The sequence below is a fragment of the Lepidochelys kempii genome, chromosome 8 (assembly GCF_965140265.1).
Source record: "Lepidochelys kempii isolate rLepKem1 chromosome 8, rLepKem1.hap2, whole genome shotgun sequence".
Taxonomy (NCBI): Eukaryota; Metazoa; Chordata; order Testudines; family Cheloniidae; genus Lepidochelys; species Lepidochelys kempii.
Window position 1 is genome coordinate 102,378,949 of NC_133263.1, and position 143,615 is coordinate 102,522,563.

Here is a 143,615-nt window from a genome sequence, read left to right on the forward strand (position 1 = left end):
AAAGCCAGGACAAGTAGCTGGATCTCAGATGTAGGGGGTCACATACAGATCTGAGTTCAATAGACCAGGACGCAAATAATAAAGGGAGAGCCACGTGTAACCCACTGCTCAGTATGTTATATGTGGATGTGAATCTGTTACAAGCTTTGGCTCTCTAGCATGAGCTGTAGGGACTCACTCAGGCTTTTAGCTCTGAAGGTTGCCAGTTCCATCACCAGTGTTGGCTAAGATGGTACCCATCACACATGCATTGATTTGTTCTGTATCTTCTTCCCAAGGGCCAGACAATCCAGGCTTTCGTTAACCAGGAGTTGATTGCGGGGAGGAGTGACAAAAATAAGACACTACGGGGACTTCTTCAGTCATGTGTGGTTGTGCAGTAAAAGCTTCTTGTGCTGTAAGCTGGTATGACAGGGTGCTTTTGTGTAACAGCTTCAGAAGTTGCTAGGTAACCATGCTTTGGCCTCCAGCCAGCAATTACCTGTTCCGATGGCATTCTAACTTGTCTTCATTGACTGAACACTGGGTGGGGGGGGTGTCTTTCTCTAGCTACTTGGGCAGTTTAATTCTATCCAGATCAATCAAATCTCTTACAAAAAAAAAACCCCAACAGCCTCTAAAAACCAACCACCAAGATTTTAAAGATGACGTGTAGAGATGGGGGAAATGGGTTGGAGCCTTGTTTGTTTCAGAAAAGCTTAAAAGTGTGTGTGGGGGGGGGGGGGAGATTGTGATGTGTCTTTAAAAAAGCTTTTTACTTTAGACTTACCATATCAATAAATAGCCACGGACAAAACCAAATAGGAAACAGCATTTTAAACAGACTGACTGAAAATACCTTCTCCTCCCAATTTCTCCACTTTCGTTTTCTGGACTCTTATGATGTCATCATTTCACTAGGTCTCCCATCATCCATAGAGACTTCCAGGAAAAAAAGAATAGACAAGATCTGAGTTTCTAACATAATAAAGGGGAGAAATTCACCATAAATAAGGGAAAATTTCCCCTTGGAAATCACCTTTAAAATATTCCACTCTATAAACAACAATCACCCCTGTCAACCTTTTCCAGTCTGAGTCTATGAGGAATTGCTCTGAATTTTTGCTTAAATTGGGATAAAACCACTGAACATTTGAATGGAAAAGGATAGAATGATGGTATTTGTAAAGGAACGTTACTAATTAAGCCTGCAATAAGATCTACATTCCCTCCTTATATTTATCTGCAACATTGACACTTTCTTTACAAATATAGATTCCCTCCCCCACACACCAAAAAAAAAAAAAAAAAGGGTCTCACTTCATATTTTCCCATTTCTGCATCCCAGCACATGTGGTATTGGATATCGTTCTGAGGTACTCTGTTAAGTGCTAGTGTTTTTTTAAGAAATATTCTCTTTAGTCAGGTCATGGTGAGCCAGAGGATTATGGGAGTTTGTAGGTGAGGCCCGGGGACTGACTGTGCATGCCTAGGGCACTGCGGTAGGGTGGAGGTGCAGAGTTGGAGTATATTTTGCTCTCTGTGTTTAGGTGACGTTCATGGCTCCCCATCCAAATCATGTGACGAATTGCCCGGCTATTGCAGTCATGGACAGACTATACAGCAATGCCATCATATTCTGTCAGTCATCAAGGTGGTGTTTTCTGTCGGAGCTGTCAAACCTATCCCAGTAACAGTCATTGCATGAGACACCCAATCACCCTCTTAGCAAGCAGTCCTCTCTAAACTGCCCTGCTCGCACTAGCAATCCCAGCAAGGACAGAGTCTGTGTGCTGCGCTGGATGTGGAGACCGAGCGGGTGGGGGGGGTGGAGTGTGTGTGTGTGTGTAAAACGCACCTTGGGTGTTTTATACGGTCCAGCCACAAGAGGGTGACAAAGTTACACAGTGGGTTAGCATCTCAGGGACAAGGGCTAAAAGGAGCCAGGTTGCTGATGAAGGTGGAGAAAAGCAAATGTAGCACTTATCTTCAAAGAATGGGATGGCAAGTGATCCTGGCGATTACTGTCTTATAGGTTTAGCTCCTCTCCTGGCTGGGACTGAGAGTTCCTTTTTTGCATGGCTAACTTCCTTTTTGGCTCTTTACAAGCATTTGCCTTTATCCCTAAAAGACATCCTATTCCCCACCATGTGGGATAATAACAGAGATGGAGAAGACCTCTTTAGCATTTGGGTGCATTTTCCTGCAAGGGAGGGGCACAGTCTCCTGCTGGAGGGTGCGTTATTGCATCTGATACCAGTCCTGAAAGTGCTGTACTGCCCCAGCCCACGCTTGGCCCTCCCCATCCTCCCAACCTCCAGCCCTGGTACTGTCCTAGCAGTGGGATTCATACTGGTGCACTCTGCCATCTCATCCGGTCATACCCTTTAGAGAGACTAGCATCTGCTATATTACCAGTACTGACCATGCACTGGGGCTGAGCCATGGACCTTTGAACACCTTCATAAGCTAGCTGCAATGATGTTACATGGGTAATTGGAGCAGCCATGGGGTTGCAGCATAACTGTGAAAACCCTGAGCTCTCTGGTTATTAACAGGCTGCAGTGGACTATTCTATTTCATGGCAGCCCAGTGGCTTGTGCATTGCGTGGGGGTGGGTCACTAGGGTGGGGTTTTCCCGTGACTAACTCCAGCTTTATGCTGATGAATGTCACATGTATCAGTTTCATTATTTCATCTCAATCTTAGTCATATTTTGGACTCCCTCCTGAGAGCCAGATACAACTGTGATGGGTATTTTGTATTTCTATAAAGCGAGGAAAAATAGTGGTTACATTAAAGCACCGATCTGGGAATTGGATAGTCTGTCACTTAAACGCTCAGTACCTCAGTTTCCCCATCTGTAAGATGGGGGTAATACTGTTTCCCTCTTGGCTGTGGTGGTGTGAGGATAGATAATCAGTGATTGGGAAGCGCTCAAATACTACAATGAGGAGGCTAGATAGACTCTGCTCTCCCCTGCTTTGTAGTCAAATGGCTCTTAGAATCCAGGCCAACCTGTCAGATTCCACCCACGGGCCTCCTTTAAATTTGTCCTTGTCCGGGGAGACGCATGGAGCTGTCGTCTCCAGCCACAAACAGAATCCAGGCAACCTGTTGCAGCAATTCTTAGCAACTCACACATTCAGCCATTGTAGCTCAATATGAAACGAACACACTTGGCTCACACTGAATAGCTTTCCAGCATCACTCCTGTCGCTGCAGGTTGGCTGGCCTGGGAATAAAGGCAGGACCCGGGCAGGCTGGTAGTAACCTCCTGGGCAGTTTGCCAGAACGATTTCCTATCTCGGAGTGCTCCGTGGGTGTGCTGTACTCATTTGCGCGCCCTGCCCCGATTCCCTGAGTCACGTGTGTTACATCGATGGCACATCCACCTTGGCCTCTCAGTTTGGCCTTGTCTCTCCCAACCCACGCACAGAGGAGAGATGGGTTTTTTTCAAAGAGCATCTCAAGGCTCCAGTTAACCTTTGCGAGGCAGTTCTTCTGCGCTGTTCCCTGGCCTGTTTCTGGGCTCTCCCTCAGCCCAGGGAGCCTGACTGCAGGGCCTTGCGCTGCTACGGCAGTGATAATGGCCAGCAGCTTTTGGTGCTTCCTTCCAGTTGGGAGTTCCTCCTGAATTTCAGAGTAACAGCCGTGTTAGTCTGTATTCGCAAAAAGAAAAGGAGTACTTGTGGCACCTTAGAGACTAACCAATTTATTTGAGCATGAGCTTTCGTGAGCTACAACTCACTTCATCGGATGCATACATCCGATGAAGTGAGTTGTAGCTCACGAAAGCTCATGCTCAAATAAATTGGTTAGTCTCTAAGGTGCCACAAGTACTCCTTTCCTCCTGAATTTGGCCACCAGGAACTCCTCCTTTCACCTACAGACAGGGCCTTTCCATTTCCTCCCATATATCTCATCCCCACCCCCACCCCCGGGCCACCTTATGAATGCCCCATCCCCTCCTACCTCTACAGTCATATAGACCTCTCCCACCTTCCCCCCAGAACATCCCCCCTAGTGATACATCCCCCCACCCAAACAGTGCCAGCCCCAAATTGCCAGCCGCCTCCCGCATCCTCCTGACATAAACCCCAGCTTCTCCCCACCTCCCTTCTTCCCTACAGCCTGAGAAGCTGAAGAACAGGGCCCTGGTTTGTGTTGTCAGAAATCGGACACCATCTTCAACTAGTTAATCTCTGTTTTCCAGCGTGGGTAGTGGGTCAGGTCCTTGGCTGGCTCCCCCTGCAGTAGGCTCAAGAGGGGGTGCCAAGTCTGCCTGGGAACCATTCCCTCTGTGGTGTACGCTGGCCGGCGCGCTCCTCCTCCCGTGCACGGCACAGTGGCTGCTGGGGCTCTGTAATGCTGAGCGCGCCTCAGTCTGCCCGTCAGGAAGCCAACTCTCAACCCATTGCAGCAATCAGACGCCCCACCCGCTTGAACCCCTCGTCTTCCTCGGGAGCGGCTCTTTGGGCAGCTCCCCGGGGGGGCGCCCCTGTTGAGGGTAGGAATCACTTGGGGTTCATGCTTCTCCCCACAGCTGGCAGCACCCCATCTGCAGTGCTAACCACCCAGCGCCTCTTAACGCCTGCTGCAGGGGCTTCCTCCGAGCGGCTTCCGGTGAGTGCTGCGGCCACATTCCCAAGCAGAGCGCTGCCCATGGCTTAAATGGCAGCCCATGGACCCTGTCCTCTGTCCTCCCCAGGAGCTCGTCCGAGGCTTCCAGCACGGCTCACGTATCTCCTCTTCCCCCAGCTGATCAGGGCCGAGCGATGCCCTTGATAATGAGTCTAGGGGCCAGGCCTAGGAGTCTTTGTTGGTCCCATCCACACCGCAAGCGTGACAGGGCTTTGGGGTGACTCGCGTCTGACCCACTTGCAATGGACACAGTTACGTTGTGTCTGCCCAGCACCTCTTCCCCGCAGGCCGGTGTCGGCCATGTTCGTTTGCCCGCCCCTAGGCATTCTGGGTATTCTCAGCGGGCGAGAGGGTGGCTGGCGGATGTTCATGAAGGGTGGCCGCCGCTGCATGGGGTGCGGTGCATTCTGGGACGGCCTATCACACAGAGAGCTGGGAAGGAGGCAGACTGGCCGAATCCGTGCGAACACCTGGTTAGGCGTTGACTCCATGGGGACTCCAGGGCTCAAGCACCCCTGGGAAAAAAATCAGGGGTGCTCAGCACCCACGGACCCCAAGGCCCCACCCCGACTCGGTCTCTTCCCCCGGGGCCCTACTTGTGCTGCGCTTCTTCCCGCCCCCACTCTGCCTCTTCCCCTAAGGCCCCCACGGCTCACTCCCCTCCGTCCCCTCCCCCGTCACTCGCCCTTAAGGCGGGGGGGGGGGGAGGGAGTGAGCAGCAGGCGGGAGGCGCTCGGGGGAGGGGACGGAATGGGGGGCGGGGCCTCAGGGGAAGAGGCGGAGCAGGGGCAGAGCACCCACCGGCAAAAACAAAAGTCAGCACCCATGGGATTAGGGGTCCGCTCCGCGCAATGTTGCAACCTGGGAACAGGGGGACACCCAAGCACCAGTGAAACGTGGTTAGTTGCCATGCCAACTGAGTGCTAATGATGTTGCACTGGGATTTAAAAATCAAACACGTTTAGAGCCAACCAACTCTTGAAGCTGTGGTGCAGACAGGGCCATGGGGGCCCCAGAGGCTGATGGGAGCTGCTAAAGGAAAAACTGGAAGTCAAACACATTGCTAGCCCCTTAGGGGTGGCTGCTTCTTGTCATCTAGTGAGTTATTGCAGGTCAGAGCTAGGCTTGTAAAATGGAGAGAAATTTTGAAGGCATGGGGAAAAAAGGCAGATTCCCCCCCCCCCTTTTTTTTTCCAGAAAAAAATAGAAATTTTGGGGAAAACTCAAATGTCTACAGTTGTTGTGTATTTATCAAAGCTAAACATTATTTATTTCTTTAAGAATCAGAACTGTCTGATGGATTTCGTTAGCACATAAAAAAATACCGTTTGGTCTATTTATGAAATACAGATGTAGAAATTATTTAGTTTTGATTTGAATAATAATGACAAATATACCTAGTATTAGGGCCAGCGCTGCAGCTGCCCACTAAGGTACTTAGGTGTATATTTTTTTCCGTTGTCAAATAGGATAAAAATATAACATGTTGCAAAGAAAAAACATCAATATTGTAAACAGAAGAGAAGGTTATATAATTTCAGGTCAGAAATAATCTGTAAATAGACCTGACCTGACATTATCCTGGAGATACAGAAGAAAATCATGTTTCCAAAGAAAAAGCTTGGAAAACAAATGTCCCTGTAATGTATTAACAGAGCACAATATTAAGGATCAACTGTAAATTTGGGTATATATCCAAACTTTATAGTAAAATTATCACCAAACTCTTCAACGGTGCATTATCATCAGATATACATCTACACACAGTAAGTGTCATAACTGTAGACAAAACTAGCCATCTATTAAGAGTATAATATAACTTAAACAGCATACCTCAATTTTACTTCTTTCCTTCCTCAATCGCTGTTCATTCTAAGAGACAAATACTTTATAGAACAGTTCTTTTCAAATTTTTCCCCAAATTTCCAATTTTTCCAGACCAGGCCTTGGAAAAAAACAGACCCCCCCCCACACACACACCAAGTTTCCCTTCCCCCCTTACCCTAGACTTTGAGAGGGCCAGCTGCACCTCTGACCCTTCTCTGGCTCTCTGAGTGCACTCCCTCCAGGGGCTAAGCCCTTAGCTTTCACCTTCCTGGGGTGATCTCACAATCCTTCACTGCCAGAAAGGGCACTGGCTACAATACTCTGTGTACCAACCCTCATTGCCTAGTAGTGCTGACTGAGTTCAGCCCCTGAGGTTTGTCCCTTTAGAAGCTGTTACCAAGAAGTGAATACAGTGACCCAAACCAGCCTTCTTAAAGCATTGTTTAATCTTAACAATAGGAACGAAGTATGACAAGAGAAAAGTATTTTTAAACAGTAATCCCTAACCTTTATATGGCACCTTTCACCAGTAGATCTCAAAGTGCTTCACAAAGGAGGGCAGTATGGTTTTACAGGAGGGGAAACCGAGGCACAGAGAAAGGGGGGGAAAGTGGCTTGCCCAAGGTTACCCAGCAGGCCAGTAACCAAGCCAAGCATAGGACCCAAAGTGCCTGAGTCCTAGGTCAGCCTCTATCCCTCTCTTAAAACAGTCTATATGCATACCTGTCTTACCTAAAGGCTACCCTACACCAGACTCTCCAACCTCGGGGGAGAAGACTGCTCCCCAACAATCTCTGCCTCAATTCCCCTCTTAACCATCTGACCTCCTCCCAAAAGTGTCTGTGTCTTTTAAACCTTTCTAGGGCTTTGATCTCCCTGCCCCCAGCCAGACTGAGCCATTCCTGGAGGAACCTGTTTAACAACCCCGGGGGATCTAGGCAACCCATCACTGCGAAGGAGTCCAAGCTTGTCCAGCCAGCGTTTGCTGAGAGGGGGCAGTTCAGCTTTCACCTTCCCCTCCCATGAATCCACAGAAATGAGGAACTTCACAGTTAGCGGTAGGTAGGTGGGAGGAGAAATCTGACAAGCAGTGGGGGCCAGATTCTGAGTCCAGCAGACCTGCTTTAGATCGGGAATAACTCCTGTGGGATCGGTGGAGCTCCGTGCCCCATGGGTCTCAGGGATCAGAATCGGCTCCCTGCATGGTGGAAATGGGCCAATCTCCTCTGAAAGAGGCGGTCCCATTTTACACCAATCTGCGGAATGTCTTGTGCTGAAACCTGTAATGGATTGAGCCGGAACAGCCAAGCCAGCCCAGCACCTGCAACCGAAGAGAGCTTGTGGTCTGTGAGCCTTCTCCTTTTGGGTGAATCCATCTCTTACAAGGACACAACCCCAGACCACTGTAGTGACTGGGTGCTGGCTTATCTCTCTCCCCTCTTCCCCCCTTCAGAACCAGCTCAGCTGTGGGGCTCCACCTATTCCCCAGCCACCTACTCAGTGGGGTGGGGGAGTAGTGAGCATATGCCTCCCCTTCCCCCCGGTGTTTCCAGTCCTGTCTGGATATAAAGGGGGTCTGTGTGCATATTCCCGGTCATGCACCAGCCCTTGATGACTATGGTGGGTGGTTTTTAATCCTCTCTGGCTGTGGCAAGAGTGATGCGGTCTTCACAAATGTGCCTGAAGAGGAGACTGTTTGGGGTCCTTTCACCTGTTCCCACCGCCTGTTGGAGGGGAAAAAAGGACTGAAAGGCAAAGGAGGAGTGTGTGTGTTCTAAGAGACCCCTGTGCTTTCTGTCTCCCCAGGTTCAAACTCCCTCTCCAGCGTCTGTCATCTGGTAGGATCCCTTCCCTTGCAAAGAGGACCCCTCCCACCCTGAATAATGAGGAGTCCATCAGTAAAGGTAAAATCAAATAAAGTGTATTGAAGGGTTTATAACAAAGAGTGGGACAAAGAAGAAGGAGAATAAACAGCAAATGATGCAATACAGTGATTACCCACAAAACTCAACCCTATAAAACATATATATAAAAACCTTCTTCCCAGATCAAAACGACGGCCGATGCTTGGGATCTCAATCCTCCGGCTAATGGTAAGCCTTTGGAGAGGATCTCCAAGGAGTCCCTTGTGGTTTCCTCGAGACCACAGGCAGAGCAGATGTTGCGTCCAGGAGAACGGCGGCGGATGGTGCTTCTCCTTCTCTCTTTCTTGCAGGTGAGGAAGCTTTTGGAGGAAAATCCCTACCCCTTCTATCACTAAAATGGATAGATAGATGCCTGCAGGTCAGACCTGTGGCCCGTGACCATCCCCCACTGCCACTCAGATGGACAGCAGCTGAGCAGTGCTTGGGGCAGACTTATGAAATCTGGCCCGGGAAACCCGGTAGAAAGAGCAGAAAACCCCTTCTGGGAAACCCTGTGGAAAAGGCAGTAAAAACCAGTTCTATCCAGAAGTTGTTTACCACTTCTGAGGAGAAAATAAAGGGCGGGAAAATAAATCCATCGGTCACATGGGCATAAAACTCCATTTTGGAACCAACATGGCTTCCTGTGATTACAGAACATATGAAAGCAAATCCAACCTAACATGCCCCCGGCTCAGGAAATCCTGGGATGTTACTGTCAATTGTGATATCACTAGGAGCTTGCTCAGGGTGGTCTGATTGGGTGGGGTGAAGGCACCCGGCTTGGGGCTCTGTTGGATGAAGAGCAGATCCTTCTACTCAAAAAGTAATAGCAAAAAAAAAATTAAGTACATCAGAAGCAGGAAGCCTGCTAAAAAACCAGTGAGGCCACTGGATGATCAAGATGCTAAAGGAGCACTCAAGAACGATAAGGCCATTGCAGAGAAACTAAATTAATTCTTTGCATCAGTCTTCATGGCTCAGGATGTGAAGGAGATTCCCAAACTTGAGTCATTCTTTTTAGGTGACAAATCTGAGGAACTGTCCCAGATCGAGGTGTCACTAGAGGAGGGTTTGGAACAAATAGACAAACGAAACAGTAATAAGTCACCAGGACCAGATGGTATTCACCCTAGAGTTCTGAAGGAACTCGAATGTGAAATTGCAGAACTACTAACTGTAGTCTGTAACCTATCATTTAAGTCAGCTTCTGAACCAAATGACTGGAGGACAGCTAATATGACGCCAATTTTTAAAAAGGGCTCCAGAGGTGATCCCAGCAATTACAGGCCAGTAAGCCTGACTTCAGTACCTGGCAAACTGGTTGAAACTATAGTAAAGAACAAAATTGTCAGATACAAAGATTAATATAATTTGTTGGGGAAGAGTCAACATGGTTTTTCTAAAGGGAAATCATGCCTCACCAATCTATTAGAATTCTTTGAGGGGGTCAACAAGCATGTGGACAAGAGTGATCCAGGAGATCTAATGTACTTAGATTTTCAGAAAGCCTTTGACAAGGTCCCTCACCAAAGGCTCTTTAGCAAAGTAAGCTGTCATGGGATAAGAGGGAAGGTCCTCTCATGGATCAGTAACTGGTTAAAAGATAGGAAACAAAGGGTAGGAATGAACGGTCAGTTTTCAGAATGGAGAGAGGTAAATAGTGCTGTCCCCCAGGGGTCTGTACTGGGACCAGTCCTATTCAACATATTCATAAATGATCTGGGAAAAGGGGTAAACAGTGAGGTGGCAAAATTTGCAGATAGTATAAAACTACTCAAGAAAACTAGAGTCCCAGGCAGACTACAAAGGGCTACAAAAGGATCTCACAAAATTGGGTGATAGGACAACAAATTGGCAGATGAAATTCCTTGTTGATAAATGGAAAGTAATGCACATTGGAAAACATAATCCCAACTATACGTATAAAATGATGGGGTCTAAATTAGCTGTTACCACTCAAGAAAGAGATCTTGGAGTCATTGTGGATAGTTCTCTGAAATCATCCACTCAATGTGCAGCAGCAGTCAAAAAAGCAAACAGAATGTTGGGAATCCTTAACAAAGGGATAGATAATAAGATAGAAAATATCATGTTGCCTCTGTATAAATCCATGGTACATCCACACCTTGAATACTGCATGCAGATGTGGTCGCCCCATCTCAAAAAAGATATATCGGAATTGGAAAAGGTTCTAACAAAAATGATTAGGGGTATGGAGTGGCTGCTGTATGAGAAGAGATTAATAAGACTGGTACTTTTCAGCTTGGAAAAGAGATGACTAAGGGGGATATGATAGAGGTCTATAAAATCATGACTGGTGTGGAGAAAGTAAATAAGGAAGTGTTATTTACTCCTTCTCATAACACACGAACTAAGGGTCACCAAATTAAATTAATAGGCAGCAGGTTTTAAACAAACAAAAGGAAGTATTTCTTCACACAACAGTCAGCCAGCCTGTGGGACTCTTTGCCAGAGGATATTGTGAAGGCCAAGACTAGAACAGGGTTCAAAAAAGAACTAGATAAGTTCATGGAGGATAGGTCCATCAATGGCTATTAGCCAGGATGGGCAGGGATGGTGTCCCCAGTGTCTGTTTGCCAGAAGCTGGGAATGGGCGACGGGATGGATCACTTGTTGATTAATACCTGTTCTGTTCATTCCTTCTGGGGCACCTGGCATTGGCCACTGTCGGAAGACAGGATACTGGGCTAGATGGACCTTTGGTCTGACCCAGTGTGGTCGTTCTTATATTCCTCTCATTTGTTTTCTCCTCTGAAAGGTTTTTACTGGGGCTGCTGGATCCAGACAAACCCTGTAGGTCTCTCTAGCTCCCACACAAAACCTACCCTCTGCTGGTGTTACGGGGGTGTTTGGATCAGAATATTTTCCTCTGCCTTGCTTAGCTACCAGAACTGTGTGAAATTTTTGTATTGTTAGAGGTGGAGACCCATCTCAGACTGATCTGAGCATCCCTGAATTTTGGGGAGGATAGTCCTTCATGTATCAGAAACAAGGGCACAATCCCAATGAAAAAACAAAATTGTTGCAGGCCCCTTTAAGAGTTAAAGAGACCAGGATTCTGGATATCTGTCCTTCTGCTGGCTGTTTGCTTTGGGAGGCTGTGAGTGAAACATACCCGAGCTGGTTAGAAGAGTCTTGCCACCCCTGGGTTACAGTATTTTTACTGTTGTCAATGACTGTCCCTGTAGCTGGTAGCAAAAGGAACAAGATCCAACATCATCAGAAGTGGAGTCCATATTTGGGGGACTAGGGCCCAGTCGTGCTAAGACTTATGGAGGTGACTCGCAGAACTTTAGTGCATAAGGCTCTGCAGGATTGGGCCCTCTGTGTGGAAGGTAAAATGTACATCAGACCCTCTTAGGTCAGACATTTGCTGTCCTGGTGCCACGTGTAAACGTCAAGCCATCTGCAAAGGAGAAAAGCAAAATGTGAAAAACATCTGAGCCTCCAAGCCTCCCAGTTAATGCAAAAAATGAACCGCCCCCGCACCCAGCTTTGTGGCTGACAGCAGCAGAAGGGAAATCCCAGAGAGGCTGGAGACTGAGACTCACGATTTAATGCAACTCCAAAAATGACTGTGGAGGAAGGTCCAGATGCTCAGCTAGTGGGAATTGACGTGGCTGAGTTAATTTCAGTGGTGTTAAGCTGACTTGCACCCCTTTAGGATCTGACCTAGAAGCCGATGGCCCAGAAAGGGAGAAGATCAGGGGGAGCTTGACTTCTTGTTTCCCATTCGTTTCCTTTTCGTGAGGCACAGTTTAGAATTCAGAATTGCGGAGGGAGGGTGGGTCTGTGATTTTTACAAGCTGATGGGTCTGTGGCTTCCTGCCTCCTGGATGACTCATGTTCACGCAACTCGATTCTAAAGTGTGATAAAAAGAGAAAGGCAAATCTCATAGACTTTAAGGTCAGAAGGGACCATTATGATCGTCTAGTCTGACCTCCTGCACAACGCAGGCCACAGAATCTCACCCACCCACTCCTGTAACAAACCACTGACCTCTGTCTGAGCTACTGAAGTCCTCAAGTCGTGGATTAAAGATTTCAAGGTGCAGAGAATCCTCCAGCAAGTGACCCATGGCCCACGCTGCAAAGGAAGGCGAAAAACCCCTAGGGCCTCTGCCAATCTGCCCTGGAGGAAAATTCCTTCCTGACCCCAAATATGGCAATCAGCTAAACCCTGAGCATGTGGGCAAGACTCACCAGCCAGATACCCAGGAAAGAATTCTCTGTAGTAACTCAGATCCCACCCTATCTAGTGTCCCATCACAGGCCATTGGGCATATTTATCCCTAATAGTCAAAGATCAATTAGTTGCCAAAATTAGGCTATCCCATCCTACTGTCCCCTCCATAAACTTATCAAGCTTAGTCTTGAAGCCAGATATGTCTTTTGCCTCCACTGCTCCCCTTGGAAGGCTGCTCCAGAACTTCAGTCCTCTGATGGTTAGAAACCTTCGTCTAATTTCAAGTCTAAACTTCCTGATGGCCAATTTATATCCATTTGTTCTTGTGTCCACATTGGTACTGAGCTTAAATAATTCCTCTCCCTCCCTGGTATTTATCCCTCTGATATATTTATAGAGAGCAATTGTATCTCCCCTCAGCCTTCTTTTGGTTAGGCTAAACAAGGCAAGCTCTTTGACTCTCCTTTCGTAAGACAGGTTTCAGAGTAGCAACCGTGTTAGTCTGTATTCGCAAAAAGAAAAGGAGTACTAGTGGCACCTTAGAGACTAACCAATTTATTTGAGCATAAGCTTTCGTTGAGCTACAGGTCACTTCATCGAAAGCTCATGCTCAAATAAATTGGTTAGTCTCTAAGGTGCCACTAGTACTCCTTTTCTTTTTTGATAAGACAGGTTTTCCATTCCTCAGATCATCCTAGTAGCCCTTCTCTGTACCTGTTCCAGTTTGAATTCATCCTCCTTAAACATGGGAGACCAGAACTGCACACAGTATTCCAGATGAGGTCTCACCAGTGCCTTGTATAACGGTACTAACACCTCCTTATCTCTACTGGAAATACCTCGCCTGATGCATCCCAAGACTGCATTAGCTTTTTTCACGACCATATCACATTGGCGGCTCATAGTCATCCTGTGATCAACCAATACTCCAAGGTCCTTCTCCTCCTCTGTTACTTCCAAGTGATGCATCCCCAGTTTATAACAAAAATTCTTGTTATTAATCCCTAAATACATGACCTTGCACTTTTCATGATTAAATTTCATCCTATTACTCCAGTTTACAAGGTCATCCAGATCTTCCTGTGTGATATCCTGGTCCCTCTCTGTATTGGCAATACCTCCCAGCTTTGTGTCATCCGCAAACTTTATTAGCACATTCCCACTTTTTGTGCCAAGGTCAGTAATAAAAAGACTAAATAAGATTGGTCCCAAAACCAATCCCCCGAGGAACTCCACTATTAACCTCCTTCCAGCCTGACAGTTCACCTTTCAGTATGATCCGTTGTAGTCTCCAGTCTCCCCTTTAACCAGTTCCTTATCCATCTTCCAATTTTCATATTGATCCCCATCTTTTCCAATTTAACTAATAATTCCCCATGTGGAACCGTATCAAATGCCTTACTGAAATTGCGGTAAATTAGATCCACTGCTTTTCCTTTGTCTAAAAACATCTGTTACCTTCTCAAAGAAGGAGATCAGGTTGGTTTGGCACAATCTACCTTTTGTAAAACCGTGTTGTATTTTGTCCCAATTACCATTGACCTCAATGTCCTTAACTACTTTCTCCTTCAAAATTTTTTCCGAGACCTTGTATACTGCAGATGTCAAATTAACAGGCCTGCAGTTACCCGGATCACTTTTTTTCCTTTTCTTAAAAATAGGAACTATGTTAGCAATTCTCCAATCATACGGTACAACCCCTGAGTTTACAGATTCATTAAAAATTCTTGCTAATGGGCTTGCAATTTCATGTGCCAGTTCCTTTTATATTCTTGGATGAAGATTATCTGGGCCCCCCGACTCAGTCCCATTAAGCTGTTCGAGTTTGGCTTCTACCTCGGATTTAGTAATATCTACCTCCATATCCTCATTCCCATTTCTCATCCTACCATTATCCCTAAGCTCCTCATTAAAGACTGAGGCAAAGTATTTGTTTAGATATTGGGCTATGCCTAGATTATCCTTAACCTCCACTCCATCCTCAGTGTTAAGCAGTCCCACTTCTTCTTTCTTTGTTTTCTTCTTATTTATATGGCTATAGAACCTTTTACTATTGCTTTTAATTCCCTTTGCAAGGTCCAACTCTACATGGCTTTTGGCCTTTCTCACTTTATCCCTACATGTTCTGACCTCAATAAGGTAGCTTTCTTTGCTGATCCCTCCCATCTTCCACTCCTTGTAGGCTTTCTGCTTTTTCTTAATCACCTCTCTGAGATGCTTGCTCATCCAGCTTGGTCTACAACTCCTGCCTATGAGTTTTTCCCCCTTTTTTGAGATGCAGGCTTCTGATAGTTTCTGCAACCTTGACTTGAAGTAATTCCAGGCCTCCTCCACCTTTAGATCCACAAGTTCTTCAGTTCAATCCACTTCCCTAACTAATTTCCTTCATTTTTTTTTAAGTTAGCCCTTTTGAAATCAAAAACCCTAGTCACAGATCTAGTTTTGTTTATCCTTCCATTTAGTTTGAACTGAATTAGCTTGTGATCCCTTGTACCCAGGTTGTCCCCTACAACCATTTCTTCTATGAGGTCCTCACTACTCACCAAAACCAAATCTAAAATGGCATCCCCTCTTGTTGGTTCAGCAACTACTTGGGGAAGGAATCCATCAGCTACCACATCCAGGAAAATCTGAGCCCTGCTATTATTACTAGCACTTGTCCTCCAGTCTAACCATTCCTCCTGTCTTACTCAGCCCAGTGGCTGAGATGGCAGGTGAGAAGCACTCTGCACCAAGAACGGAATGTGACCGGGATAGGGGCAAAGACACTGCTGCACCTCCTGTGGCAACTACTAGCCATAAGCTCTGATCCGCAGCCCATTGATGTCAGTGGAGGGTCTATTAACTTCAGTGGGCATCGGACCAGGCCCACAGTGCTGAGAAGGGTCAACACTTGTGATGCAGGCAGGATGGGGAGCAGAGGGAAGCAGTGTCCCTGACTAAGGGAAATCTTTGGCTGCTGATCCGCATCTCTCTCCATTTTTACACAGTGGTGACACTGCAGAGATTTCAGTGGAGTTACTGCTTTTGTAAACCCATGGAAGCAAGATCAGAGTCTCCCCTGTCTTGCTTTACTTCCAGAGCTGTGTGAAATTTTAATATCCTTAGAGGTGGATTTAAAGCAAGACCCTACCCAGATCTGAGCATCCCTGAATTTTGGGGAGGAGCCAGACTTCAGTGAGAGTAACTGTACATTTTCTTGCAGTATATTATTCAGCCAGTAGGTGACCTTGTGTGCTGTATAGAGTTCCAGGCAGGGTGCAACTACGCTGGTAAACAAGGGAGACAAAGCTGGGACTCAAGCTACATGGAAGCCTGTTTGTCTGTGTCTTTACCTGTGGTTTCTTGAATAAATGCCTCCTGTTTAAGAACGACTATGGTTCTATAAACCATGATAGTGAGGAGGTGACCTGACAGAGGTACATAAAATAATGAACAGTCTCGAGAAGGCCAGTTGGCAACATCTTCCTCACAAGGGGCATCTGATGAAATTAAAACTTAAAATAGGTGAAAGGAAGTACATTGGCAACAATTAACCTGTGGAACTCACTGCTACATGATATCATTTTAGAGAAAAAGATGGATCTAAAATAAAGTCTGGACAATTATATGGGTAATAACTAGCAACTGAATTTATACTAACCAGGATAAAATCATATGAGTTATACCTACCATCATCCTGCAAGATAAAGGGCTGCCACATGGGAGATGCACATGTAAGCCTGTTGTTGCAAAACTGTTAGAGTTTTGCAACTAACTCTGCAGCATCTTTGGTGCTGATCCCTGTCAGAGGAAAGTTATTGGCAATGTGGACCTTTGGTTTAAGCCTGCGTGGTCCTAAATGTTAAACTGGCCAGTTTAGCTTCATTGCCCAAGCAGAGGGAGAGAAAAGTAAAGTAACAACTTAGGACGCCATCCAGCGCACTCTGGCAGAATTCCCATTGACTCTATCTAGGAAGGCGTGTGTCCTCCTGAGTGCTTAACGAGGCCCATAAATAGTGGGAAATAAATGAGACCTTTCACATTCTTTAATTTTAGTAACTGAAGCTGCGACTAGTAGCAGCAGGATTTGATTACATATATGTTGATGGTCCCCTTTAAGAAAACCAAGGTATTGTTAGTAGCTACAAGCCAATCTTGGTGGGCGGGGGAAGGATTGTTACAGAGCTTAGGTAGCCAATAGTTAATGGACAATGTGGACAAACTTGGCCCTAAATCTCCCTTGTATAGAATAAGGGTTTACAGAAGCTAAGAACAACAGAAATGTTGCCATGGTGTTTTTCCCCCAATGAAAACCCCTTTTGCAAATATTCCCCAGCAACGTTTGCTACCCAAACACTGTAGCTTTGTATCAATACAAGGCAACCTGATGGTGAAACCGATTATAAGCAAAGGCTAAGCTGCTGAGTTGAGAGAGAGAGGCAAAAACCAAACCTACAGAGCAAACAGTGAAGGAAATGGATGTGTAAAAGCCTTTGTCACAGAAATTGAAGGTGTTGTTAATTACACAGTACAGAAACTTGCAGTGTAGAACTCACAGGGGCTTGATTCTAGACTCCTCACATCCGTAAAATGTCCATAGGATTTAGAGGCAGCTTTGGGGGCCACCAAGAATGCAGATTATACCAGGAGTTTTGGTCCCCTTAAGGAACTTTATCAAATGCAAATTTAAAGACCCAATCTTGCTCATAGAAATAGCTGGAGTCAGGCTCAGTTACACTAAACTGCAGGATCAGATGTGTTTTAAATGTGACATTTAAAGGAAGCAACTTTAAAGCCAGTTTTCTCAAGAGACCTCTCTTTTTCTGAACACTGGTGACAGTTGTGCCAGCATTGAAGGCTAAATCCACCAGCTGATTTTCAGTGGCAGAGGGAAAGCAAATCCTAATTTTTTCTCTCCCCCTTCTCTCTCCTCCACTCCCACCCCTCAATTAACTTTTTCATTTGGAAAGCTATATTGCCACATGTAACATTCCTTTGTAAATCTGTGGACTGGAGCCAACTAGGGGAAGCCCAGTGAAAAACCCACAGCCAAAGAAGACATTGCAGCATCAAAGCATGATGTGTGCTTTACGCTTTCTTGAGGAACATGCTACATAGCAAAAGTATTGGCACAAAGAGGGGAGACACAAGGCGGATGAGGTAACCTCTTTTATTGGACCAACTTCTGCTGGTGACAGAGACAAGCTTTCGAGCTACACAGAGCTCTTCTTCAGGGCTGGGAAAGGTACTCCCAGCATCACAGCTAAATACAAGGTAGAGCAGATTGTTTAGCACAGGTAGTGAGCAACACATAGTCTAAGGGATCATTCAGGCCTGTTAACACCTCTCCAGTCATTGCGGGTGGGGGGTTAAAGGGTTATAGATTGTTGTAAAAAGCAATAAATCTAGTGTGTCTATTTGGGCCATGATTTTTCGCATCTAACAAATGAATTGAAGGTCCCAGTCTCACTTTTTTGAAGGAATTGTGCTGTTTTCCTTTGAGGACGAGGACTGAGAGGTCAGCTATAGAACGATCGCTTTGTGATAAGTGCTCACCCACAGGCGATACGGGATTTTTTGTTTATCATTTTTCTGTGTGACTTCATTCAGGAGCGTGGGGATTGTCTGTCTGTTTTACCTACATGGTTGTTATAGGGGCATTTAGTGCACTGGATAAGATATGCCACAAGTTGTGATAGACGTGCGTAGGACCAGTGGATCATGAAATGTGTGTTGTGGGGGGTGTTGATCATTGTAGCAGATCTGAAAGGAAACCTGCACAACACCTTCAAAAGGCAAGCCTGGGAGCTTAAATTCATAACTCTGCTAGATGCTAGAAATCATGGACTGAATACAAAAAATTTATTTGAGCATAAGCTTTCGTGAGCTACAGCTCACTTCATCGGATGCTGTAGCTCACGAAAGCTCATGCTCAAATAAATTTGTTAGTCTCTAAGGTGCCACAAGTACTCCTGTTCTTTTTGCGGATACAGACTAACACGGCTGTTACTCTGAGGACTGAATACAGACACTGGATTTATGTTTTATTACAACAATCTGTAAACCACTAAATCCGCCCTCCCCCCCCCCCCCAGCTTTCCTACCCCCCTAGGACTGGAGAGATGATAACTGGCCACTTCACCTTGAATGATCCCTTGAAATATATGTTAACTACTTATGTGAAACAACCTGTTCCACCTTGTATTTAGTTGTGACTCACTGAGTGATTTCCCAGACCTGAAGGAGAGCTCTGTGTAAACTCAAAAGCTTCTCTCTCATCAACAGAAGTTGGTCCAAAAGAAGTTACTACCTCATCCATTTGTCTGTCTAATATCCTGGGACCAACTTGGCTACAGCTATGCTGCATACCACAGAGTGGAAGCAGGAGACAGAGAGATTGAGGCGTAGGGGGCAGGGCGAGCTACGGGTTCTTTTTGAGTCAGTTATTGCTAAGGCAGCTGTACTTCTGGACACACTCAGGATATGACATCACTGGGTGGGGGGGGCAGGAAAGATCAGGCAGAGTTTCTTTAATGAAAACCCCAGCAAGGGTTGGTGTGTGTGTGTGAGTTTTTCCCTGACCCTGGGATCTCATAGCTAAACTGAGGGAGCCCAGAAGGAAGCCGCAGGATCTAGCTAGCTGACCTTTCCATACACTCGAGAGGGATTTGGTCTCTAATTCAGATCAGTTCTGGAGTTAGGTGAGTGTCTGGTTTTGTTTTGTTTTTAAACTTTCCTTAAGAAGTTTCTGGCTTGCTCTGAGAATAACTGTCTCCCAGTAAAGCCCCCTCCAACTCCAACCTCATGCTTTCCCTGCTAGCCTGTTGTGTGTCACAGTCCCACTGGGAACAAAAGCAAATGCAGCCAGGTGGATTGATTCCCCCAACTTCACACCCCTGCAATGAAGTTGCAGATGGTACATTTTAGGGGGCAGGGGAGGGGGCATTTCAGGAGCTGGATGCTGCAAACTAGGGTTGGCTCAGCCGGTGCGCTTATAAATGTTTAGTATCAGAGGGGTAGCTGTGTTAGTCTGGATCTGTGGCACAGGACTCTTTGTCGCTTTTGTAAATATTTAGTGACCCCATATTTTGCGACATCCGGGGCGAGCGTGAGGGGCGAGCCATAGCAGAGGGGGAATGAATGTGGCTTTTGAGCCGATGAGCGGAGTAAATGTCACTTCCTGGAGCAGATGAGGAGCCAAACCAGCCAAAGTTTGGAAGCAGTATTCTGTGCTTAGCAGAGTTTGGATGGTGGCCAATTGCCACTGTAAGACTTTGCTGAGGAAACTGACAAGGGTCTGGGAGTATGGTCTGTCGTGTTGTGCAGTTAAATGTCCCATAGCTAGTGGCTTGAGTGAGGCCATTGCATGTCCTGGAATCTGGTCCCCATACATGTTGGAGGAGTTCGGGAGGAGCTTGGGTTTGACCAGAAGATGAGTTGTAGAGGGTTGGTGTGTGGTGTTTTTGGTATCATGTCTGACCCTCACATGGGAGCTGTATGGCTCACATGCTCCGAACAGGCAGCAGGAGCCACTGAGCCCAGGCCTTTTGGGATTGTGCCTCTGTAGCGACTGTTACTCAGGACTGAACCTGGTCCCTCTAAAGCTAGGAGCATGAGTCTCTACTGATTTACACAGGTGTTGGATCAGACCCCAAATCCCCTAGCTGGCAGCTTTGGAAGACCTATGTCCTCTGTGGATCAGACACAGAGTGGGATGTGTAACACACACTAACCAGGGAGCTACACCTCCCTTCTGCTTTCCAAGTAAGAGGATCGGTCTAGTGGGAGGAAGGCTGGCCCGGTGGTGAAGGCATTGGCCTCTGACCTTGGTTCAGTTCCCTCCTCTGCCACAGACTCCCCATTTGACCTTGGGCCAGTCACTTAGCCTCTCTGTGCCTCTGTTCCCGGATAACAGCGCCACCCTACCTCACAGAAGTGTGGGGAGGAGAAAGATGTGGATTGTACTGTGGTGGGGGGGCTAGGTAGACTGAAGCTGTCTCCTTGTTCCTTGGGGAACAAACACTACAAGGAGGCATGATCAGAGGCGAATTCTAAGAGGGTGTTGGAGTAGCAGTAGCCAAGGTACGTGATGCCAGGCACTCAGTGGGCTAGCACTGGGCAGAGTGATGGGCCAGCCGGTAACACCAGCTTGGAGCAGGGGGATTGTGGGGCAGGCAGATGTGACAGTGGAGGGAGCGGCAGGTGGGCTGGGTGGTACCAGGCAGTGGGCGTGGAAGCAGCAGATGGGGACTGCCTGGCAGTGCGCAGGGTGAAGAGGGCAGTGAACAAAACCAGGCAGCGGGCAACGGTCTGGAAGCAGAAATCTGCTTGGCTCGGTTGTAGGGTTGTGCACTAGGGGACAGAAGGGGGGTTCCAAGTCCTGAGCGGGGAACAGCCACAGGAGTAACCTGGGCACCGCTCTCCTGGCTGCAACTTCCCAGTGTGTGTCCTGATTGCAGCAGCCAGAAGGGTGATTCCCGACTTGGGTTTCGGTGCCTAGTTGCTATGTTGATTGGTGCTGCCTCTAAACGGCTGCGTCTGTTCCAGCCCCGTTCTTCCCGTTTGTGCGGGAAGTTCCCTTCCTGGGACCCACAGGCAGATTCCCATGACATCGAACAGGTAAATGTTGCTCTGCGCTTCTTGGAGATCATCTTCTCTCAGCTTTCAGAGTAGCAGCCGTGTTAGTCTGTATTCGCAAAAAGAAAAGGAGGACTTGTGGCACCTTAGAGACTAACCAATTTATTTGAGCATATTTGAGCTACAGCTCACTTCATCGGATGTATCAGCTGGGGCTCCTCTTTGGACCTTCCTCTCCCAGGCTAGTTCGCTTTGGCCTTCATGCCCCGGCAGCAAGCTCCCGCTCCCAGCAATTGTCTTGGAACGTCTCCTGGAATTTTCCATCATTTGCGACGGCATCTGGGATCTGCGGCCAATAACCCCGTTCCTCCAAGGCAATGCAGCCGGGGTCTGGCTTCAGCAGGAAGTGAAGAGAAACCAGCCCTGTTTGGGGACCATTGTGGTCAAGTGACCATTTTTAAATAGAATACTTTCATGTCCCCTTAGATTTGGTTAAACTCAAAGGCTGTACAAGGACAGGGCGCAAATGGCTGACTTGGGCGTGATGTTGCTGAGCCCTAGGGGACTTCCGATCTATTTCCAAACATACGGCTCTTTGGATCAGGGTTGCACTACACCAGTAACGAGGCTCCCAGCCTGCAAATACTTATGTGCATGCTTAACTTTAAGTCTCCTTGTCCCGTTGACTGCAGTGGCATGTGCAAACGTGCATGCGGGATCAGAGCCCGACTAATAATCATTAATACAGGTGCAGGTGGCTGACGGGCCAGCTGGCTGGAGAGGTTAATATCCCATCGAAATATCTCGCGATTATCCCTTTTAAGCTTCAGGTAGCAGCTTCCTCGCTGACTTCGCCAGTGCTTGTCTGCTATCGAAGTAATGTGTCAGCAGGGGGACTTTCCTTTTTTACTGGTGAGGGAAGAGAGGAGTTCCCTCAAGCGTGAGATTGAACCCAAGACTCTTGCAGTCAAACTTCAGTCAGCCACTGAGACAGCTCGGACTAGTAGTGCAGGCCTCTATTTTGTCACACAGAGTCTGCCTAGCTGGAGGTTGCAGCGTGCGGCCGCTTCGGGTATGCCCACATGGGAGAAAAAACAAAACCCACCCCAGCGAGTCTCAGAGCCTCGGTCGATGGACTCAGGCTCGTGGGTCTCGCGCTACGGGGCTAAAAATAGCAACGTAGATGTTCTTGTTTGGGCTGGAGTCAAGGGCACTGACTTTTCTTTTCTTTTTCTCTGTGGGGGCTCCACCCCTGCTCTGCCCCGAGGCCCCACCCTCGCTCCACCCTCTCCCCCGCCCTCCCACCGCTCGCTCCTCTCCACCCGCCCTCCCCATCATCCAAGCCGCTCGCTGATGGGTAGCCAGTCCCGGGGCCCCGCCAAACAGCTGTAGATGGTGGGTGCTGAGGACCCCCTGTTTTTTTTTCCATGGATGCTTGAGCTGTGGAGCACCCATGGAGTCAGGACCTATGGCTGGAGCCCGGGCTCTGAAACTCAAGCGGGAACGTCTGCTCTGTTATTTTTAACCCAGTAGGACAAGCCATGCAAACCAAAGTCAGTTGACTCTGCCTCTGAGAGGCATTGCCATGTTTGGGTGTTTTTGCAGCTACACAGGCCCCAAGGTCACCCACAAACCACATGCATGTGGCATGAAAGAGGAAATTGGTGACTGTCAACTCCCAAAACCCAAGCGTCAGTGAACTAAAAAGGTAACTCTTCACAAGGCTGGTAGAGAGATCTGGTACACTCATGAGCAGGGCAGGGGTGTAGAGTTGGGAAGGGGGTAGGACCAAGTCTGTCCACTAGAGGGCAGCATTGCAGGGGCATGCAAACCAGTTTGTTGTAAACTCAGGCTCTGCGCAGATTCAGGCAGCCTCCAACAGACAGGTTGATCCAGGCCTTGATGTTTGGAGGGACACTCACATTTTGCAGAGAGGCCCGCAAACGTTGGTTGCTTGCCTTCCTACCCCCGGGTTCAAAAATGCAAGCGGGCATGGGGCCCCTTGCTTCAAACTGGGGCCCTGCATTTCCTAAAGATGGATTTTTACTCCCACCAAAAAGTCGTGCATGGATTTGAGGGCCTGCGATCTGTGACCCGCCCCTGGCTGAGCATCTCCTTAGGAGCTGGCAGCATGTCAGAGCCATCCATTAGGATGGTGTTAGGATGTTAAATGCCTCGCTCCGTCCCAGTGTGAGAGCAGCTGTTCTGCTGCTTTAAAATTTGGATCGTGCTGCTCAGTGGCTGTTTGAGGTTACCGGAGCCAGATGCTTGTGTGAGCATCTGACCACTGGCATGCGAGAGGGGACTTAATTAATTAAAGGTTTCAAACAGCCTCTCAGCACTGCATTTAATTGTAGATCAAGTACCACGCTGTGTTCTCAGCCGATGAGCAGATGGATACATTTTCCTGGCTGATCTTTTAGTTTTGGTCACTCAGTGCTCTTGAGTTTTCTTTCTCATGGATTATTAATAATACTTACTTATTAATTCTTTCTGGTAGCACCCACAATGTATGAAGGCCCAGATCCTAAAAGATATTTATGTGGCTAACTTCCAGGCATCTGGGCAAGTCACAACCTCCCTGGCTCAGTTTCCCCATTTCTAGAACTACAGTATATTTGAGGATCTGGGCCTAAACGCTTTTCAACAGACAAGGAAGCCCAGTCCTTGCCTTGAGGAGCTTTCAGTCTAAGCACAGCAAAACTGAGCAAGGAGAGGGATGCACCATATATACCCTAGTTCTAAAAATGGGGAAACTGAGGCAGGGAGGGTGTGACTTGCCCAAGTGCCTGAGAAAATTAGAGTCGGAGCCGGGATTCTGTTCTGTTCTCATACTGTGCCCATCACCTTGGTATCTGGGCACTTGGATGAGAACTCAGTAGCTCCCCAGCCTATCTCTTGCCACAGCCCTCAGTTTCTCACTTTCCCTATTCGTGCTACTTTCCTTTCCTCTTTTGTGTGTACCTGTGTAACAAAGTGGAGGTGACGCTCGATTGTTTGATTATCCCTGTGCCCTGTACCTTACACCATACGCTGGCTGGACTTCTCACGTTTAAAGATTTCTGTGCATATTGGGTGGTCTCTGAAGCCAGACTGATGACTAGGGGAACTGAAACTTAGCCAGATGGGCTGTGGGTGCCGTTTTAGTTGTGGCTTCCTTCCGCATCTGACCCTGGAGAAATATTCATTTTGTATTTGGCTGTGGCAGTGTGATCTAGTGAGTAGGTGCTGAACTGGGAGTCAGGAGAGAGTTGGGTTCTATTCAAAGGTAAATCAGCCAGGACCCCATTGTGTTGGGTGCTGTACATACACATAGTAAGAGAAAGCCCATGTGTCAAAGAGTTTACAGTCTAAATAGACAAGACAGACAAAGAATGGGAGAGGAAACAGGCATCAAGAGGTGCAGTGACTGCCCCGGATCACAGAGAAACACAGCCAGGAACACCAGTCCAGGTCTCCTGACTCCCTGCTGCTGAGGAGCTGTGTGACTTTGGACAACTCATGCAACCCCCACCCGTGCCTCAGTTTCCCCATCTGTGCAATGTCGCTGACGGGACTGGCCTGGAGCACTGGCAGTCTGCATCTGAAAAGCGCTAACCCTCGCACCAGTAACGCCTGTCTTTCTGAGGCACAAAGGAACCTGTTCTTGGAAAACTATTAAGAGAAGCCCTACGTTTCTTCAGTGTTGTATGCATATAACTATATCAGACAGGGGCATGATTATTTTAAGCAAGATAGTTATACCAGTACAACCCCTAGTGTGGACACCGTTATACCGCTATAAAGGTGCTTCTGCTAGCGTGGCTTATTCCCCTTTCCGAACAGGCAGGGCGATACCAGTGTAAAGCACTTTTCTCTCAGTATAACTCTCTCTTTAACTTGCTCGTGGAGACAGGCTGTGAGTTACAGCTCTGCATGTGGACAGCTATTTTGGCTTAGCCCTGGCTTGAGCATTGGCTTAGGTGGTAAATTTACAGGCACAGACTAGACCAATTAAACCAGTTTTAAACCGACCTGGATTTTCCCTGGTTTAATTAAACCAGTTTAAGCTAATCCGGTGCCTCCTCTCAGTGTAGACAAGGCCATGTGCCCAGAGGAATGAGCACAGTGCAGCTGGTGCTGAAATTGGCAGCCAAGTCAATGCTGGAGCTTATATTCGTGCCCGACCCAACAGGTACAGGAACAGGGCTCCCCCTTGCTTCCTTCGTCTCCAATAACGAAGCCTTTCTCCTGCAGCTCGCTGGCAAATGAATCCGGGACCCTGGCTGGTGAATGGACCACTGTGGGGAGGGGGAGGGAGCCGTCGCTCTCCAACTTCCTGTCTCCGCAGGCGATTGTGAGATGCGGCTGCCGGGACAGGCCCGCCCGGGACAGGAAGGGCCCCGTTCACAATGGGGGCAGCGCAGCAGGAAAGGCAGCCGGAGCTCCGGCAGGGACGGCCACCTGTTGGCATCCCACACCTGCTTCCGTCCATCCTGATGCTGGGGCGAGGACGCTGCAGCTGCACTGCTCATGAGGGCTGGGAAACTGGACGGAGCTGGTGCTATGAATGCCTGGGAGACTACAGGACAGGCTGTTTGGTCAGGCACTGGGCTGGGAGTCAGGAGACCTGGGTTCTATTCCTGGCTTTACCACGGGCCTGCTGGGTGACCTCAGACAAGTCAAGTCCCTGCCCCGTGCCCCAGTTTCCCTTCCTGTCTGCTGGCTATATAGATTGTAAGCTCTCTGGGGGCAGGGACACTCTCTCATTATGTGTACGTACAGTGCCTGGCACGATGGGGCCTCTAGATGCTATTGCAATGCTAGTTCTAATTCACTGAATTCACTGCAATCCAGTTAGCAACGGGCCCAAAATCCGGGGTGCAAGTGTCCCTGGTCTCTACGGGAGGGAGGATGATGCCATCCTGAAGTTTAGGTTCTCGGGGTTGATTTGAGCGGCTCTGTGGCCTTTCGGTGCCTCTAGTGGACTGATTTCCATGAAATGAAACAACCATTGGACCATGGAACCTGGCTAAGCCACGCAACACAAAATGGGTGGTTTCTTCCAACCCCTCAGCAAGGAACTAATAGCAAGTGCTGTAGTAAGGTCTCACCAGCGGAAGGAATGGTCGAGACGATCGAACCTTCTGACTGCCGGAAGCCACAAGTGGATCACTGCATACGTGCCCTTTCTGTACACTCCCCCGCAAGTGCTGGTACAGGCTGCTGTCAGCGACAGGCTACCAGGCTGGCTGGACCATGGTCTGACACAGTGTGACACTTCTTATGTATGGAGGGGCACTGTGCAGGGGTTAGGGTGCTAGACCTGGGTTCAGTCTCCTGGTTGGCCACAGGCTTCTTGGGCAACTCACTTAGACACCCTGTGCCTCTGTTTTCCATCCATAAAATGGGCATAATGCACTTCCTTACTGCTCCGGCGTGTTGTGAGGATAAATGCATTGCAGATCATGAGATGCTCCGATACTGTGGTAACAGGGGCCATATAAGTACGTTAGACCGGGCAAATCCCTATGCAGACTGGCTACATTGTAATAAGCCACGGTTTCAAGCAAGGGAAAGACCAATTGGGACAAACAGCAGCTCTGTCCGTCTGCACCATGGGTTGCATTGGTTCCTCTCTGCCAGTGGTTATAACTGGGCCAAAGGTTGAAGGGTTATTGGTCTAATCCAGTGCATGTCCTTGCATGCCCGGGAGTATCACCAGTGATTAAACAACAGCTGAGAGAGAACTGATTCATGACTCAGCATCTTTGTTTTGCAGTGGGTCTCCTGGTCACTAGGACAAATTAACGAAAGCCCGTGGTTTCCGATCAGTTCCCCGTTCGTGCCGTGATTCAACCCCTGGGTGGCATCACAGCTTATACCATGTGTAATTGGCAGGGCTGACGTTGCTCAGCAGGGATGAGTTCTGGGCCTCCCAGAGAAATACCTAAGTACATTCTTATAAAGAAAAGAATACTTGTATAGTGCTTTTCACCTGCCTGTCTACAGATCTGTGGTGGAGTGTGTTAGCCCTTTGTGGTTCCCTGCTGGGAGCCCCAAGGTCCTACCACATGATTCCCTAAGAAGCAGTGAGCTGAGAAGAAAAGAGCAGCGAAGGTGGGTCCTCGAGGCTTGCCTAGATAGGACTCTCCGGAGCAGCCACTTTGGAAAACCACAGAGACCTGGTCCTTCCAGGGCTAGACGGGCTAGCAACAGCCAATCAGGGCCCTGCTGACCCTGATAAAAGGAGCTGCCTGTGGGTTAGTGGAGCAGTCACTGGCTAGGATTGGAGGAGAGAAGGAGGGAGTCTCTCTCTGACCGCAGGAGCCTGACAATAGATGGAGTTCATGGCTGGCTGAACCTGCCCAGCTGGGATTGCAGAGAGGAATCTGAGGATGCTGGCTCTGACCTAGGGCTGGAGATAAAGGGCCTGGTTGGAAGAAGCCCAAGGAAACAGCAGTGACAGATTAGAGAGGGCAGTATGTGGCTACTGTGCATAGGGTCCCTGAACTGGAACGCAGAGCAGTGAATGAGCCAGGTTCTGCCACCACCCACTGGCATAAACCCCACAAAGGGAATGGGGCTTATTTGGGACTCTGAACAAAGGGCTACATTTAAAGGGCCCAGAACTGCAGCTGAGGACCTCAGCGAGGGCAAATAGACTGTTTATTTACTAGACTCTTTAATACCCCAGAAGGGCCATTTAGACTTTGTGATTCAGCTGGAGGGCCAAGCCACTGAAGGCTTTGAGGGCAGCCAGCAGCCTGCAGGTGGCACCAGGGGTGAGAAAAGGAAGGCGGTACTGCACCCTGCCACTTTGCGGTGCTCAAGAGGTGAGTGCCCCTATACAGGATCGCAGATCAGTGGTGCCTCACCAAGCACCCTGGAAAGATAGAGAAGAATTAAACTAAGGCCGGCAGAGTGACTTGCCCAAATGCAGCAGCAAATCGGGACTAGAAAGCAAGAGAATGACCCCAAGTCCCCTTTCCTGTAGGCCTGGGCTTTAGACTTCCAGAGGCTGAGATTTATTTCAGCTGTATCCTTGATAGGATTTGTAGGCACCTTCTGTAATGGAACAGACTGTAGCTGCTGCTTGTTCTTCCCCCTGCGGATTTGTTGCTTTGGGAAGGAGGTTGTTTTGTAATGTGAAAATTAAAAGCAAAAATGTGCCCCTCTAGGCCACTGTGTTGCTCCAGGATGCATTAAATGAAGAGGTGGGAGAGATCGGGGGAGTGTGTCTAACGGTGTGAGGCGGCTGTCTGAGCTTACTGCATTGCAGCTCTTGCTAGCCACGTAAGAAGCCGCTGCAGCATGTACTGATATTTGGAGGCCAGACTCTTCCTCCCTGAACCCTCCTAGAATGTCCTGAGACTTGGCCATCTTCCTGCTGTTTATATGGAGAAGTCCTGAGCACGTGGGCAGGGCTGGAACATCATCCACCCCGCGGTGTGTGTGTTCTCTCTTTATAAATAAGGTTGGCTGCCCAAAATCAGAGGCTACTGTTGCCGGGAGGGGGGGAAATTTGGACCTACACTTTTAACTGCAGGTTTCCTCCCCTCAGTCTGTTGAAGTAATGCAATTGATTTCCAGGCCTTTGTGTGAAACCATAGCTGAGAGTGTCAGCCCCCTATGAATAATAATACTTTGTATTTGTATAGCAGCTTCCACTGCAAGCACTCCTAACGCCCCTGTGAGGTCCAAAAGGATCACCATCTCCATTCTGTAATCAGGGAAAATGAGGCACAGAGGGGCCAAGTGACTTGCCCAAGGTCATGCAGGGAGTCTGTATCAGAGCCAGGAATTAAAGTCCCATTTCAGTGCCGTAACCGCAAGAACCAGAGTGGTGATTAGACTGCAAGGCAGCAATCCCTGACCTTATTGCTGTGGAGGGCAAAACTCCCCTCAGTTCAGTGGGGCCAGGATTTCACACCCTGGGCTCTTAGCTTTGTGCTTTACCCTCCCCATCCAAGATTTGTGCTGATCCTAAACTGCCCACTCTTGAGGGAGATTGAGGAGTGACCTGGCTTTTTTGTGGGTTTGCGGCTCCACAGACTGACTTGGCTTTGACGGGGAACGTTCTGCCTCTACTTTTTCTGAAGATCTGTTTTCTTCCAAATTCCTGTAAGGATTTACAAGGCCTGTGCAATTTGGCAGCAGTGCCGACAACGGCTCACGAAGCAAAACCATGGCAAACAGCTCATGTAGGTGCTGACTGCATTCGGGGTAGACTGGAATGCAATGACCAGGCAGGTACGTGCTGCCTTTGTAGCGGATTAACTAAAGGACTTGAGCACAGGAAATCTGATTATTCCGGTGCACCAGTTCATGTATATCTTTCACAGAGACACTGTAAGAAAACACAGACCAGATGCTTAATAGCTTCATTGATTTTAATTGGGTTTAGTAAGACAATAAATATCCAAAAAGGAAATCCGCCTCCATTTGCCTAATGATTGAAGAGATCAGTGTGTATGATAACAAGAAAGTGATACAGTAGAATAAGTTTGTATGATGAAATATGTCCTGGGAGCTGGTTATTGGAGAAGAGTCACTTCCCATTGAGTACAAATGAGTTGGAAAGAGCCGTAGAATATAGATGTACAAATAAACCCCTTAACAATTGGCAGAACAGGGATTTAAAAGCCTCTATTCATGGATCACAGGTTTTCACTTTTTATGTGCCAGGCTTTATGGCAGGGGTTCTGAAACGCTCTTGCCGAGCCCCCCTTCGGCGCTTCCTGGCTCGTGCTGAAAACAGGAGCGTAAAGCCACGGTGGGGCGAGTGGTGGAAGGGGCTGGCCGTGCCGAGTACAAGCTGATCTGAGACCACAAGGACGTACTCCGAGCAACGAGGCTGCTTACACTGCTGCAGCTACACTTCTATTTTTTTAGCACGTTAGCTCGATCAGACCTAGCGTGGGTATGACTCCTCGAGCTGGAATTTACCCCTCCTGTTCGCCGTGTAGACGGACCTACTCATGGACTTGAGGAAGGAAAGCCTTCCCACCACAAGGGACGCTCTCAAGTCGAACACCCCTGATATCCCAGCCCTTCACTCCATCCAGGGAAAAAAACCCTACCACAAGCAGAGTCTTTACCTGGCATGGGAGAAGTGCCAGAAGCTCCAGGAAGCCCACTACGGACTTTGTTATTGCTATTGGATTTTACATGGAAGTTGCTCAAATGCTATGGTGACATGCGGCAGGATAAAACTCTAAGATAGATAAAATAGGTCTGGGGGTGAAATTTTCTGGGCTGTGTCCTACAAGAAGTCAGGCTAGAGCAGTGGTTTTCAACCGGTGGTCCACAGCCCCATGAGGGTCCACAGCCTGCGTCTAAGATTTCCAAAGGGGTTTGCACCTCCGCTTGAAACTTTTCAGGAGTCCGCAAATGAAAAAAAGGTTGAAAACCACTGGACTAGCTGATCTTCAGGATCCCTTCTGGCCTTAAACTTGATGAGTATGTGACTTTAGTGGAGAGATGCTAATTTAGCCAAGCCGAGGCTCTGGTCCAAGGTGTTATGCAATGGTGACCAAGCTCCAGACACTGGTGCATGTTATGTAGCATGAGGGACTTTGAGTCCTATTTTAAGTGCAAATCTCGATGCAACCTTAACTACGGTGTCACTACCAATGCCCGAATAGTAGTGTGTGTGTGTACCAATTATATTTAAGGCACTGATCTAGTGAAAGTATTGAAGGACCTACTTCACTTTAAACATGTGAATAGCTCTGTTGAAGTCAATAGGAGTCCAGTAAGTTGCATGCTTCAAGTTAAGTGCGAGCTTCAGCACTTTGCTGGATGGGGGAGGCCCAGGCGGTCTATTTTGGAAGTAGATGTAATCCTAAATGTCCAGAAAACTTGCAGTCATGGAAAGCTTATCGGTATCAGCAGGGTGGGCCTTGAAAATGTGACAGCCAGGCAGGAAGATACAAGATAAGGCTCATTCTTTATCTGGCAGTAGTTCCAGGCTCAGTAACTGGGTGGATGCTTTGCGTTACAAACCACCAACCTCCCTCTCAGGCCCTTCTGTGCTGCTAGGCAGGAAGCCGTGATGCTGCTAGAGTGACTTGGAGCCATAGCCAACAAGAAGGCCTGTTACCTCTCCCAGATGCCCCCGCTTCCCCCCGCCCCAGCACTGCCCTAGAGTGGCACTGAATACAGCCTCAGAGGGCTTGAGCCCTGTTTCCCATGCTAAGTGGCAACGTCTGCTCTTTAGTCCACAACAGGAGTGACCAAAGCTCCCTAAAAGGGGGGGGAGGGCACCTGAACCGTGGCCCCACCCCCCACGTCCCTTTTCCCCCGAAGCCCCGCCCGCGCACCACCTCTTCCCCTACGACCCCACCCCCTGCTCGCTTATCTCTGCCCCTCCCCCCGTTGCTTGCCTTCGCAGCTGGTAAAAAGTGATGGAGCTATGGCTCCTGGCCCCCCTTGTTCCAGCACCCTTGGCCCACAGGTGCAGTTCTCGCTGGCATCAGTGCAAGACGCCCCGCTAGGCTGAGAGTAGCGTTTGCCCTCTCATTTGGAGCAAAAGCCACCCCTGGCCAGAGGGGCAAGAAAATCCCTGTGCCCCAGTGGGAACTGAGGATCTTGCGCTGCCCTCTGTGTGGGGTGAATTTCACCCTTGCTTTCGTGCAACAGCAGGCAGCTGTTCAGACAGGGAGGCACAGGGCATCCACAGAGAAAAGATAAGCAGCCACAACAACCAGCTCTTGTCTCCCGTTGTTCCTGAGGAACAAAATTTAATACTCTGGTGTCTGGATAATTTGCCCTCACCACCCCGACTCTATTGACGTCTAGCTGTACTCTGTCTGTTGCTGCTGTGTGCTCTAAAATACCCGCGGAGCTCCACCCAAGAGGCATTTGCTCTTCTCTAGCGGCTGAAGTGAGTCCAGTGCACCTTGTAATGGAGTCTGCAAAGCACCGTATCGGACCCTGTGGGATGGCAGGACCTGTGTGTCTGTCTGTGGCCGTTGTTGTTGTTGTGACAGGTGAACAGGGTACTGGATTGGAGTTCAGGTGGCCTGGGCTCTCGTCCCTTCTGCTTGAGACCTTGGGCAAGTTACTTCCCCTTTTTGTTGCCCCTCGTTCCTCTCCCACCCTTGCTCTGACTTATCAAAGTAGTTGGCAAGCTTTTCAGGGTAAAGACTGTCTCTCACTTGGTGGACATGAATTATTAAAATATTAGACCACAAAAAAAAGAGAAAAAAAATTTTTTTTCGGGGGTAGGAGGGATAGCTCAGGGGTTTGAGCATTGGCCTGCTAAACCCTGGGTTGTGAATTCAAGCCTTGAGGGAGCCATTTAGGGATCGGGGGCAAAAATTGGGGACTGGTCCTGCTTTGAGCAGGGGGTTGGACTAGATGACCTGAGGTCTCTTCCAACCCTACTATTCTATGACATGCAGCATCTAGTACAATGGAGCCCCGATCTCATGTGCTTAAAAGCATTAACGCTGGGAACTGTAGGACAATGCAAAATGTATTTTAGCTGATCGGTGATGTTTGGCGAGCCCTTTGGCTCTTTGAAAACAATGCAGAGATTTCAGTTCATAGTCTGAGTCCAGGAGAAACACAGACCCTCTGCTTCTGTGGTAGTAAATTCAGGAAGGCAACTCAGGGCATAATTAGCAGTTTATTGAATGGCCAGTAATCCCACAATTCACGGTAATGTTCAGGGTGACCTCCAGATGACTCCTGGATGGGATGGCCAGGGGGTTATCCTGGATAGATCAGGAGTCACTGATGCAAGGGTGCAGAACTAGCTGCCAAAGCTAGTGTCCCACCTGACACGGCTTTATTATTTTAAAGCAAGGTGCCGATGGCGGCTGATGCAATCCAGCAAGGTGGCGAGAGGAGGTAGACTGCGTGTGACTAGTTTGCATTGTGTTTTGGGCTGTATGGGTAGGGGAGTTGATCCTTTTCTATCACAGTGTGACACCCAAACGGTACTTCCCTCAGGACACAATTGTACATGGGATTTGGGCCTAAGGGGCTTTAAAGAAACAGAACACAAACTCCTGCTAAATAATAGAGCAATGTGACTGGCCAGGTACCCGTACTCACTTCAGCGCCCTGGGGCAATTGCCAGGCTGGCCACAGGGGCAAGTCACAGGGAGCACTTTTATGAGCTGGGAAGCTCTAGGGGCTGGTGGGTGGGGGACGACTTCCCATGTGCCCAAAAAGGAAATCAACACCAAGCCATTTGAGCGATGACTGGACGGGGGGGGGAGGGAGGAAAGCTACCTTGAACGCTTCTGATACTGCTTTTTATTTTGCTTTAGAGCAGCTGCCCTTGAGATACTGGTGTGAGCAGAGCCTTTCCCTGTAAAGATCATGCTGTTACTCAAGGGATATTGCTTTATGAAGAGGCTTTCAACAGAAGGTGCCTCCATCTTTCACACGCAAGGCTTCCCACCCGGCCAGCCATGGTAGCACCAACAAAACATTTATTACCATTTGCATTATGGCAGCACCGAGACGCCTCAGGGTTCCCGTTGCCCTATGCACTATAAATACATCCCTGCCTCCAAGACCTCGCCATCTAAATAGACAAAACAATAATCCTTCCTTTATCTCCGTTTTACAGATAGAGAAACTGAGGTCATAGTCACACAAGGAGTCTGGGTAGAGCCAGGAATTGAACCCAGATTCCCTCAGTTTATATCCAGTACCTTAGCTACAAGACCATCTAGTCTCTTGAACGTGCCACCAATTCATCATGAGCAGCTTTAGTAAGGGAGAGCCAGTTACAGTTGGTGTCATAAATAACGGGTTCAATATTTCTATCTATTTTCCTTTCAGAAACCCACGATGTCCACCCTGACGCTTCCAGGCTAGGAGTCTGCCTTGGGACGTGCCGCTGCCCTTTTAAACCTGGCCACCCCAGCCCAGAATGGCTTTGTGCCTCAACCAAGTTTTCAACAAAGACAAAACCTTTCGCCCCCGTAAGAAATTCGAGCCCGGCACCCAGCGGTTTGAGTTGTACAAGAAAGCCCAGGCCTCTCTCAAATCTGGGCTGGATTTGAAGACTGTGGTCCAACTGCCTCCTGGGGAGAATATCAATGACTGGATAGCGGTGCACGTGGTTGACTTCTTCAACAGGATAAACCTTATCTATGGGACGATGTCGGAGTTCTGCACCGAGAAGAGCTGCCCGATCATGTCTGGTGGGCTCAAATATGAATACAGGTGGCAGGATGATCACAAGTACAAGAGGCCGACCAAGCTCTCGGCACCCCAGTACATGTGTATGCTGATGGAATGGATCGAGATGCTCATTAACAATGAGGACATCTTTCCTACCAGGATAGGTAAGTGGACTGTAGTTCTTACATTCAGACAACAACTACTGTGATCATTTCGTCTGGCCTTCTGCATAACACAGGCCAGAGAACTTTACCCAGGGATTCCCACATCCGCCCCCAACAGCTTGTGGTTCCTCATAGATTTTAAGGCCAGAAGGGACCATCATGATCATCTAGTCTGACCTCCTGCACATCACAGGCCACAGAACCTCCCCCACCCACTCCTGTAATAGACCCTAATCTCTGGCTGAGTTACTGAATTCCTCAACTCATGATTTAAAGACTTCAAGCTACAGAGAATCCACCATTTACACTAGTTTAAACCTGAAAGTGACCCGTACCCCATGCTGCAGAGGAAGGCGAACCCCCCCCAGCATCTCTGCCAGTCAGACCTGAGAGAAAATTCCTTCCTGGTCCCAGCTTTGGTGATCAGGTAGACCCTGAGCATGTGGGCAAGACCCACCAGTGAGATACCTGGGAAAGAATTTTCCCCCTCATCAGCTATTGGAGATAGGCTGTCTGGTTTTGTAGGCAACCTCATCATACCATCCCCTCCATAAACTTATCAAGCTCAGTCTTAAACCGCAGCATATCTTTTAGCCAATCATCCTGCCATGATGTTGTATAAACTCCAAGGGATGGAGAATCCAGCACATCACCAGTAGCATGTTTCCATGGATAATTATTTTCTCTATTGAAGTTTTGCATTTTCTTTTTAACACTCATTGGAAAGGCGAGGAAAATATGCCAGCTTTGTCCTGCAACCAGCTTAATGAAGTGACACTATGAACTCCCAGTCTGTTGAATCCTTTCCCCCCTACATATGGTGCTTTGTGGAAGTGGGGGACTCTTAGCACTCGTTAGAGCCAGGCAGGATGTGTGGACTGGTGCTACTCAAGCATCCTGTACATAGCTGTGGCAATGCACTCCACCCCAGACCTATGGCATGCCCTGCTATTCCACTCCTAGGCCTACCTGTGGCCTACAAGGACATGTGGCTTTTTCAGTGAGGACAAATCTCCACCAGGAGAATAGGATGTGGCCCACCACAAACAGTTGTTCTTATAACCTAACCCAGTTCCCAGAGGGGAAAAGTTTGTGAACTAACCCTCTTTATTGCCCATCCTGCAGATTTAATCCTCGCTACCCCTGTGGGTAACTATGGTGATAATATCACATATGCTAATCAGGTTCATTTGCCTTCTTTGGGGAGATCAGGGATTGGAGTCTACTGGGTTTGCCAATTGGTGTCGGCGATTCGTTATTCGGTCTGACAGACACATACCAGCAATCCTGTTGCCATACAGATGGCTCTCGCTGTTTTCAGTGTCTTCATGGAGCACACGGATTCCATAAATAAACTTCTCCCTAGATAGCAGTTGGTCCTCTTCATGGTGCAGTTGTACTGAACCCAGCTGCCAAGCCCACATGGCGCTCTTGGAAGCGGTTCCTTTTCCAATGAAATGAGCAACGCGTGATTTTATTTATTTATTTATTTATTTAACTTTTTTTTGTCCTCCTCCAAAGGAAGTTTTAAGAATCTTAAGACATAGCGATCATCCTTCCAGTGAAACACAGCCCTTGGCGAGTCTTCCTTGACATTATTGCTTTCCAGAGGGGCATGGGCTCGTGAATCTGAATCAAGTCACTGCAGCTGAGGGTTCCTATTTTAGTTATCTTGGTGGGAAAGCCATACGAATCTGGGATGGAAAAGACCGGTGCAGGATTATTGAGCTCCCTGCCTGCCCTGGCCCCACGCTGCTCCCAGAAGTGGCTGGCACATCCATGCCTTGTGTGCTGCCCACACCCCGAGTGCCGGCTCCACGGCTCCCATTGGCCAGGAGCTGCCTTAGCCCCACTGCGCCCCTGCCTGGGAGCTGCCCGAGGTAAGCAGGGCCAGGGGGCTCCACACACTGCCCCCTCCACACGCTGATCCCGGCCCTGTGGCCCCTGCGGGGGGGCATGGAGCTCTGCGTGCCGCCCCTGCCTTCAGGCACTGCCCCCAGAGCTCCCATTGGCCGCAGTTTCCAGCCAATGGGAACAGCGGAGTTGGCACTCGGGGTGTGGGCAGCGCGCATAGACTCTTAGCCTCGCTGCAGGGACGTTCTGCAAGTGGTGTGGGGCCAGGGCAGGCAAGGAACCTGTCTTAGCCCCGCTGCACTGTCCGGACAGTTAGCAGCCTAAAATCTCCCAGTTTGGCTTCAGTAGCCTCTGAGAGATAGGGCCTGATTCCAGGAGACTCTTGGCAAAACCAGGAGGGTTGGCAACCCTACCACCAGCCAGGCCATCAGCTGGCATGAGCAGCAGCACGACCCCCTGAGCAACTGGAGCAGCTGGAGCAGCGGCCTGGGCCACTGGCTCACCCGAGCCGCCCCTGGCTACCAGCCAAGCCCCAGGCTCCTGGCCAGAGCTGAGGCTTCTTGGGGGGTGGGGGGGGGAGCGAGGGCAGGGCCTCTGGGCGGAGCATACCTTTGATACCTGCCGCACATGCCAACAGGTGTGTTCTTAAGCCCAACAACAGCATTAGGCTAATGGCTGCTCGAAGCATTCCCCCACTGTGGTGGTAGCTACCATGTCTGCTTGTTCTCAGCCTTGCTCCCGCTCTGGATCCAGCCTTGCCTTACTCCATGTAAACTGGCTCTGACACTGGTCTCCTAATCCTGGCTACTGACTTCTTCTCCAGCCGTGAGCCTGGCTGCTTACATCCCAGTCTCTGGCATAAACAGGTAACCTGACTTTCAGAAGTGTAGATCAGCCAGCAGTTCCTTCCAGCCCTGGGATGTGCTGGGCCCTTCGAAAAACCAGGCTGCTTATTTAGATGCCTAAATATGGATTTAGGAGGCTAACTTTAGGCCTGCATTATTGCAAACCTTCAGCTGGGCTCTCTAATAATCACAAAATATCATGCTAGCTTTTGTTTGTCATCACCACAGTATCTGAGTGCCTTCCACGTGAGATTGGTAGCAGCAGTGAAGTCTCTAATGGACTACATGGAGTCTCTTAGTCCCAGAAAGAGAGATGTGCAAAACTCTGCTTGGTTGTGGGGCGGTAGGGTAGTTTCAGGTTCTTGTTTTTTATTTCGGGAGTGCAGGAGGGGGTGGGCCAGAGGGGGTCTCTTGCAAGGCAGGTTACAGCTGGTCATTTAGTTTTGTGGGTGATCTTGGTAGTTTAAAAATTTGGTTTTGTTCTGATTCAGAATGAAAGTCAAAAATGTCAAAATTCTCAGTGGAAAGGCAAAGCCCTGGGGTTCCCAGCCCTGGAGTTCCCAATCCTAGGGCAGCCCACCTGGCTGCTTCCCTACAGCCACAGATGCTGGAAACATAGGGGGAGCAATGAACCTGAGTGGCCAGGCTCCTGTGGTCTTAGCTCCCTGTCGTTCCACCTGGCTCCTCAGTAGCCCGCCTGATAGGTCAACTGACAGAACCCTGCCTGGCAGATGGGGCTCTGGAGGAGCCCTGTCTACGTTCTGCCCCAGCTTTGTCAAACTATCTCCGCAAAACCGTTTGATCTAGGTGAATTGGCCAATTCTGACGATAGCTGGTCGAGAAAACCCTAATGAAATATTCGATGACCACTTTTTTTTTTTTTTTTTTTGCTTCCCAAAAGCTTTTCCCGTGACAGTCATCCCAGAACCCCTCTGTACTGGGCTGTTTCTGGGTTTTTTTCAGTTGTCCAGTTGCCAGCTATTTTTCACCTGCACCACTGTGTCCTAGTCAGTGCCATAGAAACACATGCCATTCTGCAGAAACCCACTGGGGTTCAGAGAAAGCCATTATTGATGGACCTCCAGGAACAAGCAGAATGTTCTCATGCTCAGAACCCCTCTCCTGAGTCTCACAAACAGCGACGTGGAACTGACAATGGCGGTTTGTGGGCGTTCTGGCTGATAGTAAGAGAATATGGGTCCGTATCCTTTGAGCCCTGCGAGGGGATCTGTGCTGTCTACACTGCAATTAAACAGCCCCTTAGCTCAAGCCCCGCAAGCCTGAGTCAGCTGGCATGGGCCAGAAGCAGGTGTCTAATTGCAGAGTAGACATACGTTGAAAGGCTGGAGCCTTTCGTCACACGCCATTGTCAATAATTCCCCAATTAATGACTCTGACAAACTGAGGTTAATTACTTTGTAGTTTTGGCATTGCAGAAGATGGAGCTGCCTGGCCAAAAGGGAAATGCCACATTTATTTGTTTCTGATGAGGGCTCTTTCATTTTATGAACTCAACAATAGAACAAGTTTGGGTGAGAGTGACAAGGCAGGGGCATTGGAGCCAGTCGAAGGAATGAAAGCACATAAACAAAAGAAGATGCTCAATGTGGTCTGCAAAGAACCAGACCTTGTAGGGCAGCCTGAGGGATACACTGGGAATGGATCAAGGTGATGTGAAGGGAAGACGTGGGGCAGGGGAAATCTGCAGAATTCAGAGATGTTAAAAGTCAGGAGGGACAATTATGATCGTCTACCCTGGCCTCCTCTATCACACAGGCCATAAAATCTGAAAAAATGCCTGCATCAAGTCCATCACTTCTGTTGGAGCGTATCAGGGCCAGGGGGTTGGCAGTCTGGCTTCGGGGTTAGCATTAGATGCTGGCTGAGGGTCCAGGAGCCGATTACCAGAAATCAGGCCTGGTTGGAACACCAGGAGATCAGAACTGAGAGACGAACCAGAGGGCAGGGATCATGAGTCAGTTACCAAGACTCCAGACACCAGGAGGTCTGATCAGAAGGCAAGACCAGGCGAACACCAGACCAGTGGTCCATGGCAGAGTGAAGCCCTATGGTACAGATGACTACCTATTTCCTCCTCTGGCTTAAATAGGGGCTGCAGCCCGCTCAGGAGCTTGCCCAATCAGAGCAGAGGGGTGGGGCTTGTGCCCTTGGGCTTCATGGGCCCCAGTCCCAGCTGCTATCTCAGCTGCCAGTGGAGGGCTGGAGTGTGATGAAATCCGGGTCCATGTTGGGAGTTGAGACCCCTGGGGCCTGACAGAGCTATAGCAGAGCTTCCAGAAAGAAATCCAGTTTTGATTTAAAGAATTCAAGTGAGGGAGAACCCCTCACAGCCCAAGGTGGGTGGTTACAATGGTTAATTCCCCTCACTCTTGAACATTTGCACCTGATTCCTAGTCTGAATTCATCTAGCATCAGCTCTCCACCAGTGGGTCTGGTTACAGGTGTTTTTTTTTCTGCTGTGTTAATGAGCTGTCTATTATCAGACTCCCGCTCCCTGTGGAAGTACCTCCATTCTCCCCACCCCTCCATACCAGCCGCTGTGTGTACATAACCATGGTCTCCAGTCCCTTTCCCAGCAGAGGTGCTGCGTGAACCCTTATTACCCTCTTTCCTCCACTGAGAGGGGCTGTTTGTGTCTACCTTCCTCCCTCTCTCCATAGCAGGGGTTCGCTATGCCCCATTCTGCAATACCAGGGTCCCCCATTCTCCACTCACCTTCCCTGAACTGGGTGCACTTCCCCCTCCTTCCCCCCTTCTTCTTGCTTCTTAACACATAGAGTGAATAGTTTGCAAATGACCCCCAGGCTGTAAAACGTTCCTGTGATTCAGGACAAGGAAGATGTAGAGCAGCGTCTGTTTGAGGGTAAATCACGTGCAGACAGAAGGGCAAAACTCATCCCATGAATCGCTGGCTACAGAGAATTAAGTCCCGCTCCAGAAATTCCTCTCTGGACTCCGCCCCAGGGCTGCCGAACAGTGGAGTCCCACGGATATCTGACATGTCGTACGATTCCCATGGCAGCGTAATAGTCGGGGCCCTGTCCTTCTGTATTCTACTCACTCAGGCAACACTCTGACCTGAATCTGATACTGCCTGCAGGAGGTGGGTGTTGGTGTCTCATTCTCTCTCATGTGGGTCTCACATGCTTCCCCCGTCGCGTGATGTTGCCATGTGCAATGGAACTCCCCAAGGGCAAGCAATCTCTTCTGCTCTCTGGCAAGGGCTGACTGACCGCTGACAAACCAACCTTTGCTGAGAAATGCCAAGTGTTGCCTGAACTCCCTTATGTTATTTGCAGTTCTCCTCGGCCGTCTGAGTCATCCAAAAATCACAAACGTAGAGGGGGGGCACAGTTCAGCAGGGCTAGTCGGCCAGCTGTATTGACAGGCAGGGAAAGAGACTTGCTACTCCACAAACCAACGCGCTTTGTGCAGCTGGGGGTGGAAAATCGCTCCTCCTGGCTCTGGGAAATCAGATGGAAATTAACGCGGATGGTTGGCTCACGGTATCATTGACTCCTTTGGTTTTTAGGGCTGGGTACTCAGCTGATGTACATCTGCAGAGCTGCTTTGGCTTCCGCGGAGGATATACCCTAGTGCAGGATCTGGCCGTTAATGTTTGTTAGCACTGTAGCAGATAGGACGGGTCGTTGGGGAGCTCGGACTCTGAGTCTCTGTTGCAGCCCCAGAGTTTCAAAGGGCCAGATTTTGATACCCTTAGGCCCTCACTTTGAACCGTCCCACTGGCTCCCATGAAGGAACGGGTCTGTTCAGCATCAGTGAGGGTAGCCGAACCTGGCCCTGGATTTGCGGGTGCAATTACATTGGGTTAGATGGTCGCAGCCCTCCCTTGGCCAGGCAGGGAACTAAGGTCTTTTCCCCTTCCCCACCCCAGCTCGGCCCTGCTGAGACTCCAGCCTTGAGAGTGGGGAGCAGGAGTTATGTATCTCATACAGCTCCCTGTGAGTGACTGGGATGGCGGGCATGGATTGTGAAGGGCCCAAGCTCCACCGCTTGCCCTTCGTCCCTGGCCAGCTTAACTGCCGGGGTGCATGGCGGGGGGATGAGCTGCTCCATTAAAAGGGAGGAAGTAACTTACTCCCTCTCCAAGGGGGAGCAGGGGAGGAATTGTGACTTGGACTCCCAACTCCTTCTCTGCTCTGCATCGCCGCGCTGCCCCGTGCTCGGGACAGGATGGTACAGGTCCAGCCCAGCCCGCTGAGCGCCCAGGGAAAGCTCCCATCGGGCCAAGCTTCCCAACCATGAGCAAGATCTTGATGAGGGGGACAAGGGACACCTAGCCGTGGGTTGCCCAGCAGCTGTGCCCTGGGCCAGCACTTCCACCTAAAGTGAATGCAGAATGGTTGGTGCCACCATCCTGGGGGAGGCAGGTGACCTCTGTAATTAGGGATGCAGGTACCACACTGATTGGAGTCCCGGGGCAGCGGGGGAGGGAACACAGGGAGAGCCCAGACTCCAGGGGCTATTCTGATTGGGTGGGGTGAATGTGTAGACTGAATCAGGGAAACAGCCTTCCCCCCACTCCCCTCACCAGGTCAGCGGAGCAGATCCACAGATGCTATTTCCCCTGGCCGCTTGGAGAGGGGAGGAACGGAAAATCCACATAAGCAGGGGGCAAAGCCAGGGGGACCCACTGCTGTTGGTGGCTGAGATCCACTTGGGCAGGAGCCTCACAGCCCTTCTGCTGCCGGGGTACCCTCAGGGGCTGCAGAAGTACAGGCAGGGTTTGCCCCTCAGCAGCAATGTCAAAGGAGTGAGGCTGCTATGGGGCGGTGATTGGGCATGTGACCGTTCCCTTCTCTTCAGCGAGGAGGCCTTGCGCATCTGGTAGCTGGGAAGGACTTTACCGCCCCCCTCCCCCGCCCCCCGCTCAGCTCCTATCTTATCCCAGTGGGGGAGCTTTTCTGTGGGCCTGAAGGGAATGCTGAGCACGGCTGGGGTGTTGCTAGACACGGCAGCCCGTTATGCTGAGGCCTGACTGAGCTGCTGTGCCCACTCATGGGATGGCTTCCTTTCCCAGATATGGTTGCTGTCACACAGTGCTACGGGACACGCACACACAGGAATTATTATAATTTGCATTGTGGTAGCACCTATGGACCAGCTCATGGACCAGGATCTAAGTGTGCTAGGAGCTGTACAAACTGAACAAAAAGAGAACCCCCAAAGAGTTTATAATCCAAGAGTAAGACAAGAGGCAGCAGATGGACAGGAACAATGAGACAGCATGGGCCGGGGTAGCCACATGCCACCTTGTTGAGGTGTTTGTAGGCCCCACGGAATTATTTCATGTAGAAGCTTGGGCGTAGGATTACTAAGGACAGTGGTGGTATGAGTCAACAATGGAAGATAAGGGTAAAGGCTAAAGACTTAGCTTCACACACCCACATTGTTCTGATTTACTATGCCAATGTTGTTAAAGCACTACAACTACCCTAATGTGGATGCGGTTATACCAGTATAAAGATCCTCATGCTGGGATGGCTTATTCTTTTATGGGAAGAGGAATAAGCTATAATGGTAGAAGGACTTTTATATTGGTCTAACTGCAACCATATGAGGGATTGGACTGATAAAACTATGTCCACAGAAAATCAGACCCTTAACCGACATAGTGACTCCAGTACAAAACCTGCGTAGATCAGGTCTACAGATTGTAAAAGAGCGCTGAGCACCCTTTTAAATTCTGTCCGTGAAATTAGCAGGCTTTGTTCATAGTTAAGCAACTATGTGAAGTGCTTTCTTTCTAAACACAATCTGGGCCTTCCATGCCCTTTCCCAAAGAACACAATTAACAAAACAAAACAAAACAATCTGATACTTTCCCAATAATAAAGGGGGGAAACATTTGGACGCAGCATGATGCGATTGTAAAACCAGCCAGCTGAGAAAACAAGGAGGGGTTTTTTTGTCTTTTCCCATCTCCTTCCGAAATTAACACCATGCATAATTTGCAGCTGCTGTCCTGCCATTAATTTTAAGTGGCGTTTTAAAAAAAAGTTTTTAAAATGGTGTTTAAAGAGGAAGGGGCCATTCTGTTAACAATAAGCTGCCAAAATGGGATTGAATAATAATAATTAATAATTCATTGTATTAATACTGCTGACTTGAATTATTCCTTTCTACAGTTTCATGGGACTGATTAATAATGAAAGAATGCAATTAGCTGGCACTAGTGTACGTAGGCAGACTCCTGGCAGGGAGGATACAAAGACTGCTTAGAATTGTGTTTCCATAATTGTGTATACTTTTGGATTTCTCTCATTTTAATGTCTTTCTACCCATTGTCTCACATGGTTTCCGTGTTTTGAAGCAATCAGTGCAGTGTGTGGAAAACATGTCTCCTTGAGCATTTAAAGCACAACCCTAGGTAGGTTTCAAGTAAAACGTCCCAGTAAAGTTAAAATTAAGGTGCTAAACCATTGTACGGCTGCAAGTCACCCCTAAGACCAGGGTCCTGGCCAAATATCAATTAAGGTAATTAAATTTTGAGTACTTGTATCCTTCCGAGGGTTTCAGATGGATACGGTTCTCTTCACTCGATGGCCTCACTTGTTGTTGTTGTTCCTGAGTGCTGTTAAGCAGTTGCTATGTGTCACCTCAGATGTGGCTGCATTTCTGTAGAGGGGAAAATGATTCTTCTCGGTGTAGATTGTCCAATCAGGTTTTGAAGTTTGGGAAGTGTTTTGGAATCAAAGTCACTATGTATGAGGGCTTGTCCTCCAAAGCGAATTAAACTCAACTGAATTAAGGCCACCTTAATTCTGTGTCAGTGTCCACGCAGGGATTTATTGTGGTTTAACAAATCCCTTTTAAAAGTTCATTTGGATTCATTTTCCTGGGTAGACTAGCCCTGAGTTGCTCACTCTAGTCAAAACAATCCTATAATGTAGGATTATGGCAGCACCATCATGTATCATGTGATAGGGAAACCTTTCATATGGTTTTGTTCTATATTAGGACTTTGGTTAACACAGTGATAAAAGCAGCAGGCCTGGATTTTAGAATTAGGCACTGTCTTTGTGGCTGGAATTATAATAATGGATTATTATTATTTACATTAGCACCTAGAGGTCACAACCAAGATTGGGGCCTCACTGGGCTAGAGCAGAGGGGGCCCATTACCGCTCTGCTCCATAACGTGATGCCTCTCCAATAAGTAACCCTGTTCCACATCGATAACCAACCTCATTTCCCCCCAGTGTCCTCGGTCGTGATTTAAAGCTGAGCATCTGGAAGTGCAGGGTCGGTGCTGCTGGGAATCTCTGGAAGTCAGGTTAGCTCTTTTTCAGAAGGGTCTGATTGGGGCTGGGGAAGGAGTTTAATTTCTCAGCGATGGCTAATGAGCCATCAGTGAGGCAATTTTATCGATGCAGCAAAGATCAGCTGAAGGGAAAGCATGTTAAGAATCACGCAAGCCTGCCTGACACCAGATCCGTTACAGCTGAATGGCCCTGTGTGCCTCTGGCTCGAGAAATCTTCCCCTTGTCTTCTACCAGGAAGGCTCCTCTTTCTTCTAATGAGGCTGGAGAGAGAGGGAGGCTCGTTTAGCTCCGGATGTCCCTGCCCCCGTGGCAAACGATGCTCCATCATTCTAGGGAGCAGCTCGGTTAAGAGCCAAGATGGGATGGCTTGAGGAGCAGAAGGGCGAGTTATTTATGCCACTCCATAAGGGACAGATGAGATGTGGAACATGCCTGGTGTGGGTGTTTTGTTCTCGCAGGGGTGCGGTGGCTGCCAGGGCGATGGCTCGGTACCCGAAAGAACATCCATTGAATTTAGATTCAGGGCAAGGGGAAGTTCAGTTTCCCTAGCTCCTTGCTGATGTGAGAAAAGAGGCAAGGCTGGTACCCGTTGCTTTGGAACTTGCCACTTTCCGATGCTGAACTGCGGGTAGGAGCAGCAGGATGGTAAGAAGCCTTCAGGGCTTTGAAAATTCACAGCAGCACATAGATAGAGGGGGGTGGAAGTTTATCAGATTTCCACCCCACTTCCTGCCCAGAGGAAGGCTTTTTAATCATCTTTCAGGCCACCATGCTGAGTGGATCCTGTGTACCACAAACAGACAGCTTGCCTCTTCCTTTTTAAATACTTTGGCACGGTCTGGGTTAAGACTTGCTTCTGAGCATGATGGGGATATACATTCTCCTGTATCTGCTGCAATTGCCCGGTAGAAGCTAAGATTCTAGAATGACATATCCATGCTTCAGGTCGTTTCCTGGCCATCTCAGGGGTCAGGAAGGAATTACTACTTCCCATGCACAGGGGTGTTGTGCTTATTTTCCCGTTTCATCCGAAGCAGGGTGGCAGCAGGAATCTGGACTCGATGGGCTGGGATAATAAATTTCGTATTATTATGATGAGCCCTTTCCCTAGGACGGGGCATAGTTCTTCAGTTCTTATAAAAGGCTGATGTGGCAGCTTATGCAGCCATGTGATGGGATGTAGGGGTGGATGAGAAGGGACAACGTACTGACATGTCAGAGGAGAGCATGACGTGGAGAATTCACGTTCAGTTACAGTTGAACATCAAGCACGTGCTCGGGGTGACTTTGCCAAATCCAGTTTGTCCGATCTGCCTGATGTCACCGTGTCTGATCGCTTGGAAACCTTTCTGCCTTATTCACCCACAGCTGCCTGTTAACATCCCCTGCACACTCCAAATCAAAGGCAATACCAACTCCAGTGCCACATGGGCATATGTGGGCTTGTGTGTGTGTTCATGGGGAATCATAACACTGTGGCACCATGTGGCAGAAGTGGGGACTAGCCTATCAGTCTTGGGCCGTGGTAACTGGAGCTGATGAGTTCGGTGCATGGGAGTTCATGCAAACATTTTTTTCCCTGGTTTTTGTCTCGTTGGGAGTTCATCCCTCCAGAGGGCTGGGCATTGAGCTCCACAGAACTAGCACAGACCTAGGCATCAGCGGAAGAACATTCTTGCAGAAGGTGATGGCAGAGCAATATAAATTCTTGGACCTGTGATTGTTGATCTTTTAACGAGAAGGTTGGGAGTGTGCACATAGGAGGTGACTCTGGCTGGGAAGACATCGTCTCTGCGTTCTCAGTAGTGGACTTCTCCATCTCCTGGTCTGAACAGGGAACTTCCATTCCCTACCCATTACTGGTTTGGTGTCACAAAACACTTGAGACTCTGCCCTCTCTAAATTGCCCCTTGCCCAAAGAGAATTCTTCAGTGACGTCCCTGGGTGGCACCTCCCTTGCCCCAGTGCATTGGCTATTCTCATGAAGAAGAGGGTGTGGCCAGAGTGTCTTTACACCACAGTGGTCCCCAGCTGCTGAAATGTCCCCTCAGAGCTGTTGGCAGCTAGATGTAAGTTAGAGCAGCCCTGAGGCTGCTCTAAGGCACTCAGAAGTCTGGACTGGTTCCTGGCCAGCCCTGGAACCCAGAGTGGTGTAAAGCTACCTTTCCCACTCCCCTTGGTCCCGCCCTAAGTGTAAACTCAGCCAGAGCAAAGAATCTAGTCCTCTGACAATACTAGCTCTGGGAAACAGACTTTATTTCCCACTCCAGCCCCCTGACCTGGTTTTACCATGTGATCTGATTTTATAAGCACCGCCCCAGGGGTTGTTTACAGCATACACTAAAACTGGCAAGTTGGATCAAGTTTCTTCCTTGCTTTTTGTTTTGGTCGGAAAAGGGATCAGGGAAGCAGGATGCGTAAGCAACACTAGGTCACAAACACAGAGCTGCGGCATTCGCTGCTTCCTTCACAACAGCCCCTTGCTGAGTCCCTGGTAGTGTTATGAACAGCATCTCAGAAGCCCCTCTGGAGAGCAGAGCGGTTTCCCAGTGGCAATGCTGAAAACACACACTCATTAAAAGTCACTGACTGTGATGGATCCTCTTTATTAAGGGGAGTGTTGCTGGCTGATGCTTCATCATTTTCCAGCCTCATCTTACTCTGCTGGGGCCGTGATGTTCTGCCTTCCTTCTCTATGCAGTAACAGCAGCTCCATCTCCAGGTGAGCTGCTGATCTCAAATATTTAGGGCTTTTACTCGATCCAATCAAGAGCTTGATCCAAAGCCTGCTGAAGTCAGTGGAAGACTCCAGCAGCCTGCAGTGGGCTTTGGATCAGGCCCAAAGAGAGCCCCAGTTAACCTAGACCCTCCAGGCTGCGGGGAAACTGAACAAGCTGCTTGCTTGCTTTGCTATTATAGAGGGCAAAATTGCTCATCCCATGGAATCACCTCACAGCCTTGTCCCCCAGCAGACCTCGGGGTTTGGTTTGGTTTCCTTAGAGGCAGCATTTCATATATCTCAGCTACATTATTAGCGCCTCAGTCTCCAGGCAAAATCGGGGCCTCACTGTGCTAGGGACTGTACAAACACATAGTGAGGGACAGTCCCTGCCCCAAAGATCTTACACGCTCAGTAAGGCAGGATTCTTAGCCCCGTTTTACAGCTGGGGGAATGGAAAGATGAAGGGACCTGCTGCTGTTTACACACAGTCTGTGACCGAGCCAGGAACAGAACCCAAAGCTCTGGAGTTCCCATCCGGGACCTTAACCACAGGCCAGTCCTATTATCCTCTACAGTCAATTTAACCCTTTACTGTCCACACGATAGGTTCGTTTTCTCAGTTAGGTATTCATGGTTCACCCACCTTCCATGAAAGCAATAAAAGACTTGATGCAAAATCCTAACCGCACCTTTTCTTATTGATAATCGGCTGTGGAAATCCTGTCTCATAGCAAAAGGGTAAAAAACAAACAACAAACCAGAGGGCTGAGTGTGTTTTAGTTGAAGAAAACAGAGCAGAATTTAGCCTGGTATCTGTGAAAATCAGGTGTAATTCCATTAAACCCAGCGGAGTCTCTCCCACATAAGTGAAAGCAGAATCTGGTCGTTGGATCTATAAATAACATGAAATCTATGCAGCTTTTTAAATCAATGTATGCGAAGGGGAACCCCTGATGTGTTGTGCTTTGTCATCATGTTTCCGATAGTTTTCAGAGCTTAGGGGTAACTATGTTTTTGGAAACAGGCTGTAGTCTGTGTCTCTCCTCTTAAGTACATCTCAGATTTAGCCCAGTGGTGGCATTGGCCCACTTGTCAGGTGGGAACAAGGCTGAGATCAGCCAACCTGCTTTACCACCACCTGGTAAACATTTAGCAACTACCAAGCTAGGCTGGATTTGACCCGGAATCCTGTAGGTGAAATTCACTAGGTCCCCTGAGCCTCTGAGAGGAGGTTGAGTTGTGGGTCAGAGAGAAAGTGTAGATCTGGATTTACAAAACACTTCCTCTAATCTTCAGATGGAGCCAAATTTTTCAGCTGGCCCCTATTTAACACTGCCTAGTCCCATTTCCTCTATCTAGCACTCTTTGGCTGCGAAAGCCGGTCAAAACGAAACCCAGACCAAATCCCCTTGAACTCTGCATCCAGGTCCAAACTTCATGGCTTGGGCCTACCGTGGTCATTGGACTCACCGAGATCCAGCCCTGACACTTTTCCCATGGTTAAATAGTAGTGCTTTATGCACTAATACACAGAGCGCGGCTGGACTGTGGTGAACATGGCTGTAATTAACACATGCTCGCTCATCTTTATCGGCGCACCAGGGGTTCATCGGAAAATCATCGGAAGAAGCCGCATTGTGCAGATGCAACTCCTCTGAGATGTCTTTAAATGCTAATCTGTGCGTCATTAGGCTGGGCAGCTTCAGTGATTAAACAGCCTCTTGCTACGTTTCCAGGGAGGCATGACTTCAAAGGGGGGGGACCCAGCATAGCCCACTTGAAAGTATGGTGCAGAAAACCAATGCATGGCTGCTGACGCTTCCTCAGCTAGTCTTTGAAAGTGGTGTCTAATAGTGAACGGAGGTGAAAGAGCACCGTTAATGGGGCTCTGATGCATATATCTTATAAAGCCTGGTTAGACAGATCAATGTTTGGTATGGAGCTTGTTTTCAGACATGGCTAAATATACATAATAAGGAGAGGGGGCTGTGGCTGGAACTGGAATGGTTTTAGTTGTACCGCCCATCTGCAAACCTGCCACCCTGAGATTTCCATTCTGCGAAGCAGCTGCTGCTCCAGATCCTCTTCTCCGTGTTCCCATGTAACTTCCATTGAAACTGGCAAAGGCCTGGCAAAATCTGACAGACTAAACGTAGCACCAGAATCCAGGACCTTCTGTGGCATAAACCCACGACGGCCACTGACTTGCTGGCTCGGCTCGGACAAGTTTAGATGAATCTTCTCTGAGCTTGAGTCTAGCTGTGTCTCTGCAGGCTTGTATGGTGGGGGAAGTGGGATCCTTTCTCCCAGCCCACTGTGCATGGGCAGCCAGACTCCTGGAGTTAGCACCCGATCCGGGCAAGGTGCATTTGGGAGGAATAGCTGGATAGGGCACTTGCCGGTGTTCGCAGGTGTTATATCTCCATCAAGGAAACATAAGAACAGTGTCTGTATGCCCGTGGAGGCATTATTATTTGTATTCCCCTGGCACCTAGAGGCCCCAGCTGAGATCAGGGCCCCATTGTGCTGCACGGACATCTATGCTGCAGCTGGGAGCGTGCTGCTCAGCGCAGGTAGACAGACATGCACGAGCTCGGCTCAAGCTAGCATGCTAAAAAGAGCCACGTAGCCAGGGTAGCGTGGGTGGTGGCTTGAGCTAATCACCTGAGTACAAACCTGCCTGGAACCTCTGCGTGCGTATTTGGGTGGCTAGCCTGAACCACTCCTGTGCTACCCCGGACTACGCTGTAATTTGGTTATGCTAGCTTGAGCAGTGCTAGCATGTGTCTGTGTACCCGCGCTGCGAAGCGTGCTCCCGGCTGCAGGGGAGACACAGCCCCTGACCGAAAGAGCTAATAATGTAAATAGTCAAAAGACAGGCGTGTTTTCAATTTTTGGTGATAAGGTGGCCGTGCAACAAAATATTGTCATTTTAAAGCGTTCAACCAGCTTTAATAATGCATGCCCGTGTCACAGGAATTTGGGAGGGTTCATTAGCTAATGTCTATTAAGAGCTTTGATGGTTGTTATTGTTACTGATAATTATTTGTAGCACCTGTGGGGTCCGATCAGGGCTCAAGGTTCCATTGTGCTAGATATCGTGCACCCCTTCTGTGAAAAGACAGCCACCGGGCTAAAGAAATTACAGGCTAAGCCCCCGATCCTGCAAACACTTAAGCGCATGCTTAACTTTATGCCCAATGGGTAGAGCTGGCGGAATTTTTTTAACTGAAAAGTTTTCCCACTGGAAAACGTGGCTTTGCCAAGATTGGAATTTTCTGCCGGAAAGGTGTTGTTTGGATGAAATTTCCCCAGTTGGGAGAATCAAAACAAAAACCTGCATTTTGAATGGCCGCCGCTTCAAAACTAAACCAAAACATTTCACGTTGACATTTGGTAAAATTTTTGTTTGCGTCTGAAATGTGGTAATTTCCCATGTTGATCTTTCCAATTAAAAACACTTTTTTGGTCTTTTTTCACATAGCAACATTTTTGGCTTCTTTGACATTTAATTCTCAATGAGAATGGACAGTCATTTCAAAACTTCCCAGAAAAGAAATATTCTGTTTCTTGAACAGTTCTGAACTGTGATCCAGATCCAAAACCCACTGCAGCTCTTTCCAGTGACTTTAGTGGAGATACTCACAGTGCATAAAACTAGACCCTGTTCTTGTAAAGAGAAAAGGAGTACTCGTGAGCTTATGCTCAGATAAATTTGTTAGTCTCTAAAGTGCCACAAGTACTCCTTTTCTCTTTGCGAATACAGACTAACACGGCTGCTACTCTGAAACCTGTTCTTGTAAAGACTCACAAACGTGCTTAATGGTAAGATGAGAGACAACAGTTGGACACTACAAGCAGATGGGAGAAGTGCCAGGAAACAGTAAAATGATGATCGTCAGTGTAATAAATAGTGAGGTGGAATCCTCCATATTGTTACAGTGATGATGTACCAAGCCTTTTAAATGTTACTTGTTTGGAAATTGTCAAATGCTTAAACGCTGAAAATGGCTTTTGCTTCTGCCTTGCAGGAGTCCCCTTCCCCAAGAATTTCCAGCAGGTGTGTACCAAGATCCTCACCCGCCTTTTCCGAGTCTTCGTCCATGTCTACATCCATCACTTCGATAGTATCATCAGCATGGGTGCCGAGGCCCATGTCAACACCTGCTACAAGCACTTTTACTACTTCAGCAGAGAGTTCAGCCTCATTGACCACCGGGAGCTGGAGCCTTTGGTAAGAAGTTGCCTACTTCACGTGGGGGTGAAATTCACCTCTCTGCAGAGAGAGAACACAAGACCTGTTCCCCACCAAAGTCCTCGTCCTCATCTTAATGGCCCTTCGCCATTGAACCCTGCCCTTCGTTCCCATTCTGTTATTTTCACATTGACGTACTGTCAGCAGTATCTGCCTTGATCACCCTCTTCTCCACTCTTTCCCACGAGCACCTCCATGCTTTCTCCCTTATGCTTAGGAAGAACTCCCCATCAAAATTCACAAAACCACCACCTGATCTTCTTTTTAAGTCATTCCTTAAACTCTGCCTCTGCCACAGCACCCAGAAATACCTCGTGGTATCGGTTGGGCTGGTGACCACGTGGCCACTGAGACCACCCTGGCTCCTAATATGTGCAAACACACCTCTCTGTACTGTTGCCTTGCCCTCGCCCACGCTTGCATGTCTTTATTCACCTGTTGTCTATATCTAAGCTTGTGAGCCCTCCTGGGACAGGGTCTCTGATTGTACTATGCCTCATTTAACAGGGCCCTGATCCCTGGCTGGGGTCCTTACGTGCTATCACAATAATAATTTAGGTCAGCCCGCCTGGTTGGATTCCAGCCATGGTGACGGAAAGATGAGTGCAAAGCACTTATGAAGAAAAAAATCAAATGTGCAGCTACAAAATGGGGAATAAATGGTTAGGTAGTAGTATTGTCAGAAAGGATCTGGGGGTTACAGTGGATCAGAAATTGAATATGAATCAACAGTGTGATGAAGTTGCAAAAAATGGCTGATGTGTATCATTCTGATGTGGTCCTGCTTTGAGCAGGGGGTTGGACTAGATGACCTCCTGAGGTCCTTTCCATCCCTGACATTCTATGATTCTAGGGTATGTTAGTGGGCGTGTTGCATGTATGGCACTGAAGGTAATTGTCCTGCTCTACTCAACACTGGTGAGACCTCAGCTGCAGGACTGTGTCCAATTCTGGGCGCCACACTCTAGGAAAGATGTGGACGACTTGGAGAGAGTCCACAGGAGAGCAACCGAAATCATCAGCGGGTTAGAAAACCTGAGGTCTATGAGGAAAGGTTAGAAAACCTGGGCATGTTGCTTCTTGTGGAAAGAAGACTGATGGGGGACCTGATGAAAGTCTTCAGATATGTTAAGAGCCGATATAAGGAGGTCAATTGTTTTCTATGTCCACTGAAGGTAGGACAAGAAGTAATGGGCTTAATCTGCAGCAAGAAAGATTTAGGTTGGATATTAGGAAAAATCTTTCTAATTCTAAGGGGAGGTAAGCTGTGGAACAGGCTTCCAAGGGAGATGGTGGAATCCCCATCACTGGAGATTTTTAAGTACACCTGTCAGGGATGGTCTAGCTTTCTTTGGTCCTGCCATAGTGCAGGGCACCAGACTTGATGACCTCTTGGAGTCCCTTCCAGCCTGACGCGTCTATGATTTTGTGGCTGCAGAGAATTGTGATGACATGAAGGGTCATTTGAATGGAGAGGGCTTTACATGAGCACAGAGTTCCTCCTTCGCAGATCTGATTGCAGGGTCTATATCCATGCCTTTAACTCCACTGTCCTCCCCCATTGCCCGGCTGCGAGAGACATTATTTCCTGACCCGATCAGGGTTCCTCCTCCCTTTGAGCACTGTACACTCTGTGTAGTGCCACATGGCTGACACAGGGGAGTTACGGAAAATCTAGAAGTTTTGGGGTCTGCTGGAAGTTTGGGAAGAAACCTATCCAGGTGCCTAATTAATTATCCTGCCTCATCACTTTGATTCTGACTCAGGTTATGATAGCTCAGCTGGCCAAAGAGCACTCAGGTTCATATGACGTACCTATCAATAGTTTAAGATGAACTAATTCTGATCTAATGGCCTGGAGCCCTGGCAAGTAGCACCTCATCCTGATTAGCTCCTCTTCCTAATGATGCTAATCATGATAAACTTGTTCGGTATTAATGAGCTGCGGCTCAATAACTATTCCGTCCCATTGTGGTTCTTGCTGGATTGATTCCCAGCTACTCAAAAACGTGAGTGTCACATGGTTGGAATGGGAGGTTGAAGATGCTAAAAGGTTTTCAAAGCAGATAGCTTATTTGCCAGAAGGGGTGACTGATGGGTTCCACTGAGGCCACGAGGAACTGAGCTGCTTGGTGCGATGATGCCAGTGGTCATCTGAAGGGCAACAGGCCGCATTCATCCTTGGTGTAACTTCATCTTCCTTGGCTCTTGGTGCATCTCTAAATTGGCGTCTAACAGACCCAACCATTCGTGATAGCTTGCGTGCTCAGCAGATGGCTTGCTCTGTGGGTGACCACCTGGGGGCTAAGGGAATGGCTAAGTCTTAGGTCAAATACTCTGACTCAGTGATTCAAACCCCAGCAAGGTAACTTCTTCTGAGTCGGAGAAAGTAAGTCCTGGGGTCGTGGGGTGCATAGACCCCAGGCTGCCATGACCACGAAGGGGTTAACAGGTAGACCAGCTCTCTCAGCTAAGCACAGACTCCTTCAGCAGAAGAGCAGCCGCAAGTCGAACTTCCAGAGAAAGAGAATCAGAAACTGTGAGTCTGGAAGAGGGTTACAGGAGCGGTGGACCAGGAAGCACCAAGGGATTGCGAGGAGCCAGTCCCTGCTGCTTAATGAAGGGTCCCTTGGATCCCAGAGGAGTGAGCAGGCCTTGCTGGGGTCTCCTACCATCTACTAGCAAAAGGATCTGGAGACAAGGAGTCTGGAGTCTATGGGGGCTGCGATTATTGCTTCTTTGCTAGGGTTCACTGCCCCTCAAGGGGAGAGGCTATAGACGACTCAGCTGGACTCCTAAGAGGAAGCCACCCTGCACAGGGCCAAACGACTGATGGTAGAGGGAGAGAAACTGAGGCAGTTGCCATGGCATCACGCACAGCTGCGAGAGGGCGCTGACTGCGAAAGGCACCCAGGACTCCTGTACAATTCGTTCACTTTCAGAAGTGATGGAAAATCAAGGTCCCATCTGCTTTGTGCAGTCCATAAATAGCTCAGGGCACTTCTCCTGTGAGCAGGGGGATTTGCTCTGAGTTCCTTCTCCAAAACTGCCCTCCCCTTGACCATGTGCTGGCTGGCCGCCGCTCTAGTCTGCCCCAGAGATGGCTGAATTTTGCCAGAGTGGTGTGGAGAAGGCCAAATCACTCAGTAAGATCTAGCTAGTAGTTTTTGTAAAGTGCTTTTCTCTGCTATACATGTGAAAAATATGGCTTATTAGTGCAGCCAAGACTCCAACCGGATCCCATGGGCTGGAGGTAGTAGCTGAGTGCCCCTCCCCCCAAAAAAACAGCCCCCGTCTGGCTGAGACAGCAGGAGCTGTGCTAAGCTTGTCTTATCTGGGAGCTGCTCTTTTCCGCCTCTGGCCCCAAACACTATTAAAGACCAGGAAGCTGAAGAGGATGAGAGGGAAAAGAATGTTGCTATAATAAACCACTTCCCCCTCCCTAATGCGCTTTCCTTTAAGACACAATAAGTGGAAGTTTCAGTGCTAACATCCTTGCACCCTTTCAATAAGTCCCGGGTCTTTGTTTATTTGATAGGGGTTTTTTTGCTGGCTGTGTCTCGGTGTGAATTGTAAGAATGAGAAAATAATATTTTGCACCTAAATCGCCCCTTTCAGCAAAGAAACTTAATGCACTTTAGCAAGATGAATGAACTTATCTTGCTTTTCAGAAGGGGTAAACTGAGGCAGAGGTAGACTAAGTGACTTGCTTGAGGTTAAACTGCAAGTCAGTGGCAGGGCCTGGAACAGAACTTTCAGGGTCTCACTCTACCCACTAGTCTACAATGCCCCTGCTCCACACAGGAGACCATTAGTCGTCTGGTCTGATTCCTATAACAGAGGGCAGATTCTTACCCCTAGCCATGGTGATATGGATTTTTTTCATGTGCCTTTTCATGAAATTCGTATCTAGATATTTGTTGTTGCTCATTTGGAATATACACCTATGACAACTTCCTCCAAAGCAATGGGCCGATTTGTGCCTTGACTTGTGCCTTTTGTTTCAGGTCATGGACTCAGTCAGCCCTTTTCATTGGCGAATTGGGGAATGTAAGATATGCAGAGAGCAGCTGCATCAGAGAGCTTCTATCTCTCCTCCTGCTCTCTCAGCCAAACTCCCTTTCTGTCATAGAATATCAGGGTTGGAAGGGACCTCAGGAGGTCATCTAGTCCAACCCCCTGCTCAAAGCAGGGCCAATCCCCAATTTTTGCCCCAGATCCCTAAATGGCCCTCTCAGGGATTGAACTCACAACCCTGGGTTTAGCAAGCCAATGCTCAAACCACTGAGCTATACTGCCCTCTCCTTAGCCACCTGTTCCTCTTAGCGGGTGGAAGCATGGTGTAGTGGCTATAACAGAGCCTGGGAGTCTGGAGAAGTGGCGCTTTATTCTTGGCTCTGCTGCTCACTCGCTTGTGTGACTCACACAACCTCCCCAGAGTTCACTTTCTGTAGCTAGGAAGCGGGGAGGATCTATCTAGTTCTAGTGCTTATCTCATCCCCCCACTTGTCATAGTATCTGAGTGCCTGGCGGTCCTTAAGGTGGTTGTTGTCACCGCACTCCTGTGAGTCAGGGCAGTGTTATCCCCATTGCACAGAAGGGGAACTGAGGCCCAGTCACCCAGGCACTCTGGAGGAGCAGGGAATTGAACCTGGAGCTCTGAAGTTGCAGGTGAGCATCCTCACCACCGGAGCATCCTTCTCTGCAGTAGTGCAGTGAATTGGCATGTAACACGCACCAATACCCTCCAGTGGATGAAATCAGAATGACTCAGCTGACCTATATGGCAGATCACTCCTGTACTTTGACAGAGTAGGAGGGTGTAAGTTCTGTTCCTGCTGTTGAAGTTTTGAATGGCCCCAGCGTGCTACATAACGACAAACTGTGGCATTCACCGTTGACCAGGGATTGGTTTCAATGCTTCCCTACCTCCATAGAGTGCAGTGAAAGCCCCAAATACTCGAGAAGTGCCAAGTATTATCTTATTGCTGGCCAGCAGGACCCTTGGCTAAGCATTGCTGCAGTGATCTGTAGGACACATTAACTAAGCCCAGCCACCAGAGAGGATTTGGCTAATTCTGAGAGGCAGGGGAGCCTAACATAGAGCTTCTCCAACTTTTCCCTAGTGTGAACCAACTTGTCATAGAGTATGTCTCCGGGGCACCTCCTTCCCTGCTCTGGGCTCTGCCTCCCACCCTGCTCACAATCCTATAATGTCCCTGGGCAAGGGCCTGTCTCTGTTATAGTCGTAGATCCCAAGGCCAGAAGGGACCATTGTGATTTTCTCATCTGGCCCCCTATAAAACACAGGCCAGAGACCTTCCCCAAACTAATACATGTTAGTTTATACCATGCCTAGCACAACAGGAGAGAAAGGATGATCCAGTGATTAGGGACAAGCTTAGGTTTTGGGAAATCTGGGTTTCCACCACCCTGTGTGGCCTTTGGCAAGTCACCTAGCCTCTCTGTGCCTCTGTACAATGGAGAAAACAGCACTGCCCTACCTCCCGGGGGTTCCGTGAGGATAAATGGGGTAAAGACTGTGACGTACTTCGAGATCCATGGTTGAAAAGCACTATATAAGATCTAGGCATTCGTATTATACTGGGGCCTGGACCTGTAGATGCTACTGTAAGGCAAATAAAACCTGTCAGTCTAAGGTAATCTGCTCCCCATCACTGCAGCATCTGAGTGCTTCATAAACCTGTCGGCACCACACCACTGTGCGGGAGGAAGTGTTGTTATCTCATCATACAGAGGAGGGAAGGCAGGGCCTTGGGGCGGAATGTGGGCAAGGCCACGGCCTGGGTTAGGGGTGGCTTAGCCTCCCCTGGCCTTCGATACCTGCCGCCCATGGCTGAGTGATATTTGGAAAGTGCCGAGCACCATTTAGCTGCCTTGTTATGGGATGTAGCAGCTGGAAATGAGAGGGAGGAGCCAGCACCGTGGGATGAGCCACTGGCAAATGTCCCGCAGGCAACAGATCGGGAACCTCTGCTTTAGAAAAATGATCACTGGCGTTCGGGAAGAAGGAGCTTGTGATTTCTAATCCTGACTCACTGCTTGGCCTTGGGGAAAATGAGTCTAATAACTTCTCTACCTCCTGGGGCATAGTCCCAAAATCTGGCCCCATCAAACTCTGTGGTTTTGAGAAGGAGCCGGATTCATCCCTGTATGCTTACACAGTGCTAAGCAATATTAATTGGTTACGTCTCTTGGCCCAAGACCGGCTCAAGAAATGTGGGTCTTCAGAAACATTTGTTTTCCTGGGGCAAGTGAAGTCGGGTCGTAGGGATGGGAAATGACATTGGCCAACCTCTGGATTATTAATTAGCAAGGCACTGCTGTGGGGATATTCTGAGTGTAATGGATGTCTTTTGGCACCAAGATGTGTTACACTGTGCATGAGGGGGAAGGGGGCGGCGATCACAATAGGGATGGAATTACAAGTAGTGACACAAAGCTGAAGTGAAAATGCAGCTCAGAGGGCAGAGGAAAGCGCGGGACCAAATACAGGAAGATTGGGCAATTTAGGACAAGAGAATGAACGGAGAGGCTGTTGATGTATGGATGAAAAGTCATGTAAACTATTCAGAGAGAGGCTGGTCTTAATCAAACCTCCAATTTTGCAAGTGGAATTTTGCAGATGCAAATAATTGCAGATGTAGTTGACGCAACTTAATGTCAAACCACTTAATTGGTCCAACTAACTGGGTATTTTGACACCAAAGTGACTTAAACTGTGGGGCAAAATTGTGTCAGCGGTCATTTGCACTTGCTGTTTTCTGGTAGAGACATGGATGCCACCAGAGGAGATGCCACCATTGTGTAGGAAGGATCGGGTGGTTTCTAGGGTAGTAGATCATGACTGCGGTATTGTGGGCACTTGGGAACTGGACTGCATCTTACAGGCTCGTTTCATGTAAGTTAACAAACAGCCTCTCAAGTGATAATGACAGGTTTCAGAGTAGCAGCCGTGTTAGTCTGTATCTGCAAAAAGAAAAGGAGGACTTGTGGCACCTTAGAGACGAACAAATTTATTAGAGCATAAGCTTTTGTGAGCTACAGCTCACTTCATCGGATTCATGCAGTGGAAAATACAGTGGGGAGATTTATATACACAGAGAACATGAAACAATGGGTGTTACCATACACACTGTAAGGAGAGTGATCAGGGAAGGTGAGCTATTACCAGCAGGAGAGCGGGGGCGGGGGACCTTCTGTATGATAATCAAGGTGGGCCATTTCCAGCAGTTGACAAGACCGTCTGAGGAACAGTGGGGGGTTGGGGGCGATAAACATGGGGAATTCCAATTCAGCAGTCTGTCGTTAACTATTTCCCCATGTTTATGGGGCTAAGTCATTATGTTACTCTGAAACCTGTCATTATGCAAGGTAGCCTGTGTCCTCTTGTTTTTTCCTACCCCGCCCCCCCAGATGTTCTGGTTTAACTTGGGTTTAAACTTGGAGAGTGGTCAGTTTGGATGAGCTATTACCAGCAGGAGAGTGAGTTTGTGTGTGTATGGGGGTGGGGGGGATGTGAGAAAACCTGGATTTGTGCAGGAAATAGCCCAACTTGATTATCATGCACATTGTGTAAAGAGTTGTCACTTTGGATGGGCTATCACCAGCAGGAGAGTGAATTTGTGTGGGGGGGGTGGAGGGTGAGAAAACCTGGATTTGTGCTGGAAATGGCCCACCTGATGATCACTTTAGATAAGCTATTACCAGCAGGACAGTGGGGTGGGAGGAGGTATTGTTTCATATTCTCTGTGTATATATAAAGTCTGCTGCAGTTTTCACGGTATGCATTCGATGAAGTGAGCTGTAGCTCACGAAAGCTCATGCTCAAATAAATTGGTTAGTCTCTAAGGTGCCACAAGTACTCCTTTTCTTTTTGCGAATACAGACTAACACGGCTGTTACTCTGAAACCTGTCATTATGCAAGGCACTGCATTTAGCCGTATGGAGTGGAAATCTATCAACTGCATGAAAAAACTTGTACAGAGGTGGAGGGTGAGAAAACCTGGATTTGTGCTGGAAATCACTTTAGATAAGCTATTACCAGCAGGACAGTGGGGTGGGAATAGGTATTGTTTCATATTCTCTGTGTATATATAAAGCCTGCTGCAGTTTCCACGATATGCATCTGAAGAAGTGAGCTGTAGCTCACGAAAGCTTATGCTCTAATAAATTGGTTAGTCTCTAAGGTGCCACAAGTCCTCCTTTTCTTTTTGCGAATACAGACTAACACGGCTGTTACTCTGAAATCTGAAATCTATGTATATAAATCTCCCCACTGTATTTTCCACTGAATGCATCCGATGAAGTGAGCTGTAGCTCACAAAAGCTTATGCTCAAATAAATTTGTTAGTCTCTAAGGTGCCACAAGTCCTCCTTTTCATTTTTCAAGTGATAATGACTTTAACTTACTGCTGACCTGGGCGGGATTCATCCTGGTGACCAATGGAAGAAAGGTTTGTATGTCAAGGGTATGATCAGAAGAATTTGTGAAAACCTTTTTGTTTAACTGTTGTTATGGGAAGGTTGTTTTTGTTTTTTTGCAAATAGTCAAAGTTTAAGCAAACTTTTTGAAAAAAAAAAATCTATAACATCTCCTTTTTAAAGAAAGCCCAAGAAGACATGAGGAAAGTCGGATTGATTGAGACTTGGGCAGGTCAGTCCTGGCAACATGCTGAATGATCCCTTGCCATTTCATCCTTTCTGAGCGTCGTGTATAGGAATTGGGGGGTACCCCTTTAAACAGTTTGGGAGCTGCCTCCTTGTCTCCTCTTGCAGAAGCCCCCAGATCCTAACATAGCAATTATATATAAAATCTGTAGCTAGGTCTTTGTAAATAAGAAACCCAGTTCTTTGGAACCCCACTCTGTCTCTTTTTCTTGCATTATTCTTGTGTTGAGAGCTGAGATACGACACCGAGCTTACCATCAGGCTTATTGTTTACAGCTAATGCCGTGAAATCACTAGCACAAAACCTGGAGCAAATTGGTCACTAGCATCACCCACCTGTGTTGTTTCCTTGGCTTCTGTCTGTTGCCATTGTGGTTCTTTAGTATTTTCCTCTCTCGGTCTTGCTAAGAAAACGGAGTGAGTGTTTATTGCTGAGAAGTAACAAATTAGTGGCTTGTCTCAAGCTTGTTTCTTAGCTTTAAAAGTGTGTGGGGATGTGTGTGGGGGGTGGGGGGAAGGATAGAACAATTTAGAGATCTGGGAGGCAAAAGTTGAAAACCCCAAAGCCCTTGTGGATGATAAAAAAATTGGATTTGTTTCTAAAGGCTAAGAATATCTGGCATCCCCCATGACGTGGCTCCCATGGGCAAACTGGAGACAACAGGCATAACGGGCAGTGTGGACTTGTAGGCAGAGCAATGGATGGAGAACCTAGGTGTCTGAATACATTCCTGGCTCTGTTGCTGGGTAACCTCTGGAAAGTCTCGTCACCATCTAAGAATTGCGAAACCTGTTCCATCCCAGAGCACCCTCAAAGAGCAGATTGATGCAGAGAGGCATGCATGTAACTTGAGCTCAGGAGGTGTGGGCTATTTAGTTGTGGGGAGGGTCCTAGTAGAAAGGGGGTCCGGTTTCTAGATACTTTCTTCCTGAAGCTAAGTGAAAAGACATTGACTGACTGTATCCAGCCGTTCTGTAAACGAGACTTCTGACTTCACTGGGGTTGCACTGGCCTACACTAGGCCTTAACTTTGCCCACGTAGCCCCCCACAGCTGTAATTTGCATCTGGCCTACCACTTGTGAGGCTTCGTACTCTGCAAACCAGTCTTGGAAGGGAGCCCCCATCCTTGAAGGGCTACACAGGCCTTCTGGACACTCCGCATGGCCCATACAAGAGGGCTAGAGGCCATGGCCATCACATCGTAGTTGCTCTGTACCAGCTAGTTCTGTAGTGTCACCTTCCTGCCACCCATACCCATCCAGCTCGCTGCAGACAACCATAGAGTGCTCCTTAGATCTCTAGTAGTCCACGGAGCATAGTCAGAGAGCCACTGACTTCAACTCCAAGAATCCAAGGTGGGCAATTCCCCTGTTGCCCTTTCTCCCTTCAGAGCCCCAGAGTCCTCCTGCTGACAAACTTTCCCAGTGCAGACAGGGTCTTCAGTCTCCAGGGAGATCTTTGGGGCAGTATCTCTTGGGGACAGCATGAGCAGAATGCATTATGATTCTGTACCGAAAACAAGGCATCAAACCCGAGGCTGTATTTATGGCCGGACTGTGTTCTGTTGAAATGGGAAGTTGGGATTTTCTACCCCCCTCCTCCTGCACCGTTTGTGTGGAAAATGGACAATGTTAATCACCTCGCTGATTTCTGATATGTTTCTGCATATCAACTCCATCCTCTCCGCTGATAGTTTTTCTGCTACATTTAAAAAAAAAAAAAAAAAGCACTGGGAAAAAAAGACTGAAATTAGATTTTACAGCTCAAGCCTTTATGGATTCTAGCTTCTTATGACCTCCTTGGCAACATCACCAAGGCAACTCTTAAAGGGGCACCGAGAAGCTCTCCTCTTTTGCTCCCCATGTCTTGCTTCAGCGCTATCCTTCTTTCATTCCTGAAACTTTCAGGGTATCTTAAGTTAGATTCAGTTGATTCAGGACCCTGCACTTATCCTTATTGAACCTCATCAGATTTCTTTTGGCCCAATCCTCCAATTTGTCTAGGTCCCTCTGTCCCATCTGGTGTGTCTTCCCTTTCTGCGAGGAGATCGCACCTTCTCCCACACGTGTGATCTTTTAAACATTTTTATTTCTTTAAACAACTCCCCCGGGGTGGGGGGTGGGGTGTATTTCCAAGCTCTCCGCAGGATGCCCATTCAGCCTACCATGGAAATAGCTATTTAATTATAAATAGCTAGATTAGCCAGCTGCCTCCCCACTCCACCATGTGTTTGCTAGTCATGGTACTTTTTATTTTTTCTTAAAGCCCCAGCTCCTGGAATCATGTGATTATGTGAGGTTTCAGAGTAGCAGCCGTGTTAGTCTGTATCCGCAAAAAGAACAGGAGGACTTGTGGCACCTTAGAGACGAACACATTTATTTGGGCATAAGCTTAGGTTTCTAGCCCTCACGGTTGTGAAGAAAAAAATGAAAACATAACTTCTAAAGGCTCAAAAGGCAAATAAAAACCCCAGTATTATTTTTTAAGAATCTCATGACTTGTAAGACAATCTCATCATTTGGCGGGGGGGGGGAGGAGAAGGGGTGGGCTGACTCATGACTTTTGTACCACAGGGGTTGGCCACACTGAGGCACTGCAGCACAGATGGTACATAAATCATACACTGATCTTCCTGCCGTAATATTTAGCAGCACGGAGTGACACTGTCCCTGTGGAATTGAGTGAGTTTCAAAAAGTAGCCTCGGGTTCCACACTTGCCCCTCAGTCCCTCTCTCAGTCCTTGTGTTTTTTACAATCACACTTTTTCCTTTTTAATGTATTTTCCCTCCCCTCTTGTTGTATGATAGCCAATTTCTTTTGTTGTTGGCCTATCTGACTGTACAAGGGAAACTGAAACGGATTTATTGGTAAAATGGAAGGAATAAAGTATCTTTTTCTCTAATCTTTCAGCTATACTAATGTTAGGAAAAAGAAAAGGAGGACTTGTGGCACCTTAGAGACTGACCAGTTTATCTGAGCATAAGCTTTCGTGAGCTACAGCTCACTTCATCGGATCCGATGAAGTGAGCTGTAGCTCACGAAAGCTCATGCTCAAATAAATTGGTTAGTCTCTAAGGTGCCACAAGTCCTCCTTTTCTTTTTGCGAATACAGACTAACTCGGCTGTTACTCTGAAACTAATCTTAGGCTTTCTCTATAATTTGGCATATTTTTTTTTTTTTTTGCGTTGACACAGCCCCTTTAAGGATGAATTGAGAGCCTTAATTCTGAGAATGTGTTCACGTCTGTGATTATTAAATACCATTCTTAAATGATAATTTAATGTCTTTGTGTGTGCCCACCATATAAATAACCTTTCTTCTTCTAGCTTAGTAATGACCCTATTCTAATGACAATAGACCTCTAGCAAGTAATTAGCTCTCCATGCTCAGCATTTATTTCCTAAAAGAGGCATCTCTGCATACTGATTTTACTTTTCCCCCAAGTAATTTATTTTGCAGAGCTAATTAGCAGCCCAGCTAAGAGTTCTGTCTTAGCAGTGGTACGCTCTTGGGCTTCTTCTTAAAGAAGGCAAATCATTAGCTTGATAAATATGTGTTTTATGATCGTTTTAACGACTGGATTTGGTCATGAGACAAAGCTGCTTATTCCCTCCTTAGGTATCTAGTTGTGTCCAGTCCTCTGTCCCAGCCGTCAAACCCTTTTCCTTCCCCCAGGGAGTTGGGACCAGAACTCCCACCAAATCTGAACGAGCAGCCCTGTCCTATCTGCTCCCAGCCCTCAATCCTCCATTCACAGGTGTCATCCACACTCCAAGGGTTAGAAGATCAATGCCCATTTGCTTATAAAAGTTCACCCATCCATAACTGAGATTAAACGACTGTGTGTATAGGACCTAGACAAAAACAATGCATCACAATGCAACAATGCTTTGGAAGCAGCAGCCACGGTTAACAGTAGTTCACATTTCTAACCATCCCAAAAGAACCTCCAGCACCACGACAGTCCAGTTGCTTCTGAGGTGGAGTATAGTAGCCAACCAGTGCACAGGGCCCATCCAGTTCTGATTAAAGTCAATGGAAACACTCTTGTTGACTTCAACTGGAGTTGGATCATGCCCTCCATGAGCTACACCAAAGTGGAGGGAAAGGAAAGTGTTGGATACGGACAGCAGGTCAAACCCCTTCTCTTATGGAAAAGTGTTATGGCATCTTCAGTGCCTGCTGATCTAGACAGTGTTTGAGGTATCATCCAAGGGACTCTCCGTGTGAACTGCATGCTCCTGTCTAAACATTTCCACTCCAGCTGGTCTGGAAGGCATCCACCCCCTTGTAAGACAGACTCAGCACTGGGTACAGCTGGTCTCAAAGGGCTTGATCCAAAGCCCATTGACATCCATGAAAAGATTCTCATTGACTTTGGTGGACTTTAGATCAGGGCTTATGCTGTTTGGAGCAGGGGCTTGGATATTTGTTCAGCATATTCTGCACATCATGAACAACTGCAAGGCTAGAAAGATCCTAAACATTACAGCTGTGATTCAGTGATGCAATTAAGCTTCCCCTAGCTAGGCCCGTGCTTAGTTAGGGGACTGAAGTGCTTTGCTTCAAGGTGTTAAGGTGGTAATCAGAAATTCTTAGTACACTGCCATGGGTGCAAGTCTCAGGGAGTACAAGAAATTAGGGGTCACTGTTCTCTTTTTAGGGCCAGATTCTGACAGCCTTTCTCATGCTGAGAAGCACTGTAATCCACAGGTAAGAAAGGTGAGGCGAAAGGCGTTATTTAAAGGGAGGAAGGTTATGAGAATGCAGCAAAAACAACCAGAACTGTGCAGACTGAGATTTTTTTCCTCCTCAGAACTCTTTTATTTCAAAACCGAGTAAGGTGATTTGGTGAATAAATAAATCAGAAATAGGAGCCAGGAGAAGCCCAAACGAACTTGTCGGAATGGGGTTTGTTTTGCAAGCTGGCTTTAGTTGTTGTCTCCTTGAAACATAGTCCCATTGGCAAGCCAGAGGGACCAGGATCAGTATGATCCTCTGATGAAAAAATGCCCGTGAGACAGCATGGGAGCATGGTGTCAGTTTCCCCATGGCGCGTCGTCATTGCGGAACTGCCAAGCTGGCTGAAATTCCACCTTGATAAAACACATTGTTTTGTCTGTTCTTTTTTTTCCACACAGAAAGAAATGACAGAGAGAATTTGCCACTGAGGTGATGTCTGACGAGAAGTCTGTCCGTCTCCCCTGGAGCCCACTTGCAATGGGATGGAAATGCAGAATGCTGGACAATCTGACTCCGAGCTCTTGCTGTGGAGAGAACAGTGTTTATATGATCCCAGTCTCTGTTACGTGGATACTTTATTTTTAGAAACCATTGGCCAGAACGGGGATAGGACAAGTGTGTGTGTGTGTGAGGGGTGGTTTAAATACATACCCACAGATTTCATTCTCATCCCCGTGAGCCCTAATCACCTGCTTCTTTATTCCCCCTCAATCTCATCCCCTACACACCTGCTGTGTCCTAAATTATGTGGTTCTCCTTTAATTATGGCACTGATGGCTGGAGGGTGAAATCCCTAGCTAAATGCTCCAGTGATTACATCTGCTCACTAGATTGTGACCCTATTTTAATGACAATAGACCTCTAAGCAAGTAGTTATTTTGAGGGTGGGGACAAGGAAGGGGTTTGGATAAGGCAGGGGTTCAGATAATATAGGGTTTTGGATAACCAGGAGTTTACTATACCAGGATTCTGGCTGCCCCGTGTGCAGGTATGTGAAGAAAGCTCCTCTTGCACCATTGCACACCTGTGCACTAGCAGCCAGGACACAGACACTGGGAAGGAGTTGACTAGCTCGCTTTAGAAACGTTCCTAAAAAGGTAGAGAAGCACATGGGAAAAAGCACCAAGAATCACATTCGCCCTGCACTGCCCCCCCGGCTTCAGCCAGGCAAAGGGGAGCTGCAGAGCAGGGGCGCACATAATGACTAGCACCAAGAGAACTGATTTCCTCTGTGATCTCCAAAGGTCAATGGAGGTGCTCATTATCTGAATACAGAGCTGGGGGTCTAATCCCAGTTCTCGTGGATTCCTTTAGTTGGGCTGTGGATCTTGTGCTTAATGAAAACTCCCGGGACTCTGTTTGACATTCCAGTGAAGTCAGTAGAGTTTCACCAGGGATGAATTACACCCACGCTCATCCTGGTCTGTCCGGTGATGGGTCACTGAGAGCTATTCCTTCCAAACCTGGAAGGTTGGCTACAAATACAACTGTGTAACAGTAGGGAAGGCGAAGGGGATTGTGGGAACCGGAGTCAATCTGACTAGAGCTGGTCAAAACTGACGGTTGAAACAGTTTTGCACCGAACAATGGCTTGTTCCTCAAAATGGAAATTTCCATGGGATTGATTTCTCCCCCATTTCCTCCCCCAGTATCCAAAAACTGAAACACTTTGGCCAAATCCCCCCATATCTTCAGTTTTGAATTGAAGAGTTTTCAGTTTGTTGGCTCTTTAATCTAGCAGAGGTGTAACAAGATCCAACGGCTGGAAGTTGATGTTGGACATGTTCAGACTGGAAAGAAAGCATATATTTTTAACGGTGAGCATCATTAGCCATTGGACCGGCTTACTAAGGGTTGCAGTTGGTTCTACATCACTAGCAATTCTAAATCAAGATCGGTTGTCTTCCTAAAAGATCTGCTCTGGTTCAAACAGGAATTATTTCAGGGACGTTCTCTGGTCTGTGTTATACAGGAAGTCAGACTAGCTGATCACAGTGGTCCCTTCTGACCTCTATTTGGGGGGTGGGTTGTTGGTTTGTTTTTTGTTTTTTTAAAAAAAAAACCAAAACTTTTAAAGGAAAATGGAGATGAAAACAGGATTTTTCATGGGAACAAAAACTGTCCCCACTAGTTCTGGCTCTGTTTTGGGGGTTCAGAATCCGTGAGTCTGGGGGTTGAGCAGAGCCCCAAAACTCACTCAAAACTGCTGAGTTTTTCATTCCATTTTGACGTGAAACCATATGAAGCTGCGAGTCCTCCTGCAGCACCTAAAGTAAGCCCCAGCTCCCTCAAAACCAGGCCTGCTTTCCCCAGAAAGCTTTACAAATCTCTGGTAAGCCAGGGCTGCATTTCAAGGGTCTGATGCTGCGAGATGAGCATCCCCAGGCCAATCTGTGACGTCTGTGAGCATTGAGGGCTGACCCACCTCGTGTTCAGGCTCCAAGTCTTTATCAAAACTCCAACAACCAGGCAGCTGCAGGTGATGGCAAGATTTGCATGACATTTCACACTGCTCTTATCTAGGAGTTTACAGTCCAGTAGCTTCTGGTTTCAGGGCCAAATTCACTGTGGGGACAACTCCACTGAACTCGCTGAACGTGGCCCTTTTTGGGTAAAGGATCGTTAATGTGTTTACAGTTGCAATAAAATATCGCACCACCATCCCCATCCCTACATTTTCAGGGCCATGCAATTCCCACGGACTTCATGTGGTTAAAACCCCATGCAGCACTTTTAAACATAGTCATTACAGTCATGCAGCTCCCTTCTTCCACACTAACCAACCCACCAGTTGCTGCCTCCCCACGGGGACCATTTTTTCAAGGAGCAATATTTCCCCTCTTGTCCCTCAGTGAAGATAACTTCATCAGTCTGAGCTATTTTAAATGGGTCTTGGAGCATCAGGTACAGATGTCCTTGGTGACAGATGCATTCCAATCCGGCCAGTGTCATTTTTGCAGGTATTGTCATGGTTTCTTCTCCCTTTGTGTATATAAATAAACCCTTCCTTTGAAATGCTCTGTGAAGGACTTAGGGCAAAAACGAAGGACAAAGGATTTACAGAAAGGAACAAAGCAGTGTGGCACTGAATGATGAGTCATCTTCCAGTTACTGCTTCTGGAAGGCTAACAGCAAGCAGGTTTCCCCATGTTGCGGGCGGGGTGGGGAGGATATTTCACCAGAGAAATATGGGTTCTGTGTTGTTTCTAACTCTCTGGGAATGTTCCATCAGAGGAATGTTCTTTGCTTTGGAGACGCTCGTTGCATGACAAGTAGCGCATGTCGTGATACAAAGGGAAGGTGGGAAATCATAATGGGAAAAACCATCAATATTTTCGGACAAGCTCTCTCAGCTTTGAAATCCTCAGACACTGCTACTGGGTGTGGTCTCCTTATCGGAATCAGATCTTGCACCTTGGAGGATCTTACCATTTAAACTCAGATGGGCTGGTAAAATCACACGTTAGAAATTCCCCATATCATGCTTGTAATACCTACTAACGAGTGCTGTGTGACACTGGCCTTTGGGCAAGAGGTGAAGTGATTTCTTGGGTTTTTTTGTTTGTTATATATTGAATGATCTGAGCCACAGTATAGTTCAGTTTGTGTCTTCCGGCCTTTCTCTGTAGAGGTTTTATACATTACATGGCATCAATATTTATAGCGTGTGCTGCACTGGTTTTTTGCTTATGAAACTGAAATGTTAAAGCCAGTATTCAAGTGCACCGGCAGATTTGTGTGCTCAAAGCACTTACTTTATTTTTTAAATCTTGTATACCAGATGTGTATTTTTTACATAGAAACAAGAAAGAAAAAAGGAGCACAAAGGGGGGAAAGTGCCACTCCAATATTTTATGCGTAAAATAACTGATAAAATGCTAAATGTTCTCATTTTGTTACGAATTAAAGAAACACGAACAAACTGGTGTTTTCCAATTTTCACTGGTTAACTTGTAGTAGTAGGGTTATCAGAAACTGGGATAATTCTAACAATGGACCTGATCCAGAGGACCCGACTCCCACTGATTTCAGTGAACCTGGCAACTCTCTGGGTCAGAAAAGCGGTATGGTAAAAAAGACTCCCAAACCACGGCTGATAATCGGCTTGGAGTATAACTGATGGAAAATTAGTGCACGATGCAAACAAATCACATGAGGGACTGTCTGAGAAAGGGAAGATTAAGGCTCCAGTCCTGCAAATGCTTAGGTACATGCTCAATTTTAAGCATGTGAGTAATCCCGTTGTTCTCAGGGGAACTACTCATGTGGTTAGTTACTCATGTGCATAAGCTTTTACAAAGTTGCAGATTGGGAACCTCACCTGTTTTGATTTTGATGCGAGTTTAACCAGGGTAAGGGTTTCTGGCCCGATGTATTATTTAAAATGAATGTAAGAGACAAGGCTGGATCTGGATTTCTGTTACCTCAGTGTAAATCCAGAGCAACTCGTAGGCATTTACATAGGGGTAGCAGAGCAGAGTCAAGCCTATTTTGTGTTTCTTGGAATTATCCAGACTTTTACTTACCTATCTTTTGTAAAGCACTTTGAGATCTATGAATGAAAAGGGCAATAAAGGAGTTAAGTATCATTTAATTCCACGAATATAGCCCATTGGCGTGACCCAGTTACAGCATAGCTAGGTTCCCTTCAGATGGCATATGCTAACAATGTTGGAACTAGGTTAGGAGACAACAGCGTTGTAACTGGGTCGCATGAAGCCCTCTGTGTTTTTTCTAAAATCAACATAGTGTACCCAGTACTGTGTTCTACTTCGCTTATGTGAATTGGAAATAGAGGCAAATTTTGATATTGAGCCCGTCAAGCTAACATGCCATCGGAAGTTAGCCCTTGGATTATGGCCGGTGGTGAATTTTTTTACATTACTTGTTAGCTGTATTATTTATCATTGATTGCTCTACTTGATGGGAGAATGTGTTAGGTGCCTCACAATGGATGCACCCCTTGTCCCAGTGAGCTCATGCATGCATCAAAACACTGGGGAAAATGTCCTTTTAAAAGAAAAAGCTGAAAAGAATTGGTGTTACTTTTTCTAATGTACAAAATTTAGGCCCTGATTGGGCTTAGCTTTGCAGCCCATGCATAGTGCCATGGAGTTCTGTGGGACGACTCCGTTGGTAACATTAAGACAGTGCAGAAGGTTTTGCAGGATCGGGGGGCGAAAGCTGTGTTAGCCTGACTTGCAAAGGTGCGCTGAGCACCTGCATTGCCTGTTGACGTCAGCGGATTTTGAAGACGCTCAGAATTTCTGGAAATCGGGCCCTATGCAAATCTTGGGGAGCAATTTTTCTGGGTGTGGAGAACAGTTGCATTATTATTTTATTTAGCCACAAAAGCCCGTTAGACAAATTCTCCGCTCAGTTACACTGGTGTAAATCTGGAGTATGAGCACTGACATCAAGAGAGAACAGTTTACCCTGGAGTAACACAGGAGAAGCTGCGTGGTTGGGACGCAGTGAAGAGCTATGGAGTCTGTAAATACACATTGTTAGGGGGCTTATTCCTTCACCCACTTACTTTCCTGGTCCTCGCATGAACAGAGAGCAACAATACCTGAAGTCCAAAGGTGCAAACAATTCGATGTTTATTGGGGTGAACTTCCAGCAAGCATGATTTCAGTTTCCTTCCTTAGTGTCCCCCTTCCCAGCTCTGACACCACAGAGCCTTACCTGTGTCCCTGTTCCCATTCCTGCCCTTAGCCAAACATGATTTCAATTTCCCCACCCCCATTCCCTGTTCCCATTTCCCTCACCCACCCACTTCCTGATTGACTGCAGACTATATAGTAAAACTTGAGTTCTGCTTAGCTATACCTTAATCAATCATTTTCCTGAAATTTAACTAACCAATCCTAACATATTGTAACATGATTATGTAACCAATTATATCCCACCACCTTAATTAGTTTACACCCAGCAAAATTAATTATACAGCGGATAGGAACAATCACAGAACCAGACAGAGCTTACACAGACTAACAATAGCAAAGTGAAAAGGAGGACTTGTGGCACCTTAGAGCCTAACCAGTTTATTTGACAGGTTTCAGAGTAACAGCCGTGTTAGTCTGTATTCGCAAAAAGAAAAGGAGTACTTGTGGCACCTTAGAGACTAACCAATTTATTTGAGCATGAGCTTTCGTGAGCTACAGCTCACTTCATCGGATGCATACTGTGGAAAGTGTAGAAGATCTTATTATATACACACAAAAAGCATGAAAAAATACCTCCTCCTACCCCACTCTCCTGCTGGTAATAGCTTATCTAAAGTGATCACACCCGATGAAGTGAGCTGTAGCTCACGGAAGCTCATGCTCAAATAAATTGGTTAGTCTCTAAGGTGCCACAAGTCCTCCTTTTCTTTTTACAGTAACAGAAGGCTCTTACACTGGCAGACAGTGACTTTGATTCTTTCTTTTATACCTCTATAACTAGCCAAGTGATCAGAATACACCTAAATTCTTAGAGTATAGGCCTTTACAGACAGGCCTGAATATCTGTATCCTAACACATAGGCGAGGGAGATCTGGTAGTATAAACCTATCGCTATCTACCAGTCATTCTGGAGTTCTAATCCCTCCTGCGACCTGGATTCCCTCAAAGGCACTGGACCAGTCGTAACCTCTTTTTATTTTCCCCATCCCAAAATAGGGATTTGATGCACCTCCCTGTGATGGGGTATACCCAACCCTGCACCAGTAAGGAAAGGGTTAAGCAGGTGGTCCCAGGCACCCCACACCTGCAAAGCAAGCATGGCTTGGAGGAGAAATTCAAAAAGAGAACAGGTCAGCAGATAGTGGAAGTGAACTGGAGCCTTGCAAGCAGTCCTCCTGCCTGCCTGGCTATAGTGAGGGGGACCAAACCCAAAGGAAAGAGACTTGGGATTCTCAGAAAGTCTGAGACTTTTTCTTTGATTTCCAGGTATTTGGCTTTACTTTACCTGTGGGGAAAGAGGGGATGTAGGAAGCGATCCAGACAGGCAGTAGTATAGCATTTTGGTGGGACAGGTCTTAGCTGCTTACACTGGGCCCGGTGGAGAGGGTGGTCCTGGGTTCCCCCGCCAACTCCTGGGGGGCGCTGAAGGTAGGAACAGACACTTAATGTGGGGAGCCTAGGGCAGAAAAGGTCCTGAGGACTGAAAGGGCAAGACCTGAGGCCTCAACCCAGTGGGAGTCCGGAGACACCCACCTAACCCAGAGAGTTACCCCAGTGCGGGACTCTTTATGTACCTGGAAAGGGCCAGACATAAAACACGTGACCTGGCTGGAGGGCTGAGTAGTGGAAGGGGAAGACCGTGGCTGTCAACAGGGGTCCTAGAAACGACGAGGGCCTGCCACGGCCTGCCTGACCACCGGGTGGCGCCAACGGTGCGTGACCCCCTTCACACTTGCTCCCAGGGGTGTTGTTTAATATACTGTGATTGCCTGTGATGGTCTCGCTCCAGTGGCAGCTTCCAGTGACTAAGTCTACCATGACCACATAGCTCGTGGTGGCTTTCTCTAGCGCTGATGCTAGAGACCTACCATTTTGCCCCTGAGGTTCCCAGATTTGATCGTGACTTCAGCGTGGAATTCACAGACTGCCGCTTGGAATTGCCCCGCTCTTTATCACCACCGGCAAAGCAGCTACGCTTCCTGGAAGTACCTCCGCTGTGTAGCCTGATTTAGGGTGTTAATAATAATATTAATTTAAGTTATCGATTTTAATTCCAGTAATTAATCGTATTAATAATTAATTATGAATATTAATTAGTATGGGTCCTAGGCTCGCCAATCTGTTTGATCAGAAGATGAAAGTTCTTGTCCCGAATCAGGCTCCACAGAATTTACAAATCTATAAACCTATTACAATAAATACTTAAAACTATAAGAAAAGATAGATAGATACAAGCAAGCAGGTTAGTCCTATAGGCTACATAAATATAATATATATACATATCTTCTCTCTGAGGTACTTATATGTCCCCCATTCCCAGAGTATCTGAGCATCTCACCTTCTTTAAGACATTTAGCCATAAAAAGCCCTCTGACAGAGGAGTGGTTTATGGAACAGACAGTGTTGTTGACATTTGTATCTTCTTTTACCCTTTGCAAGACAGCAAACAGGCCCTGAGAGTTTATCCCCGTCCCAGCACAACAGCTTTGCGAGTCTTAGATTAGGTCCCCGTCACTACAATTTCACTTGCAACATGGTGTGAAGAAAGAAAAGGAGTACTTGTGGCACCTTAGAGACTAACCAATTTATTTAATTTATTTAATTTAATTTATTTAATTTAATTTGTTGCATCCGATGAAGTGAGCTGTAGCTCACGAAAGCTCATGCTCAAATAAATTGGTTAGTCTCTAAGGTGCCACAAGTCCTCCTTTTCTTTTTGCGAATACAGACTAACACGGCTGTTACTCTGAAACCTAGCCTCCGAGTGTGAGTCTTGACCCTCTGAATGATTCATCAGCTTGGTTTCCCTTGTTGTCCGACCTCTGGGGCCTGCCCACAGGGATACCTTTCTGTCAAGAGTTTAGCATGTTCTCCTGCTGGAAAGGAGAACTGGTGGTGTTTGGTTTGTGCCGCTGTTATATTCTTTAGTATTATCCTAAGGCCCAGCCATTGCTCAGGTAAGTTGGCTATTTGGGGCAAATTCACAGGTGATATGGAAGTGGGGCTGAGTTACACATTGGTAAATAGACCTAACTTGTTCTCTGAAGGCCTGGAAAAAGGTTCAAATTACCTTATAAAGCAACTTTAGGAAGAGTAGCTATCTCCACCTTTCAGAATGGGGGAAAGGGAGGCAGAGAAAGAGGTCATGACTGGCTTAAGGTCACACAACAGGTTATGACTAGAACTTAGCTCGCTAAGTGGCTTATCATCAGGTCCACACTGCCCTGCTTGGCTAGGGGATCTCGGACACCAGAGGTGTGGTAATGCTTGGTGAATACTGGTGTGCTAATGGCAGCCACAAAGATGGGTGGGGCAAGTCCTGCTTATTTTTGGGCCTCCTGCTCCTCGCTGTGACGGAATTCAGCCTCTCATGCACTCCTGTGGGAATCTGACTTTTCCCCTGATGGATGAATTCACCACAGGGTTGTATAAAACTGATTTGGTTTTGGCTCCTGGGGAAGCGGGATTCCACAGCAGGGTGTTGGGTGAAGCCTGGGACCTGTTTGGTTCAGGTCTTTACGGGTTGGCTTCCTTCGCAGCCCTTCCTTGAGCTTCGCATGGAGTCGGGAATCCCGGAACGCAGCACGAGTGGAAAGCTGGTGAAAAGGCTGAGTTCTTCATGGCTTCCACCCAAAGCTACAAATTGGCCTCGGTGAGCTTGGAGTACGGCCCAGGCTTGAGATAAGGGTTCGTGAACCTTGGCAACCCTTTCTCTGAACCTGTCCCGAACTTGGGACTGACAGAGGAATCTGAGAGCAGTTGTGCGCTGGGGAGTGGCTGTGTGGCAGGACGCCGTGTTAGCCGGGTGCTGTCCAAGGAAGTCACGTAGCATGGAAGGGCTGTTAAGGGTGGGCTGAGGACGTGGCTGCTGGGTCTTCAGTTATGCTGGGCCCTCGTGTTGGGTGTGTACAGAAGTCAGGAGAAGCTGCAGGGGGACTGGAAAGTTACCCTGTGCCCTGCCTGCAGATTAGGGACTGGAGTCCATCCCTCCCACCCCCCGCAACCACTGCAGAACTCCTGACACTCAAACCCCATTGACTTGGGTTTTGTGTTGGTGGGGCATGAACGTCACCCCTAGTGGTTAGTGTTAGGCCCAGGTGGCAGGAATGAGGGCCTGCAGCTGAGCCAGGGACTAGTTAGCCCGGTCTGCAGGCAGACTAATGAACACAGCTGAGCTACACCAGAACTGCCCTGCTGGCCAGACTGCCTGATTGGCCAGCTGGATCCTGTCAGCCAGCTTTTAAGCTCAACAGCAGCTCAGTGCTTATGCCTGCAGTTGTGATTGCTCCTGCACTTGCCTTGCCTCCAAGTCCTGCTCCAGCCTTGCTCCTCACCTCTTAGTTCCTGATGCTGGCTCTGACCCTTGGCAACCTGCCTGGTTCCTGACTAGTCCAACCACTAGGCATCACTGCCCACACCCCACTGACCCCCACCGGGAGAGCAGCTGTTCAAGTAGTCACCCATTTGTTCCTCTGCTGGGGTGCTATCTGGATTGAGCTGCATTGTGTTCACTAACTACTATCCTAGGAAAGACCACGATATGTTAGTCTCGGAGAGAGGCAGTCTTTGAGCATGCCCCCCTCATGGTGTGGCATGCCGCTACCGTCCCCTGCCTTCATTTCCCCTATGAGTTTCAGGAGTACTGCACTCACATCCAGAGACTTTAGAATACTGCCTCTCCCCTGGGGTCTAGCTTATTAAGTATCCCTGGCTCCCAAAAAGAGCCCCGTTTTGTCCCCCACTTTCACTGGGGGCTCAACAGTTGTCCTTCTTGGGGCTGTCCATGGCCTCCCCAGCCCCCAAACTCTCTCCTCTTAAGTTCAAAGTTTTCACAGGCCTCTTTCTGGGGACTGACCTGGCTAAGTCCTTCCTCTTACTCTGTTTGATTCACCCTCCCAGTCACCTGACCACACCTTAAACTCACCTCAGGAGGGTAAATTACCCCAAACCCTGTCTGAGAGTAGAAGGAGCCTGCCTCCCCCTCCTGGTCCTTTACAGCACCATGACCTGGGTTTTCCTGTTCCTCCCACTTTCAGAAACTAACTGCTCCCTGCGACCATCTTCCTCATTGTCTGTTTCAGTTGTTCCTTTGGCCTTCATTTGCCTTCCTGGGACACCTGGAACAGGGTAACTGGCCTCCCAGGTTGCCTCCTCTGGCCTTGAAAGGTCAGCACCCTGCTACAAGTTACTCTGCTAGGACCAGGATTTAAGACAATTGTAGAGATCCATTATTAAAATAATCTTGGCGACCATTTATTTATTTAACCTTTGGTTACCAAGAGTTAAAATTCCAGCCCTGAAGTTTGTGGCATTCATTCCCTTCAGGGCAGAATAGAAAAACCAGTCTTATAAAGCCATAACATCTGCTGCAATCATTACAAGCTTTCTGCTCAGCTCTGCAAGGAGGGAAGGGAGAGTGTCTGATGGTTGATTACCTTTAGTCTGCGGATGAGCAAACCAGAAGTCAGTGGGAATTTAGAAAGGGCTTCCAGGGAAATGAAGGGCTAATTACATTAGCACTAAAGATAGAGAGAAACTGTTACAAGATAAAGAGCCTGTGTCTTCTTGGGGATATTATGATGCAAATTCCTGCCTGTAATTTTTAAGCTCTTTATTGCTGTGTTATTTCACTTGCATGGTTGTCTTGTATTTTTCTTATTGTGGTATATAAAATTATACTTAATTCTTACTTTTATGGTAGATGAAGAAGGCTTCTGATTTTAGGGTTTAACTAAAAAACCCAGATAAAATACCCCCAATAAAAATAATTGGTGTTTATGCAATAAACACTAGACAAACAGCAGAAATGGTTACTAAATTCATGTTAACTTCACCCCTTTTGCAGTGCAGTTTGTTTATATAAGTAATGTCACTGCTCCTTCACTTGTATCTAAGGGTTTGTCTACATGGAGCAATAATACAGATTACAGGGGTGTGCTTTCTAAAATGCAGTAATATGTTTTGCATTAATTGGGCCATGTAGACCCTGCTGGTGTGCTCTAAAGATTCCCTAGTGTGCTTTAATTAGTGCTGTTTGAAACAGTACTACATGCATATGGAAACCCTGCCTGCTTGGTGTGGTGCTCTGTCCCCCTCTAGTGGCCGATTACAGATTGATGAGTCTGCTACAGATTTAGCTAAGAGCCATGTGGCTTTTAGCTCATGCAGTAGAGGCTCATACTCTAAATTTCAGAGGTCCCAGGTTCAATATCACCCAGCAACACTGGGGGTCTGTTGGCATTACATATATACAAAGAGAAGTCCAAAAATCAGGTGGTTTGGGGGCTAAGTACATAGAGCTCAAAAGTTGCTAAAAATAACCCCCGCAAAATGAACTGAATAAACTGTGAGAAACAGAAGCCATATAGATGGACCAGGCAGTCTATGCTGGATTCAACCCTGCCACAGGATGGAGGGGCAAATTATACTGTTAGGGGGCTTATTCCTTCACCCACTTACTGCCCTGGTCCTTCTCGCATGAACAGAGAGCAACAATACCCAAAGTCCAAAGGTGCAAACAATTCGATGTTTATTGGGGTGAACTTCCAGCAAGCATGATTCCAGTTTCCTTCCTTAGTATCCTCCTTCCCAGCTCTGACACCACAGAGCCTTACACCTGTGTCCCTGTTCCCATTCCTGCCCTTAGCCAAACATGATTCCAATTTCCCCACTCCTATTCGCTGTTCCTGTTTCCCCCTTTAGCAAAACATGATTCCAATTTCCTTAACCCCATTCCCTGTTCCCATCTCCCTGTTTAGCAAAACATTATTCCAATTTCCTTACCCTCATTCCCTGTTCCCATCTCCCCCACCCACACACCCACCCCTTCACTTCCTGATTGACTGCAGACTATATAGTAAAACTTGAGTTCTGCTTAGCTATACCTTAACCAACCATTTTCCTGAAATTTAACTAACCAATCCTAACATATTGTAACATGATTATGTAACCAATTATATCCCACCACCTTAATTAGTTTACACCCAGCAAAATTAATTATACAGCAGACAGGAACAATCACAGAACCAGACAGAGATTATACAGACAAACCATAGCAAAGTGGGAACTATAATGACAAAACAAGGATTTCACATCCCAGCTATTGATAAGTGAGTTCTTGCCAGACAGGATGCTATCAAACTAAGTTTCCTTTTACATCTTCTAGGTATTTCCCTTTCTCTGGAGGTGACAGGCACTATCAGGACAGGATTGTATCCTAACAGCCCAAGAGCACCTTCTTTCAATGTGACTAGTTTGGAATGTGAGGATGTGACCGGTCGCTTCCCAGCTTATGGCTGCCTCTGCTGCTTAGCCAAAGGCCTGAGCCTAAGCACAGGGCCTCAGACTGTCACAGTAAGAGAAGGCCCTTACACCAGCAGACAGTGATTTTGATTCTTTCTTTTATACCTCTAGAACTAGCCAAGTGATAAGAATGCACCTAAATTCTTAGAGTACAGGCCTTTGCAGACAGACCTGACTATCTATATCCTAACATATACATCCCAGTATCCTTAAGGGGACAGGTTTCAGAGTAGCAACCGTGTTAGTCTGTATCCACAAAAAGAAAAGGAGGACTTGTGGCACCTTAGAGACTAACAAATTTATTAGAGCATAAGCTTTCGTGAGCTACAGCTCACTTCATCAGATGCATAGAATGGAACATATAGTAAGATATCTATCTATCTATCTATCTACATACATACAGATAAGTTGGAAGTTACCATACAAACTGTGAGCGGCTAATTAGTTAAGATGAGCTATTATCAGCAGGCGGAAAAAACTTTTGTTGTGATAATCAAGATGGCCCATTTAGACAGTTGACAAGAAGGTGTGGGGATACTTAACTTAAGGAAATAGATTCAATATGTGTAATGACCCAGCCACTCCTAGTCTCTATTCAACCCAAGTTAGTGGTATCTAGTTTGCATAGTAATTCAAGCTCAGCAGTTTCTCGGTGGCATCTGTTTTTGAAGCTTTTCTGTTGCAAAATTGCCACCTTTAAGTCTGTTACTGAGTAACCAGAGAGGTTGAAGTGTTCTCCTACCGGTTTTTGAATGTTATGATTCCTGATGTCAGATGTGTGTCCATTTATTCTTTTGCATAGAGACTGTCCGGTTTGGCCAATGTACATGGCAGAGGGGCATTGTTGGCACATGATGGCATATATCACATTGGTAGATATGCAGGTGAACGAGCCCCTGATGGCGTGGCTAATGTGATTAGGTCCTATGATGGTGTCACTTGAATAAATATGTGGACAGAGTTGGCAGTGGGCTTTGTTGCAAGGACAGGTTCCTGGGTTAGTGTTTTTGTTGTGTGGTGTGTGGTTGCTGGTAAGTATTTGCTTCAGGTTGGGGGGCTGTCTGCAAGCGAGGACTGGTCTGTCTCCCAAGATCTGTGAGAGTGAGGGATCATTTTTCAGGATAGGTTGTAAATCTTTGATGATGCGCTGGAGAGGTTTTAGTTGGGGGCTGAAAGTGGTGGCTTGTGGCGTTCTGTTATTTTCTTTGTTGGGCCTATCCTGTAGTAGGTGACTTCTGGGTACTCTTCTGGATCTGTCAATCTGTTTTTTCACTTCAGCAAGTGGGTATTGTAATTGTAAGAATGCTTGATAGAGATCTTGTAGGTGTTTGTGTCTGTCTGAGGGGTTGGAGCAAATGTGGTTGTATCGTAGAGCTTGGCTATAGACAATGGATAATGTGGTGTGTCCTAGTTGGAAGCTGGAGGCATGTAGGTAAGTATAGCGGTCAGTAGGTTTGTGGTGTTTATGTGACCATCACTTATTAGCACAGTAGTGTCCAGGAAATGGACCGCTTGTGTGGATTGGTCTAGGCTGAGGTTGATGGTGGGATGGAAATTGTTGAAATCATGGTGGAATTCCTCAAGGGCTTCTTTTCCATGGGTCCAGATGATGAAGATGTCATCAATGTAGCGCAAGTAGAGTAGGGGACAGCCGCAGGATGGTGGCAAAGCTGCCATCTTGCCTGGGGGTTTTTAATCTCATGGTCATGAGTAGCTTTAAGTTGTCTGAGGTTCCATAGATATAAGGCGCCGACTCTGTATGTACTGTATGTAAGGGAGCAGTATGACTGCTCAGAGCTCCGGTACGAAACTGCAGAAAAACCTGAGTGTCTCTGGATTAAGTTTAGAAGTGTGTGCAACAAGAGTGATGTAGTGGTGGGAGTCTGCTATAGACCACCGGACCAGGGGGATGAGGTAGATGAGGCTTTCTTCCGGCAGCTCACGGAAGCTACTAGATCGCATGCCCTGATTCTCATGGGTGACTTTAATTTTCCTGATATCTGCTGGGAGAGCAATACAGCGGTGCATAGACAATCCAGGAAGTTTTTGGAAAGCGTAGGGGACAATTACCTGGCGCAAGTGCTAGAGGAGCCAACTAGGGGGGGCACTTTTCTTGACCTGCTGCTCACAAACCGGGTAGAATTAGTGGGGGAAGCAAAAGTGGATGGGAATCTGGGAGGCAGTGACCATGAGTTGGTTGAGTTCAGGATCCTGACGCAGGGAAGAAAGGTAAGCAGCAGGATACGGACCCTGGACTTCAGGAAAGCAGACTTCGACTCCCTCAGGGAACGGATGGCCAGGATCCCCTGGGGGACTAACTTGAAGGGGAAAGGAGTCCAGGAGAGCTGGCTGTATTTCAAGGAATCCCTGTTGAGGTTACAGGGACAAACCATCCCGATGAGTCGAAAGAATAGTAAATATGGCAGGCGACCAGCTTGGCTTAATGGTGAAATCCTAGCGGATCTTAAACATAAAAAAGAAGCTTACAAGAAGTGGAAGGTTGGACATATGACCAGGGAAGAGTATAAAAATATTGCTCGGGCATGTAGGAATGTTATCAGGAGGGCCAAATCGCACCTGGAGCTGCAGCTAGCCAGAGATGTCAAGAGTAACAAGAAGGGTTTCTTCAGGTATGTTGGCAACAAGAAGAAAGCCAAGGAAAGTGTGGGCCCCTTACTGAATGAGGGAGGCAACCTAGTGACAGAGGATGTGGAAAAAGCTAATGTACTCAATGCTTTTTTTGCCTCTGTTTTCACTAACAAGGTCAGCTCCCAGACTACTGCACTGGGCAGCACAGTATGGGGAAAAGATGGCCAGCCCTCTGTGGAGATAGAGGTGGTTAGGGACTATTTAGAAAAGCTGGACGTGCACAAGTCCATGGGGCCGGACGAGTTGCATCCGAGAGTGCTGAAGGAATTGGCGGCTGTGATTGCAGAGCCATTGGCCATTATCTTTGAAAACTCGTGGCGAACCAGGGAAGTCCCGGATGACTGGAAAAAGGCTAATGTAGTGCCAATCTTTAAAAAGGGGAAGAAGGAGGATCCTGGGAACTACAGGCCAGTCAGCCTCACTTCAGTCCCTGGAAAAATCATGGAGCAGGTCCTCAAAGAATCAATCCTGAAGCACTTGCATGAGAGGAAAGTGATCAGGAACAGCCAGCATGGATTCACCAAGGGAAGGTCATGCCTGACTAATCTAATCGCCTTTTATGATGAGATTACTGGTTCTGTGGATGAAGGGAAAGCAGTGGATGTATTGTTTCTTGACTTTAGCAAAGCTTTTGACACGGTCTCCCACAGTATTCTTGTCAGCAAGTTAAGGAAGTATGGGCTGGATGAATGCACTTCAAGGTGGGTAGAAAGCTGGCTAGATTGTCGGGCTCAACGGCTAGTGATCAATGGCTCCATGTCTAGTTGGCAGCCGGTATCAAGTGGAGTGCCCCAGGGGTCGGTCCTGGGGCCGGTTTTGTTCAATATCTTCATAAATGATCTGGAGGATGGTGTGGATTGCACTCTCAGCAAATTTGCGGATGATACTAAACTGGGAGGAGTGGTAGATACACTGGAGGGGAGGGATAGGATACAGAAGGACCTAGACAAATTGGAGGATTGGGCCAAAAGAAATCTGATGAGGTTCAATAAGGATAAGTGCAGGGTCCTGCACTTAGGACGGAAGAACCCAATGCACAGCTACAGACTAGGGACCGAATGGCTAGGCAGCAGTTCTGCGGAAAAGGACCTAGGGGTGACAGTGGATGAGAAGCTGGATATGAGTCAGCAGTGTGCCCTTGTTGCCAAGAAGGCCAATGGCATTTTGGGATGTATAAGTAGGGGCATAGCGAGCAGATCGAGGGATGTGATCGTTCCCCTCTATTCGACATTGGTGAGGCCTCATCTGGAGTACTGTGTCCAGTTTTGGGCCCCACACTTCAAGAAGGATGTGGATAAATTGGAGAGAGTCCAGCAAAGGGCAACAAAAATGATTAGGGGACTGGAACACATGACTTATGAGGAGAGGCTGAGGGAGCTGGGCTTGTTTAGACTGCAGAAGAGAAGAATGAGGGGGGATTTGATAGCTGCTTTCAACTACCTGAAAGGGGGTTCCAAAGAGGATGGCTCTAGACTGTTCTCAATGGTAGCAGATGACAGAACGAGGAGTAATGGTCTCAAGTTGCAGTGGGGGAGGTTTAGATTGGATATTAGGAAAAACTTTTTCACTAAGAGGGTGGTGAAACACTGGAATTCGTTACCTAGGGAGGTGGTAGAATCTCCTTCCTTAGAGGTTTTTAAGGTCAGGCTTGACAAAGCCCTGGCTGGGATGATTTAACTGGGAATTGGTCCTGCTTTGAGCAGGGGGTTGGACTAGATGACCTTCTGGGGTCCCTTCCAACCCTGATATTCTATGATTCTATGACTCTGTGGGTACACCAGGGCTGAAGTACCCATGGGAAAAATTAGCAGGTGCTTAGGACCCACTGGCAGCCAGATCCTCCCCCGCCTGCCGTGATTAGCTGTTCTGCGGTGTTCAGGAGGCACTGGTGTGGGGAGGAACAGGGATGGGAAGAGGCAGGGAGAGGTGGAGTGGGAGAGGGAAGAATTGGGGCAGGGTGTGGCCTAGAGAGAAGGGGTGGAGTGGGGGCAGGGCCTGGGGTGGAGTGGGAGTGGGAAGAGGTGGGGTGAGGTAGGGATGGGGCCTGGGGAAGAGCAGGGGTTGAGGAAATAGTCAGGGAAAAGGAAATAGTCAGGGAAAAGGAATAGTCAGCGCTGGTGTCCATAGATATTTATAAGGTGGCCAGATGACTGAGCAGACACAAAACATAACAGCTCTTGGGTTCTGTTCAACAGGAGAGAATCTTTATCAGTAGAGCTGGGTTGGGGAAAAATAAGTCTATTTTATACATAATTTTTGAGATAAATGAGAAATTTTCATTTAATTCAAAAACATTTTTTGATGAAAAGTTTATTTCGGAGGGGCGAGGGGGTACATACACTTTTTTTACTGGCAAAAGAGGGGGGGAAGGTAAAGAGGAGGTGGTTTCTCACTGAGACAAAATCTGTAGAAAAATTCAAAAGGTGTTTGGAAATTTTTCATTTTAAGTTTCTTTTTTAAAAACAAAACTTCTGACGAAGCGCATTTCTGATGGAGAACTTCCATGGTGTTCAGAAATGAAAATTCTGTCAGCCTTTGGATGGGAAGGTTTTGACCGGCTCTAGTTAGAAACACAGCACAAAGAAGGAAGGCCCAGTAGTGAGGGCACTGAAGTGGGGCTCAGGGATAACGGGGTTCAATTCCTTGCTCTTCCACAGATTTCCTGTGTGACCGCAAGCAGGTCCCTGAACCTGTCTGTCTCTCCATTCTCCATCTGTACAATCAGGTTAATAGTACTTCCCAGGTACTCAGATGCTATGTGGTGGCCACAGAAGAGCCATAGATAGTTCCTTATGTCCCCTTTCTTGGTTCTATCACAGCAAATTTTCTTCGCCTGGAGGTCACACCATTCTTCGGTATCTTGAATGGACCGGAAAATACACTTTATAGTGGTAGACACAAAGTGCTCTGTCTATTCAGCTTAACAAAAGACATGGTCAAGTGGGGACTTGACCACAGCTTGTTCCCCTAAAAGGGGAACAAATATTTGATAATGGTCTCTTCAGTCTAGCAGAGAAAGGTCTATCACAAGCCAGTGGCTGGAAGTGGAAACTAGACAAACTCAGACCAGAAATAAGGTGTACATTTTTAACATTGAGGGTCATTAACCATTGGGACAACTTGCCAAGGGTCGTGGTGGATTCTCCATCACAGGCAATTTTTAAATCCAGCATGGACGTTTTTCTAAAAGAACTGCTCTGGTAAAACAGGAATTATTTCCAGGAAGTTGCCTGGCCTGTGTTATATAGGCGGTCAGACCAGGTGGTCACAGTAGTCCCTTCTGGCTTGATAATCTATGAATTTGCAGAGGGAGCTGAGCTGAAAAGGCCCTACCCAAGCTATTCTGTTCTCTCTCTCCTCAGCAGCCCTTCTTACAACCCTTCTGGTTGTAAAGGTATTCAAGTGAGAGGCACGGAGAAGGTGGAGTTAACTCTGTGTACTGAGGACTAGGCACTGCCGAAGATGGTGCACTGAATGATCACCTCTCCCTCAGACCTTCTACATGGCTGCTTATAAGGCTCCCTAGCTGCCAGCAGGCCCACCAGTGAAAAGGAGGTTGCAGCCCTTTTGTTCTTCCTCCCTTTCCCAGCAGTCGCCCGGTCAGCAGGGTCTACACCAGCTGAAGCCTGTGTACTATTATTATTATTTAATTTTATTTGCATGACAGTGGGATCTAGAGGGTCCCACCAAGATCAGCATCTCAGGACAGAATCTAGCTTTATAACTGTAGGCACCAGTTTGACCATGTTTGCACGCATGGAAATCTGCATATTAAGGACAGTCTAGTTGTCTTAACAAAGCAAGCTGTCGCCAGTCCTGTGGCTAATCAGAGGAGGGAGGAGATGGATGAAACTTCCCTGGCACTTAAGACTCTACAAGAAGGAGCTGTTGCATAAAGAGGTGAAAAGATCTCTCTTGCTTTAGGGCTAGATCTTCCTGTTTGAGTGGAGCTGACTGCAGGACTGAGATGGGCAAGGACCCTGCTTTCTTTTCCGAGAGGAGGGATTGTCCAGTGGTTAGGGCAGGGCCCTGGAAGACCAAGGTTCAATTCCGTGCTCTTCTACAGACTTCCTGTGTGACCGAGGGTTAGGGCTTGTCTACATTTAAAACGCTACAGCTGCACCACTGTGGCGCTTCAATGTAGACGCGACTTACGCTGACAGGAGGGACTCTCCCATCGGCCACCTCCCCAGGAGGCAGTCGCTGAGCTGCTGGAAGAATTCTTCCGTCACCCTCACGCTGCGGATTTTTTATCCCCGGGGCCAACGTAGCGAAAGCAACCTCATTTTCTAGTGTAGACCAGGCCTTAGTTGCCTGGCCTCACTTCCTGCTCTGTAAAATGGGGAGAGTAGCCCTGCCCTACCTCACAAGGGTGTTGTGAAGGTAAAGATGTTAAAGAGTGTGAGGTGCTCAGATACTATGGGAGTTTGGGGGAGCATATAACACCTTGGATAGACTTTATGCTTGTGCGCCGTCTCGCACGGTGCAGGCACTGCCAGAAATACGGAGTTGTCATTATTTGCGTTGCTTTCCTGAGCGAAAACAACCCAGGAGACTTGTCTGCCCAGGGTGCTATTTCCCCCGGTGACCCGTCACAATTCTATTCTAAAGAACCCCTTGCATTTATCAACATTCCCTCTGAGCGAGGAGATACCTTGATAACAGCTGTCGGTGTAATTCTCAGATAGCAGGCACACCGATGCGAAGAGCCTGCGCTGCTAGGGGAAAGGGGGCTAGACCTGAGTGGGTGGGTGCTGTGCTCAAGGAGAAATGCAAGTAAAGGAGGTAGCATGATTCAATGAACGGGGCACAGCACTTGGAGCCAGGACGCCTGGGTTCTCTTCCTAACTCATATGCTGACTCCCTGTATGACTAGGGTCTATGTAAATCACATAACCTCTGGGCCTCAATTTTTTCCCCTCTGTAAAACAGGGATTATGCTGTTTACCCACTTTGGTAGAGTGCTGTGCGGTCGCTGGATGAAAAATGTTTGTCTGTATATCACTGGCATGTTTCCATTGACTCGAGCATCTTGAAGATTCCTGGCTCACTCAGGCTGAGGCTGTGTGAGTTTCAGACTCAGTGGCAGGTTTTGATTCCCTCTGCATGGAAGCAGCTGCCAGCTGCAGAGGGTGAAATGGTAAGAATGGGGCTGCCCACGCCTTCGCTGGAATCTGTTTCCTATTTAAGAGTCATTCCGGAGGGTTTGGGCACTAAAAACGAGCTTTCTCCAGTCTTCCGATGCAGGGGCTGTGTTCCCAGGAGTGAGAGATTTAACTGTTGAAAGTCACACGTGAAGAACAGTTCTTGCAATACCTGAGAAAACTGCTTTTCACTTCCATGTGCCTTCCCCCAGAGGATCACAAAGCGCATTGCAAAACTCACTGGAGCTGCATGACCTACTTATCTTGTGATATCCCCTGGAGGCCCAACCAGGGTGAAGTTCCCCCTGTCCTGAGGAGCCAAGTATTGTTACCCCCATTTTACAGATGGGACGCAGAGAGGTTATCAGACTTCCTTAGCTCAAACAGCAAGTCAGTGGCAGAGCTGGGAATAAAAAAACCTAGTTGTCCCTGACACCTCGTTCCTCTGCTCTGATTACCAGACAATATTTCCTCCCCTGTAAACAGACTGCTTGGCTTCTCCACACAGACGTCTTGTGTGCTGCATGCGAGAAGGAAAAGTGTGAAATCTGAAACCCTAGGCAAACTGTTGCTCGTGCTTTTCCAGCCTGTATGCTGAGACAGAGAGCACAGCAAGCAGAAGAAGACTTGCCAAGATGGTTCAAAACTGTTACATGATTTACTCCCCCACCCTTAATATTCAGGCGTGAAGGATGCATGTCATTTTGCATAAGGGAAATAAGATCATTTGATGCCCAGTCCCAATCTAAGAACAATAAAGTAGCTTTTGGAAGGGCTGATCCAGTGATGTGGTGACTCATCTATGTTCTTGCTGTCAAACTGGGGATTTGGCCTGATGTCAAATGCCTAATTAGTGTTTGTTTGCAGAAGCTCTGATATCACTGATTTAATCAGTAATGTCACTGTGTTCCAGGAAGGTCACCATGACTGAATGGACATTTGGGTCAGGCAGGGCCACAGACACAACCACAAAGCGTGCTCCATTGTGTAGTCAGAGCAAACAGGAAAGGAAGCTGGCTTTCCTAATGTGAGGAGATGCACGGGGGTGGCAGGTACATGGCTGTACAGATCTTTGCAGAAGGCCAGCTGCTAATGCAAGATGGCGACCCTGTGAAAAGAGGGGAAGGACGGTCTAGTGGCTTCAACAGCAACTGGAGACTCAGGAGACCTGGGTTTGATTTATGACTCTGTCTTGGGCTTCCTGTGTCACCGTGGGCATGTGACTTAGAGCAGGATTCACCAAAGTACTTAGGCACCTGAACCCCAGATTTAGGCACCAAAGGCTGGAGTTTAGGTGCCTCCATCCCAGTTTTGGATACACGGTGATCCAAAAAACTCCCATCGAACCTGGAGGTGCCTAAATGCACTTGGTGCCTAAGTGTTCAGGGTAAAATTCCCTCAGTGCCTACGTTTTGGCCTCTGGGCCTGGGCATTGCGGCTTACCTCTAGGCCAGATTCCTGTCTCCCACTTAAGCCCCTGAGCAGTCCACGAACCGTGTGTGGGTCCAATCTGGTAGGCGTGCTCAGAGGCTGCTGACGGGATTGGGTCCTATTCAGAATCTGGGAGGAGGAGGACATGGTTGTGGTGGTGCTTTTAGCCCAGTGGTTAGAGCGCTCACTTGGGCTTTGGGAGACCCAACTTCAATTCCTCCTCTCTCTTCCTGGCGGGGAGAAAAACTTTGAGCAGGGGTCTCCCAACTCTCAGGTGGGTGCTCCAACCGCTAAGCTGTGGGACATTCTGAATGTGGGGCTCTCTGTCTCTCCTATTGAAGCTGTTCCACTGTGGGTAAATCATGAGTCATTAGGCCAGACAGAGACCAAGAATGATGCTGTAGCCTTGTAGTTAGAGCTCCCACCTATGAGCGGGCATCCCCCTGCTCCCATGGCTATTTAATTATTTATCCAGAGTGGTACAGCTTCAACTGGAGAGACTGAGGGCTCCCTCCCCACATCAGAATATCCCACAGCTCAGTTGTGAGAGAATGCTCCTGAGAGGCGGGAGACCCCTGTTCAAATCCTTTCTCCCCATCAGGCAGTGGGGAATTAAATCTGGTCTCCCATAGCCCAGCTGAGTGCTCTAGCCATAAGGCTAAAAGTTACACGGTGGGCACCTGTTACTGCCACCATTTTGTGCTGTGTGAGGTAGGCGCCTAACTCATTCTTGCAAAAACCAGTGTAGGCGTCTAAGCTACCTGACTCCTAGACTTTCAGGCCAGAAGGGGCCATCATGATCATCTAGTCTGATCTTCTGCACATCGCAGGCCACAGAACCTCGCCCACCCACTCCTGTAATAGACCCCTAACCTCTGGCTGAGTTACGGAAGTCCTCCAATCATGGTTTAAAGACTTCAGGTTACAGAGAATTCACCATTTACACTAGTTTAAACCTTTTGCAGCTGACAAGCTAATTTCACTTGTAGAGAGATCTGTGCCTATTTTCCACCTGCAACATCTATCACAGAACTGTTACATGTCACAGAAAGACTGTAAATGTCTTTCTGTGACATGGCTCCTGTCCCTTGAGCTTCCAAATTCACTAAAACCATCACCCTCAGCGTAATGCTGCTTTTTTGGTAGGCGGGTTCACTGAAGAAGGTGACACGTTAATGTGAGAAATGAGCTTTGAGAAAGTGGAAAGTTCTGATGTTTTTGTAACCGCTGAAGAAAACGATCTTTTTTTTTATTTAAATGACAGTAATTTGGCCCCACCTTTATTATTCCTTTGTTTCCTTCCTCCAACTCTTATCAAAGTTTATATTTAAAGGCTATATTAGAGTGTGCACTAATTATTCTCTCCATTTCAAGCTGACTTTTCTGAGCCTGATTCTGCAAAGTGCTGAATACTTATTATTTCTTATTATTTTATTATTTGTATTGCTGTAGCTCCTAGGAGCTCCAGTCATGGATCACAACCCCATTGTGTTAGGTGCTGTACAAACACAGAACAAAAAGACAGTCCCTGCCCCAGCTGAGCATGAGCTCCCAGTATGACACTGGGGCCAAAAGAGTTAATGAGATCCTGGGATGCATAAACAGAGGAGTCTTGAGTAGGAGTAGAGAGGTTATTTTACCTCTATATTTGGCATGAGTGTGACGGCTGCTGGAATCTCGTCTCCATTTCTGGCTCTTCCTTCTAGCAGAGAAATATAACATGATCCAGTGGATGGAAGTTGAAGCTAGACAAATTCAGACTGGGAATCAGGTGTAAATTTTTAACAGTGAGAGTGATTAACCACTGGAACAATTTACCAAGGATCAGGGTGGATTCTCCATCATCTGACAATTTTTCAATCGAGATAGGATGTTTTTCTAAAAGATCTGCTCTAGGAAGTTCTCGGGCCCGTGTTGTACAGGAGGTCAGACAAGCTGATCACAATGGTCCCTTGTGGTCTTCGACTCTAGGAAGCTGTGAAAGACCTTAATTCCCCTTACCTTCAGTGAGTCCTTAGCCTCTCACAGAGTCAAGCCAATGGAAACATCTATGGTTATATAAGATGGGATTTGGGAGAAAGGAAAAAGGTACCCAACCCACACAACTCAACAGTTGGGAAGGGATATGAAATTCCATGCTTCAGAGTGTAAATTAACCTCTAACTCATGGGGATTGGGAAGAACCTTCCCCTGTGGGAAGGTTTTTCCATCATTTTTCATTCTGGGGGTTCTTTCACCTTCCTCTGAAACACTTGGTCCTAGTCATTGGATGCCCACTGGTCTGGTCCAATATGGCAGTTCCTATGTACCCATCTACGCCTATTTGTTGTATCAATTGAATTACCTGATATTTTCTCTCACAGGGGACTATATACCCACCCTTGCAGAGGGATGGATCTAATAGGTTTTTTCTTTTTTTCATGTATCCTCCCCCTACTCCTCATTAGAGGAGGGGGCTACAATGATACATGATGGATCAAATTCACCACTGGCCATTAACTTCAATGAACTTCTATCCGCTTACATAAGGACATAAAAATGCCAAACTGGATCAGATCCATGGTCCATCTTCTCCAGTATCCTCTGTCCACTAGACAAATTTGGCCCTACATACACTGTTTGGGACTATGTCCCAACAATCTAGTGGCCAGTCATATGGGTCCCCTACTTTCTTTTCTCTTGGTTATTGGGCAAACATAGTGCAGAACCACCTTCCCTGTTGTATGGCTATTCAGGATGGCTGGAGAAGATCCTGGGCTCCTGATGCTGTGACTTTTCGTTTTACCTCTTAATGGTTGTGTACTTATTTCTTAAAGCCCACTTTCAGTGCAGTCCCAGTCTTCTTCTCTTGCTGGAACACGTGCTGATAACTGTTCTGTACAGGTAGCAGCTGTTCTAGCTTCTCTCTCAGGTAGCTCTTGCTTGACCTCCTCAATTTATGTGCACTATAACTGTGTTAGATTTAACAAATAATTGAGTAAATAAAAAAGGAACTTAGCGTAACCAGGCTCTGCATTCCAAGGTGTCACCACTTACAAATTAGCCTCCCACTTCTGTTCTAAGCAATTACTGTAAATGTCTTTCTGTGATATGCCTCCTGTCCCTTGAACTCCCAAATTCACTAAAACCATCACCCTCAGCGTAATGCTGTCTCTTTCCGACACCCAAAAGGGAGTCTATGAGAGCATTACAAGCAATCCACTTCACTCCAACCATGCAAAGAAGCATGCTTCTTGCATATCCTCAGAAATAATGATATATTACATGTATATAGCACCTCTCATGTCAAAGGATCCATTTCACAAACTATTGATGAATTTCAGACTCTATTGAACTAAAGTGCAGTTTTGCCAAGTCAAGGGGGCCAGAATTTCAAACTAATATATACATCCAGCACCACTGAAATGCAGCCACCTCTCGGGTGGAGGTGGTAGCTCACTGGGGAGGAACATACTGTGCACAAAGTGAGAGAGTGGAAAAATGTTGCCCAAGGATACTAGGGCAAACTGCCGCTCTTATGGAAAATGCCAGAGGGAACCTAAGGTAGTTGGACACCCTGTTCCCAATTCATTTGACTGGGAATGGAGTGTCCAAATCCCTTCCACAGCTTTGACAATCTCAGCTCTACTATTCATGCCAAGCAGATAAGGTCTCCACATTTTACGTCTCATTCTCTTCCTCTCAATATTTAGCGAGCAACTAAAAGGCGATGACCTAGAGACTCCTCTTGTGGAGACAAACAAAATACTTCTAAAGGAGCCACCAGGGGGACAATGAGCAGTGATACACATATCCTTGCTCATACAGCTGTGACTCCTTGGAGTAGAGCAGACCCTTTGAAGCCAGTGGCCATGGACTATTCCTGGGAATACAGAATTGTCGGATCAGGACTGTAGGTTGTTCAGGTGGAATACCTAGGATGCAGTGCATGGAGACTGATAGTGGAGAGTGAAGGGAATCACGGAGGTATGTGTTAACTGTGCGTCAGCTCATGGGGGGAACGTCTAAGGACCTGCCAGAGGAGTGGGAAGGAGGAAAAACGAAGGGACATGTGAGTTAGTATGTTTCTAGGTGCTTGTCTACACGGCAAGTTACCAAGCAGCAAGTCAGGGTGTGAATCTACAGCACACCAGCTTGCTGTGCAGTAACGACTTGTGTGGACCCAGCTAGAACACACTGAAAGTCCCAGGGTGCAGCTTGGTTTGTTACACTGGTATCACCATCGCACCAACAGTAGGGTTACTGTGTGCTGGTGCACAGTAGATTCACACCCGGCTGCACCGGGTAGTAACATGACACGCAGACAAGCCCAGAAACTGCCTTTGGTGTCTCGGGTTCCAACCCTGCAATCTTTACCACAAACACGGGAATTGCCATGGTCCCTCTAGCCCAGTATTGTGTCACGAGCTGATGAGCACAGGTTGGTGCAGAGAAAGATGCAAGAAATCATGTAGTTGGCAGTTAGGAGACAAACAGCTGTGCGGAAAGTTCCTCCTGACCCTCATTAGAGGTCGACTCTCATCCTGGAGCAGAAGGGTTAATAGTCCTTCCAAAACTCTTGTTTATTTTGTTAAATATTTGCGACTAAAACCCCTGATATTATCCCTTATCAGTGAGGGTAACTGACCACTGGAGCCAAGGCAAGTCGTGGACTCTCTGTCTCTTGATGTCTTCAGGCGCCTTTCTGGAAGAGTTGCTTTAGCCAAACATAAGTTAGTAGGCTCCATACAGGGGCAACCAGATGAAATGTAATGACCTGTGATGTGCAGGACATCAGACCAGAAGATCTTATGGTCTGTCCTGGCCCTGAGCTGTAGGGATGAATTTATGAATCTATATTCTTGTTAGCCATACCAATGTCCAATCCATTGTTTAATCCCATAGCTCTCATATGAGTACGCTCTATTTTTGCAAATAATCCCATTCAAGCCAAGGCAGTATTCATATGAAGACGGTTTGGCAGGGGTGAAAGTAAGTTAGAAGACTTACCGGTACGCCGGAGTCCTGAGCAGGGGGCGTGGCCTCAACTGGAAGAGGCGTGGCCTCAACCGGAAGAGGCAGGGCCTTAAATCCCCAGGCCCTCAGCGCTCCAGCTGCGGTAGTGGTGGCTGGGAGCCTGGGGCCCTTTAAATCACCCCTGAGCTACCAGCTGCAGAGGCGGCTGGGAGCCCTGGGGCTCGGGGGCGATTTAAAGGGCCCAGGGCTCCAGTTGCCGCTACCGCAGCGGAGCCCCGGGCCCTTGAAATCACTGAGGAGCCCTGGGGGCTCCCGGCTGCCACCTCTACCCCGGGGCTCTGGGCTCTGGCAGAGCTTTAAAGGGCCTGGGGCTCTGCTGTGGTAGTGGCTGCCGGAGCCCCGAGCCCTTTAAGTCCCCGCCTGAGCCCTGATGCTCCAGCCCTGGGGTAGCGGCAGCTGGGCTCCGTCGGGGATTTAAAGGGCCCCGGGGCTCCAGCCGCAGCTACGGCCCTGGCCCTTTAAATCCCCTCTGGAGCCCCGCAGCCGCTACCCCAAGGCTCGGGCAGCAGGGCTCAGGCAGGGATGTAAAGGGCCCCAGGGGCGGGGGATAGCGGCAGCTGGAGCTCCGGGGCCCTTTAAATCCCCACCTGAGCCCTGCTGCCGGAGCCCTGGGGTAGTGGCGGTGGGGATTTAAAGGCCCGGGGCGGTAGCGGGGCTGGAGCTCCGGGGCCCTTTAAATCCCCGGCAGAGCCCCGCCGCCGCTACCCCAGGGCTTCGGCAGCAGGGCTCAGGTGGGCATTTAAAGGGCCAGGACGGTAGCAGCAGCTGGTGCTTCGGGGCCCTTTAAATCCCCGCCGCCGCTACCCCAGGGCTTTAAATTGCCGTCTGGGAAAGCCAGTCCCGGTACGGCGCACCAGCTCTTACCAGTATGCCATACCGGGGCGTACCGGCTTACTTTCACCTCTGCAGTTTGGTCATTGGAGTAAGGTTAGCAGGATTAGACCCTAAGCATAGCCAGTCTGTCCTAGGGTAGCTGGTCTCTGTGGAGAGACTGGGCTGGGAGACCCTGTACTGGAGCAGGTGAGCCGAATCCAGCTAATTAAAGAGGGTTGCGCTACACCTCTGCCTATAAAGGGCTGCTCGAAGGTAGCTGAGAGGAAGGACTGAGCTAACTGAGCCCTAGGGAGAAAAGTTGTGGTGGAGTGGAGCTGATTCCCATGATGGGTAAAGCGGGCACTCAAGGAAACAAGCCCATTGCTGCAGCTCTAGGAGGGCAGCAGAGGTAAGGAACTGGGTGGCCCTGAAGCCTGGGGACCAGGTATTGAGTTAAGTTCATTAACAATTATAAAACAATAAATCTCCTTGACTGAAGTTGGGCATGGAGCTGGCGAGCCGCAGCAGCCCCCAGGGACACAGTCTTGTTATGCAGTGGGAGTGAAATCCTGGCCCTGTTGACGTCAATGTAGATTTTTTCATTGACTTCAGCGGAGCCTGGTTTGGGTCTGTCATAAACATAAAGGGAAGGGTAAAACCCCTTTAAAATCCCTCCTGGCCAGAGGAAAAATCCTCTCACCTGTAAAGGGTTAAGAAGTTAAAGGTAACCTCGCTGGCACCTGACCAAAATGACCAATGAGGAGACAAGATACTTTCAAAAGCTGGGAGGAGGGAGAGAAACAAAGGATCTGTGTCTGTCTGCTGCTTTTGCCAGGGATAGAACAGGAATGGAGTCTTAGAACTTTAGTAAGTAATCTAGCTAGGTATGTGTTAGATTATGATTTCTTTAAATGGCTGAGAAAATAGCTGTGCTGAATAGAATGACTATTTCTGTCTGTGTGTCTTTTTTGTAACTTAAGGTTTTACCTAGAGGGATTCTCTATGTTTTGAATCTAATTACCCTGTAAGGTATCTACCATCCTGATTTTACACAGGTGATTCCTTTACTTCTATTAAAAGTCTTCTTGTAAGAAAACTGAATGTTTTTTCATTGTTCTAAGATCCAAGGGTTTGGGTCTGTGGTCACCTATGCAAATTGGTGAGGATTTTTACCAAACCTTCCCCAGGAAGTGGGGTGCAAGGGTTGGGAGGATTTGGGGGGGAAAGACGTGTCCAAACTACGTTTCCCAGTAAACTCAGTTAAAGTTTGGTGGTGGCAGTGGATCCAGGGGCAAAGGATAAAATTAATTTGTACCTTGGGGAAGTTTTAACCTAAGCTAGTGAAAGTAAGTTTAGGAGGTTTTCATGCAGGACCCCACATCTGTACTCTAGAGTTTGGAGTGGGGAAGGAACCTTGAAAGGGTCCTTGGAATTAAGATATTCAAGGCAGCACTGCTGAGCATGGAGAAGCCACCAAGGGAAACCAATTTGTTTTCTGTGTGTTTAGCTTCTCCTAACGATGCTATTGTGGAGTGGGGAGTAAGTCACTGTGCATTTATCATTTCCTTACACATTGGCTCTGTACCCTCCTGTTCCATCTGGCAAAGCTCTTCCTCTGGGAGGGAGTGTGAATTTCTCTGAATTTGTAGGTATTTTTAATGTAATCAGCTAAATGTTTAAGCACTCAGCCCCTTTTGTTATCCATGAATAAGTGACTCCCCCACCCTTAGAAATCATAGAAATGACTAGATTAGAATCCTAGAATCTCAGGGTTGGAAGGGACCTCAGGAGGTCATCTAGTCCAACCCCCTGCTCAAAGCAGGACCAATCCCCAACTAAACCATCCCAGCCAGGGCTTTGTCAAGCCTGACCTTAAAAACTTCTAATTAATTAAGGCCTCTTGTATTCATAGTGGTGTAGCTGTGACAGTCCCAGGACATTAGAGAGAAGAGGTGGTTGAGATGGTATCACCTCATCCACCTTGTCTCCAAAGGCTTTTTGGACTACCTAATCCATCTCGCTGCTATTGCAGGATTATTGCCTGAAATACCTTTTCTAGTGCCCAGTCTAGTTTTAAATATCCAAAGCGCAAGGTCTTCTACCAGTTCCCATGGGGGAGACTATTACATAACTTAATAAAATTCATCATCGGGAAACTTGGTTCTCTTGAGATTCAACCTAAAACTTCTGTTCTTCCATGTCCTCTCACTGCTCCTCGCTATACCACGTTCCATAACCATATACAATTCTTCTCCCTTCTTGGTGTTCTTATACCTTGCAGTCATGAGCAGTGATAGAGCTGATCAAATCATGGATTGTTCACTGAGGGCTGTACTGAAAAATATGAAAATGTATTTGATTCAGTTTGAACAGAAACTGTTTTTCCCTCCAGTCTTTCTTGTCAAAACCAAAATTTGTTTTTGTTTTCTTTTTTAATTTCAGATTTTCTGGGTCTTTTTCACCGTGTGTGGTGGCTTTTTTAATTAGGTAAATTCCAAAATGAAACACCATTTCAAAATGAAATGCCAAAACATTTTGTTTTGGAACTGTCAAAATGCTAATGTTCTCATCTTTGTTTAGAAGCCAGCAGTTCCTCACATGGAGTGGCCATGTCTTCTCACTGCTGCCCACGGCATAGTTTAAAAGCCAACAGCTACCTGCAAAGCCATTAACAGAGTAAATAAAAAACGAATGGCCCTGGGAAAAATTAGTTATTTTAGTGTGCTTGGTAGATGGCACCTTAGCAAATGACCATAATTGTTCTTTCTGCTGCCATTTTATAAGATTAATTCCTGGAATATCAGCATAATGATTTCCTGGAAGCAGAAGCCCCTTTTTAGGAGGCAGTGTGCTTTGAAAAGCTACTGAAAACAAAAAATAATAAAGCCCGAAGAAGACACCAAAGAACAGTTTCATTCTTGTATTTGTTAGAAAGGGATAGACCGGGGTTCTCAAACTTCATTGCACCGCAACCCCCTTCTGACCCAAGTCCCGCCCAAGCCCCACCACCCTGGGGTGGGGGGCCAAGGGCCTCAGCCCCAGGCAGGACGCCTGTAACCTGAGCCCTGCTGCCCAGGTCTGAAGCCCTCAGACTTGGGCTTTGGCCCCAGCAAGTCTAAGCCAGCCCTGGCGACCCCATTAAAATGGGATCCCGACCCACAGTTTGAGAATCGCTGGGTTTGACTGATGCCATGCCTACATTACAGGTGCTGCAGATTTGTAGCTAGGCTGCTGAAGTGCCAGAGGGTAGACACTTCCTACAGCAACGGATGGGGTTTTTCCTTTCGATGCAGGTAATCCACCTCCCTGCATGGCGGTAGCTAGGTCCAGATTCTACCATTGACCTATCTGCCTCTACATGGAATTTCTCACATCCTTGAGTAATGTGGCTAGGTCGACCTAAATTTTAAGTGTAGGCCAGGCCTGAGACTAATTTAGCCTTGTGTAAGGGGCAGATGCAGAGCCATTCTTACCCATACACAGCTGCATAGGGCACCAGGAAATTTGGGGCACCAGATTTCCTGGTGCTCTGTGCAGCTGCGTGCTGCTCCAGCCCCGCTTCGGCTCTTCCCCAGGGCCCCGCCCCTGCTCTGCCCCACCCCGCCCTTTCCTGCCCCTCTCCGCCCCAGCCGCGCCCCCCACTCCCCTGAGCTCTGCAGCAGGGCCGGGCCTGCACTCGCCGGTGTTGGGAAGTGCAGAGACTGGCTCCAGCTGTGCCGCCGGTGACTTCTGGGGGGGGGTTGCCCCCCTCCGCGCCCCGCAGAGGCCTGAGGCCAACCCTCCCCTCGACTTTCCCCCTGCAGAGTCCTGCCCCCCCCCCCACGTGGGGGCCACGTAGGGCCCCAGAATTGCTAGGGCCGGTGCTGGGCGGATATGCAGCTGGGTCGTGCCAGGAGGAGCTCCGGGAAGGAATTGTGACTGAGTGACAACTCCCTCCCTGCTCCCCCGCCTTGCTTCTGGAAAAGGAAGGCTCAGCTCCGCAAATGTAGGTTGGTTCCTAAGTCCTACTGGCTTCAGTGGAAGCTAGGAGCCGAACTGCCTTTGAAGATGTGGGCTGCAGTAACTTCCTGGGTCCCTTTATGTTGACTGCAGTGTGTAAGAACCTTCACAGGGAGAAAATACTTGGCACGAACAGGCTCTGTAATCTAGTGGAGAAAGGCAGAACTAGAACCCGTGGCTGGGAGTTAAAGGCAGACAAATTCAAAGAGAAATAAGGCACCGCTATTTAACAGGGATGTACGAAGTACGCAGGGAACTGGTGGATTCTCTTGAGGTTTTTCGATCAAGACTGGATACCTTTTTGGAAGTATGTTTGAGCCACGTTTTGGGGCTCAGTGTAGCAGTAATCAGCTGAAATTCTCTGGCCTGTGCTATCTATATAGGAGCTCAGATGAGATGATCTAATGGTCCCTTCTGGCCTTAACCTTTGTCATAAATATAAAGGGAAGGGTAACCACCTTTCTGTATACAGTGCTATAAAATCCCTCCTGGCCAGAGGCAACATCCTGTTACCTGTAAAGGGTTAAGAAGCTCAGCTAACCTGGCTGACACCTGACCCAAAGGACCAATAAGGGGACAAGATACTTTCAAATCTTGGTGGGGAAGCTTTTGTTTGTGCTCTTTGTTTATGTGGTTGCTCTCTCTTGGGACTGAGAGAGGCCAGACAGAAATCCATCTTCTCCAACCCATCCTAATCCAAGTCTCCAATATTGCAACCAGTATGGGTAAGCCAGGCAAGGCGGATTAGTTTATCTTTTGTTTTATGTGAATTTTCCCTGTGTTAAGAGGGAGGCTTATTCCTGTTTTCTGTAACTTTAAGGTTTTGCCCAGAGGGGGATCCTCTCTGTTTTGAATCTGAATACCCTGTAAAGTATTTCCCATCCTGATTTTACAGAGGTGATTCTTTTACCTTTTCTTTAATTAAAATTCTTCTTTTAAGAACCTGATTGATTTTTCATTCTTCTTAATATCCAAGGGTTTGGGTCTGTGTTCACCTGTACAAATTAGTGAGGATTATTATCAAGCCTTCCCTAGGAAAGGTGGTGTTGGGCTTGGGGGGATATTTTGGGGGAAAGACGTCTCTAGAATCATAGAATATCAGGGTTGGAAGGGACCCCAGAAGGTCATCTAGTCCAACCCCCTGCTCAAAGCAGGACCAATTCCCAGTTAAATCATCCCAGCCAGGGCTTTGTCAAGCCTGACCTTAAAAACCTCTAAGGAAGGAGATTCTACCACCTCCCTAGGTAACGCATTCCAGTGTTTCACCACCCTCTTAGTGAAAAAGTTTTTCCTAATATCCAATCTAAACCTCCCCCACTGCAACTTGAGACCATTACTCCTCATTCTGTCATCTGCTACAATTGAGAACAGTCTAGAGCCATCCTCTTTGGAACCCCCTTTCAGGTAGTTGAAAGCAGCTATCAAATCCCCCCTCATTCTTCTCTTCTGCAGGCTAAACAAGCCCAGCTCCCTCAGCCTCTCCTCATAAGTCATGTGTTCCAGTCCCCTAATCATTTTTGTTGCCCTTCGCTGGACTCTCTCCAATTTATCCACATCCTTCTTGAAGTGTGGGGCCCAAAACTGGACACAGTACTCCAGATGAGGCCTCACCAATGTCGAATAGAGGGGAACGATCACGTCCCTCGATCTGCTCGCTATGCCCCTACTTATACATCCCAAAATGCCATTGGCCTTCTTGGCAACAAGGGCACACTGCTGACTCATATCCAGCTTCTCGTCCACTGTCACCCCTAGGTCCTTTTCCGCAGAACTGCTGCCTAGCCATTCGGTCCCTAGTCTGTAGCTGTGCATTGGGTTCTTCCGTCCTAAGTGCAGGATCCTGCACTTATCCTTATTGAACCTCATCAGATTTCTTTTGGCCCAATCCTCCAATTTGTCTAGGTCCTTCTGTATCCTATCCCTCCCCTCCAGCGTATCTACCACTCCTCCCAGTTTAGTATCATCCGCAAATTTGCTGAGAGTGCAATCCACACCATCCTCCAGATCATTTATGAAGATATTGAACAAAACCGGTCCCAGGACCGACCCTTGGGGCACTCCACTTGATACCGGCTGCCAACTAGATATGGAGCCATTGATCACTACCTGTTGAGCCCAACAATCTAGCCAGCTTTCTACCCACCTTGTAGTGCATTCATCCAGCCCATACTTCCTTAACTTGCTGACAAGAATACTGTGGGAGACCGTGTCAAAAGCTTTGCTAAAGTCAAGAAACAATACATCCACTGCTTTCCCTTCATCCACAGAACCAGTAATCTCATCATAAAAGGCGATTAGATTAGTCAGGCATGACCTTCCCTTGGTGAATCCATGCTGGCTGTTCCTGATCACTTTCCTCTCATGCAAGTGCTTCAGGATTGATTCTTTGAGGACCTGCTCCATGATTTTTCCAGGGACTGAAGTGAGGCTGACTGGCCTGTAGTTCCCAGGATCCTCCTTCTTCCCTTTTTTAAAGATTGGCACTACATTAGCCTTTTTCCAGTCATCCGGGACTTCCCCGGTTCGCCACGAGTTTTCAAAGATAATGGTCAATGGCTCTGCAATCACAGCCGCCAATTCCTTCAGCACTCTCGGATGCAACTCGTCCGGCCCCATGGACTTGTGCATGTCCAGCTTTTCTAAATAGTCCCTAACCACCTCTATCTCCACAGAGGGCTGGCCATCTCTTCCCCATTTTGTGATGCCCAGCGCAGCAGTCTGGGAGCTGACCTTGTTAGTGAAAACAGAGGCAAAAAAAGCATTGAGTACATTAGCTTTTTCCACATCCTCTGTCACTAGGTTGCCTCCCTCATTCAGTAAGGGGCCCACACATTCCTTGGCTTTCTTCTTGTTGCCAACATACCTGAAGAAACCCTTCTTGTTACTCTTGACATCTCTGGCTAGCTGCAGCTCCAGGTGCGATTTGGCCCTCCTGATAACATTCCTACATGCCCGAGCAATATTTTTATACTCTTCCCTGGTCATATGTCCAACCTTCCACTTCTTGTAAGCTTCTTTTTTATGTTTAAGATCCGCTAGGATTTCACCATTAAGCCAAGCTGGTCGCCTGCCATATTTACTATTCTTTCGACTCATCGGGATGGTTTGTCCCTGTAACCTCAACAGGGATTCCTTGAAATACAGCCAGCTCTCCTGGACTCCTTTCCCCTTCAAGTTAGTCCCCCAGGGGATCCTGGCCATCCGTTCCCTGAGGGAGTCGAAGTCTGCTTTCCTGAAGTCCAGGGTCCGTATCCTGCTGCTTACCTTTCTTCCCTGCGTCAGGATCCTGAACTCAACCAACTCATGGTCACTGCCTCCCAGATTCCCATCCACTTTTACTTCCCCCATTAATTCTACCCGGTTTGTGAGCAGCAGGTCAAGAAAAGCGCCCCCCCAGTTGGCTCCTCTAGCACTTGCGCCAGGAAATTGTCCCCTACGCTTTCCAAAAACTTCCTGGATTGTCTATGCACCGCTGTATTGCTCTCCCAGCAGATATCAGGATGATTAAAGTCATCCATGAGAATCAGGGCATGCGATCTAGTAGCTTCCGTGAGCTGCCGGAAGAAAGCCTCATCTACCTCATCCCCCTGGTCCGGTGGTCTATAGCAGACTCCCACCACTACATCACTCTTGTTGCACACACTTCTAAACTTAATCCAGAGACACTCAGGTTTTTCGGCAGTTTCGTACCGGAGCTCTGAGCAGTCATACTGCTCCCTTACATACAGTGCTACTCCCCCACCTTTTCTGCCCTGCCTGTCCTTCCTGAACAGTTTATAACCAGCCATGACAGTACTCCAGTCATGTGAGTTATCCCACCAAGTCTCTGTTATTCCAATCACGTCATAGTTCCTTGACATCACCAGGACCTCCAGTTCTCCCTGCTTGTTTCCAAGGCTTTGTGCATTCATATATAAGCACTTGAGATAACCTGTTGATCGCCCCTCATTCCTAGTATGAGGCAGGAGCCCTCCCCTCACAGACATTCCTGCCTGTGCTTCCTCCCGGTATCCCGCTTTCCCACTTACCTCAGGGCTTTGGTCTCCTTCCCCCGGTGAACCTAGTTTAAAGCCCTCCTCACTAGGTTAGCCAGCCTGCTGGCAAAGATGCTCTTCCCTCTCTTCGTAAGATGGAGCCCGTCTCTGCCCAGCACTCCTCCTTCATGGAACACCATCCCATGGTCAAAGAAACCAAAGCCTTCTCTCCGACACCACCTGCGTAGCCATTCGTTGACTTCCACGATTCGACGCTCCCTACCTAGGCCTTTTCCTTCCACGGGGAGGATGGATGAGAACACCACTTGCGCCTCCAACTCCTTTATCCTTCTTCCTAGAGCCACATAGTCCGCAGTGATCCGCTCAAGGTCATTCTTGGCAGTATCATTGGTGCCCACGTGGAGAAGCAGGAAGGGGTAGCGATCCGAGGGCTTGATGAGTCTCGGCAGTCTCTCCGTCACATCGTGAATCTTAGCCCCCGGCAAGCAGCAGACTTCTCGGTTTTCCCGGTCAGGGCGGCAGATAGATGACTCAGTCCCCTGGAGGAGAGAGTCCCCGACCACCACCACCCGCCTTCTCCTCTTGGGAGTGGTGGTCGTGGAACTCCCAACCTCAGGACATCGCATCTCATGCCTTCCAACCAGCGGAGTCTCCTTCTGCTTTCTCGCCCCAGACATATCATCTGGTCCACTCTCCGCAACGATACCTGTGGAGAGAACATGAAAGCGGTTAGTTACCTGTGTCTGTGTTACTGGAACCCGGACATTCCGCTTACCTCTTCTGGAGGTCACATGTTGCCAAGCTTCTTCACTGGCCTCTTGGCTCCTCTGTGCAACCTGCTCTATATCTGTAGAGCTTTGTGCCCCTAGAAGCCTATCCTGAGTTTTGTCCAGGAAATCCTCAGTTTCCCGTATGCAACGCAGGGTTGTTATCTGTTGCTCCAGACCTTCAATCTTCTCTTCCAATATGGAGACCAGCTTGCACTTTGTACAGACAAAGTCACTTCTGTCCTGTGGAAGAAAGACAAACATGGCACATCCAGTGCAGGTCACAACAGCTGAACCCCCCCATTCCATATCACCTTCCTACTAGGAGCTTCCTCAGAGCAGTTGGCAAGACGTAAGCCTCACTGGCCTCACTCCAGGCGAACTCCCAGGCAAACTCCTGCTGTGAGCTGCTCTGCTGTCCCCGCTGCTCAGCTGGTTCTCCGCCGCTCAGCTGGTTCGCGAAGCTCTGGCTATTTTTAAACAGCCAGGCTTCCCTGTCGCAAACAAACAGACACCCTACTCTAAGTGGGCTCTTTCCCTGTTCTTTGTTTAAAACGCTTGGTGGTAGCAGCATACGGTTCAAGGACAAGGCAAAGTTTGTACCTTGGGGAAGTTTTTAACCTAAGCTGGTAAGAATAAGCTTAGGGGGTCTTGCATGCGGGTCCCCACATCTGTACCCTAGAGTTCAGAGTGGGGAAGGAACCCTGACAACCTCTATGAACAGGGTGTAGCTTACTTCCCCCTTGTGCCAGCTCCATGATGCTTGTTGGGCATGGGGGGGGGGAGATGATAGCAATTCTGGGGAGATGAGGAGGGATCTTTGGGAAATTAAAAAGTTTGGCAAGTTAGAATATAGGAAAACTTTGTCTAATACAACGTCTGTGATTTTATTAGCATCAGGTTAAGAAGGTGAGGTTTGGTCGCTGATTAGTTGTTGGCTACTATTCAGGCTTGAGGCAGCAGAAGGTGCAGGTTTTAGATTTGTAACCTACAGCACTGACATAAGGTCATGCTGTCCTTCTGAGATTCTGGCCCAGAATGAGATTTCACTCATCATTGTGTGTCTTGGTTCCCCTAGATCTACCCTTGATCAATCCCTTCTGCATGCTGAGATGAGAGGCCTAGAAAAGTGCACCTCTGTGGCATGCAAAGGGTGCAGATGTTGACATCTTGCCTCCATTCCGATGCAGTGTTTCTACTCTGGTTCCTTTGCAGTCAAGGTCCTACATGCCGTAGGAAGGGACAGGAGGCAAAGGAAGGGGTAGGGTTTGGTCTACTAGCAGTAAATCTAGAACAAAAGCATTCTCGTCACCATTGGCGGAGATGGCATTGCACCAAGAAACTGGGGGACTAGAGTGGTCTTGTTCTCTTCAGAGAAGTTACTCTGCCTTCAGACACTTAGATGCACTATGTAGTGTATGGAGATTTAACAACTGTAGCAATCAGATGCAGAACACAAAAGATGGAGAGCTTGTGACAGAACACAAAAGATTTGTCAGTTGGCCACAATTGCAGCTGGCCTCATAGTTTTAGACTGAACCCAAGGACTGATGTAGCTTGCAAATGAAGATACACTGTGCTAATTTTATTTGTATTGTTACTTTATTTTTCTTGTTCTTGTTCGTTCTTGTTCTTGGAGGGATATTTGGTCTACACGATTTCTGGAGACATAACACAACTCCCACTGACTTTAGCCATACAGCTGTGAAGGCAAAGACGTGGACGTCTTGTGCTTTGTGTTGTCTGACAGACTCTTGACATATGCAAGCATCTTCCTGGATCCTGAGGCTAATCTGGAGATTACTAAGAAACTTGCGGTTTATGTAGCACACCAGCTGGGAGTATGTGAAATGAAAGAAAACAGGTAAAGGAGATAAGTTTCAAAATATCAGCTATGTGATGTGTAGGGGATGCCATAGGCATAAATATAACACAGTATTAACTTTCTGTGAAAGTATTTGAGACAAATAGATGTTCTTGAATAAAAGATTTACATGAGATAAATATTCTTGTTATGCTCTATTGCATAACCGGAATAAACATTCACTATAGTATGAAAAGTTAAATTGACGCTTGCATTTTCAGAACTTGACTGGACATTTTCTGACACTTTAGGCAGCATATCCTGAATTTTGTTTTCTTGTTCATTAAATTTATTTACGAATATTTACAGCTATTATTTGCATTACAGTTAGCATCCAGAAGCCCCAATCAAGCTTGGGGCCCATCGTGCTGGGGGCAGTACAAACAGAAAGAGACTGCTCCAGCGACTTTACAATCTAAATAAAAAAAGATCAATAAAGAGAGGGAGGAGAAAACAGAGGCCCCAAAAGGGAAAGTGACTTGATCACGGTCGCACGGAAGGCCACTAACAGAGCCAGGAAGTCTCCAGGCTCCCAGCTCCCCATTTAGGAGGTTTTCAGATCCTCTGCTGTTTACAAGGATCTTTTTAGCTGGTTGATTTTTCCCTTTGTAGGGGAAATAGCATCACTGATGCCAAAGCTCTGTATTGGGCTCATCCCTCACTACACATCCAGGGTTGTCAAATGTCATGCATCTCACATGATGGTCATGCATTTGGAAGTCTAGTCAGACATCCCAGTAACTCAGCAGGATTCTCATGAATCCAACTGAACTATGGGAAGGTTGCAGGCATTTGTCTGCAGATGAGCCTTTTGGCCACTAGAAGCCACATTAGTGCCTGCCCTGCAGATGACCAGAGCCCTCATCTCCCTCCCCAAAGCTGGATCAGGGCAGGAACCAGAACCCCAGAGTCAGTGACAATGGCTGGAGAAGAATCTGGGGACAGCAGCACCAGCGCTGGCATTTAGAAGCCTGAATACCTTTGAGGATCTGGGTCAAGGTATCAGGTTCAATACTGGTCTCAGGTTTCCTCACTTCTGAGCTGTAAGAGGCTGCCTCATTATTTATTTGTACTGTCCTAGCACCTAGAAGCCCCACTCACGGTCTAGGACCCCCTTGTGCTAGGTTCTGTACAAACATAGAACCAAGAGCTTATCCCTGCCCTAAGGAGTTTACAATCTAAGTATAAGACAAGAGACAATGGATGGATACAAACACTGACAAGGGAGTACAAAGAAACTATATTGTCAAGATGAGAGGCATGGGTCTTTGCACGACAGCAGCCTCTCCATTAACAAATTTTTTGTAGGCTTCACAGCAAATAAGAGTTTTAAGTAGGGTTTTGAAGGAGAACAATGAGTTGGTTTTGTGGATGGTTACAGGGCACTCTTGACCAGCACAAAGGGCAGTATGGGAGAAAGCACAAAGGTGCTTCTTTCAAAATGTAACAGGTGGGCCATGGAGGCTTGCATCATGGGCCAAATTGACCTGTGGATACTAAGTAAGAAAGCATACGTAAGGTGCGGAGTGAAGACAAGTAGCTTATGTTTGATACAGAAAAGGGAGCCAATGGTGGGATGCAAAGGTGGGTGGGGACATAGTCAAAATGATAGGCTAAGAGCCCCTTGCCCCCCGCATCCACTCCAGACTCCTCCGGGAGCTATCCAGAAGCCCCAGAAGTTCTTCCCCGCCCCTAAAAGAGAGCTTCAGCACTTCCTACCTATTGGGGCCAGGGAATGTTGGAAGGCCAAGTCTAACTGTGTTCAAAAAAGAACTAGATAAGGTCATGGAGAATAGGTCCCTCAATGGCTATTAGTCAAGATGGTCAGGGCTGCAAGTCCATGCTGTAGGTGTCTCTAAACCTCCAACTGCCAGAAGCTGGGACTGGACGACAGGGGATGGATCACTGGATGATTGCCTGTTCTGTTCATTCCCTCTGGGGCAGGGGTGGCCAACCTGGGGCTCCGGAGCCACATGTGGCTCTTCAGAAGTTAATATGCGGCTCCTTGTCTAGGCACCAACTTTCCAATGTGCCAGGGGGTGCTCATGGCTCCACCCCTGGCTCTGCCATGGGCCCTGTCCCCACTGCACCCCTTCCCGCCCCCTCCCCTGAGCTGGCTGTGCCCTCACTCCTCCCGCTCCACCCCGAGCCTCCTGCACGCCACGAAACAGCTGATCAGGAGGGAGGGGGAGACGCTGATCGGCGGGGGTGCTGGTGGGTGGGACGCGCTGGGAGCAGGGGAGGGGAGCTGATGGGGGGCAGCTGACGTATTACTGGGGCTCTTTGGCAATGGACATTGAATCATAGAAACATAGAATCTCAGGGTTGGAAGGGACCCCAGGAGGTCATCTAGTCCAACCCCCTGCTCAAAGCAGGACCAATCCCCAATTAAATCATCCCAGCCAGGGCTTTGTCAAGCCTGACCTTAAAAACCTCTAAGGAAGGAGATTCTACCACCTCCCTAGGTAACGCATTCCAGTGCTTCACCACCCTCCTAGTGAAAAAGTTTTTCCTAATATCCAACCTAAACCTCCCCCACTGCAACTTGAGACCATTACTCCTCGTTCTGTCCTCTTCCACCACTGAGAACAGTCTGCCACCGAGCATTGGTAAATTCTGGCTCCTTCTGAGGCTCAGGTCGGCCTCCCCGGCTCTGGGGCACCTGGCATTGGCCACCGCAGGCAGCCGGGATCCTGGGCTAGACGGCCTGTTGGCCTGACCCCCTGCGGCTATCTACCCCCTAGCAGAACTAGCCCCCGCCTCGCCTCCTAGCCACAGCCTCCCCCAGCTACCCCCCAGCCAGGACCAGAGCCCCACAGACTGGGGGGGGGCGTGGCTCCCTCGTGGCTTGCGATGGGCTCCTCCCCCCGCCCCTTTCCCCGCCCGTCTGCACTGCGCTTGCGCGCCGCTCCCGCGCTCCCCTCGGAGCGCCTTGACTTGAGCAACTCCCCCCCCCCGCCCCGCCCCGCCGCCAGCGATTGCATCTGCGCACGATTTCCCCGCCTGTCCGCGGCGCGCTTGCGCACATCTCCACCCCCTTAGCCGGCTTGCGGCGCCGCTCTCCGGCCCGCCGTGCGCCTGCGCTGAGCTGCTGCCTCCCAGCCTCCTCTGCGGCGGTGTCCTGGCCTCAGGGCGAGTCGCCAGCGCCGCCCCCTGCCCCTGGCGAGGTGGCTGAGAGGGACGTGCGCCGGCCGCGATGGAGGTAAGGGGGGGGGGGCGCTCCGGAGCCCCCCACGGGCCGGGGTCCCCTCCCCCACCGCACCCCTTATCCCCCTAGGCCGGGGCCCCCTCCCCCACCCCTTATCCGCCCCGGCGGCCCCCACCCCCTTATCCCCCCTAGGCCGGGGGCCCCCTCCCCTCCCCTTTCCCCCCTCCGGGGCGCCCTAGTGGAGCTGCCGGGGCCCCCTCCCCCACCCCTTTCCCCCCCCGGGGGCCCCCACCCCTCCCCCACTCCTTATCCCCTCTAGGCTGGGGCCCCCTCCCCTCCCCCACCCCTTTCCCCCCCCGGGGGCCCCCACCCCTCCCCCACTCCTTATCCCCTCTAGGCTGGGGCCCCCTCCCCTCCCCCCACCCCTTTCCCCCCCCCGCGGCGCCCTAGTGGAGCTGCCGGGGCCCCCTCCCCTTTTCCCCCCTAGGCAGGGGCCCCCTCCCCCACCCCTTATCCGCCCCGGGGGCCCCCACTCCTTATCCCCCCTAGGCCGGGGCCCCCTCCCCTCCCCTTTCCCCCCTCCGGGGCGCCCTAGTGGAGCTGCCGGGGCCCCCTCCCCCACCCCTTTCCCCCCCCCCGGGGGCCCCCACCCCTCCCCCACTCCTTATCCCCTCTAGGCTGGGGCCCCCTCCCCTCCCCCCACCCCCTTCCCCCCCCGGGGCGCCCTAGTGGAGCTGCCGGGGCCCCCTCCCCTTTTCCCCCCCTAGGCAGGGGCCCCCTCCCCCACCCCTTATCCGCCCCGGGGGCCCCCACTCCTTATCCCCCCTAGGCCGGGGCCCCCTCCCCTCCCCCACCCCTTTCCCCCCCGGGGCGCCCTAGTGGAGGTGCCGGGGCTCCCTCCCCCACCCCTTATCCGCCCCGGGGGCCCCCACTCCTTATCCCCCCTAGGCCGGGGCCCCCTCCCCTCCCCTTTCCCCCCTCCGGGGCGCCCTAGTGGAGCTGCCGGGGCCCCCCTCCCCCACCCCTTTCCCCCCCCGGGGGCCCCCACCCCTCCCCCACTCCTTATCCCCTCTAGGCTGGGGCCCCCTCCCCTCCCCCACCCCTTTCCCCCCCCCGGGGCGCCCTAGTGGAGCTGCCGGGGCCCCCTCCCCTTTTCCCCCCTAGGCAGGGGCCCCCCTCCCCCACCCCTTATCCGCCCCGGGGGCCCCCACTCCTTATCCCCCCTAGGCCGGGGCCCCCTCCCCTCCCCCACCCCTTTCCCCCCTGGGGCGCCCTAGTGGAGGTGCCGGGGCTCCCTCCCCCACCCCTTATCCGCCCCGGGGGCCCCCACTCCTTATCCCCCCTAGGCCGGGGCCCCCTCCCCCCCCACCCCTTTCCCCCCCGGGGCGCCCTAGTGGAGGTGCCGGGGCTCCCTCCCTCACCCCTTATCCGCCCCGGCGGCCCCCACCCCTTATCCCCCCTAGGCCGGGGCCCCCTCCCCTCCCCTTTCCCCCCCTCCGGGGCGCCCTAGTGGAGCTGCCGGGGCCCCCTCCCCCACCCCTTTCCCCCCCCGGGGGCCCCCACCCCTCCCCCACTCCTTATCCCCTCTAGGCTGGGGCCCCCTCCCCTCCCCCACCCCTTTCCCCCCCCCGGGGCGCCCTAGTGGAGCTGCCGGGGCCCCCTCCCCTTTTCCCCCCTAGGCAGGGGCCCCCTCCCCCACCCCTTATCCGCCCCGGGGGCCCCCACTCCTTATCCCCCCTAGGCCGGGGCCCCCTCCCCTCCCCCACCCCTTCCCCCCCCCCCGGGGCGCCCTAGTGGAGCTGCCGGGGCCCCCTCCCCCACCCCTTTCCCCCCCGGGGGCCCCCACCCCTCCCCCACTCCTTATCCCCTCTAGGCTGGGGCCCCCTCCCCTCCCCCACCCCTTCCCCCCCCCGGGGCGCCCTAGTGGAGCTGCCGGGGCCCCCTCCCCCACCCCTTATCCGCCCCGGCGGCCCCCACCCCTCCCCCACTCCTTATCCCCTCTAGGCTGGGGCCCCCTCCCCTCCCCCACCCCTTTCCCCCCCCGCGGCGCCCTAGTGGAGCTGCCGGGGCCCCCTCCCCCACCCCTTTCCCCCCCCCCGGGGGCCCCCACCCCTCCCCCACTCCTTATCCCCTCTAGGCTGGGGCCCCCTCCCCTCCCCTCCCCCACCCCTTCCCCCCCCCGCGGCGCCCTAGTGGAGCTGCCGGGGCCCCCTCCCCTTTTCCCCCCTAGGCAGGGGCCCCCTCCCCCACCCCTTATCCGCCCCGGGGGCCCCCACTCCTTATCCCCCCTAGGCCGGGGCCCCCTCCCCTCCCCCCCACCCCTTTCCCCCCCGGGGCGCCCTAGTGGAGGTGCCGGGGCTCCCTCCCTCACCCCTTATCCCCCCTAGGCAGGGGTCCCCTCCCCCACCCCTTTTCCTCCCCCGGGGTGCCCTAGTGGAGATGCCGCCCCCCCCCCCGGGGCGCCCCAGTTTGGGGCCTGGGGCAGTAAGTGGAACTCCAGTGGGAGTTTTGCCCGAGTAAGGACGGGGTGGGTTCGGCTTTGGCTGCCGCTGCAGAGGTGACAACAGCCTCGCCACCGACTGGTGTTGGGCTTGGCCAGCAGTGCCCTGGGCGAGGAACCGAGCTGGCAACCGTTCTGGGTAACACTGGGCTCTACCAGCCGAGTTAAGGTTTTGGTTTTTCTTCTGATCTTGGAGAATCTCGGCTTTTGTTCTGAGATAAGCATCCAGGGCTTCACTGAAAGTATAGTGTGCCCTGTAACAACAACAGCAACAAAAAAAGTTTCCAGAACTATAGCAACTCTTTGAAGGTGTGTTTTGCATCCACGGCTATAAATCTGCATCCTAGTATTATCACTTGAGAAGCAATACAATAAAACTGTACAGCAATATAGCTGAACGTTTGGGAGCTGAGGACTATGTGAAGGAGCTTCAAGTCTTGGAGCCCCATGTTTGCAACATAAAACAACATGGAAGACTCTTATTGTTTCATGTATAACTACTCCCTGAGAGCAGCAAACTCAGGGTATTCTGAGGAACAGCCCGTGTTAGTCTGTATTCGCAAAAAGAAAAGGAGTACTTGTGGCACCTTAGAGACTAACCAATTTAATTTAAAGCTCATGCTCAAATAAATTGGTTAGTCTCTAAGGTGCCACAAGTACTCCTTTTCTTTTTTCAGGGTATTCTGTAATTTATATAGCAAGACATGCTGTGATCCAATTGATGTTTCCTATTAAGAATATATTTTGATGGGGGAGGGAGATGGGGAAATATACCTGTCCCTATGTTTTACTGTTAAATAAATATTTACTGTTTTTTAGATATTTTAATTAGGGCTGTCTAGCAATTAAAAAAATAATTGTGATTAATTGCGCTGTTAAACAATAATACAATACTATTTAAATATTTTGGATGTTTTCTACATTTTCAAATATATTGATTTCAGTTACAACACAGAATACAAAGTGTACAGTGCTTTATATTTTTGATTACAAATATTTGCACTGTAAAAAAACAAAAGAAACAGTATTTTTCAATTCACCTAATACAGTACTGTAGTGCAATCTGTTTATCATGAAATTGAACTTACAAATGTAGAATTATGGTACAAAAAATAACTGCATTCAAAAATAAAACAATGTAAAACTTTAGAGCCTTTACAAGTCCACTCAGTCTTACTCCTTGTTCAGCCAGTCCCTCAGACAAACAAGTTTGTTTACATTTGCGGGAGATAATGCTACCCCTTCTTGTTATAATGTCACCTGAAACTGAGAACAGGCCTTCACATGGCACTGTTATAGCTGGCGTTGCAAGATACTTATGTGTCAGGTATGCTAAAGATTCATATGTCCCTTTATGCTTCAGCCACCATTCCAGAGGATGTGTGTCCATGAAGATGACGGGTTCTGCCTTGATAACAAGCCAAAGCAGTGTGGACTGATGCATGTTCATTTTCATCTGAGTCAGATGTCACCAGCAGAAGGCTGATTTTCTTTTTGGTGGTTCGGGTCCTGTAGTTTCCGCATCGGAGTGTTGCTCTTTTAAGACTTCTGAAAGCACGCTCCACACCTCATCCCTCTCAGATTTCGGAAGGCACTTCAGATTTTTAAACCTTGGGTCTAGTGCTATAGCTATTTTTAGAAATCTCACGTTGGTACCTTCTTTGCGTTTTGTTAGATCTGCGGTGAAAGTGTTCTTAAAACGAACATGTGCTATAACATGAAATATATGGCAGAATGCGGGTAAAACACAGAGCAGGAGACATACAATTCTCCCCCAAGGAGTTCAGTCACAAATTTAATTAATGTATTATTTTTTTAATGAGTGTCATCAGCATGGAAGTATGTCCTCTGGAATGGTGGCCGAAGCATGAAGGGGCATATGAATGTTTAGGCATATCAGGCACCCTAAACATCTTGCAGCGCGCCGATTACAGAAGTGCCATGCGAATGCCTGTTCTCACTTTCAGATGATATTTTAAATAAGAAGGCAGGCAGCATTGTCTCCATATATGTAAACAAACTGTTTGTCTTAGCGGTTGGCTGAACAAAGAGGAGGACCTGAGTGGACTTGCAGGCTCTAAAGTTTTACATTGTTTTGTTTTTGATTCCAGTTATGTAACAAAAAACCCCCAACATTTGTAAACAGCACTTTCATGATAGAGATTGCACTACAGTACTTGTATGAGGTGAATTGAAAAATACTATCTCTTTTGTTGTTTTTATAGTGCAAATATTTGTAATAAAAATAATATAAAATGAACCCTGTATACTTTATATTCTATGTTGTAATTGAAATCCAATATATTGAAAATGTAGAAAAACATCCAAAACATTTATAATAAATTTCAGTTGGTATTCTATTATTGTCTAAACAGTGTGATTAAAACTGCAATGAATTGCAATTAATTTTTTTTTGAGTTAATCAAACAAGGTAACTGCGGTTAATCAACAACCCTAATTTTAATCCCTGCTACTTGGAGTTCAGTATTTACTATATTTTTCTTAAAAAGAAAAGGAGTACTTGTGGCACCTTAGAGACTAACCAATTTATTTGAGCATAAGCTTTCGTGAGCTACAGCTCACTCAGAAAGCTTATGCTCAAATAAATTGGTTAGTCTCTAAGGTGCCACAAGTCATCCTTTTTTTTTTGCGAAGACAGACTAACACGGCTGTTACTCTGAAACCTATAGTTTCTTCTATCTTAAAAATAAGAATTGCAAACCCTCTGAAACACGTTGAAAGGCTGTCCAGTTTCAATGCAGGTATCTCTTAGTATCTGGTAAAAATTCTATCTTTTGTGTTCTTTTAAAGCAGTATAAGATGAATCACAGCAAATGCACGACAGAAACAGTATACTGTTGTTAAACTCCTGCATGGAAGTATGCTACTATCTCAAAAGGCTGTTCAGTAGCCAAAACTTAGCCCTATCCACTGTGATGCTAGGAGCTCTTGTACATGTAATTTAAAACAATAGTGATTAAAATATTTTTATATTTATGCTCAATTAAATGGCCTTAAAAGCTTTTTTCAAATAAAGAAACTACATGTAGAAGCTCATATGGGTTTTTCAGCGTATGTTCTGATGACTGAGGAAGTAGGGAATGCACTTTGACATTCTTCAAAAATAAGTTCTTCTTTATTCCTTCTAGATGCCCGATATTGTCAGGCAAAATAAAATTGCGGAACTGAAGAACTTCCTCTGTTCTTCTAAGGTAAAGCATATAGAGTATTAACGTCACTCTTACTGCTGACAAATTTCACATTATGTTTGATCCATGTGCCTTGACACTTGCATGCATTCTGAAGTTGTATATTCTCAGTTTTGGGGAAAAACTTGTTCCAGTATGCAGACAGTTTAAGAACTCTTAACTAAAATATTGCTTTTAAAATTAACTTTAAAAGCAGTCTTAAGAATTCTTTTGTCAACCTAGCTACCGCCTCTGGGGGAGATGGATTAACTATGGTGAGCCCGTCCTGTCACTGTAGTGAGTGGCTATGCCGAAATGCTACAGCAGCACCACTGTAGCGGTTTAAGTGTAGACCTAGCTAGAGCCTGTGCCTTACTGGAAAAATATTTTTGGCATTGCTCCTTTTATATGTCTGTAGTTCTGATTGTCTGTGGAAAGAATTCTATGAATGAAAACAAGTTGCTGTAGTATGAGAACTGGCTCAAAGGTAGCAAGTCGGTTTGTACACGTGATGTGGGCTACAGCTCGGATTAACTCTAACTTTAACTGAGTAAAGACTTTAAAAAATACAAATTGCAGAAAAAGCATCCTTGGTATCAGTATGGCAAAGTTTGAGTGGGCTCTCTAGTAAATTTAGATTTAATTTAAAAAAATATATATTTCAGTACCATGTTTGACTTTCTCCCAGTTCCAGATGCTTTGGGGGCTTTTAAAAAAAGATCTTTGGTGACTAAACTGCAAATGATTGGAACAAAATGCATGAAATCTTGCTGGTTGGCCTTAAACTGAAAATTTTCAGGTCGGATACTAAATTAATACTCAGTTTTAAATATTAACTTGATTATTGATTAGCCATCGTGACTCCATAGTTGAAAACTAGTTATGACAAAGGTAAAGTAGTGTTAGCCTGGTTACAAATTGTCAAATGTAAATGGATATTTGGCTATTAGTAATATTTGTATTGAAATGAAATACCATCTATCTTTACTAGTTTATATACAAGCAAAACAAAGCCAGTAGTGGCTTTTACCTGAAATACCCAGTATTTTGAAAACTACAATATTTAAATTCTAGGATTGTCAGAGAGGGACATTACATATTGTTTCAGAGTTGCTCTACTGACAATAATGGTAATTCTATTAATGTGTTGCTTTCAGGAACCTCTGTAATTTGTCACTATGCTAAACTGAAATTATTCCATCTATAGCAAGTCTAAACTCTGTCAGTGAATATTTTAGTCACTACTTACTGCTAAACTAAACCTCTCATTTTTTGTAAAGAACAATGAACTTTCATAATGTAAAACTATTGGAATATACAAATGATAGAATTTGTTTTTAGAAGAGGAATCTAATTATGGTAAGGGAGAATTCCTTTACATCACAGAAAAGATCATTACTGCTTGATTGAGGCAGTATACCATAAAGTTGGAGGGATGGAGTTCAACATGGTTCAGATTCATTCAAGATGGAGTTTAACATGGTTCACTCTTTCTAACGAATCAGAATTAAAAGTACAGAAAGGTAATACAAGGAAAAATCACTTTCTACCTTCTATACTTAAAATATTTATTGGTTGTAAATTAGCAACTATAGATAGGGCTGTCTACGCTACCACTTTTGTCGCTATAACTTATGTCACTCGGTGTTGTGAAAAAAAGACCCCTCTGTGTGACACAAGTTACACTGACAAACGCCAGTGTAGACAATGCTATGTAGGCTGGAGAGCTTTTCCCATAGCCACCACCGCTCGTGGAGGTGGTTTTATTATGTCAATGGGAGAGCTTTCTCCTGTCGGCATAGAGCAGCTACACAAGCGATTTCACAGTGGTGCAGCTTCCTTGGTACAGCTGTGCCGCTGTAAGCTCGCTAGTGTAGACATGGCCTAAGGAAGGAAGTATGTTTTATAGCTTGACTTCCAGTAAGAAATACCATATCTGATTTGAGTGAGTCTCTTAAGAGCAGGAAATTAACTACTCTTGTAGGTACATGAAATTTTAAAAGGAAACCAAAAATCCAAAGACCACTTCCTAGAAAGCGTCCATTTCTGGTTATATTTGAGTAATAGGAAATTAGCTGACCAAATTAGAGTTTGATGATTCATTCTGAGATCACTAAGAGTTCCCTAAGCAATCAAATGTAGAAAAAAAACATAATGCTAGTCTTTCATATGTGGCCATCAAAACTGACTTACCCTGTATATTTTTTCTGTAATTTAAAACAGTTCAACAACATTCTGATTTGAGATTCAGAGAAATTGACTTGCTTAAGTCAAATTAAGTACTATTACTGTTATCTTTTTTTTAAAAAGTAACTCCGCTTGAATTCCAAAATAACTTTGTAACTTAATTCTTACTGAAACGTGATGAAGACTGCTTATCAATGAGTGCTTATTTCCCTTGATCAGTAGCATTAAACAGCCTTTCCTGTTAGTCCAACGTATTTACTTCTCTGAAGGAAACTGGAAAGCAGGTGATCCTCAATGCATTAAGCAATTGATATGCCAGGGAACCCTTGCATGAGACTGACCCTCTCATATTAATTTTCTGCTGAATGAAACACTGGCTGCTGTTATGCCTTCTCAACCCTAATATTGATTTGCAGTTGAGTGCAGCCAGGTCACTGGTTTTCCCATTTCCCCCCCCCCCCCCCCCCCCCAAAATAAATAAACTGGATAGTTTTCAATCTTATTTCCCTTGCTAACTGACTTATTGTATTATGTTGTGCAAGTCACTTAACCTTACTTTGCTTGCCTCTTCACCGGGCCAATAGGAATAATTACTCTTGCCTACCTGGCTGATATTCTGCGAACATTTTTAAAAAGATGTATAAATGTCTATGTTAATATAGATATATCTCCACTGCAGAAAAATCTGTGGTAAAAGTACATGACCTTCTCCCAAGAGGAAATTTAAACTTTAGAAGCAGCAAATATTTTGTCCTAAATTCCACTATGTTCTCTAACAGCGTTCCAACAGGTATCAATGAAGATGTAACCACAGATTTGAGATGAGAGGAATCAGTTTTAAAAATCAATCTATGCTAGCCTGAAAAGTGTGAGATTGACCCATTGTGAGAGGACTTCACTCTCCATGCCACAGAAACCCCATGGTTACCTTGCAAGAGAGGTGGGTAGCTGAGCAGCGATAGGGTTGGCCTCGCCATTCAGTGTACACTTGGAAGATGGCTGATCAAAAGCAGTGTGGAGGCCATTGCAGAGGAACTGTAGAGGACAGGCCACTGGACTCATTCTTATGCTGATGAAGCAGCAAAACCCTCTGCAGCCAAGGTCACTAGACTTCCATTATGGCTATAGCTGGGCTGGATTGCAGCTGGCCATGGTAGACTTTATCACATTTACCTTTTGACAGAGCCAGATTACTCAGACTTTATGTAGATTTTCAGAATTTCATCCCAAAAGATATTAAATTCGTACATTTCGTCAAGAATGTGTGGGATATTTTTCTGTCTCATTTTTCATCATGCTGTTTAGGTCACCAAAGTCCAATGCTAACTATGATAGCTAAGGCACTCCCTACACCACCCACAGGCAATCTTAATTACTAGAGTGATTTGTCAAATTATTAATATAGATAAGTGACCAATAGCTGTGCCTTTTCTTTGACGGAATTTGAAACGAGTATCTTCCGTCTGTGTTGTAATGTTGCCCTCCATAATGCTTTATGGAAATATGCTTATGAGTGTGAATATGATGCAACTGGAATATGCTTTGTGCAAAAGGTCTCTTGTAAGATATCATTACAAAGGTTATGATCTACTGTGTGTTTTCATCCCATTTGTTTGCATGTATTATTTCTATGTCTGGAGTTAGGAGAATAAGATATAAACATATTAAGTTTTAAGGGTGCTTCAGAATCAATGACCTGTAAACGGCTCTGTTTACTTGCAAACCTTCCTGAGTACCTGTGGGCCTGGAAGAATGGAGGCTGGGATCTCACAGGACATGTGACCATGTCACCTGATACTGGAATCCATCTAAAACCCGGTGCTTTTCCATGTAGAAGGAGGGGTGGGGACCCAGAGAGACAAAAGATTCCCGCCTCATGCCAAAGCTACAAATGGGGGTGGAGTAGGACAAGGAGGGCTGCCAGTCATGAGAAAACCCCTAGTTTCCACCTAAGATGTCTTCTGGAACTAACAAGGACTGTATCAGGGGCAAGGATTGGTCCAGACTAGGAAGAAGTCTAGTCTGTGAAAGAAGCCTATTGGAACATCTCTGAGGGTGAGATTTTACCTGTAATCAGTTTCTTAATGTATTAGGCTTAGACTTGTGTGTTTTTGCTTTATTTTTGTTGGTGACTGACTTTGTTCTGTCTGTTATTACTTGAAACCAGTTAAATCCTACTTTTTATACATAATAAAATTACTTTTGTTCATTAGTAAACCCAGAGTAAGTGATTAATACCTGGGGGAGTGTTACGGTTCCTTCCCCACTCTGAACTCTAGGGTACAGATGTGGGGACCTGCATGAAAACCTCCTAAGCTTACTTTTACTAGCTTAGGTTAAAACTTCCCCAAGGCACAGATTATTTTACCCTTTGCCCTTGGACTTTTGCTGTCACCACCAAACGTCTAACACCGGTATTATTATTATTAGGAAAGAGTTAGTTTGGAAACGTCTTTCCCCCCCAAAATCCTCCCAAATCTTACCCCCTTTTTTCTGGGGAAGGTTTGATAAAATTCCTCACCAATTTGCATAGGTGACCACAGACCCAAACCTTGGGATCTTAGGAACAATGAAAAAAAGCATTCAGTTTCTTAAAAGAAGAATTTTAATAGAAGAAAAAGTAAAAAAGAATCACCTCTGTAAAATCAGGATGGTAAATACCTTACAGGGTAATTAGATTAAAAACATAGAGAATTCCTCTAGGCAAAACCTTAAGTTACAAAAAGACACAAACAGGAATATCCATTCCATTCAGCACAGCTTATTTTCTCAGCCATTTAAGAAATCATAATCTAACGCATATCTAGCTAGATTACTTACTAAGTTCTAAGACTCCATTCCTGTTCTTTCCCCTGCAAAAGCATCACACAGACAGACCCAGACCTTTTGTTTCCCCCCCCTCCAGCTTTGAAAGTATCTTGTCTCCTCATTGGTCATTGTGGTCATGTGCCAGCGAGGTTATCCTAGCTTCTTAACCCTTTACAGGTGAGAGGATTTTTCCTCTGGCCAGGAGGGATTTTAAAGGTGTTTACCCTTCCCTTTATATTTATGACAGGGAGCAAGCAGTTGTGCATATCTCTCTGTCCATATAGAGAGCGGACAATTTACCCTGTGTAAGCTTTATACAGAGTAAAACCGATTTATTTGGGGTTTGGATCTCATTGGCAACTGGGTGTCTGGGTGCTAAAGACAAGTAACCTGCTGAGCAGTTTTTAGTTAATCTGCAGTTTTGGGGGCATGGACCAGACCTGGTTCTGTGTTGCAGCAGATTAGCATGTCTGGCACAACAAGACAGAGTTCTGGAGTCCCAGGCTGGCAGGGAAAACAGCTTCAGAGGTAATTCCAGCATGTCAGGTGACAGTCCCATTGGGGTCTCTGTGACCGAACCCGTCACATGTGTATCTGTGAATCCTACTCTATGTTGCAACAGTTGACTTGACTGGAGCAAGAGACATGATTTAACACAATGCTCTAATGAATAGTATGATTTCTAATTGTTTTTTTCACTCTGAACCAGTTCATTTCTCTACATTTGGCAGCCTGTAATACACTGTGCTTAAGCCTTTTCACAAGTGTTTGTAACAAAGTAATATTGTTCTTCTGTGACTTCACCCAGTTAGCATGTTCCACTAAGATCAACACCTGCTAAGCGAGTCCTCTTTGGCTGACACTTGCAATTGTGACTTATGTAGGTAACTTTCTGGGAGGGTCTTGGCTGAAAATTCCTGAGAGATTTAATTCTGGATGCCCCAAGTTAGGCTCCTCAGTGTCAAAATATGGCTTGACTTTCAAAAGTGCTGAGCTCAAACAACAGCAGTGGAATTCTGTGGGAGTTGCAGGTTGTTCAGCATCTTATTGAAAATCTGGCCACTTCTATTCAGGTGCCTAGTTTTGGATTTTAGTTTAGCTGTATGCAACCTGGCTTGAAAATGTTTGCCCTCTGTAAACAAACCAAAATCCCAGGAAGAAAAGTGTTTATTCTGTTTAGACTACCTGGACTACTCTACCAGGGAGGGCCACCTGTTTGGTGCTTATCGGCCAGCAGAAACAGGATATGAATTTTTAAGCCCTGGCTAGAAAAAGTCTTAAGAAGGATCTTAGTGAGTTGCAATTCTGGAAGGGAGTCTTCTCACTTGTTTCCACCCGTTACCTGTGACTGTAGTGAAATTCTATTGTCCAGTGTATTGTCATGCTTATTTAACTACTTACCTCGGTGGGCTGAGTGTGTGTGATGCCAGCTATTTGTTCTCTGCATTGGCTTTTGATTTATTTCCAGGTGACAACTCAGCACATTGTTTATCATCTATGAAACTCCAGAGAGTCTGGGTCCAGATTACTATTTGTATTCCTCTCTTTCTCTCAATGCCCTACCATGACAGTTATCTGGTGCTATTTGACTGTTGGTTGCTAGGGATATATTGTTGAGCATTGGTGGCTCCGCTTTTCGATAGAAAATCCCTAGCTGTAGAAATTGCTTGCTCAATCTCATGGTTTGTCAGAGCCTTCAAGATTGGTTGCAAGGTATGTCTTTAAGTGATCATTTTGGAGACTCTTGTGCCTGCAGCCAGGGCATTTTCGGATGGGAGGTGGGGTGAGAGATTCTCCTTAATCTTTATCCCTCGATGCTATGGCAATTGGAACATAATGTAAGGAATGTGCTGAGAGTGCGGGGCTGATACTCAACTGATATAAATAGTTGTAGCTCCATTGAAGATAATGGAGCTATGGCAGTTTTGTGTCAGCTGAGGATCTGCCCCAGAGTATGCTAAGGTTGCCTTTCTGACTCTTGGCTTTCTCGTTTGTACATCTCTGTGGAGAGTGAGAAGTTGTACTAGTCATCTAAACAGGATAGTAAATTTCCTTGGGGGAAGTTGGCTTTGTGCCTGAGGACTGGCCCAAGACTTGGGAGATCTGTGTTCAGTTCCCCGGGTCTGTCACTGATTTCATGTGTGACCTTGTGCAGTTCACTTAAGCTCACTGTGCATTAGCTCTCCATGGGAAAACAGTCTCTTTCTGCTTTGCACATGACTTATGAGGAGAGGCTGAGGGAACTGGAATTATTTAGTCTGCAGAAGAGAAGAATGAGGGGGGATTTGATAGCTGCTTCCAACTACCTGAAAGGGGTTCCAAGGAGGATGGATCTAGACTGTTCTCAGTGGTACCAGCTGATAGAACAAGGAGCAATGGTCTCAAGCGCAGTGTGGGAGGTTTAGGTTGAATATTAGGAATAAACTTTTTCACTAGGAGGGTGGTGAAGCACTGGAATGGGTTACCTAGGGAGGTGGTAGAATCTCCTTCCTTAGAGGTTTTTAAGGTCAGGCTTGACAAAGCCCTGGCTGGGATGATTTAGTTGGGGATTGGTCCTGCTTTGAACAGGGGGTTGGACTAGATGATCTCCTGAGGTCCCTTCCAACCCTAATGTTCTGTGAGTCTATGATTCTATGCTTATTTTTGGATTGCAAGGTCTCCTTCTGCTGTGTGTCTGTACAGAACCTAGAGCAACAGGACTCCAATCTCTGGAGCTTTTAGGCACTATTGTAATATAAATAACAAAGGTAAATGATTTGTGAATCTAAATATGCTTTCGTTTCTTTTTAGTTACAAAATAATCCTACTTCAGCAAGTCCTGTTTTTGAAGCAAATGGTAATCAGCCTGTCTACTCAAACTCCCTTCTTGCAGTGAAGTCAATCCAACGCAGACCAGGTATCCACTTTTTCTCTCTCAAGTTCTTATGCTGGTGTCCATCACTGTAGTACCCAAATGCTCCGCAGGATTTCTTTTAAAGAAAGATAACTTTATATCCCTGTCTTTCCAACCCAGGTGATTAGAATCAAGGCTTTTTTTGGTTTGGGTTTTTTGGATATGTGAGAGAGGAGTATTTATTTGTGGGGAAGCTATGTCGACAGTTAGGTTTCACTGCGTCCAGAACTTAATGCAAAACTAGGGTCATTTTTACCTCTTCTAGTAGTGTGTTCTGTGGTCTTGTTCCCTCCTCTCTGAAATTCTGTCTTCTGCACCCATGTCAGTGCCATTCTTCTTGTCAGTGGATTCATTGATCCAGTGGAACGTAGGTGTTGTAGGAGGCCATAGTTGTGGAAGAAGGCTTTTCTCGTGTATCCAGGACTTATCCCATGGAGGACTTTAAATATTGTATGTATTGAACATTGGCTCTAATACTAAGCAAGTTTACCTGTGTGTAGGCACTTACTAGGGATGTAAAAGGTTAGCCAGTCTTGTTGGTTAACACACCTCAACTGTTAACCCCGGGCCGGCCAGCTTGCCGACCCTAGCACTTGCAAGAGCAGCAGTATTTGAGGCTTAGGTAGACTTGCTGCTACAAAATGTGTTCTCCCCATAGCTTGTTCCATCGTCCTTTCGTATTAAACCTAGAGAGGAGAGCTTCACCTCTTTGGCTCGAATGAGAGCTGCAATGCCTAGAACCAACAGAAGGAAAATGAGAGTTTGAATCCTAGTTTCCCTCAGATTCTGTCATCTCTTGTCAGTCGGCATAGTATGTCTTTGTTTTCACTGTTGACAGAAGGCCTGAGAGTTCTCCAGCTGAAGTCAGTGGAAGAATTCCCATTGATTTCAGTGGAAGCAGGAGCTAGTCTATACTGTTCTAGACCAGCAGTTCTCAAACTTCCTTGTACTGTGACCCCCTTCTGACAAGAAAAATTAATACAGTACCCCAGGAGGGAGGACTGAAGACTGAGCCCCACCTCCCCGGGCCGGGGAGGGGCCAAAGCTGAAGCCCCAGGGCTTCTGCCCTGGACAGCAGGCATGTAACCTTAGCCCCGGGCGGTGGGGCTTGGGCTTGGGTTTTAGACTTGCTAGGTCCCAGGGCCAACGCCTGCTTTGGTGACCCCATTAAAATTGGGTTGCGACCCACTGTTTGAGAACCCCTGTTCTAGACCCTCCAATACCAGGCCCAGGATCAACTGCTGGGAAGATGGGGGAGTCATATCTGAGGGAGAAGGTTAAACCTCTGAAACCATTACCATTAAATGGGTGATATAGTTGAATGTTCCCATTAACTGTCAAGTCTTACAAGTGTGAAGGCTTGTTCTTAACACTTACTCCAAAGTATACTCCATTAAGGAGGTGAGACCCCAAAACAAGTGGCTGGGATAAAGGAGTTTTCTCATGTCATTCAAATTGCTACTTGGGCTTAAGCATAGGGGTGGCTTATCAAAACAGAGTGACTAATGAGAACAAGACTGCACCAAGCTTCCTCCTTTCTGTTGAAACAACTTTAAGAAAAGGAAACTAGGTGTCCTCATACAGAGGTATCCTTATCAGATCACAGGCCAAACAAAAAGCTAATTAACAAATCTTGTGTCCCTGTTTCTGCACAAATTTAGTACAGAACGCAAGTTGAAAGTGACAACTTTTCACTAATTCAAGTTACATTTAAATGACTAGTTTACTTTCTGGTGTGAGGAAGCATCTCTTTGAAGCTTAGGTTTTAGTCTCATTGGGGTGTATCTAAAGTAACATTGATCTGAAGATGAGAAACTGAAAGATGATTGTGGCTTTGAGTGATGCATTAAGTATTTCAATGAGTGGCACTAAAGCAACACATATTTTTCACCAATTTCCAAATCACTCTAGTCTGAAAATTTTGTACACAACATATGGCAGTTATAAGTGATTCCCATAATTACTATCACTGAAAGGTGTTGGCAGGAAAAATGCTTTTCTCTGTATTTCATCTTATTTTGTGCCTTTGACAGCACTTTGTGTAGTCTATCTTACTCTTAACTTGCATAGCTTCTTATTCTGAAAAGACCTCTACAAACATCACTGGAGAGCAGAAAAACCCTTATTTTAAAATCAATAATAAATCAAAAGATGTATTATTTATTGGGTGCTTCATTAGAAATGAGTCTTTTTAAAAATTGGTTAAGTAAGAAAAAAAGATTTAAGTTGACAATATCTCCTTAACTTCTACTCTGCTTCCTTTTGCCAGTATGCTAGAATTATGCCTCCTACAGGAATTTCTGTTTTCTGTGGCACAACACAGCAGCATGTTATGGGTTTTTTTTTTAATTTTTAATTTTTTTTAAATTTATGTAAAATAAAATAGTGAATTATTTGCATTTCATTCTTTAGGAATCCTACCTACAAGAATTCTGGAAAATGGTTGACAAGGTTATGGCAAAACAGTACTTATCCGTTTGAACACTGATTTTAGCTAGCATGGTATCTGTCATCATGGATAGACCTGATTAGAGGCATGGAAAAGCTTACACGTGCAGAGACAATGAAAAGATTAGGCCTGTTTAGAGAGACTAATAAAAGGGGACATGATACGAGTATATGAAATAACGAATGGCATAGAAAAGGGAAATCTGATGCTCCTAGTTACCCATTCTCATAGTACAAGAACAAGAGGATGTGTGGTGTTTGATTTGTTTTTTTTTGTACACAATGCAAATTAATGGCAGAGAGTGGGTGAGGTTATTGAGTCCAAACAAAGGCATAATAAGGTAATGAGGACTAGACACTGATAGGGATAAAATCCACAGTTACATACATGAGAACAAAATGTAAAAAGGGTATGTGTTTCAGGGCATAAGTAAACCACTGATCTGCGTTTAGAAACAAACATCCCCTATGGACAGGTTATTGCATAATTGTTATGGCTTGCACATTTCTGTGAAGCATGTCCACTGTCAGAGCTGGGGAATGAGCTGAAATGGAATAGTAGTCTGATTTGGTATTTTAATTGTCTTTACAAGTCTAGTCTATGTTCCTCCATTTTTCCCACAAGTCTGAGATTCTCTGGGCTTGGCTACACTTGCGAGTTACAGCGCAGTAAAGCAGCCCTGGGCGCCCTAGCTCACTACCCGTCCACACTGACAAGGCACGTAGAGCAGCGCTGCTGGTATTCTACCTCGGTGAGTAGAATAAGGTTTGCACCCCAGCTGGAGCTCCGCAGTGCCAGTGTGGACGAGGTGTTGCATTACTGCGCTCTGCTTGACCTCCGGAAACGTCCCATAATCTCCTTAAGTCAAGTGGCCACTCTTGTCATTGTTGTGAAATTGATGGCAGGAATGCAGAAATGCCGGTTGGGTGAAAGCTCCGTTTGGGAGAGCGCTCTCTGAGAAAAAGCAAACATTTACTGTTTGCTTTGAGTGAGAGGGAGGAGGGGGGGGTCTGAATTTACAAGACAGCATGCTTACACACACTCAGCACCCCAAAAACCTACTCTCTCTCCCCCCACATACACACAATACACTCCACCCCACGCCTCCATTTGAAAAGCATGTTGCGGTCACTTGCATGCTGGGATAGCTGCCCATAATGCATCGCTCCCAAATGCCGCTGCAAATGTGGCCACACCAGTGCGCTTGTTCCTGTCAGTGTGGACAGACTGCAGCGCTTTCCCTACTGCACTCTCCGAAGGTGGGTTTAACTCTCAGCACCCTACATCTGTAAGTGTAGCCATGCCCTCTGTGCCTTCCTGTTCCTTGTCTCCCCCACTTCCCAATTGCTGCTATGGGAACCCCTTTTTTCTTTTTAAACAAAAGGACTGGAAAAAGTATTAAACATTGTAGCTCTCTGCCAACACCTGTGTACTTGCTGTGAATCCTGCTAACCCCCGGGATCTTTATTAGGTGATGGAGGCATGCAGGTGGCTCTTGCAGCAGTCTGAGCAGAGCTGTTTGCAGGGCTGTCTTAGTACACACCATGGTAGCAGGAATAGGAGCTACTTTCGCTGTAGCTGTATGCTAATTGCTTGTATTTCTGTCCAACTTATCAAACCAGTACTACTTCATGTGTGTGTTTAATTCGCATCCAAATTGTCTTGTCTTTTTTTTTTTTTTTTTGCTTCCTTCTGATTTTGGGGGAGAGATGTCCGCCTGTAATGATGAAGAAAAGCAGTGAACATTTTGGATAGTTTAAGAGCACATATGCAACCCATGTTGATTTCCTCCTAACATAGGGTAGGTTTGTTTACACTGCCATTATTCTGCCACACAGAGATGGTCAGCAGTCAGCCTCTCACCATCGTAGATAACGGCAAAAAGAAAAAGAAAAAAAGGAGGACCAGAGCCACAGACCATCTCCCAGGGAAGTTTGAAGGTTGGTGTCAATTTGCAATGCCTCTGATTTATAATGTCTGTATCCTCTTGGGCCCCTTGCAATTTTCTAAGCAAAACAGTTGCTGTTCACCAGTGCAGTGAAAATTAACATGGCTTCATCTTTTATTTCTTCATCACTTGTTTCCTTTAGTCTTCGGTGCCTTTATGCCTTGCAGTGAGCTCTTTGCCTTTGTATTTCCATTGTAAATTTGTTTTTAGAATGGGCATGGTGCAGAACATCTAAACAAGTGTTTGTTTTTTGAGAATATTTGCATACAAATTGTTTGTTAAGTAACGTGTACCTGTATACATAAACCATTTTAGAACAGCTCAGTGTAACTGAACTGATCAATAAAAAAAAAAAACCTGTGCAGAAAATAGCACTGAGTGAAAACTAAAAACTTGAGGTAGTTACCCTAAATATCGTTTTAGCTTTAATATTTAAATTCAGGCAGTATTTATTCTATAGATTTCTAAACCTAGAGCATTTTCTGATTAAGAAATGATGAAACATTTTCCTCTTTAGAAAATCAGCCCTCTGTTTTTAATCTTCGAATCCCTAATTAGGTAAGAAACTGAGAACATAGGAAAAGTGGTTGAGATTCCAGCATTCATGGAGTTAGAAACACTTTCTAATATTAATAGGATTGCAGTTTCACTCCTACAAGGAAATCCATTTCCATGTTGTTTGGGTGGCGATCAGAACAGATAAAAATTGAAGCGTAAGTAAAGCTGATGCATCTAAGTGATAATGCTGCATAAGTGCAACTTCCCCAGTTTATTACCAAGGGAGTTCTCATAGTTGCTGTTGTATTAGGGGTGTTCATCAAAACAGTAGCTTGTCTTTACAATTCACCAAAATAGTTCTGCTAATGTTTGCTTTGTGCTGATTTTTCTGGCAGACTTGTACAAGCTGACTGCTGAGCTCCTTGGTGAGGGAGCATATGCCAAGGTTCAAGGTGCTGTTAGTCTGCAAAATGGGCAAGAATATGCAGTAAAAGTAAGTGTAGTATTCAAGGAGGCAGTGTTTTCATTTGTGTCTGCATATCTTGTTCCTCACGCTGAATCAGTGATAGTGTACCTTCAATAATTGAGTAAGGAATACATAGAGCTCTGTTTATTTCACGCTCCCCCCCCCCCAAAAAAAAAGGGGGGGGGGAGAAAAGTCAGTTCTAGTGATAAGTAGCATTGATAGACATTCCGTACCATGCCCTCTCTGGAATGAACTGAAATATTTTAGCAGTGGACAGAGTTCACACAGTAATATACCATGTAATGGTTAGAATTCCATTCAAAATAGGACGGAAAGGTAAAGGCAGTAGAGTCTAACAGCTGGTGTTTTAATTTATGAAAGTGGAGGCAAAAAGGTCCATCGGAAGCATTTTTCTTCAACTTGTTTGAATAGCTTGTCATCTGCCACAGTGCTCCAATCTTTCTGATTGGAGGGTAGTCTAGGGTGGCCTATTAAATAGCTGTGAGCTTTTGACATATCAGCTCAGTGTACAGAGCGCACCATCAACCACTATAGTTACATTTATTGCTCTTTCCCCTTCTGAGTATAGGAAATACCTTGGTAAAGGTAAATGCTATGATGCAACAAACTCTTTAATGGCACCAGCCTTGGGATTGTAGAGTATTTGTGACCAGCTTTTAGAAAGAAACATTTTGTGCCTGTAGGCAGTGATTAATTGCAAGTAAAAATGGTAATATCTAGACACCTCACTACCTGATTGAATAAACACTATATCACTTGTGACACAATATTGGAAACACAACAATGGAAGTGGTTTTGAAGCCTCTTTAAAAATCTGGCCTTGTAGATACTGAAAGCCTTTATCTTTTGATTTGTTGAAGTTAAAAACTGAGATTAGAGCATTAACAATTTTATGAATAAACTACATTAAGGTACATACCTCACCGATGAATCTGGCTTCTGAGCTTTCCTTTTTTATGGGTGAATTTTGTGCTTGTGAAAGTGAGAAACTATAATATTGGGTGTAGCCAGTGATAGAACCTGTAGCTACTTCACAAGCTTCCAGCTCACACATCTATCATTTAATTGCAACTTTTTTGTAACATCCTTGCCTTTCCAGTCCTCACCCTTTTGTTTTTACCACTGAGCAGTACCTGAAGTGCAAAATTGTATTGCAACTTCCTGGTATTAACAAAGATTTGCTCAGACCTGTGAACGCATCACACTTGACTAAGTTATTGCATTAACTAACCAGCTCTCATCTTGGAATGAAGTCAAAACTGCGTCATTAGATGCCTGTAATAACCAATTCTTCTCTTTTGGTTGCTAGATTTGAGTCATGCCATAAAACTTTCTTGTAAAAACTCAAAAGGGTTTCCTTTTCCGGCCACATAAAATTAAAATGTGGTAATTGGGTTTTGAATGTCCCTTTTTCTCCTCTTTTCCAGTTCTTAGATTGCCCTCATTCCTGTAGTATCTGAATGCCTCCCAGTGCTGCATTAAGTGCTATGACTAACGCCTTCACATGTTTCAGAGTAACAGCTGTGTTAGTCTGTATTTGCAAAAAGAAAAGGAGTACTTGTGGCACCTTAGAGACTAACCAATTTATTTGAGCATGAGCTTTCGTGAGCTACAGCTCACTTCATCGGATGCATACTTCACATGTGAAATTAGACAAGCCATGGATATTTCCCTGGGACAGGGCATGACAGGATTTGAACCCAGGACCTCTGAACCCAAAGCCAGAACTGTACATGTGGGCCACAGAGCCATTTTTAAATATAGATTCCAATTCTTTTACCAGATAATTGAGAAAAATACCGGACACAGTCGGAGTCGTGTTTTTCGTGAAGTAGAAACATTGTATCAATGCCAGGGTAACAAGTAAGTATTGCTTATTTTTGTCTTTAGGAGGTGTCTCTCGGAACTAATGGTATAGGAAGAGACAGAAGTGCATTTTTCTCCCCCATATCAATTATAATTTAGCCTTAGTGTTTTGAGTGTGTAACTCACATGCCTACTACATTTTTATCTGAAAGTTTAAGAAAATATTTGGGGGGGGGGGGGAATGAAATTTTAAAACTCTTATTAGCAGCCAGATCAGCATGGAGGTAATATGCTTGAATGTTAAATGGCTTTCATTCCAATATTTTTTTTTAAAAGTCCCATATTTGTCTGAAATTACTTAGATACAATTATCTTAATATTTGCAGTGTTCCTTATTATTTGTGTTCAGCAGCAGGATTACAGCTCCACTGTGGCAGGCTCTGTACAAACACATTTAACCATGGAAATACTGTAGAAATGGAGAAAATGTTGAATTATCAAAGGCAATTGAAAGAATGACCACCTCATTAAGCATCTTTTTCATACTGCCCGGTGTTACAACTTCTTTTGTAAGGCCATTTCTAAAACAACTGGTAGAACTTGTTAGATTCTTTGAGGGACGTGTCGTATCTCCATTTCTGGTATGCACCTAACAATGCATGTGCATCCAATATGTGAGTGATTTAAAAAATGAAACTTTCATGACAACGTGCAAAGTATGAATTTCATGCTTACTTAAACGCAGACTGATCTTGTGTGTTTGTAATTCTTAAGGCAATGAGGGATGTTTATACTTTCTGCTGCAATGAACACAGCCTAGCTAAGCAACTCTTAGCTATGACCTGTTGGTTATCACACTGAGCCCAAAGTCTACCAGATAGATGTTGCTGTCTCCTTCAAGCAGTGTTAAGTTCCACTCTATGACTTACAGAGGAGAAGAATGGCGAGTAATTATTTTTGTTCTTGCCTTCAGGACAGACACACTGTTCCAAATTATTAACTGCAAACTATTACAGCTCATTTTTCTCTGTAGCCATTCAGCTGTTCTCTTTTTATAACCCTGCCAAGTAGACTACTTTATGTTTCAGTGATGTGAAATTTAAGTAGTGGAATCTGACCTGTGTAAAGTGAACATACAATTTTTTTAATCCCACAGGCTACAAATATAATCTATTTCTCAATTAGTACTTTCATTTTTCGGTTACTTCTAGCACTTCATATTTTTAGCATATATATAAATATATTACACACACACAGACAGCATCATCCTAACCAGCAAACCATCACCTTGTCTGAGACACCTCATTTGACCCCCTTTATACAAGATTTGGTGCCACGACAGGACCTTGGTTGCAACAATGTTTCTGTATGGTCCCAGTTCAAGTTAATAATGTCACAGTAGTAAATATGCCCGGTGGCCTGTGATGGGATGTTAGATGGGGTGGGATCTGAGTTACTACAGAGAATTCTTTCCTGGGTGTCTGGCTGGTGAGTCTTGCCCACGTGCTCAGGGTTCAGCTGATCACCATATTTGGGGTCAGGAAGGAATTTTCCCCCAGGGCAGATTGGTGGAGCCCCTGCGGGTTTTTCACCTTCCTTTGTAGCATGGGGCACGGGTCACTTGCTGGAGGATTCTCTGCTCCTTGAAGTCTTTAAACCATGATTTGAGGACTTCAGTGGCTCAGACACAGGTGAGGGGTTTGTTAGAGGAGTGGGTGGGATTCTGTGGCCTGCGTCGTGCAGGAGGTCAGACTAGATGATCATAATGGTCCCTTCTGACCTTAAAGTCTATGATTCTATGATTCTATATTTAACACACTTTTTCCATTGTTTGCTTGTTGTTTTTTATTTTCTCTTTAAGGAACATTTTGGAGCTAATAGAATTTTTTGAAGATGACACAAGGTATTACCTTGTCTTTGAGAAATTGCGAGGAGGTACTGTACATATTTGTGCATTTTTATTAAGAGTTAGCTTGATCTATCATTGTCTCAGTGTTTTAAAGAGAACTCTTTAAAACAGGATGAAGGATTTATTTTAAATGCATGATAAGGTGCATATTGATGTAGCTGATCATACGTTTACAGATCATCTGCTTTATAGTTAAATAATGAAATGTTCAACTTATTTAGGCTGGAAGATTTGGAGTATAATTATCAAGTCAAATAGTATCCATAGAGAAAGGGGGAAAATAGGATGAAATTTCAGAAATGTTTTGCATGATCTTAGCAGATCCAGACACCTCCGGATGTCACGCTGTCACATTGACACAGCACTCTCTGTGGCAGCATTTTATGTCCTAATAATATGATGTAGATGTTCAGTGACTTATTATTTTTCTGGAAGGCTATGGGGAACTGTTGTAAATAATACTTTGTTTCTGGCTTAGAACACTGAATTATAACAGCTTGCTTATGAGTCTTTTGAGGACTTGTCCAATTAAGCATGCTTGGGCACTGGTTTTCAATAACATGGAAACTGATGGGTTAGTAAGGAGGATGCCTTAACCACCTCACAAGGGAGTGTGCTTTCTGCCATTGCTAGTCAGGCAAAAGTGGTGCTTGACAGGAGACAGTGCTGGGGTATATGTGTTTAGCAAAACATTAGATACAAATTTTCCCTTGAAACATCAGTAGTTATGACATATTTCAAAAAGCAAGATGCTTCTCTTGTCCTTTTAAGATGCTGCCTGATAATGTCCCAAAACTCTTTGATGTTGAATTCTTTTTTGTAGGCATTGCAGTCTTCCCATACAAGTTTAATTAGATAAGGCTTATCTCAAATAGAAGATGGGAACGGTCTTACATTAAGTGCATGCTTTGAAAGCATGAGTCCCCTTTCCGTCTCCCTTCCCGAATAACTTGTAACTCATTTTATCAGAGTGTAATAAAGGGGCTGTGTGTATAGCTCCTGTATCAGTTGGGTAGGGGTGTGGGTGTATCATAGAATCATAGAATATCAGGGTTGGAAGGGACCCCAGAAGGTCATCTAGTCCAACCCCCTGCTCAAAGCAGGACCAATTCCCAGTTAAATCATCCCAGCCAGGGCTTTGTCAAGCCTGACCTTAAAAACCTCTAAGGAAGGAGATTCTACCACCTCCTTAGGTAACGCATTCCAGTTTTTCACCACCCTCTTAGTGAAAAAGTTTTTCCTAATATCCAATCTAAACCTCCCCCACTGCAACTTGAGACCATTACTCCTCGTTCTGTCATCTGCTACCATTGAGAACAGTCTAGAGCCATCCTCTTTGGAACCCCCTTTCAGGTAGTTGAAAGCAGCTATCAAATCCCCCCTCATTCTTCTCTTCTGCAGGCTAAACAATCCCAGCTCCCTCAGCCTCTCCTCATAACTCATGTGTTCCAGTCCCCTAATCATTTTTGTTGCCCTTCGCTGGACTCTCTCCAATTTATCCACATCCTTCTTGAAGTGTGGGGCCCAAAACTGGACACAGTACTCCAGATGAGGCCTCACCAGTGTCGAATAGAGGGGAACGATCACGTCCCTCGATCTGCTCGCTATGCCCCTACTTATACATCCCAAAATGCCATTGGCCTTCTTGGCAACAAGGGCACACTGCTGACTCATATCCAGCTTCTCGTCCACTGTCACCCCTAGGTCCTTTTCTGCAGAACTGCTGCCTAGCCATTCGGTCCCTAGTCTGTAGCTGTGCATTGGGTTCTTCCGTCCTAAGTGCAGGACCCTGCACTTATCCTTATTGAACCTCATCAGATTCCTTTTGGCCCAATCTTCCAATTGGTCTAGGTCCTTCTGTATCCTATCCCTCCCCTCCAGCGTATCTACCACTCCTCCCAGTTTAGTATCATCCGCAAATTTGCTGAGAGTGCAATCCACACCATCCTCCAGATCATTTATGAAGATATTGAATAAAACCGGCCCCAGGACCGACCCTTGGGGCACTCCACTTGATACCGGCTGCCAACTAGACATGGAGCCATTGATCACTACCCGTTGAGCCCGACAATTTAGCCAGCTTTCTACCCACCTTATAGTGCATTCATCCAGCCCATACTTCCTTAACTTGCTGACAAGAATACTATGGGAGACCGTGTCAAAAGCTTTGCTAAAGTCAAGAAACAATACATCCACTGCTTTCCCTTCATCCACAGAACCAGTAATCTCATCATAAAAGGCGATTAGATTAGTCAGGCATGACCTTCCCTTGGTGAATCCATGCTGGCTGTTCCTGATCACTTTCCTCTCATGCAAGTGCTTCAGGATTGATTCTTTGAGGACCTGCTCCATGATTTTTCCAGGGACTGAGGTGAGGCTGACTGGCCTGTAGTTCCCAGGATCTTCCTTCTTCCCTTTTTTAAAGATTGGCACTACATTAGCCTTTTTCCAGTCATCCGGGACTTCCCCGGTTCGCCACGAGTTTTCAAAGATAATGGCCAGTGGCTCTGCAATCACAGCCGCCAATTCCTTCAGCACTCTCGGATGCAACTCGTCTGGCCCCATGGACTTGTGCACGTCCAGCTTTTCTAAATAGTCCCTAACCGCCTCTATCTCCACAGAGGGCTGGCCATCTCTTCCGCATTTTGTGATGCCCAGCGCAGCAGTCTGGGAGCTGACCTTGTTAGTGAAAACAGAGGCAAAAAAAGCATTGAGTACATTAGCTTTTTCCACATCCTCTGTCACTAGGTTGCCTCCCTCATTCAGTAAGGGGCCCACACATTCCTTGGCTTTCTTCTTGTTGCCAACATACCTGAAGAAACCCTTCTTGTTACTCTTGACATCTCTGGCTAGCTGCAGCTCCAGGTGCGATTTGGCCCTCCTGATAACATTCCTACATGCCCGAGCAATATTTTTATACTCTTCCCTGGTCATATGTCCAACCTTCCACTTCTTGTAAGCTTCTTTTTTATGTTTAAGATCCGCTAGGATTTCACCATTAAGCCAAGTTGGTCGCCTGCCATATTTACTATTCTTTCGACTCATCGGGATGGTTTGTCCCTGTAACCTCAACAGGGATTCCTTGAAATACAGCCAGCTCTCCTGGACTCCTTTCCCCTTCAAGTTAGTCCCCCAGGGGATCCTGGCCATCCGTTCCCTGAGGGAGTCGAAGTCTGCTTTCCTGAAGTCCAGGGTCCGTATCCTGCTGCTTACCTTTGTTCCCTGCGTCAGGATCCTGAACTCAACCAACTCATGGTCACTGCCTCCCAGATTCCCATCCACTTTTGCTTCCCCCACTAATTCTACCCGGACTTATGACTTACAAGAGGGGCTCTCTCCTTCAGCCCACATCCCCAGCTGAGGTTGGGATCTGAACTCTGTGTCAGTTTTATATCTGTATTTAAACTAGTACCATTGAAACGCACTTGAAATAATGTGAGTTGGGGTGAATCTCTAATTTCCTATGCCTGACATGCAACACTGCATATACTCCATCAGATATTGGTTTTGTCCTCAGCAGTGTGTCTGGCCCCTCTGACTATAATTTGGTTTATGTGCAAGGTTGTATTCAGCTCTCACATCGCTTTACAAATATATTTGTATAGGACTTCATTGTCCAAGCTATGTGGCTGTGCAGTTAGCCAGAGGGTTGCGTAACTTGCACTTTCCTATTGCAGTCGTGCCTTACTGTGACTGTGGTAATTGGTTAAACAGACTCTCAACTATCACTAATGTCTTTGCCTTGGAGCTTTTAAACAAAATGTCTAAATTGCTTATGTTTAAATGTAGCTTTTTTTTCTTCTTAATTTACATGATTAACCCACCTGAAAGTGGAACAAGATTGAATTTTGAGTACATATTATTCATTCATTCCAGAGCATCCTAAAAGTCGTCTCTCTCCATTCTCAAAAGTCCCTTTTGAATAAATGATACAGTATACATAACAAATTTTATCAGTGCTGATGCCACACATGGGGAAATTGTAAAAATGAAGAGGACAGGTCACTGATACGGAATGACCTGGATCTCTTGGTAAACTGGGTGCAAGCAAACAAATATGCATTTTAGTACATTAAAATGTAAATGTATCCATCTAAGAACAAAAAATGGAGGCCATACTTATAGGATGGGGGACTCTATCCACCACAACCCCCAAATCTTTTTCAGGGTCACTGTAATCAGCTGAGCACGAACTCCCAGCGTGACACTGTGGCCAAAAGAGCTAGTGCAATCCTGGGATGAATGAACAGGGGAATCTTGCATATGAGTAGAGAGGTTATTTTATGTCTGTCTTTGGCACTAGTGTGACTGCAACTGGAATACTGTGTCCAGGTCTGTTGTACACAATTCAAGAAGAACGTTGATAAAGCCATGAGTGATTAAAAGATAGGAAAACCTGCCTTATTGTGATAGACTCAAGAAGCGTAGTCTGTTTACCTTAACAAAGAGAACATTAAGGGGTGACTTAATTACAGTCTAAAAGTACCTACATGGAAAACATTTAAAAATGGGCTCTTCTGTCTAGCAGAGAAAGGTCTAACCATATCTGGAAGTGGAAGCTATACAAATTTAGACTGGAAATAAGGTGTAAATATTTAACATTGAGGGTAATTAACCTTTGGAACAATTTACCAAGGGCCATGGTGGCTTGTCCATCACAGGCAATTTTTCTAAGAGAACTGCTGTAGAAATTATTGTGGAGAAGTTCTATGGCCTGTGCTATACAGGAGGTCAGAGTAGATGATCACAGGGATTCCTGCTGGCCTTGGAATCCATGAATCTGAACATGTAACATCTGGAGGATGACCAGGTTCCCACATGTGGGTTTCCCTCAATCACACATTCTGTGTGGACTGGATCAAGGAACTATCTGATTGTGTTCTCACCACTATTCAGTCTAATTCCTGTTTGAGAAGAGCTAACAGACTGTCTGTATACAGAAAGGTATCTAAAATAAACTTTAAAAAAATATTTCAGTCTTCTGCTGAATGAAACTTATACCTGAAATAACATGGAACATTTCGCTTATTGGCCCTTTTCCACAAGGACGAAAAAGACAAGAAAGCTGATTTGCTTTTTTAAAGATATATCTAACAACTCTACAGGGAAGACCCTCTGAACAGTAGACTATTAAGGGGCAAGGCTTAGCAAACTAGAAGCCCTTGCCATTAGCAAGGTAGAGCTTGTGCATGATTGAAATATGTACTGAGAGTAGACTTCCTCAGGCCCTGCAACCCTACTTCAAATGCTCCAAGAGTCTTTGTATCCTTCTATCAAGCTAGAATGAGGCTTGCTTTCTCTGTAAATATTGCCTAGTTACCATAGGCTTAGTTTTGACTGTGTTCACCATTGATCAGCCATGTCCCTTTCTCGTATGGGTTGCCACTATGCAAAAGTGGCAGCAGCTGCCTAATGGATAAATATGCGGGAGGGGAACATCACCCTCCACATAGTACAGTATGTGAGGTTTCCTTCCTGGGCATCTACCAATTCAAAATAATAGGGCTGAAGTAGCTCAGTGTATAAACATCCACTGCCTCAAGGATTTCATATCAAGAGGTGGCAATTTGTCCTTCGTCCTCACTGCCTGATCTTTCTGGTAAATATAACAATCATGCTGAGTGTGTGTGGGGCGGGGAGGGGGGAGAAGAAAAGGCGTTTAGGGCCACTTAGTATGGTAGGAGCCTAGTGGGCAACATTAACTGTAAGCCTTGAAAGATTTTATGTTGGAGGAAAATGTAAACCTATGTGGGGAAAAGCCTTTATCCTGTATTAAAGGGACACTAATATTGTCTGAAAGTTGATCTGCGTTCCCTAGTGTTGTGTCTGAAAGGTCTTGTTCAGGATTCCAAGCACAGAGGGGGACATTCTGCCCAAATATGTAAGCATCTCACCTTGACTTTAGTGGAAGTTTTGATGCATATCTAAAATAAGAGGTTTGTTTTTGGCACTGAGGGACAACAAGTGCGTGTGTTTGACTTCTACAGCAACTTATTCATCAGTCAAGCATAGGTTACACAAAGTTAGATGACACCCATGTCATTCTGTACCACAGCAGGTATAGTCCCACTGTGCTGTAGCAAATGTTCAGCAGCAATCCAGGTGCTGGGCCATGGTTAGATCCGTTTTTGAAATTCACTACCAGGCCAGTGGTATTTTACACACAGAGAATATTTGCATATCTGCAGTAATACCCTGATTTGGTAGGAAGTGGGTATCTTCTGTGCACTTTCAGTTCATTATAACATGCTAGATTTTCACTCTTGCAAAACTGTGTATCAAGTATGCTGCCTTATATCCTTTTTCTGTCATTGAGTTTTGTCCAAATGTGCTAGTTACCAACAAGTTAATCCAAAGAATAATCAAAGACAGAGGATTTTAATGTTTGTTACTAGTTACATTTACATGTTTTCCATAAAAACATAAACTAATACCGAATGAAACAAAACCCATGTAACATGTTAATTGAGCAAGCGTGAAATCCTATTCTAATGTAATTATGAATAATCGTCTAAATTTTAGTACTGTTCACACTGGGATCAGACCTGTGCTAGTTACAAAGAGGTTGAAGCTAACACAACTCCAATCCCAATATACACAGGGCCTTTGACGTTTGATACTTGCAGTATTTACATTCAGTAGCTCTGCTTCAAATAATCTCTTCTTCTGTTTGCTTGTCACTTTCACAGGTTCGATCCTAGCCCACATACAAAAGCGAAAGCACTTTAATGAACGGGAAGCCAGCAGGGTGGTAAGAGACATTGCGTCTGCTCTGGATTTTCTGCATACAAAAGGTAAAAAATAACAACAAACCCTTCTGTGTGTTCCTAACTGAGGTTCTACATGTCAGATTATAAAATTAATCTATAAATATTCAGAATTAAGCATTAACTTTGCTAACCTTTCCAGTCATGTCAAATTCCCAAACATTTATTAGTTAGAGTTGTGTTTAAGTGGGTATCTCCTGTTGGAAATCACCAGCCAGGGAGAATTAATATCGAAAGTTAGGTCTGTTTTTGTTTGGGGCTTAAACCAGTATGTGATGACTATTGGAACAGAACTACTTTTACTTTTTGCAGTCTCCTTTCAGTCTTACCTGGATTCTTTTCACAATATTTGTCCAGAATAGCTCTATTCAGCTGAGTTTTACAGTAAGATATGTTCTCCAGCCTAAAGGCTCCAACCATGCTAGTAGCTGCATGCAAGCAAATCCTCATGCCTGCTTGAAGACACACTGATTTCAATAGAACTTTGTGCAGGAGCAAAGACGTGCACATCTTCTTGTGGAAAATAATCTCACTGTAAAATTTGTTCCCAATCCTTTATACAATTTGGGGTGGATTCTCAAGCTCTAAATTAAAATATGTTGCACAGCTTTAATATACATAGACACAGAACTCAATGGGCACAATTAAACTATTAAAAGAGTTACCATTTGGCTGTTTGGTGGTCCTATCTGAGTTGAGTTACTTTGTTCATTATGTGCTCTCATTACTGCACCATCAGAGTGTCTGAATTAGATTGCATGTAACCAGACATTAAATCTCTCTCTCTCCAATGGACAGTATAAAGCTATTTACTCCCTGCCCTTGTTCCACCCTACAAATCAGGATTGCAAATGCTCTGTAGGTTTAGGATTCTATCTGTCAAGATATTGAGCACTTTGGCCCCAGTTCAGCAAAGCACTTAAGCATGTGCTTATCTTTAAGTCCCAGAACTACTCATGTGCTTAAATCTTTTGTTGGATTGGGGCCAGAGTGCTCAACACCTTGCTGGATTAAGCCCATAAAAGGTAAAGAATCTATATAATAAAATTCCAAGATTGTTACTCTGAAGCCTAAAATGTCTGAGTCAGCGTGAAGGGTTTGAAGTAGCTACAAGCATGGTTGAAAGCTTTTGGTTCAGAATATCATCATGTTCAATCAGTGGGATTTGTAGTCTGTTGTCCAGTTCATAAATTCTCAGCCATTTTTAGCTGTTTATACACACATGACTTTACAAATTGTACCTGTACAACAGTATGGGCTTTCGGCTACTAATGTAATGTTAAGCAATTGAGGAACAAATAAAATGGCAGACTTAAGGTATATGGAATATTGTAAATCTCTAAGCACTTTAATATCAGAAGTCAAATTGCGGGGTGGAATACAGAGAAGATCTTAAGCTAGCTAACCAGCTGATGAACTGATTTATGGAGAAAGATGTATTGCTAATCTTAATAGCTTGGCTATATAATGACTAAAGCAAGGTAACGATCTACAAGTATAAATGCTGCTGGAGAGAATGGAGTTTTGACAGTTTACAGCAGCTGTGGATCTGCCCTTTGTGTGGTGTGGTTTGAGAGTTATGGTCTAGAGCAGGGGTGGGCAAACTTTTTGGCCTTAGGGCCACATTGGGTACAGAAATTGTATGGAGGGCTAGGTAGGGAAGGCTGGAGGAGGCTATGCCTCCCCAAACAGCGAGGTGTGGCCTGGCCCCCACCCCCATCCGAACCCCCCTGCTCCCCACCTCTGACTGCCCCCTGGGACTTGTGCATCCTATCCAAACACCCCTGCTGTCTTCCCCCTGACCATCCCCCCCCGGACGCCCTCCCCTATCCAATCTCCCCTGCTCTTCGCCCCCTATCCAACCCTCCCCGCCCTGTGGGGTGGGGGAAAAGAGGGCTTAGTCCTTTCCCTGTGTGTTTCCCCTGCTCGTTTGGCTGCTCTCCCTGGCAGTCGGGCAGGGCACACTCCCTGTCTGGGCTTGGCTGCTGGGGACAGGGGCCAAGCATGGTGGAGGGGGGCCCTGGTTTGCTCTGCCCCTGTCCCCGGCAGCAGGGCCCCTTGACCACCCTCCTGCAACCCCCCACCCCTGCTCCTCTCCTCACCTCCCTGCCCCCCAGGAACTCCCCCTGACCACGCTGCCCTGGAGCACCAGGTCTGGCCGCGCGATAGCCACGCTGCCCAGGTGCTGGGGGCACTGTGACTGCAAGGGAGGCAGGAAGGGAGGGGAGCAGAAGGGGAGGGGCCAGGGCCAGTCTCTGCCCCGCTCACCCCGCTTCCAGGGAGTTGGGCTTACTCCTCTGCAACCTCTCCTGACCCCGCTCCTAAAGAGCTCGGGGGCCAGAGGGAAGGGTCCTGCGGGCCAGATGTGGCCCGTGAGCCGTAGTTTGCCCCCCTCTGGCTTAGAGTGATGGGTAAATTGAGCAACAGAAAGTTCAGGCAGAGTATCTAGGGAAAGTACAGAAATTGTTAAAGTTATAGTAAGATCATATGTTAACCTATATATAGGTACTGTCTGTTCAAGACATACCGCAGGTGTCGGCATGTTGAGGTTTTCTCACGTTTTCCCAGACATGGAGAGGTGAGCGTGTCTAGCAAAAGTAGGTGAATTCATTAAAAAAAAGAAAAAGTTTGCATTTAATATTGAAGCACTTAGTGTTGGGAAATGTCACTAGTAAAATCCAAGATGCCTCCCCACTCAGCTCATTTCTTGCTCTGGTAATTACTGTCAATCATTAGCTTTCCTTTGGAAAGGGGAGACAAGGGAAGCTTTTGCAAAATGGCTTCATAAACAGTGACTCAACTTGTTGTTTGTCCTGGTTTGGATTTTGTCATTTGGCTGCAGAAGCACCTGCAGTAATAATTCCTTCGATTTCCCATTTACTTTATGGTTCTACTGTGTGGCATTAAAATAATTAGTAAGCGGCTCTCACAACACTAAAGTAAACAGGAAATTAAAGCAGTGTTATCACACATCACTTTGTCATGATGCTGATGCTGCAAGTGACTTCTTAACTCAAACGTTCCTTAACAGCAAGGCAACTAATCTTCCAGTTAGCGATATTCTAAAACTTAAGGGAATGACAGTTTCCTCAAACACTCACATGGCACACTTGGGAAGAAACCCCATGGCTAGCTAACAAACCATTGCATGAATATTTAAAAGGTGGCTGCTTTCCTTCCGAGGCACTGTGGAGTAATTATGAAGTGAATTTGTTACATAGTGGACCCAAAAATGCAAATAAGAATCTGCAACCCACAAAACCTTAACCCACAGCAGTGAAATACATTGTAGGAGCTGGGGACAAATAGAGGGACAAATATTGGGAGACTAGCTAGAAATCCCAGATACGTTATCTTAAGACAATCTTGATCACAACACTCTTCCATGCACAAAAATGGGTTGCACCAGTATTATTGCTTTGAAGAATCCTTTGGGTTAGAAATGTAACTATTTTTCTAGTTAACTGCAGGAAATGGCTTAATGTCCTAAACTAATAGGATTTGACTCTTCTCCTTCCTGGTTATTTATAAAGCACCCTTACTTTCTCATACTCCAAAATAGTAAATAGCAGGTGTGTCAAAGCTTAGCAACTTTTGCAAAATTGTGTTGCTGAGACGGTCATTAAACTGCAAGCAGGTTAGTTGTGCAGTTCAACAATTTACTTCTGGTGATTCATTTGCTATAACCGCCCTTCTTAAATTTAATTTTGGATGGAGAATTTTTGGTAACTGGCTGATCAGGTGCATGAAGAAGTAGTGCTTCAGTACTATAAAACCACCTCCATATGTTGTTTGGGTGGATGTGTGTTTCAGGTGCCGCCTTAAGACTCACGTTTTTCTGTGTTGCCCTCGAGAAATCAGTTTAATCAAATAAACAGACCTCCAAATTACTCCCTTTTCTGGGTTTTTGGATGCTTCCGATTATGTGTGTTTTGGTGTAACGGGGTCAGCACCTACTTCTCGTGGGTGCCCCTCTGGCTGATAGAGCCAGCAAACACCGTTCTTTTCTCTGGGGGAGGCACCCACCTCTTGTGGATGGCCCCTTTTCTCTCGATTAGATATTTTTTGGTCTTGTATCAGGGCAGCGCCTGCCTCTCACAAGCACTCCCCCAGCTGATGTTTATAGATTCATAGATACTAAGGTCAGAAGGGACCATTATGATTATCTAGTCCAACCTCCTACACAACGCAGGCCACAGAATCTCACCCACTCACTCCTGCGAAAAACCTCTCACCTATATCTGAGCTATTGAAGTTCTCAAATCGTGGTTTAAAGACTTCAAGGAGCAGAGAATCCTCTCTTGACAGGTCTTCAGCAACTCAGCCCTCCGGCCGAGCCACCTACACTGACTCCCCTCCCCCCCCCCCACCTTCCGGGGTATACAGTCCCAAGTTCTTCTTTTGGCCCTGGTATGGGGCCGTAACTCTTTGGCTTCTTCCCAGAGGCAGTGCCTTCTTCAGCCACCCAGCCGAGGCCCATCTCAGTACCTGCAGCTGGTGGTGTTTCAGCAGGCCTCCCTGGGCTCAGTTTTCAACAAGACCAGCGGGGCCCATCTGGGTACCTTGCTGGCCTGGCCAGGTTCTGTGCTTAGTCTCCCTGGACTGCAGCCTGCCTGCACTCACCTTCCACTGGTCCTGCTGCTCTTCCCACCAGCCAGGTACCCGGTCTTCAACAGTCTTCCCTGGGATTCAGTCCTGTCTGCAGTGAGCTGTCCACGGTACTGCTGCTGCCCTTTCAGCCAGCCAGTCACCCAGTCTTTACTTCTCAAGCTGCGACTGAACTACTGTGCTCTGCTGCTGGTCTTATATAGGGCCCTTCTGGCCCCCGCCTGGTCATTCCATCAGCCCCTCTGATTGGCCGTTAAACTGTCATGCATACATGTATGTGTAAATATTTCTTACAGCTCATTGGTTTTAATAAGCCACTTAGTGCATCGTTATTTTGGTGTGTACTGAGTAATTCCAAAGTGTTTCAAATGATCTTTTTACTTTACTGACTTTCATACAAATGTAATTTCATAAAATAAATACAGCGGGACATGTACAGTGCAATCCAAATGTACACTGCTCATCATCTAGTTATTGTCATTAAAGAACCTCAGGCTAGATAGCTTTTTTATATCAGACCTATGATCAGAATAGCCCTATGAGGCTGCCTTGCAGTGAAGAAAGGTAGAATGAGATGAAAAATTTGAGGGAATCTTACTAATGCACATTTTATCTCATATGTTTTAGGCATTGCACATAGGGATCTGAAGCCTGAAAACATACTTTGTGAATCTCCAGAAAAGGTGCTCTTTTATTTTCTTGTTAAAGTGAAAATTTTCAGGCCATGGGGACTGACACCTGTGTAATTATTTTGTTCGTTTCTGGCTTCCGTAACCTCTTAACTCCTTTTTTTTTTTTTTTTTTTTTTTAAATTCCCATTTTCAGATGTCACCAGTGAAAATATGTGACTTTGACCTTGGTAGTGGAGTGAAACTGAACAGTGCGTGTACTCCAATAACTACTCCTGAATTAACTACTCCAGTATGTAACCCTCTGTTTTCTGCCCCATTACTTACACTGTAAAGCAACCACTGAGACCGCTAAAGGAGAGGTTATAAAGGGCTTACTGGAACTACTCTAAATATGGAGAGATCATACTAAACCAATTCCTTGTCTAGGGGTGCAGAGATTGTGGATTGCAGGCTTTCTCTATTTAAGGGATAGGGGAGGGAACTCCATATAAATGATTGAAAACCATCCAGTTATGCACACAGCTAGCCTTTTGCAAACAAGAGGCATTTGTCATATTTGCAAGTTGTCTTGTCTTAAATTGTAAACTTTTGGGGATGAGAAGCCCTGTGTGTGTTCGTACAGCAGTTTGCATGGCGGATGCCTGATTTTGACTGAAGTCTCTTGGCACTTTCTCCATACAAATAATAAATAGTAAAGCAGAAAAAAAATCACTAAAAGAAAAGGAGGACTTGTGGCACCTTAGAGACTAACCAATTTATTTGAGCATAAGCTTTCGTGAGCTACAGCTCACTTCATCGGATGAAGTGAGCTGTAGCTCACGAAAGCTTATGCTCAAATAAATTGGTGAGCTGTAGCTCACGAAAGCTTATGCTCAAATAAATTGGTTAGTCTCTAAGGTGCCACAAGTCCTCCTTTTCTTTTTGCGAATACAGACTAACACAGCTGCTACTCTGAAAAAAATCACTAAGTGTTTCAAAGCACTAAAATGTGCCCATTGCAATTCCAGTTATAATGAACTTCCAACTGCAGAGAAGCTCTGTTTGGGGAGGAAATCAAATCACCGCAAGATAGCTCCTTTGCTTCTCTTTTAAAAATAATCCTTCTGTAAATAGGAAAGGAATAAAGAAACACATCACGGTAGAAGATGCACCCTTTGATCACGGGTTTAGTAGCTAGGACTGTCCATCTCTCATCCACTACCTCGGATTTTCCATCTGAGCAGGGAAAGGACAATAATCACGCCCATTAATCTGCTATGAACATTCTGTGTCTTTCATTGTTTAACAGATGAAATACAATTAGCATATGCAAAGGATATTTCTTGGGCAGCTGCAAAAACAGCTTAGGTGGTTTTCTGTCTGTTTCCTCAGTCCTGAGGGGATGCAATACAAAAATAAAAGGATGGAAAAAGTGCCCTTGTGGTCCATCTGCTACTGACTGAAGGAATTGTTTCAGCTTTTGATTCTGTTTGATTGCACATGTTTCTGCAAGCAGCTTTTTCACATGATTTACCCTTCTCAAATGCCGTCACGAATCTTGCTGCGCCATCCAAAAGCCAGTGGTGTAGTTAGCAAATGATAGCAGTAACATACTGTGTGCATTAGTTGGTGCTTGTGTGCAGTCTATTAGACTTTGTGATTCACAGCCAGGAAGACAACTTGAATCATAATTTTGGGGGTTCTCCAAAACATCTGACTAAAAGGTAGTGATCCTCTTAAGCCAACCAACCCTTTTTTTGCATTGTGTAGTCTAAAATGTTTGTGTTATGTGTATTAAACACTCTGTCTTGACAGAGATCAGACTCAGTGAACTTTTAAAATTTTGTGTATTTGTTTCTCTGTTAGTTCTGACTGTTGCACAGCAACTGGTACAGTAACTGATTATTTAGCTATTTGTCTGCTTTTTTGTTGGTCATTTCTAAGTGGTGTGAAATCTGTCATTACTAAAATTCCCCTTCCTCATTTTTTTTGAATAAGGAGGCTTGTGCATAGCTTTTATTTTTATAGGTAAAGATTGGGTTAAAAATGCATTTTCAGTACGTATTTCTACAATATTATTCAGTGTATAATATTTGGAATTGGTAGCTGAGCCTCGGAGGACTGAGCAATTAAATTATGGGCAGAAGACTGAATTTCAAGCTACATTACTGCTTTTCCACTGTCTGTGTAGTTGTAACACACGTTGCTACATAAACCCAGACAGTTTATTTTTGGCAGTGCAATGAAAGGATAATCTGAGAGTGGAGCAGGAATTAATTTTAAAAATTTTGTATAGAAGACCGTCCACTTACGTTGCTAGAT

At 46.8% G+C, this 143,615-nt stretch overlaps 2 protein-coding genes across 6 annotated transcripts in view; both read left to right on the top strand.

Moving 5' to 3' along the window:
• The first annotated feature begins 19,054 nt into the window (after nt 1-19,054).
• On the top strand, nt 19,055-68,864 carry MOB3C (MOB kinase activator 3C). Its single transcript, XM_073357814.1, has 4 exons — nt 19,055-19,247; nt 33,907-34,415; nt 51,175-51,377; nt 65,235-68,864. The coding sequence occupies exons 2-4, from the start codon at nt 33,998-34,000 to the stop codon at nt 65,262-65,264; spliced, it is 651 nt and encodes a 216-aa protein (XP_073213915.1). The 5' UTR covers nt 19,055-19,247; nt 33,907-33,997; the 3' UTR covers nt 65,265-68,864.
• A 37,671-nt stretch (nt 68,865-106,535) lies between these two features.
• MKNK1 (MAPK interacting serine/threonine kinase 1) overlaps nt 106,536-143,615 on the top strand; it is a 42,652-nt gene continuing 5,572 nt past the window's right edge. For 3 of the 5 annotated variants that reach the window (XR_012160502.1, XM_073357815.1, XM_073357818.1), the window contains exons 1-10: nt 106,536-106,688; nt 112,284-112,346; nt 120,108-120,213; nt 124,498-124,599; nt 125,501-125,598; nt 127,376-127,455; nt 129,260-129,333; nt 135,997-136,101; nt 141,310-141,365; nt 141,508-141,603. Coding sequence is in view for 4 of the 5 variants with exons in the window: in XM_073357815.1 (XP_073213916.1) it covers nt 106,683-106,688; nt 112,284-112,346; nt 120,108-120,213; nt 124,498-124,599; nt 125,501-125,598; nt 127,376-127,455; nt 129,260-129,333; nt 135,997-136,101; nt 141,310-141,365; nt 141,508-141,603 (786 nt within the window). In the remaining variant the exon portion in view is untranslated. Of the gene's footprint in view, nt 106,689-109,028; nt 109,444-112,283; nt 112,347-120,107; nt 120,214-120,536; nt 120,661-124,497; nt 124,600-125,500; nt 125,599-127,375; nt 127,456-129,259; nt 129,334-135,996; nt 136,102-141,309; nt 141,366-141,507; nt 141,604-143,615 lie in introns of those variants that run through there. The other 2 variants (XM_073357816.1, XM_073357817.1) reach the window with 2 other exon arrangements.

Coding starts and splice junctions, on each gene's coding strand:
- MOB3C (XM_073357814.1), top strand. CDS start 33,998: ATGGCTTTGTGCCTCAACCAAGTTTTCAACAAAGACAAAACCTTTCGC. Junction 34,416..51,174: donor CATCTTTCCTACCAGGATAG/GTAAGTGGACTG, acceptor TCTGCCTTGCAG/GAGTCCCCTTCCCCAAGAAT. Junction 51,378..65,234: donor ACCGGGAGCTGGAGCCTTTG/GTAAGAAGTTGC, acceptor TTTTCCACACAG/AAAGAAATGACAGAGAGAAT.